Genomic DNA, 125,686 nt, shown 5'->3' with positions numbered 1-125,686 from the left:
CGGTTTTCTGTTGGTTGCACAATTTATTCTTTCTCCACATTCAACTCTTTCCTCTGTCACTGGACCTTTATTGTTATGTCTTAATCCCTCTTTTACCCATATACTTTGAGGTCAGTAAGAGCTTTCTTTATAGGTCTCAAATTCTAGGAGAAAAATGGAAGGTTTGTTTTTACAGATTTACAGTTTACCGATTCCTCTTGTTCAGGTTTTTATTCCTTTCTTCAAAAAACATACAACATTTGTATTTATTTGTAGTGTGTGTGTCAGGGAGTGCACATGTGCTATGACATAAATGAGGTCAGACAACAATTTATGGGAGTTGGTCCTCTGCACTGTGTGGGTCCTGGGGATTGCACTTGAGTCATCAGGTTTAGTGTAAAGCACCTTTGCTTGGTGAGCCAAGTCGCTGACACATAAGGCTCCATTCTTTTTTTAAATTAATTTCTGTCTATTCATTGGGAGCTTCACATCATGCATCCCAATCCCACTTATTTCTCCATCTCTCAACATCTGCTCTCCACCCGTGTCCCCCAAAAGAAAACAAAAATTAAAAAATAAAAGAACATTCACTGATCCCTCTGGGCATGACCTCCTCCTCCAGGTATTCTGTGCATGTTCTATTCTGCTTCTGTCTCTTCCTCCTCTCTATTACACACACACATTCGCTCACCTTAGTGGCATCTGAAGCTGTAGTGTGTCACGCAGTATACTGTTTTGTGCAAACAGCTTTACTTTCATTTGTTCGCTGTAATTATTAGTCTCTGGCTTCTGATACACCATCAACACTGGACCTCACTGAGATACTTACTGCTGTTGTCCTGAGTCAGCAAATCCTGAGGCTGTGGTACCACAGGAGCACCCCTTTCACATGCAGCAGCTGACACATGGTATCGATGTTGGGATGAACCAACTCCAAGCTCTGAATCGGGGCCTGGTTGGTAGGTGAGTTGGACAGCCTACCAGCTCTACCGTACCTGCACCACCTGGGGCAGCTCTCCCATGCTGTCCAGGCATGGGATGGGACCAGCTCATTGTGGCCCTAGGGCCTCAACATGTCCTCAGGTGGCAGCCCAGACTGCAGACATCCACATGGCATTTGGTGGTAACATGGGCCACAGAGATCAATACAGACCTCAGCAGTGTTAGGACCAGTTTATTTTTTTAAATAAACTGTTTAAGTATTCTATCTAGATGAATTAAAAGGAAGGGACTGGAGCAGTGCTTGAAGTCAAAGGGAAATTCAGGAAGCTGGAGGCACAGAGAAAATTGGTTTTATTGAAAGGAATCTGGATCAACCCATTCTTATCCAGTACTAACATGTACTACAGACCTTAAGAAATAAAAAGAATACAACTGGCTGTATCAAAAAATGAGAGCCTGAGACAGACTTCATGAGATCATTAGTGTTGTCAAATCATTGGAATAACCTGGGAGAAGTGTCTTGGACATTTATGGAGATTATTTATGTTAACTTAACTTATGTACTGTGTTACACCATTTCCCTGGGCATGGGATGTAAGACTACCTAAAATTATAGAGAGCCAGATGATCACTGGCATGCATGTACTGACTAGTCCATTGTCTTCTATTCTTGACTGTGGGTATCATATCCAGCTGCTCCAAGCTCCTGCTGCCTTCTCATCCTTGATGGACTATACCTCTGAGTTGTGAGCTGGAACAAACACTTTCTGTTTGCTTTTGTCAGGGGTTTTTATCATAGCAACCAGAAAATAAACTAAGACTCTTCCTCTTTCAAGGGTTTCTTGCTGAGGGAGAAAATTCATCGATCAACTAACCCCATAGTGGGGTTAGGCAAAATGTGCCTTTAAATGCAATAGTGCTGTGACTGCATTTTATTGATGCTGAGGTCAACTACACAGAAGGTAATTCATGACTAGTACTGTAAAATTATCAAAAGTCCATGGCTTAAATACAGAGACCCAATATTGCTGTTCTGCTAAACATACATGCTGTTAAACTACCTTCTAAGTATTTGTTTATATCAGTAGATCAGTGCTTCTCTCAACACAGGTCAGAGAAGTTTCTTTTTGCAGTAGGCAACAGTCAGTACACACAACAGCTACTGAGAATAAGTGACTGTTGAGCATGCAGTCCTAAATGAGACACTATAAAGTCTCAAAGGACTCAGATCATTGTGGAAGAGAAAGCACAAAGAAGGTAAGAGCTGGAGACATGCTGGTTGCACTTAGGAACTCACTGCAGCTATGGTTACCTGCACACGTGGAAGCAATTGCTGGCTACTCGGAGAGGACGTGCATTTTTCTTTAAGGAGTATGGCCACTGATGGGCTGCTTGTGGGCATGGAGGCAACATTAAGTGGACTCAGTGGATTCTTTTTTAAGAAGAGAGAACATGAAGCAGGTAGGACATATTCTTGGGGAGGTTATGGGTGGAGATGGAGTGGGGAAATTGGGACTGGATATGATCAAGATAAATTTACACACACACACACACAAAACTGTCAAAGAATGAATCAATAGTATCTTTTCAAATTTAAATTAGAAACAAGCTTTCTTGACATATTAATCCCAGCTCCCTCATCCTCCCCTCCTCCCTAGCACCCCCGACCACCCATGGGGAATCTTCGAAGTCCGTCACATCATTCCAGGCAGAGCCTAGGCCTTCCCCCATGTGTCCAGGTTCAGACAACATCCCTCCATGTGTAATGAGCTCCCAAATTCCATTTGTACACCAGGACTAAATACTTGTCTACTATCCAAGGCCCCATGGATTGCCGAGGCCTCCTCCCTGACACCTACAGTCAGAGGGTCTGGGTCAGTCCCATGCTGGTCTCTCAGTCACCAGTCTGGGGTCCATGAGCTCTCCCTTGTTCATGTCAGCTGTTTATGTGTGCTTCACCAGCCAGGTCTTGACCCCTTTGCTCATCACTCCTCCCCCTCTGCAAGTGGGTTCCAGGAGTTCAGTTCAGTGTTTAGCTGTGGATGTCTGCTTTTGCTTCCATCAGCCACTGGATGAAGGCTCTAGGATGGCATATAAGTTAGTCATCAATCTCATCATTGGGGGAGGGCATTTAGGGTAGCTTCTCCACTATTGCTTAGATTGTCAATATCTTAAAGAATTTTGTTTTTTAGAAGAAACGGTTCAATCTACTCCCTTGTCTGGGATAAGGATTTAGGAGTCAAGGTCTCTTAGCAAAATATAAATCATTACTTAGTAAAGTTAAAAACATGAGAGATATGGGTCCTGTCAGAAAGCAAGTTATAGAAACAAGAATAAATATAACACTTATCCAAAGCTAATGCTTAAAAAAATATCCCCAATGCAGCTCCATTTAGACTTTCAGGCTTTGGCTTTATTTTCTAAGTCCATACTAAGAGCTGCTGGTATGAGGTAGTATGGTCCCAATCATCCTACCTGCAAATGCTTAGTGCCAGTATAGAAATGATCAATGAGAGGCAAGAAGTTAATCTGGTTCAGCAAGACCTAGCTAGTCAGTACTGGTTCAGCTAGCTAGAGTCTGACACTTGGCAGTTTGTTTTACACATACTTAAGTATAATTTTGGAAAATTTTTTTCTCACTAACAGCTTTCTCAATCCCATGTGTACAATAAAGTTTAAGGCATGACTACATTGGAATTCTTTTGTAAAGTGCATGTGGCCTCTGAAAATGGATTCTATTGACTGAGAAGCAATGCTAAAGATAAAGGTCTACTGAGGAAGAATTTTGGATAAATATAATAATCTGGGAGATTTGGGTGTGGCTTGGCCCTACAGTTAGCAATGGTCACCAGGTTATTAACCACAGCCACTTGTAGCTTTCTGCATGGAAAACATAGACACATTCCTTTTGTTGAAAGAGACAATCCTGGTTCTTAACACTTCTGTTTTTCCCAGTGCTTATTTGTAAGCACAAAGACCTTTTGCTCTTTACAATGACTGGTTCTTTTGTGATGTGTTAGAGTTCTTTGTGACAGTAATACAAAAATCCCCAAATAGCATCATTACCTGGGACCATGCTTTTAAATGTCTTTGGAAGACAGTTTTATTAAAATAGCATAGGCCTAGTTAAAGCAGAGTTGATCAGCAGCTGACCCTGTACATTTAGTTCTGTTGTCACCACTCTGGCCCATGGATATTTGCTGTTCTTTCTCAAGCAGTGCTGAGGTTCTAACACCCACCCACTCAAATGCTAGTTTTAGTGGTTTGAGATCTGTCAGAGTTGCTTATCAGTCTAGAACATCTGGAAAGAAGTAATAAGTCTTGACATTCATTTTTCTGTCTTTTATTTCTGATAATACAGAGAACTGTGACAGATTTTAATAAATCAAAATTTTATAGAACTGAGATTTTTACCACATAATTATTAAGGTTAATACGAACCTGAAAAATGTTGACTTTCTCCTAGCATATGGTAGAAGCCCTGCATTTCACCAACAAAGAAATGAAATAAGTTGCCTGAGTAATAGCATTGGGCATTACCTCTTCCCACTGGAAAAATTTCCCTGAAGCAATTACACTTAGAAATGGGGGTTCCAAATGTATTAACAGAATTTGTACTGAGTGTCTTATCCATCATTGCCACTTAAAGGAAACACAAGATTAGCTGTTACAGTTACTATCATGGTTAAAATGAATGAAAACAAATAATCACCTACCTGAAAAATAGGTAGAGAATTACTTAGAAGCTATAATATTACCATCAGGAGAGATGCTATAACATTATTTTCAGAAAATTTTTCTAAGAATTACTCAGAAGCTATAACATTACCTTCAGGAAACAATAAGACACATTCAGTGATGACATAATTGATGAATACATTTGCTTTACATATATGCATTGCTCAACAGAATTAGTTTATTGGACAGGTTTCTGTGACAGGCACTGTGCTAATTGCTGAGTCCTAAAATGAAGTTGTCTCAGTCCTTGTGGGCTTCCAGGTAGATAAGAAATATAAAGAAATACTTATTGTGATACTTATTAATAGAGGGTTGTACTCAGTTATTTCAGCCACTTTATTACCCTTAAGAATCACACAATTTGTTGAGCTAGTTAGACCTACATGGTTGGGAACATTCTTAATGAGGTGAATAAAGTTTCATGTTTGTTAATTATGGAATTTTGGCTTTGTTGTATGAAAATATCATGCTGTGATTATCATAGGGCTTGTCTATACTAATCTTAGTAAATTGTTCTCCACTTAATAATGTAATTGCTATCTATGATTTCCATGTTTTATAGACTTTCTGGATGAGTTTTAAAATATTAAAAACCATATATAATAACAAAAATTGTTATTAAAATTTTACACTTAAATTCTCCAGGCAAAATATATGTTCACAAAGATACTGATGGGAAGAGGGTACACAGGACACACAATAAGGCTCTAGAAGGCTCTACAACAGTGGTTCTCAACCTTTCAAATGCTGTGACCCACTAATACAGTTCTTCATGTTGTGGTGACCTACCATAAAATTATTTTGTTGCTACTTCCTAACTGTAATTTTGCTCATTATGAATCATAATGTGAATATTTGTGTTTTCTGATGGTCTTTGGCAACCCCTGTGACAGTGTGGTTCGATTCCCAAAGAGGTTGCAAACCATAAAGCCTGTGAGTCACTGCTCTACACTCTGTAGGACTACAGGACTACTAAGACATAGAGAGCTAGACAAGAATGAAATGTTTGAACCACCAAGTTCACTGGCACACGACAGTAAGGTAAAACCCTCCTATGAAAGATTCTACGAAGCTTGCCAGGCTCAACCCAACAATATGGCACAACAATGAAGACAAATTCTCTGTGGCAACTTTATCAAAGAGAAATCATGCAGATTGGCCACTGATGGAGAAGTCAATGTGTTGAGCTCTTAAATAAGAAGGAAAATGAGGATACACTTTGCAGCAACAAGAGACAGGGTGTGCTCCAAGTACTTGAATGACTGACATGCAGAGAAAACCATAAAGCAAGAACTGAAGTTCTCATCACAGTTGGCAAAGTTACTTTCAGTGTTAGTAGCACTTTGTAAGGTAACTGTTTGGAATCAGTATAGTATAGTATTTCTTTGCCCATGAAAGCATCTAACTGTAAACTCTAAGACAAAAACCATTATGTCTGAAATGTTTAAGTTGAAAGATTTTCTTCATATTTTGTTCTAAGATTATTTTCACTTTGAATGCACATCTCTAACTTAGAAGAGTTAACATTTTGTAAATGAACATTAGTATCATCCTGTGATTAAATTCTCTACTTTGGTATGAATTTGAGTAGGCCTTAGGTTACCAAATGTAAGCTAAAAACACACTTTTAAGATATAAGGGCAGACAATCGCCACCTCTGTTTATATAAGTACTGTGTCAGAGAAATAACAACAATTTATACAAGTTTCAGCTCTGGTCTTTATGATTTTACTCAGTTAGATGCTCTTCCTGAGAGGTAGAAGGAAGTAAAGAAGGGTGGAAGAAAGAGGAGTGAGAGAGGAAGGAAAGAGAAAATTTCCCTTCAATAAAATTGAGTAGTTTTTTTTTTTAATCTCAACTATGTAAACCAATTGAGATCTGAAGAGTTAAAATGTGTTAGGAATAGTCTCACCCTTATAAAGTGCAATGATTGCTTCCTACAGTGAACAGAGGTCTGTTTTCCTGTAAAGTCTAGCTCTTAATTTGAAGGGCCCTCTGGAGTTGCTTTCTTGGAGACATTTTAAAAACTTATACTTTAATCTCAAATAAAGAAGGAAACTTTCAAGAACTAAGATTCAATCAATGTGAGAACAAAGATCCCAAAGTAATATCCTATATTCAGCATGTATATAGTCATCACAATATTCAATGCTTTCAAATATGAAGATATCAAACAGATCTGTCTGTCTTAGATTTTGGTTGTCAAATTAAACACAATGAAAAAATGGAATTTTGTTGCAATGTATGGTTGCCCTCAAGTAATCCAGGTTTCATGGGTAGTCTGCAATGAACCTGCTATGATAAATATTTCTTTCCCTACCAACACAGAGCTGAGGGGTACGGGATTCTAATTTTAACTGTGCAAATACTCTTCTTCAAGACCGTACATGAACAAAGGTTTACCACATTCTAACTTGTTTGAAGATCACAACTAGAATGTCCACTAACTCTGAATTTATTTTATGTTAATCCTTCTATAGTTCTATATTTAATACTACCTTCAATTTTAGGAGATAATATTCAAATATTTCTGTACACATACTCCTAATGAGGTAAAGCAAGACAAAAAATAACAGAGAAGTGTTAAACATTTTTTCTCCCCCGCAGGAATGACAGCATTGTGGACAGTGAGTCCAATTATTTGGCCAATACACTGTGGTCCTGGCTGAAGGTCAACATGAAAGGAAAAGTGACTTTAAAAAGAAAATAAAAAGGACTAAAGGAAGATGTCATAAAAGGATGCTATATTCTGAGGACAGACCTCAGAAATCAGAGAGATTTGTATATTAGAAAACCAGAATGAAGAGAGCCAGAGTGATAATTCTGTTCTTAGGTATCGAGGCCACAGGGACTGGCAAGACCACTGGATATACCAGTTTAGTCATGGAACAAAGGAGCCATTGAGGATAGAGTCCTGGAGATTGAACACAGAACCTTTTTTCCCCTTAGGGGCAGTTAGGTGAAATGAAAGCATGACAAGGAAATACAAAATTAGACATTAGTTGAGCCAAGCCTTTTGTGGTGATAAAGGAATGAAGAGGCTATGTTTTATACTGGACATAGTATTTTCTTCATAATGACAACTCTAAAAGAGGACAAGGTATAGATTTACAGAGATGGTAAGAAATGAAGCAAGCACAGAAATACAACTAAGGTCCCAAACCAGCATAAGCAAAGACCACAAATCCACAGTAGACCAGTCGGGCCTTGATGTCCAGGGACATTACCATAGAGATTAGCAGAAAAATATAAGGACTGGATAATGTAACACAGTTGGGAAGGGATTTAGTTTAGTTTCTCTTTTTTTGAAAGAAATGAGTAATTCCTAGGCTCATTGCCGACATTATTTAAGAATACATAGGTCACTTATTGTTACTTTCTCAAAGAATGCCAGAGAAGCATCTCCTGAGTTTTCTTTTTCTTAAGTACACACAAAAGGAAAGGGCAGAGCCACCTGTCTACGTGCTCAAAAAGAGCTGATTGTACTGAACACCTTGTGACTGACATCCCCTGTCCGACTTTGAAGCTGCATGCAAATGTGCTTTGAAAATACATCTAAAATCTGTGTTTGCATAAATATGTGATACAATCAAAGAACTTTCATTTAGATAAGTCTTAATTCTACACTTACTACAAATGAATATTTATAATGTAGCTTAGGAAACCACATTAATTCTCAGTTGTGCAATCTACATAATTCCTGAGATGTGAATCAGGGGTCTTAAAACACAAAATGGGAATATCTTTTAGAGCAATTAAACAGTATGTCTCTTGCAAGCAGAACAACCCTGCTCAGGAAAAACGATGGTCATGCTCTGGTTGAAGCCCACAAAGACCTAGATTTTGAAACTACTGATATTAGAAGTCCTGTCATTTTTTTTGAGTGATTCACTTGGAGTAATTTACTAAAGTTGTAAAACAACTTTACAATTAGAACCCATGGCAGGAAACTGGTTAGGTGCTAATTAAACCATGGATTCTTACTGTACTATTCTTACTGTGGCTATTCTTGCAAAAGGATTCTCAGTGAACATTACATTTATTGCTGTACCCTGTTCAAAACAGTCAGGATAACAGAATCAGCCTAGATGACCATCACGGATGAATATAGAAAATATGGCACAACAGAATCATATTCAGCTATCGAGAATGCAATCAGGGCATCTGCAGGAAAATTGATGGAACTAGAAGTCAATATGCTAAGTGAAATAAGCCAAACCCAGAAAGACAAAAATTGTATGTTTTCTTTCATACAGAATCTAGATTTGTTTCTGAATCTGTGCATGTCTACAGTGTGTGTTTGTGAGACCCGGAAGTGAAAAGGTGACTGTGAAGGAAGGAAAAGGTCTTAAGGGAGGAGAAGAAAGGGCAGCAGAATGCTTGTGGCCTGGAAGCAAAAGGGGGACTATCTGGCAGGAAGAAACCAGCTAGAGTAGTGGGGACATATGGAGGCAGTGGGAGAGATGAACAGGAACTAAAGTATAATGACAAACATGTATAAAGAGGTCAGAAAGAAATCTACCTCCTTCTAATGACCAACTTCCCTAGATATAAAAATTTCTATATCCTCTGTGTTGGGGGAGTAGGCACTAATGATTCAGAAAGAGCATTTAAAAGTACCATTTCAGATTGCAAGGATATTACTCAGTGGGTTATATATTAAGACACATTCAGGCTTGGTGCAATTTAGGATGCTAATTCAGTTAAGAAAATGTAAATTTACCAAATTTGAACAAGAAAATGGAAGCTATCATGGTACTAAAAGCTGTCTCAAAATGATACTGAAAACAAATAAACCAGCAAGCAAAAGAAAAGTAACCTCAATGGCTTAGCACCATAATGTGCTTCAATATGCTATTAATAACAAAAATATTACATATACATAATATTTATCATATACCATAAGAATAATGCCAAACTATCCTCAGTATATTGGGCAGATGGGTGGAGAAATGTATTTCAGAAAGTTTCTGACCAGAACAAAGGTAAAATGAAATATTTTTAACCAGCAGGCAGAAAAGGATAGAGATTCAATAATTCTTAGACCTTCGGTGTTCAATGTGAGCTTCTCATCTATTTCTAATTTATGTTCTTGTCACATAATGTGGCGATATGTCATTTTCACTTCTTAAACATATTTCTCCCTTCTACATGGTACACATTTATGAACACTGATTTTTTAGCATCTTTTATCTTAAAGTCAACGTGCCAAAACCTTCAATTTTTTATTTACATGAAATAATACTAAGCATTATGAACTATTCAATATTTAATTACATTCAATATAACTTTGGTAAAATATATTTTGTATTTTAATTTTCTGGGAACTGTCTACTTATAGACAGCATACATCTATGGCCATTCTTCAATAAAAGGACTATTTTATTGTGCTGACACAAATACTTTTTTACTAATCGTACTAGGCATCATTTTAGACCACTCATGCAAATACTACTTTTAGAAATGATTAGAAAACCATGGGTCCCTATATTTGTTGAACTGAATAACTTGGCAGTAAAATTCAGTTAAGGCTCTTGGCATTGGTGACACCTCTTCCCACTCTGACCTGCTGCTGTGATAAACCTGTACCTCATCTGTGATCTCATCTGGTGCATAATCTCCACCCAATATGTAAATCTTATCCTCAATCCCAATTGCACCAGCATTAAAGCCTGCACATTCAAAAGAGCCTTCTCCTTTCCAAACACAAGTATCAGGACAAAAACTATACACCTTATAGGTGGAAAGATCACATATATACAGGGTGCAGTTTACTGGAACAGCTTTAATTAGAGTAGCATGAAAGAATTGCCCAAACTCTGCTACGAGTTCAGACCACTGGTCAGTTGTGGCATTGTACTTGAAAAAACAATCAAGTGATGGGTTAAATGCATCTGCAATCTCTACCTCGGATCCAAGAACATAAATGACATTCTGGCATGCACTGGCTTCTGGGTAATAGATGCCTCTGGGTAAAGGGCTAACCGATGTCCACTCTTTGGATAGTGGATCATAAGATTCAACATCTAAGAGACTTTTAATGTCCTGGGATCCTCTAGTCTTTCCACCTATAACAAATAAACGATTGAGAGCCATGACTGATGTATGCATGGTTCTTGGGGTTTTCATGGTTGAAACCAAGAAAAATTCATTTTTGACTGGACAGTAGCACCAGGTCTGGTCAGTGGCATCATGGTAAGACTCAGCAATATGAAGTCGAACCTTCCTGCAGCATTTCCCTTTGCAACCACCTGTCAAGAATATTTTCTCTCCGTAGCTAGACAAACTGGATCCTGGCAAATCAATCAGATGTGATTGTGGCAGTATTTTCCATGAGTCAGTTTTAATATTATAGCAAAATGTATATTGATTTTCTCCATTTTCCTCAGTTTTATGGATAAATATATATTTTTCCGTTGTGGATGGTCGAGCATCAGGGAAGAGGCCACTAGAACCTTGTACACACTTAATGGCATCCACAATTATGTCAAAACAGTTTGTGCTTTTGAGTAAGCACTCCTCATTGAGCAGATAATTTTGAAGTGTGTCTTCGGATAACTGATGTAACCTGACTTTTGTAATCAAGTGAGGCAGGTGCTTTTGCCTGGACTCTAAGTTGTATTTAATCCATGTGATGACAACCTTCAGGACAATTTCTTCTTCAGGTACATTTAACTCATCTGACTCCAGGCATTTTTCCAGCACTCCAAAATTCATCTCCAAAAACTCCCTGGATTTAAATAACAAATGAAAGTGACGTTGCACAAAGCATAAAGCGTGACTAAATAAATGGGTAGAGCCATAGCTGTCTGACAGAGATAACAAGTGCAAACAATTGACGAGACTGATGCTTTTTATTAAAAAGTCACTGCAAGCTTTGGACAAGAAGGGAACCTGAAGAAAGGATGACAACTGGAAGAACATTTCCACGTTATCATCTGTTATTCTTGCTCTTCCTGTGTAGGCATAGTCAAGAAATGCCTTTATTGCTTTGGAGGACAAGTTAGTAATGGTAACACTCCCGTCATCTCTTTCTTTCATGTTTACTTCAAACATAGCCCTGAAAAAAACAAAGAACAAAAAAGTGCAAGTAACAGGAGTATTTAATTCTATAATTATTCTCAATATCACTACATAGATTCTCCTTCTTTAATTCACTTAAACTACATTTATGAAAGCACAATTAATGGTATCTTAATGTACTATTTTCACACTTAAAATATGCTATAATACTCATCTGCTGATATATCATTTAACCTTCTAATTAAAAAACGTATACAATGTAGCTGAAGTACAGTAAAAAATAAAAATAGACTGTAAAGTGGTTCAAATTTTATACACTGGTTAGCACTATATAACTCAGTTTTCTTCAATGGAAAATTAATTATAGCTGTGATAATAACTAAAATTTCTCAGCATATAATGATCAAGGTTTTAGGCTTCAAAAATTTACATCAAACACAGAATACACTAAGAGGCCCACTGCCACCAATGATTTTGTATGGCTCTATGGGGGAAACCTATGAAATCAGACTCATGCTGTAAAAGGGACAAGGGAACATAATATCCCAAAACCAAGCCACACAAAGCCGCCCCCCCCAAGCCAAACCTATGTTTTTGTGGTAACAACTACTGAGAGATAAGACTGTTCCCCGAAATTTGAATAATCAGGCCAGCTTGGAAATTAAAATTAAGAGACTGGGACTATTTTGAAATGAGGAGAGACAAAAATACAGGTTATTTGGAGGTGTCTGATCAGGGAATAAAATCTACTTTATTGTTTATCATGGTTTCACAAAGCCTACATCTGTGTTGATATTATCAAAAATACTGTGGCTGTTCGAATGACAATGGCTCCATAGGCTCAATACATGTTTGCATACATGGTCCTCAGTTGTTGGAACAATTTGAGAAGGGTTAGAAAGGGTGGCCCTATGGAGGAGGTGCGACAATTCAGGAGATCTGAGGTTTCAAAGGAATGGTGCCATTCCCAGTGTGTTCTCTGCCTCCTGCTTGTGGACTAAGATGTGGAATGCCAGCTCTTCTTGCCAGCATGTCTGCTCTGCCATCACGGACTCTAACTTTCTGACACAAGCCCAATTAGACACTTTCCTTTGTAAGTGATTTTGGTCATGGTTTCTCACCACAGCAATAGAAAAGCAACCAAGACAAATACTTTTGTGTGCTATACCTGAGCTATATATATAAGTACTTGCTTGCACTTGGTGGTGTTGGGGTTGGCTTTTTGCTTAGAGTCTATACCAGAGAGTAAATAAATCTATCAGTGATCTACCTGAAGAATATTAGGGGCTCTTTCAAATAAATAAGGAAAAGAATGATAAACGGATTTTTTACAAGGCTACTCAATACTTCTTAATACAAAGCCACGTAAAAGAATACCTTTAGTCCCAGCACTCGGGAGGCAGAGGCAGGCAGATCTCTGTGAGTTTGAAGCCAGCCTGATCTACAGAGCAAGTTCCAGAATAGGCTCCAAAACAAAACAGAGAAAACCTGATTCGAAAATATATATATGTGTGTGTGTGTGTGTGTGTGTGTGTGTGTGTGCTATATTGTTACACAAGGACCTTCAACAGTGTACGTCAGTTTAGAAATACTAAACAGCAATGGTTATATTATATACTGTTTATATATCGATGTACTCTATTATTGGTTCAATGTAGCATTAAATTCATGGCCCCTAGAGACAGGTATCTCAGTGAGGACATAGCTTCTTCACTTATTGGCTATGTGACAAACAGGAGGTTTTGTTAATAATGAATACGAAAGGTATTCTATTACTACTTACTATTTTCCTGTATCACACATAAATAATAGGAGAACAAATCATGGCTAATGAATCTGAAAAAATGAACTAAAATATTAATTTGCATTTTAATGGGAAGTTTTAAACAGATGCAATATTTTAACTAAAGGAGTATATTTATATAATATATATAAAGGATTATATTTAATATGCTACAAAATAACTCAGGTTACACACTGAAGAAAATCATATCACTATCAACAAAATTACAAAAATAAAGTGATTAAATAAGTTGTTTAGAAGAATAAATGACCTAATAATTGCAAAGTATTAACTGCTATTACGGGGAGAAGGGGAAGGAGGAGAACACCAGGAAACAGGATGGTTGAGAAAGGGGAAGAACAGAGAGGGAGAGCAAGAAAAGGGATATCTTGATTGAGGGAGTCATTATGGGGCTCGAAGAGAAACTTGACACTAAGGTAATTCCCAGGAATCCACAAGGATAACCCCTGCTAATGCCCTAAGCATCAGTGGAGAGGGTGCCTGAACTGGCCTTCCCTGTAATCAGATTGATGACCACCTGAATTATCATCATAGAACCTTCATCCAGCAGATGCAGAGATCCACAGCTAAGCACTGGGCTGAGCTCCCAGAGTCCAGCTGAAGAGGGGGAGGAGCAAAGGTGTCAAAACCAGTTTGGGAAAATCCAATCTTACCTGATCTAGTGAGCAAGATCACTGACTGTGGACTGACAGCAGGGAGCCTGCATAGGACCCTCTGAACGTGGGTGACAGTAGTGTGGCTTGGGCAGTTTGCGGGTCCCACTGGCAGTGGGACCCTACCCTGAGTGAAATGACAGACTCTAGATATCCCCTATGCGGAAGGAATTGGTAATAGGGTAGGAGGATGGGGGGGGGGATGATGGGGAGGTGCGGGAGGAGGAAAGGGAGAGGGAACTGGGATTGACATGTAAAACAAACCATTTAAAATTAAAATAATAAAAAAAGATTTATTAAAAAAAGATTTTATTTCTTATGTGTATGGGTGGTTTGTCTGCATGTATGCATGTCCACAAGTATGTGCCTAATGCCTGTGAAGGACAGAAGAAGGAATCAGATCCTTTGGAACCGGAGTTACAGATATTTAGCAGCTACCTATGGATGCTGGGAACTGAACCTGGCTCCTCTAGAAGATCAGCTGGTGCTCTTAAACACCGAGCTATTCTCCTGCCCCAGGATTCTATGTATTTTTAACTTGATATTAGCTTCTGTACCCTTACAAAAGACACATGTAAGATCAAATTCTTACATTTTATCCTACTTTCTATGTAGTTGACATTTCTCTAAGATTTGTCATGTTAAGTAGTTTTCTGTAACACACGTGATTCCTTTTCGGTTCCAAGATTTTGTATCTTAATCATAATTTTTGTGATGTACTGCATACTTTTCTGATATTTTTATTTTACATTGTCCTTGTAATTAATTTTTTCAAACTACAAATATTATCTATTGACTTATCTTAAGACTATAAATAATTAAATTTCTAGCCACATTTGTACATAATTTCATGTGAGCTATGTATTCATTTAATGAAAGTCAACAAAGGCCTGATCATTTTTGAAGTTTAAAGAAGTCGATTGGGTAAATGTACCACATTTTCTCTATCCATTCTTTGGCTGAGGGGCATCTAGGATGCTTCCAGGTTAGTATTACTCAGCAGAAAAAAAACCAATGCAATCCTGACATTTGAAGGACAATGGATGGAACTAGAAGAAACCATCCTGAGTGAGGTAACCCAGTCAAAAAAGAAAAATATGGTATGTACTCATTCATATATGGTTATTAGACAGGGCAAAGGATTACCAGCCTACAATCCAGACCTCCAGAGAATCTGGGAAACAAGGAGGACCCTAAGAGAGACATACATCGTCCCCCAGAGAAAGGGAAAGGGACAAGAGTTCCTGAGCAAATTGAGAGCATGGGGAGTGGGTGGAGAGAAGTAGGGAACAGAGAAGGGGAGGAGGCCATGAGGAATCAGGAAGACTGGGTCAGGGGAAAAATAGAGGGCAAGAAAAGAGACACCTTAATAGAGGAAGTCATTATAGGTTTAAAGAAAAATCTGGCACTAGGAAAATGTCTAAAGATCCACAAGGATGACTCCAACTAAGAATATAAGCAATAGTGGAAAGGCTACCTTAAATGTCCTTCCCCTATGAGGTTGATGACTACCTTATATGCCATCCTAGAGCCTTCACCCAGTATCTGATGGAAGCAAAAGCAGACACCCACAGCTAAGCACTGAGCTGTACTCCTGGAATCCAGTTGTAGAGAGGGAGGAGGGATGAGCAATGGGGTCAAGACCAGCTAGAGAAACTCACAGAAGCAGCTAGCTGATCAGACCAAGTTATAAAGCTGGGGAACCAGCATTGGACTGAACCAAGCCCTCTGAATGTGGGTATCAGGAAGCCTGGGCAGTCTATGGGACCTCTAACGGTGGAATCAGTATTTATCTCTAGTGCACACATGGACTTTGGGAGTCCACTCCCCATGGAGGGATACTCTCTCAGCCCAGATACATGGGGGAGGGACTAAGAGCTCCCCCAAATGATGTGACAGACTTTCATGATCCCTCATGGAAGACTTCACCCTTCCTGGGGAGTGGCTGGGGGGTGGAGTGGAGTGGGTTGGTGAGGGGCATGGGAAGAAGGGAGGGAGAGGGAACTGGGATTGATATGTAAAATAAGATTGATTCTAAATTAAATAAGTAAAAGAAAATTTAAAGAAACAAAATACATAAAAATAAAGCAGTCTAAAATTAAAAAAGAAAACTATTATCCCATTCTAATAGTAATTTTGAAGATAAAAATCAGACTCAAAAAGCTAGAAGATATGAGGTTCTACTGTGTCATTTACTAATAATGTGAAAATTATTTAACTTTATAATTGATAACTGTTCCTCAGCACGGCATTAAATTACTTGAAGTCTGGGGATTGCACACATGGGAACCTGTCCATCCAGAGACGGTCAACATCTCAGTACTAGTCCCACCTCCACCCATGGGAAGAGGAGAGCCATCAGATTACTGGGCCTGCTTGCACCCACCTGAAGAGAACATTGAACCCATACCCACCAGGAGATGGAGAGATCCAACAGGCACCCACTGGAAGAAGGGATGGGAAGACGACAGTATAAGAACACATTCAACAGAAAGATCAATATGATGCCAACAGTGTCTAGGGACCCCATTCCAGCAAGACCTGAATATCTCAACACAGATGAAGAAGAAAGACCTTAAAAGCAAGACCCTCAAAGAAGAAATGAGAAAATCCCTTAAAGAAATGGAAGAACAAAAAAAATCAAGAAATGGAGGAAAAGAAAAATCAAAAATTGTAAGAAATAAACAAATCTCTTAAAGAAAACAAGGAAAGCAAAGAAAAAACAACCAAACAAGTGAAAGAAACAATTAAAAGAGTGCAAGTCTTAAAAGTTGAAATAGGAACAATAAAAAAAAGTCTAAGGGAAAGCTGGAAATAGAAAACTGGGTAAATGATCAGGAACTACAGATAGCCAACAGAATACAAGAAACAGAAGAAAGAATCTCAGGCATTGAAGATACATAAGGAGAAATTGATTCATCCACCAAAGAAAATCTTAAGTCCAACAAATCCATAACCCAAAATATCCAGGAAATATGGGACAACGTGAAAAGACCAAACATAAGAATAATAGGTATAGAAAAAGGGGAAGAAAACCACCTCTAAGGGCCGGAAAACATATTCCACAAAATCATAGAAGAAAACTTTCCCAACCTAAAGAAAGACATGCCAGTGAAAGGTACAAGAAGCTTACAGAACACCAAATAGAGTGGACTACAAAAAAAAAGTCCCCTCGCCACATAATAATCAAAACACCAAACATACAGAATAAAGAAAAAATATAAAGAGCAGCAAAGGAAAAAAGGCCAAGTAACACATAAAGGCAAACCTATCAGAATTACACCTGACTTCTCCATGGAAACTCTGAAAGTCAGAAGGTCCTGGATAGATGTTCTACAAACACTAAGAGACCCTGGATTCCAACCCAGACTACTATTCCCAGAAAGCTCAATTACTGTAGATGGAGAAAACAATATATTCCATGACAAAATCAGAGTTAAGCATTACATATACACTAATCCAGGTCTACAGAAAGTATTGGGAGGAAAACTCCAACCCAAGGAAGTTAACTACACTCTCAAAAACATAGGCAATAGATAATCTCACTTTACCAACAGCTAAAAGAAAATAAAAGGTGGGGGAGTGAGGATCCACACACAATACCACCACCATTACCACCACCAAATCCAAAACAAACAGGAATGAACAATCAATAGTCGTTAACATCCCTTAATATTAATGGTCTTAATTCACCTATGAAAAGACTCAGGCTAACAGAATGGATACGAAGACAGAATCCATCCTTCTGTTGTATATGAGAAACACACCTCAAATTAAAAGACAGACATTACCTCAGAGTAAAGGGTTGGGAAAAGATTTTCCAATTAAATGGACCCAAGAAACAAGCAGGTGTAGCAATTCTAATATCTAACAAATCAATAAAATACTGGCAAATGGAATCCAAGAACACATTAGAAAACCATCCACCATGATCAAGCAGCCTTCATCCCAGGGAAGCAGGGATGGTTCAACAAACAAAAATACATCAATGTAAACAAACTGAAGAAGAAGAAACACATGATCATCTCACTAGATGATGAAAAAGCCTTTGAAAAATCAAAGACTCCTTCATGATAAAGGTCTTGGAGAGATCAGGGATAACAGCAAACTACGTAACCATAATAAAAGCAAAAGACAGCAAACCAACATCAAACTAAATGGAAACTCAACACAATTCCTCTAAAATCAGGAACAAGACAAGGCTGTCCACTCTCTCCATATCTCTTCAATATTGTAATTGAAGTTCTAGCTAAAAGGAGATCAAGGGGATACAAATTGGAAAGGAAGAAGTCAAAATTTCATTATTTGCAGATGATATGGTAGTTTACATAAGTGACACAAAAAGACTCTACAGATTCAATGCAATCCCCATCAAAAATACTGGCACAATTCTTCACAGACCTTGAAAGAACAACACTCAACTTTAATATGAAAAAAAAAATCAGGATAGCCAAAACAACCCTGTACAATAAAGGAACTTCTGAATGCATCACCATCCATGACTTGAATCTCTATTATAGAGTCATAGTCCTGCAAACAGCTTGGTATTGGCACAAGAATAGGTAGATCAATGGAATTGAATTGAAAACCCTGATATTAACCCATGCATGTACGAACACCTGAATTTTGACAAAGAAGCTAACAGTATACGATGGAAAAAAAGAAAGTATCTTTAACAAATGGTGCTGTCATAACTGGATGCTGGCATATAGAAGACTACAGACAGATCCATGTCCATGCATAAATCTTAAGTCCTAATGGATAAAATAACTAAACATAAATCCAGCCACACTGAACCTCTTAGAAGAGAGGTACCATTGAATGAATTGGTACAGGAGACGCTTCCTGAACATAACACCAGTAGCACAGACACAGATATTGACAATTAAGAAATGGGATCTCCTGAAACTGAGTAGCTTCTGTAAGGCAAAGGACACAGTCAACAGTACAAAATGTCAGCCATCAGAATGGGAAAAGATCTTCACCAACCCCACATCTGACAGTGGGCTGTTTTCCAAAATATACAAAGAAGCTAGCCACCTAAAGACCAAACAATCCTAAGAGGAAGGGGGAGGACAACATGAGGGACCAGGAAGATTCAGTCGGGGGAAGACTAGAGAGCAAGAAAAGAGATACCTTAATAGAGGGAGCCATTATAGGTTTAAAGAGAAATCTGGCTCTAGGGAAATGTCCAGAGATATAGTAGGATGACCCCCAACTAAGAATCTAAGCAATAGGGGAGAGACTTATTTTAAATGCCCTTTCCCTATAATGAGATTGATGGCTACCTTATATGCCCTCATAGAGCCTTCATCCAGTAGCTGATGGAAACAGAAGCAGAGATTCACAGCTAAACACTGAACTGAACTCCTGGAATCCAGTTGCAGAGGGAGGAGTGATGAGCAAAGGGATCAAGATAATGCTGGGGATACCCACAGAAACAGCTGACCTAAGCAAGGGGAACTCATGGACCCCAGATTGATAGCTTGGAAACCAGCATAGGACGGAACCTGGCCCTCTGCATGTGGGTATCATTTAGTAGGCCTGGGAAATCTATCGGGCCCCTGGTAATGGAACTGCATTCATACCTAATGTATGAACGGACATTGGGAGCCCATTCCCCAAAATAGGATACTCTCTCAGCCTAGACACATGGGAGAGGGCCTAGGCCCTGCCCCAAATGATATGTCAGACTTTGATGATCCCCCATTGAAGGCCTCACCCTTTCTATGGAGCAGAAGAGAGATGGGATGGGGGTTACTGGGGCACATGGGAGAATAGGAGGGAGAGGAAACCGGGACTGATACATAAAATAAGATTGCTTCTAATTTAAATAAAAAAGAAAAACTACTATGTGTTAAAGCATTTAAATGCCCAATCATTCCAGCAGTCACTCAAAACAGCCCTTGTTAAACTAAATTGGTCAAAAAAGAAAGCACTGCGAAGCGACAGGTGGGGGACGCAGGGACATTGATATAGGTAGAAAGAGATAAGGCATGGGTATATGGTAACCAGAATACATTATACAGATGTAAAAAAACTGTCAATCAATCAACCTACTAAAATACTAAATTAAAAATAAGTTTGTAAGAGTAGATGCTTGGAAATTCAAATGCTTACATGAACTTGTCATATTAGCTTGAAAACACTGCAGTGAAATCAACTATATATTTAGGATCTTTCTGTGTTTTTCAACGTTACAAAACAAGAACTTTATTGACTAACATTAACTAAATCTAAAATACAATATGCTAAGTATACATTATTTTATTTATAACTTCTATAACCTACATATTAGTCCCTAGTTTTATTTTTAATTTCTTGGTCAACTGTCAGTAGACCTAGGTCTGGAGAAGGTAAGTGATTTACCTAAAGTCACATGACTACTAAGCTGTTGACCTGGGATTTAGATTAGGGCATATATACTAAGAAACTAAGTATTTAACCATTAACTAGATAGATGCCTGTAACCAAAAGGCCACGTTTATAAGGGATGCAAAAAGTTACTGGAAGGAAAGTTGTGTTCAAAATAAGCAGGGAAGACAAAGGTGGCTTGGGAGTAGTACAGTCTAACACCAGGGCCCCAAAGGAGTTCAAAGAATAACTAAGAGTATATGAAGAAACAAAAAGCAGAGATGCAAAGTTACAGTTAAGTAAGCAAACAGCTAATTCAAGAGTGCTGGAGCCTCCCTGGCCAAGGACATTGTGCATTACTGAATTTCAAATTCAAAGTAAAGCCACACAAATATAGGTGTTCAATCAGTAGAAGATGGCAAGAAATGCTTGCAAAACAAAGTCTAGTTTATATAATTTACTATAGTGGCAGTAGTAAGTCTTGAATTACATGTTAATGGAAGTATAGCAGTCTTGAGTTAAATGTGTTGTTTGTTTGTTTGTTTGCTTGTTTGTTTTGGAGACAGGACTTCTCTGTGTAACAGACCCGGCTGTCCTGGAATTTGCTTTGTAGACCAGGCTGGCTTCCAATTTATAGAGATCCATCTGCCTCTGCCTCCCAGGTGATCGGATTAAAGGTGTGGACCACCACTGCCTGGTTAATTACATATTTATAAAAAGCAGGTTTTGAATTAATGACTAAAAACAAAACAGCACAAGGCCCTGGGTTTAGTCCCCAATTTTAAAAAATTGTAAATGCAGTCAGTATAATTCCCATTTTGCTTCACTAAATCTTACACCATTTTTAGCAAATATGTTGAGAGATTAAAACCCTACTTAAATTTTATTTCAGAACTAGACATAATGCAGAATACTGAAGCAAGGATTTGAGTTTACTGCAGTATAACTAGGAGGGCTGACTGCAGGGTGTCAGCAAAAGATACTGGTCTCTCTACTGTCCAGGAGACAATTGCCCCAGTACTATGAAAATATATCAGACCTTAACCTTATGTATCAAAGACCCACTATCATCATGGCAATCCTCTTTCCTCAGCCAGCTGAATGCTGAGATTATAGGCATGATCTACCACATGGGAGATTTCATCCTTCTGGAGAAATTTTAAGTCCTCTGGGCTCGAGTTCCTTCCTGGGGATATGGCATGGACACAACTAAATAATTTTCTTCTTGGTTACTTTCTTTACACTCAGCTTCTATGAACTCCACCCCCCACCCAGAATATCTCAAGGAACTAGTGTTAAAGAACTTTGGGAATGGTGTCTTGGGAAGACTCTATTTTTATAGCTATAGCTTAAGACTCCGTATTCAAGTGCTATTAGTAAATTAGTTATAATTATTAAATATTACTATAGCATGTTAGGGGGCAGTGCAAAATACAATGTAATTTCCACATGTAAAGTCTAAAGCACAGATGGTGTACAGTACCTGAAAAAGTCACTGCATGCCGCCAACACACAACGATGACATGGGATTACTTCTTCTTTCATGATTATTTTGAAATCATAAAAGACATTCTGTTCTCTAAAACTCTGTAGTACACTTAAAATTTTCTGTCCATGATCTTCTGACGCAAGGAAATTCTTTTTCTTCCCAGATGAGATTCCATTCCGTGAACCTTGTTCATTGAAATCATATGAATTATCCATAGCCAATTCCAACTGTTCTTAGAACTGGAATAAAAAAAATTAATGTTGTAGGAAGCTTAGTGAAATTTTCAGTCTTAATTTGCCCTCTTCAAGCTGGCACGATAGCTTATCAGGTAAAAGCTCTTGCCTTGCAAGCCTGGTGACCTAAGTTAGATTCACAGATCTCATATAAAGGGGGAAGAAGAGACCTGACTCCTTAATGGTATCTTCTGACAGCCACATGCTTGTCACACACAGTAATAAAAAAATGAATTTTAAAAAATGTACTCATGGTGTGAAATTATAATATTCAATTTTAGCAATGATAGTAAACTTTAAACATTTGTTTTAATGCTATTTAATAATAAATTATTTTTGAATTTTTATTTGAATTGACAAATGTGTAACTGAGGCCTGATATTTATGGTTATAGGATTGACGATAGAGGTTGTATGAATACCTGTCTTCTTTAGGTCTTTACTACATGCCTCATCTTACTGTTATGAAACAGGTATTATTCCTGAAGCAGGTCTTTTAATATACACCCTATACATCCTGTTCATCTATGCATAATTGAATGGCAAAATTAGGATTAAAATGTTGATGCCGACATACCAACTTCCTATCTTCTAACTCTAACTCTGATCTTCACGAGAGAATTGACTTAAATAAAGAAGGCACCAGAGTTTGGTGGTAGTATTGATTTATGACTGTGGTGTCTGATTGACAATGGCCCACATAGGCTCTTAAGGTGTAGCACTATTAGGAGGTATGGCCTTGTGGGGGATGGTATGGATTCTTTGGAGAAGTGTGTTATTGAGGGTGGGATTTGAGGTTTCAAATGCTCAAGCCAGGCCCAGTGTCACTCTCTCTTCTTGCTGCCTAGCCATCTGGATGTAGAATTCCTGGCTCTTTTCCCAGCACCATGACTGTCTGTGCACTGCCATGTTTCCTGCCACGATGAAAGTGGATTAGGCTTCTTAACTGTAAGCCAGCCCCAATTAAATGTTTTCCTTTATAAGAGTTGTTATGGTCTTGGTGTCTCTTAATGGTACTAGAAACCCTAACTAACACAGTGGCTATTAGAAAGAAAACATTGGTCCCAGGTGACTTACCTTAAAAGCACAAAGAAAAACTGCATATTAATAGTAGTATTGTCAACAGTTGTTCTAAATACAAGGTAAAGAACACAAAACAGAGGGAGACCAGATACATCACTAACCTCCCAAAAAAACTCAGCTCCTAACACAAAAATTAAGGAAACACTAAATTAAGGTTAACATTAATAAACCGGAAGAGTGAGACCTAGAGAAATCAGAGAAACAGAGAAAATGATTTCCTAGTTCCTCTTTTACGATTATTCATTGCTTTCTAAAACCCCCTGACTCCTGGTTGATTAGGACAATCTAGTCCTCTCAGGGTACTGTGGGTTTAGCTGGAGCTTCTAGCTTGGGGCTTTCACAGGACTGTAGTTATTCAAATTACAGGCAGCTAGGCAGCTGTGGTTTGTTATGCCCAGTTTGCAGAATCCCAAAAATCTACCACTGAGGAAGCCACACACCGAAGGGGGGAAAAAAAGGGTTTCTTTTTGTTACAAGCTGCACCGTGAATACTGCCCATTTGGGAACAAGCAGAAACCTGCTTTCTGGCTGAGGGGTGGGGGGGTTAAAAGGAAGGTTAAAAAAAAACTGGATGTCTTCAGATTACAAAGCTTTTATTGTTACATAGGATGAAGCAATAACTGTTTGTTTAGGCAGGATGCAATTAACCAGGAACCTGTAAAGGAAATAAGTTTGTTAATTATCTCCTGAGCCAGGAACTTTTAAAACTTCCAGCTGACAGTTGATCTTCTTTAGGACTGAGAGACACTGACACAGCTGGGGTGTGTTATCTGTCCCCAGGCCTCTGTACCCAGCTCTTTGTTTAGCCTTATCTGTCCGGCTGCCTTTTTGGGAACTCAGAGAGGCTTAAGAGTTTTTCTTTTTCTATTTAGGCTTTTGAAGTCTAAGTTATTAGACTTTTATTAATTTTTCCATTTTAGTCTGAAGTTTGATATCTTCAATATGGCCTCTTCAAGGAAAGGTAAAAATAATAACCACTGAGGAATGAGAGGAGAGGTGGGGTGTAGAGCATTATGATGGGTTTAAAAGAAAAGGGAATGGTTTGTATCACTTTCTCTTTTTGTTTGTTTTTTTTTTTTCATTACATTTTTTATCTACAAGTAAGATTTTTTTATGTGTTAACTAGTTTGGCTGATAAGGCAAAGGAAAGAGGCATCTATAGCTAAAGTTAAATGGAAACCAATGAGAAATAGGCTTTATTCAAAATTGACAAAAGAGGAAACTAAAAAACAAAACACAGAATTTAGCATAAGTGAAACAATGCATGCTAAGTTTTCCTGTTTGATGACAGCTCAAGTAAAAAAGAGTAAACGCAATTAAAAAATGATTTACATTTAATCTTTAAATTTAATTCCAGGTATCTACAACCTCAATATGGATTATATATATGTACTATATATATATAATTTATATATATATATATTATTTTTAAATTTAAATTAGAAACAAGGATGCTTCACGAGTCAATTCCAGGTCCCTCTCCGTTTTCCTCCCCTCCTCCCGTGCCCTCCCCCCCCCCCAGTATCCCCTCATTTCCCCAGGGAGGGTGAGGCCCTCCATGGGGATGTCCATAGTCTGTCATTTCATCCAGGGCAGGGTCTAGACACTTCCCCAAGAGTTCAGGGTGAGAGTGCATCTCTCATTGTCGGATGGGAGTCCAAAGTCCATTTGTATACCCGGGATAAATACTGATCTACTACCCAAGGCTCAATAGGTTACCCTAGGGCTCCTCACTGACACCCACATTCAGGGGGTCTTGATCAGTCCCATGCTGGATTCCCAGGCATCAGTCTGGGATTCAAGAGCTAACACTTGTCAGGTCAAGTGTTTCTGGTGGTTAAACCAGCCCAGTCTTAACCCCTTTGGTCATCAGTCCTCTCTCTCTCTCACTGGATTTCTTGAGTTCAGTTCAGTGCTTAGCCATGGGAGTGTGCCTCTTCTTCCATCAGCCACTGAATGAAGTTTCTGTTTCCCAGACTCTCTGGCCATGGGATTGTAGGCTGGCACTCCCCAGATCTATGTCTAAAATCCATATATGAGAGAGTACATGCCATGTTTCTCTTTTTGTGACTGGGTTACCTCACTCAGGATGGTTTCTTCTACTTTTCGTTTATGTTGATGGTGGTCATGGTGTGTGTGTGTGTGTGTGTGTGTGTGTGTGTGTGTGTGTGTGTGTGTGTGTGTGCGTGCTCCAGCATGCATGTTCCAATAGAACAGACTCGGGTATCTGTCTCCTGACTTCCACCTTTTTAAAAATGAATTTCTTGCTATTTGGCACTATGTACATCAGGGTAGCTGGTCCACAGGCTTCTGGGAATTGTCCTATCTCTGCCTCCTATCTCTTTTTAGGAGCACTAGGGTTATAGGGCCACTTCACATGAGATAAGGATCCAAAGTCAATTTCTCATGCTTGCATGGCAAGTGCTTTACCCACTAAGTCTTCTCTTTGGTCTTTGGTCTCTCAATTATTCTTTTAAGAAATCCAGCAAGGACAAAAGCCTCCACTCCCTGAAGGAACTTGCTACAAGGGAGTCATTCCCCTTATCTCTAGCAAGAGGGACTTGTGGCTCCATTAACTCATTACTGACCTATTAACTTGTCAAGGTCAAGGCTGGCCTCAAGCTCCCTTCTTCGGGCTTACAAGCCCCCTTCCTCCAGTTCCCATTTAACCCTGGAAATCTTTGCCCTGTCTCTTCAACATGCTTTCCTGAGAGATAGCCTTAGCTGTTTGAAATAAACTTTTCCTTTTTCCTCCATGCATCCATCTCATTGGATATAGAAACTTGTTCACTTGAAGCTCATGCTTTCTAGAGCATTCTACCCAAAGCTTAAAGAGTAGTTTTAAAGTCTGGCAGTTGTGGCTCACTTTTTCAATCCTAGCACTTGGGAGGAGATAAGTGGATCTCTGAGTTGGAGGCCAGCTTTGTCTACAGAGCAAGTCACAGAACAGCCAAAGCTACACATTGAAACCCTGTCTCAAAAACAAAACAAAAAACAAAAGTTTTACTTCATAAGATCTTCATAAGACACTGCTTGAGTTACAATAATAGATTGAGATCACAATGTTGGCTGAAGGGCTCAGACCCTCACTCAGCCCCCTGTTTGGGCAGCCATGACAGGCTTTAGAAAAGACCCTGCAAGATGTAGGCCTCTGACTCAGCAACAAGAGATGAGCTCCCAACCTTGCCCTACCTTGCCCTAATCACTAGGAACCAGAAGCCCTCCTTGTGGCAAGGAACCAATCAGAAGTTAGCTGGCGGGCTCTGGATGTGATTTACTGATAACAGTGGAATACAGGGCTTAGCAATCACCCTGGGAGGGCCTATAGGCATAGCAACCTTTCTGCAGCTGCAGCTGACCAATCAACTCAGGACAGGTTGCCCAAGCCTAGAGGTGCACCAATCCTGAGACTGTTGCTATGCAACTAGCAGAGAGCGACCCCCACTCCCTTTGCTCTACCCCAATATATTCCCTGCCCACTGTTGCTCAAGGTCCCTCCTGCTTCACTCCATGTTTTGGATGGACAGGGGAACCTGAGTTAATCTGTAAATTGAACACTCTTTGCTTTTGCATTGGATTGGGTCTCTTGGTGATATTGGGGTTGAGAGTTTGGGCACAACATTGGCTCACTTTGGATTCAAGGAGACTTAATTGTCAGGTCTAAAGGAAACTCCAATTTCCCAAACTGCAACAGGCAGTCCACAGTCCAGAAAGGAGCTCAAGTTGATCTACAAGACGATTTCTAGTGGCAAGATTGAAAACTTGTCACACCAGATCCATCTGCCAAAGTCATGTCCCTTACCTCTGGCAGAAGGAACATATGGCTGCCTATCCGCACATCAAAAGTACACGCTGGCCTCAGGTGCTCTCAGTATCTTAAGTGCTTTCATACATTTTTAAGTCCCACACTACCGTCCGTCCTAGCCATTCTCATCTCCTCCTCTACCCTAAACTTCTTCCAGCTCATGGGGCTTCCCTCAATATCCATGCCCCCACTACTCCTTGCAAGCCACTTGAGGCACAGGAGTGGCAAGGCTTTCCCCTGAGGTCCTCCAACTGCCAGGTTCCATCAGAACATTAACTGCCCTAAGGGCTGCACCGAGCCCTTACCCTACAGAGAAAAAAGCCCAAGCTCTGGACCTGAAATCCCATAAATCCCCACCTAGGAACACTTCGCCCTGAAAAGGTCCACCACCACACCCCTCTCAGAAGAAACTGAATATATATAAGCTGTAAGGATTCAGGCATTATGCTGGCCTGGCAGATTGCACTCAGGCTACTGGTAAGCCCAAGCTTCCATGGCTGTATAGTCTGTATGGAGGTACAAAGGACCCCTTTAAAAGATAGACTCTGCCTACTTACACTCTTTCCTGTTATCTTCCCCACGGTCTCCCTGGGGCAGACAGGACTTTTCCTGTCTCCCTCTTCTCTTCTGTCCTCTCTCTGTCTCTTTACCTCTTTCCTTCCCCTTCCCTCCCCTTTATAATAATAAAACTGCTCACTTAAGCTCCGTCTGCCTGGCATATTTGTGTCTGTTTCCTGCCTAGGTTACCCTGGCCTATCATGGAATCTGCCAAGGTTCCCCACACAAGGCTCCCCTTATGCATTATAATAAGTTAAGCTCCACCTTCTGTTCAGTTCCCTGCTGTTTCTAGCCTGAGCAAAGGCAGCCACTCTCCTGGTTTTCTCCCTCCCAATAAATCTCTTGTGTCTGTTGTACTGTGTGGCTTTATAGTATCCCCTGACTGCCAGGATACCTTTCCATCTGAGATGTAATGCTTACATTTGATGCCAAAAGCCGGCAAAGGCTCTCCTAGTGCTTGAGAGTATCCCGCATGGCCTAAGCATCACTGAGACCCTATCCATCATTTCCAATCCACCCATAACAGACTCACCTTTGGGTTCACTGACTGCTCAGCACCCCATCCATCAATGACAATTAGGTAAGTTTCCCCTTTGCTTGGTGTAAGCATTTCTGAGTCTGAGTAAGTGACCGCTGGGTATCTGACACTCCTCTGGTACTCCTGGAGGTGGAGGAGTGCCCAGTCATAGTCTTTAAGGCTACAGCTGGCCCTCTTTACCTGGCCCCGTCCCCCACCCTTGGAGGTGCATTCCTGCAGTTTCCTTGGGCATGACCAGGCTGTTGTGTCCCTCCCCCTTCTTCCAGCTTCCCTTCAGAGCTGTCTGTAACTGCACAGCTCCCCTAGGCCCTCGAGGCTTTTGTGCTCTGTTTTCCAACCCTGTCCTGTGGCTGAGACCCCCTTCTTAGAGCTCTGTTTTTGTCCTTGCCTTCTGCTCTCCACGAAAGCCCTGGTACCCGGCTCCAAGTTTCTTTGGCTTAGGCAGGCTAAGGCCCTGATTCCCGTTGAGTGTGGTGATAACCCACTAAAGGGCTTGGTCCATATTTGGTCCTCTCTGAGTGCTGGGGATGCCCATGACTATAAGCTGCAGTGACATTTTCCTTCACTCTCATCCATGGGAATGTGTCTATACCACCTCGTTCCCCCTTATAATGCCTCGAAGAAAATCTCTAGCCTTTGTACTTGGCATCTGACCTGAAGGGCCCTAAATTTACTCTATTTGCATTCAAATTTGGCTTCATACTACTTAGATAATGAATCCAAAGGGCTACCTAATGGCACCCTACATCCTAATAGTATTTGGAAACTTTACAAATACTGTTAAATGATCTGGGAAATAGAGATTCCCTATTCCCTATTTTTTTCTTTTCTCTGCTCCAAGCCCTGTCTGTTTTTGTCTGGTCCCCCAACCCCCATACACACACTGATAAATGTCCTGTTTTTTAAATTACCAGTTGACGGATCCATAAGTTTGTTGCAAAGTGGGAACCAGAAGCCAGACCTACTAGATGGGGAGAAAGCAAAAGAGTAGGCCAGTTGCAACATGCAGGCATTCTGCAAATACTCTTCACTGGTTGTGTGTCTCAGCTCCCTCCTGCAGTGCCCTTTCTATAGCCAGAGCTCAAATATTTCCTATCTCTAAGGCTTCTTTGCTCTCAGCTTATTGGATTCAGTTTTATAGGAATTCAAGTATCGTTTAGGTATGAGTGGCATTTGACTGTTGTTTTATGCTGTCCCACTTCAATTTAAAGTTGGCTTTGGAATTGGGGTATGGGTTATGCCCCCTACTCCAAGCACACTTGTTTAAAAGGTTTCCTCCAAGAATCTCTGTCCCATATCAGGCAAGCCATCTGACTATGTGACAGAGAAAAGAGAGGAAAACAAACGAACAGTCTATTTCCAGTAGGGACTATTGCTACTCATCTCATACTCTTGGTTTTGGTTTAACACTCTAAAACTTTTGCTAAGGTATAAATCTTATCTCAAGATTTATAAACCATCATACCCAGTATGCCTAAAACTCTGTAAATTCTGTAACAAAAGGTTGGTTTAAAACTCATAACCCCAGGGTTGATGGTTAAAAATCTATACAAAGGTAATCTTAAAGGAAACATGTGGCTTGCTGTCATCTCAGCTGTTGTACCTACAATAAGAAGGATGGATTTTGTCAGCTGATCACACTCACATGTTGATTAAAAGACCCCACATAACGTAAGTCAAGCAAGGGAAAACAACTCCTCCTAGCTATGAGGTCCAAATGAAATGATTCTTCCACTATTTTCGATCATATTAACAAGCCTCCCCCCTCACTGCCCTCAACCCACAGTCCCTCACCTTCCTCTCCAGCATTTCTGGCTTCCCTTTCTCTCTCCTCAGTGACAGGCTGTCCACCCAGTCAGGACTGAGGCAGTCCCCAACAAAGAACCCTGAATGAAATTACAGTATTCCAAGTGGGCATCATTGCTCAGGATGAATTTGTAACTTACCTCCTGGCTGGCCTTCACAAGATCATCCTTAAACTGGTAAACCATGAAAAAATCCAAAAGGTCATTCAGGACAAACATGAAAACCTATATTAATTCCTAGAGTGCCTTACAAAGGTCCTCTTAGAATATACCAATCTGGACCTTGAGATGCCAGATAGAAAACAACTCCTTATGACCCACTGCTCCCAGAGTTTCCTTGATATTAGGGCCTAATTTAAATGTCCAGAGAAAGGACCCGTGACTCTGCAGGCAGAAGTTTTAGCAGTGGCCTTTAAGGAGTGCCATGGGAGAAAAGAAAAAGCCTGAAAGAAATATACTTGATTCTGGCTGAGGCCTTTTGAGTGGCTATAGCAACCACGTAGGCTACCTAGCCTCTCAAAGTCTAAGAACCTCCGGGTCCCTGTTTTAAAGACAGTCAGGTCACTGGGCCTGGGCCCGATTGAACCCATGTAAACCTCTCGAACCATGCCCAAGCTGCCATCAAGAAGGGTAGTGGGGTGTTGATTGGTCCATGTCCCTCGAGGCATGGGGACATCAAGCTCAGGTGGTGCTTCAGATGACCTCCTAGGTTTGGCCATAGGCAACTGAGGGGGGCTGGGTTCCCTTGGTCTGACCACTGCCATCTCTGACTGGGAGCCGTGAGTAGATATTACAGTATCAGTATCTCTCTCCTGGTCACTGGGGCCACCTACTTAGTCCTGATGGAGTTTTAGGGAGTACCTCTCCTTGTTCCTCTATTGTCAAGAGTAGGGGAACAGCCTTACCAAACCACACCAAATGTATCACCCAGACTCCATATCTCCCCTCTCCTGTCAGGGGACTTAAACCTCTTATCTCTGACCTCTAAGAATCTTCTGTACCCCATTTCTTCACACTTTAGTACCCCCATATACCTGGAGAAAAAAATAGAACCTACTGTTGTAATTTTAAAAAGTGGCTCAAGAAAGAAAGATACTATGCAACAGAGCTCAAATGGAGGGGGTTTTTATTAAGGGGAAAGGGAAGAGGGGAGACTGGCCTCTGGGGACTGGAACATAGAAGGAGGGATGGGAACAGACAAGAGAGATGAAGAGAAAGAGAGAGGGATGGGTGGGAGGTGGGCAGGACCCTTTTCAAAGGGAACATTCTGAATAGGCACAGGTGCTCTTAGTGGCAGCAGTTGAGGACTTGTCAGAAGTCCAAAGGTAGGCTAGTACAAATGCCTAAGTACTAACACATACCCCTTGGCCAGGATCTCTGACTTACCAACTCAACAGTGTGTCCCCTTCACCCCATAGCAACCCAGCCCACACTCTACTCTCCACCATCCCCTCAGAGACCTCCCATTTCTCTGTCCTAGACTTCAAGGATGCCTTCTTTTCCTTATGTCTTGATTCCTGGTCACAAATTATCGTTGCCTTTACTGGGACCAACCCAGATACTCATCTTTCCACCCACCTCTCCTGAACTAGGGGTTCTGGAATATTCCACATCTATTTGGCCAGGCTCTAGTCTCTGACTTCTCTCTCGTATCTTAGCTCCATGCTGGAAGTCTCACAGCTTCTCTATGCCCTCCTGGACTTCTCTCTTGCCACCCAGCTCCCAAACAGAGCTTACAGAGACTCCCTCAAGCAGAGTTTGCTTTGTGACTCTTCTTTCTTCCTCCTGGACTTGGCTTTTATTAAAGCCTCCCTGTTACCATAAACAGCTTGACCTCAGTACATTTTGATGACCCAAACTGGCATGCTTAACTTTCAAGGGTAGCAACTTCGGTCACTACACAAACAACTGATCTGAAAATCTTTTATAGCTAAACTTGCTGTCTCCTGTATTTCTTTCTAACTACACCTGTCTGGGGTAGCTCTTACATATGAATGTTTATTGTCCAAGAGACCCCCAACTTTAACCAAGAACCTGTCCTAATAGGGTCAGGAAATTACTCTATCAGGGTATCAAACGCTGACTCATTTTCCCATAACTCCCTTATTTATTTCTTCTTCACTGGGGCTTACCCTCATCCCTGTTTTTTCTATTTCTGTGTGATAATTCCTGTCCTGAAAAAAAATTTAAAAAAAGAAAAAGAATATGTAACAAAAAGGGCTTGACTTCCACCCACACCCAGGACAGAGGGCAGAGGTGAGCACCGGGTCCCCATCTTAGACCGGAATTCCTCCTCCACTTGCCCTCTCTCAGATCCCCCGCTTGGGGACTACAGCCAGGTCAACTTGACCCCGGAACAGACAACCAAGCTACCAGGAGCCTGAAAGAGAGCTAGTCCACTCCCCCCACCCCCACTCAGGGCAGAGGGCAGAGGCCAGAGAGCAGAGGCCAGAGAATATTGGATTTGCTTGCACACACCGAAAGGGAACCCTAGTCGCCGACCCACCAGGAGAGGAAGAGACTCTTTCTAAACGTACTGGAAGAAGTGATGGGGAAGAGTCAAAGTAAGAACACACTCAGCAACCGAAAAACAAATATGACACCACCAGAGTCTAGAGATTCTACACCAGCAAGACCTGAACACTCCAGTGCAGATGAAGCAGAAGGGAATGAACTTAAAACCACCTTCATGAAAATGATAGAAGCCCTCAAAGAGGATGTGAGAAAATCCCTTAAGGAAATGGAAGAAAAAACAAACCAAAAAAAAATGCAAGGAACAAGAAAAAAAATCCAACAAATGCAAGAAAGGGAGGAAAACATGAAGCAAAAATTACAAGAAACAATTCAAGCAGTGCAAGGGTTGAAAGCGGACATGGAGACAATAAAATAAACACAGTCTGAAGGAATGCTGGAAATAGAAAAACTGGGAAACAGTCAGGTACTACAGATACAAAACTAACAAAATACAAGAGATGCAAGACAGAATCTCAGGTGTTGAAGACACACTAGGAGAAATAGATTCATCAATCAAAGAAAATCTTAAGTCCAACAAATCCCTAACACAAAATATCCAGGAAATATGGGACACCGTGAAAAGACCAAACCTAAGAAGGTATAGAAGAAGGTGAAGAAACCCAACTTTAAGGGACAGAAAATATATTCAACAAAATCATAGAAGAAAACTTGCCCAACCTAAAAAAAAAAATGCCAATGAAGGTACAAGAAGCCTTAGAGAACACCAAATAGAGTGGACCACTAAAGGAAGATCCCTTGTCGCATAATAATCAAGACCCCAAGCATACAAAATAAAGAAAGAATACTTAGAGCAGGTAAGGAAAAAGATCAAATAACATATAAAGGAAAACCTATAAGAATTACACCTGACTTCTCCATGGAAACTCTGATAGCCAAAAAGACTTGAATAGATATTCTATCAACACTAAGAGACCACAGATGCCAGCCCAGACTACTATACCCAGCAAGGCTTCCAGTCACAATAGATGGAGAAAACAAGATATTCTATGACGAAACTATATTTAAACAATACATATACGCTAACCTAGCCCTAAAGAAAGTTTTGGAAGGAAAACTCCAGTCCAAGGAATTTAACTACAATCAGAAAAACATAGGAAATAGATAATCCCACTTTACCAACACCCAAAAGAGGAAAGTAGTGGAAATTCACATACAATTCCACCAAGAACAACCATTCCAAAACAAACCAGAACAAGCAATAAAGGTCATTAATATCCCTCAATATTAATGGTCATAATTCTCCCATAAAAAAGCACAGGCTAAAAGAATGGATTCAAAGACAGAACCTATCCTTCTGCTGCATACAAGAAACACACCTCAGCCTCAAAGACAGACATTACCTCAGAGTTAAAGGTTGGGAAAAGATTTTCCAATCAAATGGTCCCAAGAAACAAGCAGGGGTAGCAATCCTAATACGTAACAAATTAGACTTTAAACTAAAATCAATCAAAAGAGAGGAAGGAGGTCATTTCATCCTCATCACAGGAAAAATCCACCATGATGAAGTCTCAATTCTGAACAACTATGGCCCAAATACAAACACATCCACATTCGTAAGAGAAATATTACTAAAACTCAAATCACACATAGTACCTCATACACTTATAGTGGGAGACTTCAAGACCCCACTGTCACCACTAGATAGGACTACTAGACAGAAACTTAACAAAGAAACAAAGAAACTAATAGAAGTTATGACCCAATTGAGTTTGACAGACATCTATAGAACATTCCATCCAAACACAAAAGAATATACCTTCTTCTCAGCGCCACATGGAACCTTCTGAAAAACTGACCACATACTTGGCAACATAGCAAATCTCAACAGGTAGAAAAACTTGGAATAACTCCATATATCTTATCAGACCACCATGCTTTAAAGTTAGAGTTCAACAAAAACACAAATTGCAGAAACCCTACAAACTCATGGAAATTGAGTAATGTGCAATTGCACCACTCCTGGGTCAAAGAAGAAATTAAAGACTTCCAAGAATTCAATGAGAATGAAGACACAACATATCCAAATTTATGGGACACTTTGAAAGCAGTGCTAAGAGGAAAGTTCATAGCACTAAGTGCCCACATGAAGAAACTGGAGAACAGTTACACTAGAGAATTAACAGCACAGCTGAAATCTCCAGAAAAATGATGCATACTCACCCTGGTGGAGTAGACCCCAGGAAATAATCAAATTGAGAGCTTAAATAAATAAAGCAGAAATTAGGAAAACAATACAAAGAATCAATGTAACAAAGAGTTGGTTTTTTGAGAAAATCAACAAAATAGACAAACCTTTATCCAAAATCACCAAATGGCAGAATGTGAACATGCAAATTAACAAAATCAGAAATGAAAAGGGGGACATAACAACAGACACTGAGGAAATCTAGAGAATCATCAGGACATACTTTGAAAACCTGTACTCCACAAAATTAAAAAATTTAAAGGAAATGGACAACTTCCTGGACATATATCACTTGCCAAAATTAAATCAAGAACAGATAAGCAATTTAACTAGACCTATGACACCTAAGGAAATAGAAGCAGGCATCAAGTCTCCCAACCGAAAAAAGCCCAGGCCCAGATGGCTTCAGTGCAGAATTTTACCAGAAATTCAAGGAACAGCTTATACCAAATCTCCTCAAAGTATTCCATGCAATAGAAGCAAAAGGGTCTTTGCCCAAACTATTTTTACGAGGCTTCAATAACATTGATACCAAAGACACACAAAGACACAACTAAGAAAGAACTTCACACCAAAATCCCTCAGGAAAATTGATGCAAAAATACTCAATAAAATACTGGCAAATCGGATCCAAGAACACTTGAGAAAACACATCCACCATGATCAAGTAGGCTTCATCCCAGGGATGCAGGGATGGTTCAACATATGAACATCTATCAATGTAATCCACCATATAAACAAGCTGAGAAACAAAAATCTCATGATCATCTTACTAGATGCTGCAAAAGCCTTTGACAAAATCTAACACCCATTCATGATAAAGGTCTTGGAGAGATCTGGGATAACAGGAACATACCTCAACATAATAAAAGTTATATACAGCTAACCAACAGCCAACATCAAACTGAATGGAGTGAAACTCAGGCAATTCCTCTAAAATCAGGAACAAGACAAGGCTGTCCACTCTCCCCATACCTCTTCAATATTGTACTTGAAGTTCTAGTTAGAGCAATAAGACAGCAAAAGGAGACCAAGGAGATAACAAATTGGAAAGGAAGAGGTAAAACTTTCACTATTTGCAGATGATATGATAGTTTACATAAGTGACACAAAGAACTTTACCAGGGAACTCTTAAAACTGATTAATACCGCAGCAAAGTAGTAGGATACATGATCAACTCAAGAAAATCAGTAGCCCTACTATATACAGACGATAAAAGGGCTGAGAAAGAAATCAGAGAAACATCACCCTTTACAATTGCCACAAACAACATAAAATACTTTGGTGGTAATGCTAATCAAACAAGTGAAAGACTTGTATCGCAAGAACTTTGAGTCTTTAAAGAAAGAAATTAAAGAAGACTCCAGAAAATGGAAAGATCTCCCATGCTCTTGGATAGATAGGATCAAAGTAGTAAAAATGGCAATCCTGCTAAAAGCAATCTACAGACTCAATGCAATCCCCATTAAAATCCCAGCACAATTCTTCACAAACTTTGAAAGAACAATTCTCAACTTTATATGGAAAAGTAAAAAACCCAGGATAACCAAGACAACCCTGCTCAACAAAGCAGCATCTGGAAGCATCACCATCCCTGACTTCAACCTCTAATAATAGAGCTATTGTAGGGAAAAGGGACCAGTCAAAGAAACACACGCTGAGCAGAGCCAAAGAAACACACTTTGGCCCTGCAACCAGAACCAAAGAAATGTACCCTGACGCTGAAACCAGTGCCAAAGGAACATACTTTGTCCCGGGAATCAGAGTCAGTGAAAGAAATGCACCCTGGCCCTAAAATTGGAGCCAAAAGACTAAAAAGGACCAGAGGAAAAAACACCCTTTGGCCATGAAACCAGAGCCAAATCTGACCTAATCCTGTGCAGAAAACTAACCAATCCTCGAGCACAGCTCTAGCCAATCTGAGCTCAGCACTGAAATCAGACCAATCCCTACCCTGGAAAAAGTTCCCTGCCCCCAAGAATCCCTATATAAACCCTGTGTATGTTCAGCTTGGCTGGTCCAGCTGCTTCCTTCCAATAAACCCCTTTGACCAGGTTTGAGTGAAGATCTACTTTTGCAGTGGTGGTGGAGCAGAGGCAACCCTGGGCAGAGCAGAGCAGAGCGAGCAGGGCTGTAACACTTTTTGTTCAGAAAAACTTCCCTTGGCATAGCACCGCTTTCCGCTCTCCTTGGAGCAGAGCTGAACAATAGCAACTTTGCCCGAGAAACCCCTTGCGGAGCAAAACTGCTACACTGGGTGAGCATCGCCAGCTGGAAGACCAGAGCCGATATGCTGGGTTTCCCTGAGGCAAGGCTGTAAGCTGCTAAGCTTACTACAACCTGTGGTGGTCCTTGGCTCCCAAGATCCAGGATACCTTTCCACCTGAGCTATGTAACACTCAGTATTCTGTGACTCCCGAGTGCCAGAATACCGGACCCATCCTTGATCCGCCCAAAATGCTTATAGTCCTGAAAACAGCTTGGTATTAGCACAAAAATAGACAGGTAGACCAATGGAATCAAATCCAACACTCTGAAATTAATCCACAAACCTATGAACAGCTGATTTTCGACAAAGAAGCTAAAATTATACAACGGAAAAAAGATAGCATCTTCAACAAATGGTGCTGACATAACTGGATATTGGTATGTAGAAGACTGCAGATAGATCCATGTCTATTGCCATGTACAAAACGTAAGTCCAAATGGATCAAAGACCTCAACATAAATCTAGCCACCTGTTAGAAGAGAAAGCGGGAGGTACCCTTGAATGAATTGGTACAGGAGACCCCTTCCTGAACATAACACCAGTAGCACAGACAGTGAGATCAACAATTAATAAATGGGACTTCCTGAAACTGAGTAGCTTCTGTAAGGCAAAGGACAAAAAGGCAACCCACATATTGGGAAAAGACATTCACTAACCCCACATCTGACAGTGGGCTGATCTCCAAAATTTACAAAAACTCAAGAAGCTACTTTCCAAAACACCAAAGGACCCAATTAAAAAGTGGGGGACTGAACTAAATAGAGAATTCTCAATAGAGGTGTCTAAAATGGCTGAGAGACACTTAAGAAAGTGCTCAATATCCTTAGTCATTAGGGAAATGCAAATCAAAACAACCCTGAGATATCATCTTACTCCTGTCAGAATGGCTAAAACCAAAAACACCAATGGCAGCTTATGCTGGAGAGGATGTGGAGAAAGGGGAACACTCGTCCATTGCTAATGGGAGTACAAACTTGTATAGCCACTTTGGAAATCATTATGGAGATTCCTCATGAAAATGGGAATCAGTCTACCACAAGACCCAGCAACTCCACTCTTAGGCATATATCCAAAAGATGCCCATTCATACAACAATGATATCTGTTCCACTATGTTCATAGCAGCATTATTTGTAATAGCCAGAACCTGGAAGCAACCTAGATGCCCCTCTACTGAAAAGTGGATAGAGAAAATGTGGTACATTTACACAATGGAGTACTATTCAGCGGGAAAAAAAAACAATGGAATCTTGAAATTTGCAGGCAAATGGATGGCACTAGAAGAAACCATCCTGAGTCAGGTAACCCAGTTGCAAAAAGAGAAACATGGTATGTACTCACTCATATAAGGATTTTAGACATGGATCAGGGGAGTGTAAGCCTACAGTCCTAGGGACAGTGAGTCTGAGCAACAGGGAGTTTCCCAGGAAATATGCATTATACCTCAGAGAAGTGGAAAGGGGCAAGATCTCCTGAGCAGACTGGGACCATGGCAGAGAGGAGAGGGAACCAGGAAAAGAGAGGGGGATAAGAGGAGGGGAGAAGAAGAAATGGGGGAGCAGTAAGGCTGAGTCGGGGTAAGAATAGAGGAGACCAGGATGAGAGATATCATAATGGTTGGAGCCATTATAGGTTTGAGGAGAGAACTAACAGTAGTGAGATTTCCAGAGACCAACAAGGATAACGCCAACTGGACAACTAAGTAATAGCAGAGAGACTATATTAATAGCCCGTAACTGATGATAAGGTTGGTGACTACCTTATGTGACATCCTAGAACCTTCATCCTGTGACTGATAGAAGCAGAGACAGACACTCACAGCTAAACACTGAACTGACCCCCTGGAATCCAGTAACAGAGAAGGAGGAGTGAGGAGCAAAGGGGTCATGACCACCGTGCTGGTGAAACCCACAAAGAGCTGACTGGACAAGCGAGAGGTCTTGAACCCTAGACTGATGGCTAAGAGGCCAACAGGGGACTGATCCAGACTCCATGAATGTAGTGTCAGTGAGGAGGCCTCAGAAATCTCTGGGGCTTTGGGTAGTAGATTAGTATTCACCATGGCATACAAATGAACTTTGGGAGCCCATTCCACATGGAGGGATGCTCTCTCAGCCTGGACACATGGGGAAGGGCCAAGGTCCTGCCCTGGATGAAATGACAGACTGTGGAGATGTCCCCAAGGAGGGCCTCACCCTCCCTGGGGAATGATGTAGGGATTGCGCTGGGGGTGGAGGGTTGGGGTAGGGCTGGTCGAGGGACAAGGTGGGGGGAACTGGTATTGACATTTGAAGCATGCATGTTTCTAATTTAAATAAAAAATTCATTAATTTAAGAACTATGTGGTTAGCCTTGGATGATTCTATGTTTTGATTAACCAAGGGCGACTGTGTGTTTTGATTAACCCTGGATGATTTTATGTTTTGGATTTCTGTGTTACCGTGCCAAGTAAGAATAATGTCATTATGCTTGTGATTGCTTCACAGAAACATCCTCTGAGAAAAAAACCTGTATAAAAATCCTTGCATTAGGCCTGCAAAATACACTCAGATTCAAACTGAAAAACAAAGCAAAACAAAAAACAAAAAACAAAAAAACAAAAAGGGCGTATGATAAGATTTGAAAAGAAACAATGCTTGTTTTATACAGTATTAAAGCTGCACCTTCATGTACTCATATATGTACTTCATACTGGTAGCCAAACTTTGTAATATAAGAGTCCTCTAGGTGGTATTAATTTTAAAAGGACATGAGTCAGGGAGGTATATTAAGACTTGGCACTGTGTGGCATAACTTAAGTTCCTGAAGAAAACCCAGGAAAGGCTATTGGTGAAAATGAAGCTCGTTTGCAATGAGGGTCTACAAAAGAGTAAAACGGTCTGAGGATATGAAAGCCTAAGAAAGCCCTATAGGTTAAGAAAGTGGTAAGTGATTTACGGTAATGAAAAGTGTTTGAAATTTCTTTCCCCCTCTATGCTAATGTTATGTCAAGATTTCAAAGGTTTAGGAAACCCATACTTGTTGGTTCAAGCAGACTACTCACATGGTACTGTCGGGAGACTACATACCAGCAAGTTGCCAAAAGGAGATACTTGTTCCTAAAACACCTACGTTGACTTCTAAAACACCTGTCCTGTAGGCTTGCTTTCTCTACGATCAAACTAGAGATTACTGTTGATGTTGGCCAGAGACTTATGAAGGATATCTTTATTGATCCTGTAGGAGACATGATGAATATCCAGGAAAGTATTCTACCTTTCATGCAAAATGATCAATCTTTTATATTCTAATTATTGACCAATGGCACCCCAGGTGGAATACAGGGGTCTTGGTAAATTTTACTATAGGATTTATCACAGCCATTCATCAGGCACGATCATAATACAAAGGGTACACATCCCAGTCTTTTAGCCCCTAGGTATAGACAGGTAGAAGATGTGATCCAAAGCTCCTCAAAGTTCCTTACATCCCACCTTCCTGTCACACCATCTCTTATTTCAGACCTTAACCTCTGCATATCAGCTACTGAAATCTGCCTGATTGCTTTGGAGAATACTGGCTATGTGTCCCTCCTGGGTCAAACTCATGGCCACCATTTGTGGTCTCACTTATTGTCTTAGACTCTCTCACCTCTCATAGTTGTGCTAAGCCAAATATCACTACCACACCTTATCTCATCACTCTCTTCAGTATCACAAACTGCTTTAACTACTTAGAAATGTGCTTTATGGGCACACTGAACTCCATAGACTGCAATAATGCTTTAATCCCTAGTACTACCTCCCAGGCCCCCAAACATTCAAAGGCATTATCAATGCCTACCTGCTATTCCCTGGAGTCCCTTTTTCCAAAACTAAGGGTGGGGTCTGGTGAAGAATGTGCCAATTTCCATCACAGGGTTTATAGCAGCATAGAAGACAAATAAGCAGTTCAGGTCCTATACTTTTTGCAGTCCTGGGTGTTGATATCCTGGCTTCTCCCTTTCCCTGGGTCCTGGGCAACCTGGCCCTGTTCCAGCTCCTGACTCCTCTCCTTCTCCTTCTCCAGTGGTTTCTCCTCAGCACCTGCCTGTCAATCCACGCCAGCCTCTCCTGGGCCTGTGCCTTCTCCAGGAACCTTTTATGGTCACCTGGCCTCTCTAACTCTCAGGCTATCTCCCCACCCAGGGACTGGTCTTCTCTGGGCTACCTTCCCTTGCCCGGGGATCCATCTTTAACTGGGATCCATCCCCACTGACAGCTGTCAAAGGCTGCATGGCTGTGTCATGCATGCTTAGGTGGCTGCAGAAGGACTCTGCATGCAGAAACCACGTGGACCTGGGGCCGCACAGAGCTGAGCCAACGGCAGCTCCATGACTCCAGTTTCAATGGCCCCAACTGCTGAGACTCGTTCTAAACCCAGGCCCCCCTTTCCGCATATAAGCAAGAGCCTTCTGCCTACTCTCTCTCTTTGCTACCGATCAGTTAACACCTACCCCTCCCTTTGCTCCCTTTCCCAGTAAACTCCATGTGGGTTTGTTGAGTTTGGCGAATCATATTTCATCGCCCAAAGCTGCAGCAAAGAACAACACTGGGTGCAACCATGGTGTGTGTCATCAATGGAGCTGTGGACGACCATCCATTTTGCTCTCAGTTCATCCAGGATCTCTAATGGTGGCTCAGACCATGATTACACTCCAGAGCCAAATAAGTCTAGATCGGTGCCATAAATGGTACAAAATCAGCAAGGGTTAGACTTCATCCCATCAGAGAGAGGTGGTCTTTGTCTCTTCCTCAGGGAGTAATGTTGCCTCTACCAGTCAGATATAGTAAAAGACAAGATCTGACAACTCCAGAAAGATTTTGAAAAACATAAGAAACAGCTCCAAGCCTCTGGCCCGTGGCTCACTGACAGTCTAATATGGAATTGGATACTTCTTAACCCTTTTTCTCTTCCTTTTCTTAATCCTCCTAGGCAAACACCTCCTTACAAACTTATCTGGATTCCTTCAACAACATTCAAAAGATTTCTAACAACACTTTTAATCAGTTGCTAATAGAGGATCACAGGTACCTAGCCACAAAGAGGTCACCAACTCCCAATTATATCCTGATGGTGCCGATCAAGTTCACCTTGTCCAACAGGAAGTAGTCCAATGATAACATCATCCGTCTTACCCATAACTCGTTTAATCAACAATAAACAAAAAGGGGGAAATGTAAGTCACTTGAGGCACAGGAGTGGCCAGGTCCCTCCCTCCCTTGAGGTCCTCCACAGAACACTTAACTATGTCCTAATGGCTACACCCAGCCCCCACCCTACAGAGTAAAAAGCCCAAGCTCTGGACATGAAATCCCACCAATTCCTATCCTAGAAAGCTTTACCCTGAAAAAGTCCACCTCCCCACAACACTCTGCTCCAAGAAACTCCACATAAGCCCAGCCTTCTGCTCAGTTCTCTGCTGCTTTTCATCCAAGCAGAGGCAGCCACCCTCCTGGTTTTTCCCTCCCCATAAATCTCGTGTGAGGTTTATCATGTGCCACAGCTCCTGACTGTAAGGATACCTTTCCCTCTGAGTTTTTTTGTTTGTTTGTTTGTTTGTTTGTTTTGGTTTTTACCAGACAGGGTTTCTCTGTATTGTTTTGGAGGCTATCGGTCCAGCCCGGCCTCGAACTCACAGAGATCCGCCTGCCTCTGCCTCCCAAGTACTGGGATTAAAGGTGTGCGCCACCACCGCCCGGCCCCTCTGAGTTGTAAAGCTTGTATTCTTCATCCTCACAACCTGACTCTTTCTAGTCTCCTTCTCTGGCTAATGTCCTTTCTTCCCATAGACAGCCCTGGCCATGTCCACTCTGCTGGGCAGATTCACTCTTCTTTTCCCTCCCTCCCTCCCTGCCTCCCTCCCTCCCTCTTTTTCTCTGATTCTGCTTTGGACTCTGAAAGATGCCTCTGGATATTTTCTCTCTTCTACACAAGAAACAAATAAAAAAACAAACAAAACAGACAAACAAATGGCAGTTTCTTTACTGCACCCCTTTGCATATACCTGGGGTGAAACACTCATATATATTCCAGTTTTCTGCACCACGTACATGTTGAGGGGGTGCAGGAAAAAGAAACCTGCCAATGTTACTGCTCTACAACATAGTTAAGGTTTTTCTTGCAAATATGTGAGAGAGAACAGCCAGAGGTATCTGGAAGAATTTACTACATATTGCTGGCTGACCTTTAACTGGCAATCCTTTATCTCAACCTCTTATATGAACAAGCATCACAGAAGTGATCTACTCCATTATGCCTCTAAAGACAGATTCCAAATTCATAATTCTCTCTGTGCTATTACTTCATCATTAACTACTGTGCAGAAGAACACATGTACTTAGTGTTCATGGAAGTAACTTCCAAACAGACTATATTGAAATTATAAAAATCATTTTTAAAAACTTAAAAGCTCAAGAATTAGGCTTCACAACAAATCCTTCTCTCCTCTCTCTTTCCTCTCTCTCTCTGGTCTCTCTGGTTTTTCGAGACAGGGTTTCTCTGTGGCTTTGGAACCTGCCCTGGAACCAGCTCTTGTAGACCAGGCTGGTCTCAAACTCACAGAGACACTCCCCCCCCCTGCCTCTGCCTCCCGAAACAAATCCTTCTTATAAAGTAATGATATAAAAGCATGCGCTACTTCAAAGAAGTAAATGAAACTAAAGCTGACCTGAGTTCAACCTCATCTGGGCTTTGTTTCATTAGTGCCTCCAGTCATTAGTATCTAAATATGGAGTTTCTTATAGAAGTTATACAAATGCACTGTATTAGTCAGGATTGTCTAGACTCACAGAACTTAGGATATGGATATATATATATATATGTATACATATGTTTACACACATATATACACATACACATATATGGAATTTATTGAAATGACTTACAGGCTGCAATCCAGCTAATCCAACAATGGCTAGCTGTGTCCACAAGGTCTCAGTTGGTCTTCTGGATATGCTGGAATTCCCAAAGAACTAGGCTCCAATGCCAATGAAGGAATGGGTGTTCTAGCAAAGTGAGGGCAAAAACGCAAAGAGCAAAAGTTTCCTTCTTCTGTCCTTATATAGACTTTCAGAAGGTATGCGCCACATTAAAGGTGTGTCTTCCCACCTCAAGATCTGGATAATAGGCATGTTTCTTCCAGATCAGAGGTGTGTGTCTTCCATCTCAAAACATTCTGGCTAGAAGTGGATTCACTCCCTTCAAATCAAGCAGAAAACCTCTCACACCACATGTCTGGATAGTTCATTCCAGACGTAGTCAAGTTCACAACCAAGTATAGCCGTCACAAGTACTGAGTAGAACTAGAGGTGTTTTGGAGACTATGGTAGACATACAACTACACTTCCTGCATTTTCTTTCTTTCTTTCTTTTCCTGCTTATCTCCCAGTGAGGATGTGCTGACACTTGCAGCCTCTTAAGTCCTCTACCTACTTAAACAAAGCAAGTGCAGTCATTATCTCTCACTTTATGGATGGGGAAATGAAGTTTTGCTATTTCAGATGCTAATTTAAGTCACATCAGTGAGTAAGTGGGAAGGCGGAATGTAAAGTCAGATAGTCTGACTCTGGAGCCCTTGCTCTCATCAACTACAACACTACAGACTTTTAGAGGATGTGTTTGAGACCTAAATGATGAGAATGTAAGTCATTGGTGGGAGAAAATAATAAAGCTCTCAAGTGAAAAATGAGTCCTTTAGCTTTTAGAAAATTTTAGGTGTCCAGGACAGTTCCCAGGAGACAAAGATGAATTCTATAATCAAGAATCACTAACTTCAAACATGGCAGGGTTTTGATGATATTTCCATTCTTAGAATATATTTCTAGCTCATAAGTGTCAGATAAGTTGAAGGAAGGTTATTTGTTAGAACATTTACAGTGTAGCTATTATTGTGGAAGGCACAATTCTAAAAACCCACAACAACACACATCAAGACATAAGTTTTAACACTAAGCTGTATCTTTAGATCAGGGACATGGCAAAAAGCAATACTATCCACTACTCTGGAGTGATTGCTAGAACGGTGATCAGACCTCTGGCTCTCCAGCACACACTCTTTTTCCTTCTCTGCATGCACATTCTAGAACCCTCACCTTCAAGTCATATCAAACAAACAAGAAATCTCCATCCCTTGACTTATTATTCTCCCCAAGTCACCACTGTCTTTTTCTACTTATTCAGGAAAACATGTTTGACAATACTCGGGTACCATCACCTCCAGTCATCATGAACCTAGTCATGTTCCTCTTGTGACCTACTCAAGCTGCCCTGGTCTGTGTCACTATCATTAAAAACACGGGAAGGAGACAGTGTAATAAAATGTTTAATTACATAAGATGCAAAGCAGAAACCTTAATTATTATTGTAGAAGCAAGGTTAACTGGAAAGGATGGAGTTAACTCAATCCTCAGAAAAGGCCACCTTGAGAAATTCCCTACTTGGCACAAAGCTGATTCAGCTCCAGCCAAGGAACCATAAACACTTCCAAGGAACACCCAAACTGTGCCCACCCCAGTCAAAGTGACCCCATCTGGGTGGTCAGGCAATGACTAATTTTTGTAAATAACATCTTTTCGTCATAACTGCCCTTGTGGACAACAGTTAGTAACAATTTTGAAATTCCCCTAGCCCCCACATCAATGAATCCAAAGGTCACCTACTCTTATCCAATCCTGAACAGCCAACGCACGTACCACCCTTCTTGCGGTTTTTTCCTTTAAAAACCCGTTACAACTGAGGCCAGACACCCTTTTCCTGCAGCTGCTGTGCCAGTTTGCTGGACAGGGTACCTGCCGGGGCTTGTAACCTAACATTAAACCTTAGGCCAGTGAGTGGGCTCCTTGGTGGTCTTTTTCGGGTCTCACGAACTTGGCATAACAAGTATATTTGCTGATTTGGGCATTAGTACTTGCTTACTTATCTATTTTTCCTCACATTGTTTACTGTAGCTTTTTCTGTGTGCTGTAGATACCCTGTCACATTGTGAACGGTCTTCAGATTTTTTTGGGGGGTGAGGGGTTCGAGACAGGGTTTCTCTGTATTGTTTTGGAGGCTGTCCTGGAACTCACTCTGTAGACCAGGCTGGCCTCGAACGTTCTTCAGATCTTAAATATCACCTCAATCATGCTTTAACAGGGAAGATGCTACATGAAGTTAGCATTGTCTGTACGCACACGCTTAAAAACCCCAAGTACCTGCAGAAGACTCGAGGGGGCGTGTCATGTCACAAAAATGTTCACTGGAACACGTAAGGATAAGAGTAAAGCGATCTTAAGGAGTAAAGAACTAAGGAGCAGTGGTTGTGGAGATTACATTACTGCTGGCCTTCGCAGATTGTTCCTGGCAGCCTTAGGAAGGAGACAGGCTGACGCAGCAAGACACCTATCAACCATCAAATGCGGAATCCGTATTCATCCACAGAGACCACTTTTCCCTGGACTCTAACTCGCCCACGACTTTGCTCAGGTGGATGTTCACAAAAAAGCCGCCAACACCCACCTACACCAGCAACCCAGGAAACAGAAAAGCGCCGGTGTGACTTCGCAGGTCTGAGACCTGCCTGGGGCCTTGAGAGGTGCGCGGGCGGGAGTCGTGCCTCGAACCCTGGCGGGGCTCGGCTCACCGGAGAAGGCGTGCACCGCGGCGGCTCTCGGCGGGCTGGTGAGGGACAGGAAGGCTCGTTGTTCTGCAAACGGCAGGGAAGGGTCACCTCCGAGCCGCCGCAGTACACAACCCCGGGGCCACCAGGCTCCTCACTGCGGACCCGTCCTCCCTGGGGCGTCCAGGGCTGCACCGAAGCCGAGGGTGGCAGACCCCTTGCCCGGGGGAGAGTGCTGCACGGCCCCCTCTCCCTCAAAGACCCCGCGCGCGGCTCACCCACCTGCAAGCGCAGTGCGCCAAGTCTCCGCCCAGCTCAGCCCGCGGGGCCCCGGCTGCGGTTGGCTCGTGCGACTGTCCCGTCAGCGCCTCCTCCGCTGTGAGTGGCCTCACGGCTCCGAGCCGCCTGGATCCCGCCCCGTGTGAGGCTCGGGAGCCACGCTCGCCACTCGTCACGCGGCGCCGCAGCTCTGAGTCGCCTCTCCCCGCCCCCTGCCCGCCCCCGCTGCCCGCATCCCCGCCCTCTTCCTTCCTAACCCAGGACGCCTCCGGGTTGGGGGCGGAGCAGCGAAGGCCACGCCCCCACGTCAACCAAAGGAAGGCTGGGGGTGGAGCCCGGAAACGTCACAACCGGGCGCCCGACTTCCTTGTGTGACGCCCGAAAGGGGGTGGGGCAGTTCCTTGGCGCAGACTCCAAGGCCTGGGGGCGTGGCCACGCCGGCGTCGACGGCTCCCTCCCCCCCAGAGGCCGGAAGAGCGGCGGCGGTGCGGGTGAGGCGCATGGTGTTCCCCGCCAAGAGGCTGTGCGTCCTGCCGTCCATGGAGGGCGTCCGCTGGGCCTTCTCCTGCGGCCCCTGGCTGCCCAGCCGAGCCGAATGGCTGCTGGCGCTGCGGTCGATCCAGCCCGAGGAGAAGGAGCGCATCGGGCAGTTCGTGTTTGCCCGCGACGCCAAGGCGGCCCTGGTACTCGCGGCCCGCGGGGTTGGGGAGGCGGGCTGGGCGGCGGCGGCGTGCAGCCAAGCCTCCCCGCGGTGAGGTCGCCTCCGGAGGCCCCTTCTCCTGAAGCCGGAGGCCTGAGTGGTGATCAGTGGTTTGCGTAGCAGTGAAGACGCTCTGGAAGTTGCGAGCTTAGGAGCTGCAGACTTCCCTTTGTGAGCAGCGCGCCTACGCGGCCGGCGGACGACAGGAGGTACCTACCTACCTACCGTGTGCTTTATGTGTCTTAACAGGCTGGCCGGCTGATGATAAGGAAGCTAGTTGCGGAGAAGTTAAACATCCCTTGGAATCATATCCGTCTGCAAAGAACTTCAAAAGGAAAGCCGGTCCTCGCGAAAGACTCGTTGAATCCCTATCCCAATTTCAACTTTAACATCTCTCATCAGGGGGACTATGCAGTGCTTGCTGCAGAACCGGAGCTACAAGTTGGCATTGATATAATGAAGACTAGTTTTCCAGGTAGTAGTTCATTGTTGTGACGCGGAAGTTTGGCTTGTTATGTCTCAGATCTTTAACAATTAGGCAGTTGTAAACCCGGAGACTTACAAATACAGACACTGGCCTTACTTTTTTATCTGACAAAGCCATCTAACTGAAAAATGTGGTTCTTTTAATATTAACCCTTACCCACAGATACAGTAGCTCTGCCATTTTAACCCCTTCAGCTACATATTCTCTGTAGTTGTGCACATGAATTTGCCTTGGTAGTTTTTCTTTTTTTCTTACTGTTGCAGAATACCGAGGCTGATTTACAAAGAAAAGAGTTTATTTAGGCTCATAGTTCTGGGTTCAGGGAAATCCTTGAGGACTGGAATAAGAATTAATTTATTCATGAAGGTGGTGCACCCAAGACCTTACAACACTGTTGTATTTGCAACTAAATTTCAACATGAATTTTGAAGGTCACAAACCTTACTGAGACACAACTCCAAAGACATGACCTGGTATAGAAGGCATATTCTATAATAATCTAACAATCTATAGTGTAATAACATATTATGTAATATAATGGTATGTTATGGTGGAGAATAGTCCACATGGGCTTGTAGCGCCGGTGAATGGTCACATGAGCTTTCCCTGTGACTAGAGTTATCGTCGAGGCCATTAACACTTAGAAGGAAGGCAGCACAGCTAGAAATAGTCTGCCTGGAAATAAACAAACAGATTTTACCACCAGTTTTGTGCAGTGTTGACTGTGGTCAATACTGAGTAAGTCGTTACTAGTTGAATTTTTAATGTTGGGAAGTTAGTTGAGCAGAAATAGAATTTGTTTCTTGTTAATGCTTTATTAAATCTTTGACCCCTGGCAATTTTAATTAAAGCCTTTTTCTTCCTTTTTATAGTTCTATTGGCTAAAGCTTAAATGCTCAGTAACACAAGGGGAGAGATACATTCAGTTGGGACTGGTGTCTTTACCATCCCACTAATTTTCAAATGGCGATTGGATACATCATCCTTTGTTAGTGAAGATTGAAAATACCGGTTGGCTTCACTGGCGATTTATTAGACCAGAATGAGTGAAGCAGTTGACCAAGGAATGTTCTTCAGTCTTGCTGAAAGATGGGAGGTGTAGTGTTGACTAGAAGGGGAAAACTATTCAGTACCAAGCATTGTTAATTGTTAGACACAGTTGCCATAGACCAGTGCTGTTAGCATGTCGAAAGAGACAATTCTCTTTTCCACATTTCATGTCCATAAGAAATGTCAGGTAGGAATGTGGGGTTTATTTCCTTACAACCTGTGTTGACTAAGTACAGGTCATTTCTCAAATCTGGTTTAGGCTTCGAGATTCTAATCCTAGCACAAGTTGCTGATAGTGTAAATTCCTAAAGCTTGGGGGATGTTGTTTCCCTGGCCAAGTCTTTCCCTCATTTCCTAATTTTCATTGACTATTAAAGATGCTTGAGCTTCCTTCAGGTGCTTTGTCATTTGTTCAGTTAACAGTATTTACAAAACAAGCAGGATCAGTATAAAAATTAATATTTAAGTTTGGGAAAAAGTAGGAGTTTTATTTGCATGGTTTTCATTTTCATGTGTGTATTTTTATTATATTTTGGATGCTAATTGGCACAATAAAAATAACTTAAAATATTTTGAGAAGCAATTCTAATTTTAATTAATTCGAGTAATTTAAAATTACTGTGACTAGTTGTACTAACACACTTCTGTATTCCTAGCAGTCTGGAGGTAGAAACAGACTGGTCATGAGCTCAGGTCCATCTTGAATTACATTGCAAGACTGTGTTTGTCACACGCCCCAAAATAGTCTTAGTTATGTAACTGATCTGTAGACAAGCTACTGCGTTATCAGTATAAATTAGTATAGTTGGCATAAAATAGGCCTGGCTATTACAAAAGAGTTGCAGAGCCTGTTTCTTGTCCCTTCCCACACCTTTTGTTCCTCAGGATTAATCATTCCTAAGTGGTTCTCCAGGTAGAGCTGAGATGTGGACACCAGTTTTAAAATTGTGAAGAAAGTTCTCGTTACACATATAATAGAATTCAAACTCATCTTCTTTCTGTTTTCTGTTCTCCGGCATCTACTATTTCTCATTTCTTTCTAGCTGTTTAATCATTGTGTTCTGTCCATGCTGGTCTTTTATTGCCTTTGGTTAGACATTGCTCAGAGACTATTAACTCCACTCTCCCTAAATAGCTCTCATAGTCTTTGAGAGAAATAATTTTATTGTTTTAGTTTTTGCATATATGTGCATGTGGTGCCAGTAGTATGTACAGAGGCCAGATAACAACCCATAGCAGATGTTATCCTCGGAAATGCCACCCATCTCCTAGAAACAGGGTCTTTTTAACCTGAGCTCACCGGTTAAGCCAGATTGGTTAGCCCATGTAAGCCTCAGGGTTCCTCCCTTCTCCCCAGCACAGGTATTCCAGGCTGTACAACCACGCTGGCATTCACATGGTTTCTAATGCCTGAACTCAGTTTCCCTGCTTTCATGACACACTGTCAGTTGAGCTTCTTCACAGCTTCATGGTGAATTGTAACTGAGATGCATGTGTACTGAAGACCTTGGTGTAGAATGATGTAGGTGGGCTTTGAGATTCTGGTACTGGTTACAATGTTTTTTCAGAGGCCTAGAATAGCATGATTTTGTTTGGGATTATTATGTTTAAAACAAACTTTTCAGTTGTGTGATTTTGATTATATAGAACAAGTTAGTAACTGACATTCTTTAATAACTAAACTCTTAAGAAGAATCGAGGTTTTCTAAACTTAGCTGAGAGTTCACATATTTTTGCACCAATGTTCTTAATATTCCATGGGATTAAATAAATTGTAGTAGACATCAGTATATACAAGTAGTATTAAGAATTTGCCTGTGTGTATACCTAGTAATTATGCTGATATTTTGAGGGGTGAGTTTGTTTTTCTACTGGGATTTTTCTAATAGTTTTTCTTCTAATTTCCTATGTAAACTGGAATAAAATAAAATAGTTGGCTAGTGTGCTTTGCCCCATAACCACAGGGTGGTGCTGTTGTCCTTAGTTGAGTCTGGAAACACCTTGGCTTGCTGTTGACTGTGCTTTAATATGTAGCAAGGCCATAAGTAATGAGTTACATGACTGCTTGATTGCCTTTTATGTTAATCGTTTTGATATATATACTTATTTTTTCTTTGATTGCCTTATACTTAGGTAAAAAGTAAAGTTCTTGTAGGTTATAAGTGGAGAACTTAAAAAAGACAATGATACAGGGTGAAAACAGGCTTATATTAAATTTATGAGTTTTGTTTATTACCCCCATTAAAACTATAGTTTCATACAAAGTATTAAATATTCCAAATCCAAGTTAAGATGTTCCTCCTGTTGATTTTATATATGCTGCTTATTCCAGAGTCCATTAAAAAAAAGTTTATCTTTTTAATTTTGTAGGTGTGTGAATTTGGAGGCCGAACATTATTATTACATGAGTTCTTCTGACACTTTCCACCTTTCTTAATGTTTTTGACAGTCTCTCACCAACCCTGGATGCTTGTCAGTGAGCTTCTGGGGTCCAGCTGCTTCTCCCACCCCTACCCTGCTGACAAGCTGCCCCCCCCCCCACCCGCATCGGGCTTACAGACACTGGTGACTGCTATGCTTGCCTGCTTTTACAGTGCTGAGGATCCAAGCCTGGTTCCATGCTTGCTCAGCAAGCTACCTATTGAGCCATCTCCTCAGCTCCTTACATTTTGAAAAGAATTTCTCTAGGATGTTATTTATCAAGCCAATAGATGCCAAAAACAACAAATGAACCAGTTTTCATTGAAGTGCTCAAGTAGTTCTCAGTGAACTGAAAAAGAGTCTTAGATCACTTAAAAAGATCCATCCAGGTCGCTAAATGGTAATATTCTCTTGTTCCAGGACTCCCAAGATCACATTGTAGTATTTTAGTGCTTGAAAAATGAATGAGAATTGCTGCAGTCTCAAGTACCACATATATCCGGATTAACCAAAATGAACCTGTTTAGAAGACTTGACTATTGAAGTGGGAGGTTAGGGGAATCATAAACATCTTTGCATAGAAACTGACTTGTAGGGTTTCCTTCCCTAACTCACTATGGTAGAGGCATTTGGTTACTGCAGAAATTCTAAACCACATCAAGGAAGACTGCATTTTTATTTCATTCCAGATGCTCTGCTTCCGACAGTTGAGTGTGTGTATGTATATGTTGATTTTTTTTCCTCAGTAGTAACTTTAAATAAACAGTATGTATTGTTTAACTGTCTTCTAGTTACAAACTGTTAGGAAATAGTTACTTTTTTTTCCCCCAGTAATATAGTAGAGTGAAAATTTAAAACCAAATATAGCGTGGAAATTTTATTTTGGTTTTCTGAGAAGTATTTTATCATACATAAGATGTTTTAGTTGTTTAATCTTTATAACTTGACTGCCAGGTATTGTGTTTTTTGTGAGATCTTTTGAAAACAATTGGGTTTTCTGCCTAATTATATAATTCACAAATTCTTGGTAAACTACTTCTACATTAACCCATGCTTGTCATGTTGTTCTTTTTAGCTCCTAGCTAATTTGGATATGCTATTTTATGGAAGAGTATTTCTTTTTGTTTGTTTATAGTAATAGGAATTCATTTCAGGACCTTGCACACCAAACTACATTTCAGCCCTCATTTAGGATTGTTTTCTGTATAAGTTGACTTTCCTTTTTTTGTGGTATTCAATAGCTTCAGTGATGCAACAGCTTTAAAATTTTATTTTCCTTTTGAATAGTGTATCTTTTTAATTCTATATTCTCTGATTTAATAGGTCGTGGTTCAATTCCAGAATTCTTTCATATTATGAAAAGAAAGTTTACCAACAAGGAGTGGGAAACAATCAGAAGTTTTAATGATGAATGGACTCAACTGGATATGTTTTACCGTCATTGGGTATAATTTCTTTGTCATTTTGACAGTAATAATTTCGTTGTCTTCACTAGAAATAAGAGTGAAGGACTTGGTTTCCTGGTAATGCCGTACAATGCTTGATCTAAATGACCAAATTCCTTGAGAACTTTTTTATTATCTATATTACATTATTATGGCATTGTTTTGAGAAATTGTAGCCTGTAATGTATAATTAGCAGGTGGCTTTTTATTTTTTGTTTGTTTATTTTTGTTTTTTCGAGACAGGGTTTCTCTGTATTGTTTTGGAGACTGTCTTGAACTCAGAGATCTGCCTGCCTCTGCCTCCCGAATGCTGGGATTAAAGGCGTGCGCCACCAACGCCTGGCTTTAGGTGGCTTATTTTTAAAACTAAAGTTTTGTTTATTATTTATGGTAATGTGCTTTGTATTAAACTCATACACATGAGCCCCATTTAACAGAAGATGTCACTTTAGTGTCTTTATAATTCAGCAACCTCATGAGGATGACACTGTTTGGTCATTACTGTTTACATTTCAGGAATCTTAAATGATTTATCTGAATACTACTAGCACGATTTGTTTCTGGTGCTGTTATAATGAACAAAGCAAAGGAAAAAAGTTATAAAAACAGTTAGAAATCCAAATGTATTGTATCTGTAAATGTTACAAAAAGTTGTAGCTATTGAATTCTTTAAGAGAAAAATGTCACTTTCTCTTGTAGGCACTGAAAGAAAGCTTTATAAAAGCCATTGGTGTTGGATTGGGATTTGAAATGCATCGACTTGAATTTGATGTATCACCATTAAACTTGGATATAGGCCAGGTTTATAAGGAAACACGTTTGTTCTTGGATGGGGAAGAAGAAAAAGAATGGGCTTTTGAGGTAAAATACTTATTGTAATTATTATAGCTAAGACTTTGCATATCTATGTAGATGAGTAATCTAGGGTGTTCCTGAAATTTACAAGAAGGTCAAGAGTACCTAGGATATGTCTGTTATGTGCTTGAATAGGTTCAAAGTACGTAACTTAAATTGGATCATTAAAACTCTTCAGTCCTAGCAGGGCATAGTAGTGCTTGTCTTTAATCTCAGCGTTTGGGATCTCTGTGAATTGGAGGCCAGCCTGGTATATAGGCCAGCCACTTACGTGGTGAAACCTTGCGTCAAAAACAAAGAAACAAAAAATTCTTAATTTCAAAAAAAGAGTATCGTATTTTAAAAGGGGTTGGGACTTGTGTTTTAAAATGTTACTGTCTGTCCTAGTTTGGGTTACTATTGCGATGATGAAACAACAGTGACCAAAAGCCAGTTGGAGAGAGAAGGCTTTATTTGGCTTACACTTCCATGTCTTAGCTTAGTCCATCTCTAAAGAAGTCAGGATAGGGACTCAAGCATCTAGGATGTATCTAGGATGGGCAGGGTATCTCTCTATAGGGAATGGACTCAAATAGCCAGGTCATGTACTAGGGATAAATACTGGTTCCCCTGCTTTGACCCCACAAACTATCCAAGCCACCCAACCATCACCCACATTCAGAGGGCCTAGTTTGGTCTTATGCAGGTTCCTGAGCTGTCATTCCAGAGTCAGTGAGCTCCCACTTACTAGGGGTCAGCTGTTTCTGTGGGTTTCCCATCAAGGTCTTGACCCCTTTGCTCATATTATCACTCCTCTCTCTATGACTGCACTCCAAGAGTTTGGCCTAGTGCACCTGCTTCCATCAGTTACTGGGTAAGGTTCTATGATGACAATTAAGGTAGTCATCAGTCTGATTATAGGAAAGAGAAGTTAAGGTATGCTCTCCACTATTGCGTGGATTACTGAGAATTTCACTAGTGCCAGGTTCCTCATTAATCCCACAGTGGCACCCTCTATCATGGTATCTCTTTCCTTACTTCCGTCTTCTGTCCTTCCTCCAACTTGACCTTCCCAATCCCTCATATTCTCTTCCCCCTTCCTTTCTCTTCTCTGCACTCCCCTGTCCCCCTCTCCCTCCCTGCTCCCAATTTACTTACGAGATCTTGTCTTTCCCCTTCTTGGGGTGGGGCATCCATATATGTCCCTCTTAGGTTCCTCCTTGTTTCCTGGCCTCTCTGAGGTTATGAACTGTAGGCTGCTTATAATTTGCTTTATGTCTAATATCCATTTATGAGTAAGTACATATTGTATTTGGTTTTCTGGGTCTGGGTTCTTTCTAGTTCCATCTGTTTGCCTACACATTTGAAGATGTCATTGATTTTTATTGCTGAGTAGTACTCTGTTGTGTAAATGTTTCTCATTTTCTTTATCCACTCTTCGGTTGAGGGGCATCTAAGTTTCAGGTTCTGGCTATTACAAATAATGCTTCTATGAACATAGTTAAGCAAATGTCTTTGTGGTGTGGGTGTGCATCCTTTGGGTATATACCCAAGAGTGGTATTGCTGGGTCTTGAGGTAGATTGATTCTCAGTTTTCTGAGAAACCCTCATACTGATTTCCAAAACATCAGCCTCTTTTTTTTTTTTTTTTTTTTGTTTTACGAGACAGGGTTTCTCTGTATTGTTTTGGAGGCTGTCAGTCCAGCCTGGCCTTGAACTCACAGAGATCCATCTGCCTCTGCCTCCTGAGTGCTGTAATTAAAGGTGTGTGCCACCGCTGCCCGGCTCAGCCTGCTTTCTTAAAGAACCCAGAACCACTAGTCCAGGGATGGCACCACCCGCAGTGGGCTGGGCCCTCTTGCATGAATCGTTAAGAAAATGCCCCCACAGACTTGCTCAGTCTTATGAAGGCATTTTCTCAGTTGAGGCGCTCCCTCCACTCTGATGACTCTAGCTTGTGTCAAGTTGACAAAATTAGCCAGCACACTGTCCTAATAGAGGTTAACACAGCATACGCTTTTTAGTGAATAAAATAGTTAATCCTGCTTACATGCTGCATGGTTTCAAGAGGGTGTGTGTGTGTATGTGTGAGAGAGAGGTAGGGGGAGATAGTGGGAGGGGGGGGGGAGAGAGAGCGCAAGAGCACGTGCCCAATCAGAGGTGTATAGAAAGTAAATGAAATTTAGAAATATTTTAAAAATTCGATTTATGTTTTATAATCTGTTTATTTGTCTTATTTTAGGAAAGCAAAATAGATGAGCACCATTTTGTTGCAGTGGCTCTTAGGAAACCTGATGGATCTAGACATCAAAGTGTAAGGCTTTATGATTTTTTAAAATCTTTCCATAAAGTAAGAATGAATCAATGATATTTTTGCTTTTATTTATGAAAATTCTAATTTACCTTGTATTAGGTTAGGGGATCAGTGGTCTGAATTTTTTTTTTCTTATAGTTTGCAAGGTTTTTTATTTTCTAATCTTAAAATTATCTGGTATTTCGCATATACACACATGCTCACAGAAACTTTACAAGATCCTGTTAGCTTTTTTATATTTAAATGCCCTTAAATGTTGCAAGTAAAATTTTGGTAGTACTATCAAATTTCCAATAGAAGCTCACTGTCATCACTGTCCGTCATAGCAAAAATTTATTTGCTGGTTAATTGGGGCTGTCTTGAATATAAAGGGCACAAGGTTGAACATTGGTGAATATTAGAACCACGTTACAAATTAAACCTTTTCTTAGTGTTATAGATTGTTCCCAGGGTTTATGTGAGAGTTTATATCATATTGGGATTTAGGTTGGTCTCACTTCTTTTCTTTCAACTATAATCTGTTTATATTTCTAATATTGTTATCTAATAAGGGAAAACACTTCCTATAGCTGTAGTTCTGTGTAATTTCTTTATCGAATACTAGTAGCAAAATTCATGCCTTTGATTTTAGGAAATTCATATGACAAAGTATGTATATGTATGTGCACATACACCCACAGAACATTTCTTTTATAAGTAAGTGTTGAATTTTGTCTTAGACTGTTTTCTTAAGATTAGCATGTTAGAATTGATACTTGATGGGAGGTGGTTATTCTTCCTCTCAAGTCTCATGCTCCCTTTGAATACCTTTTTTGGGTACATCTTTATAGTTCTTTATTTTAATAGTATATTCTTTGAAAATGTTAAATGTTGTATGGGCTATATTTTTATCATCGATTTATTACCTCTAATTCTCCCTTATGGTCTCTACTTTGCCTCTTTCCCAGCTTCAAGTGCTTTAGGGTAGGATATGTTTTGTTGTTATTGATATTGATAACCTCAAGTTCAATTAGTGCTGCTCATGTGCATGGGTGCTGGGAGCCATATCCCCAGTGACTACCTCTCCCAGTAAGGGTGGGGTGTCAGAGGCCCTTCTCTCACTGGTGAAGGAATTTTGATGTGTTTGATTTTGTGTAGGTCTTATGCGTTGATGTGTGTAATACCTTGCCATGTCTAGAAGTTTGCATTTCACAGCTTTCTTTTATATTGCCAGCTTATTTTTTTCTGCTCACTCTTCCTTTATGTTTCCTTAGCCTTGGATTAAGGGAAGGGAATATAGATGCCTCATCCACAGCTGAGCACTCATTGTTATTTGTGTTTGTCACATGACCTAGCTAGGAGTGTGTTGGTTAACTTATGCGTTACAGAAAGAGCTCCCCTGAGCCTGGCGTTGGTGGCGCACGCCTTTAATCCCAGCACTCAGGAGGCAGAGGCAGGTGGATCTCCATGAGTTTGAGGCCAGCCTCGTCTACAGAGCGAGTTCCAGGACAGCCTCCAAAGCAATACAGAGAAACCCTGTCTTAAAAACAAAAAAACAAACAAAACAAAACAAAAAAGAACTCCCCTGACCAAAGTGAGAATAACACAAATCTATGGATATTAAAGTAGTGGAAGGCAGTTTGACTACATGACAGTTTAATATAGTAACAATTATAGATTCCTCCCCTAGGGCCTGTGCTATCCCCAGTCATGAACTTTTGACTCAATTTTACTATATCAGGTATAAAATTGGTCCTGTGAAACAGGCCCTGTGTCCAATAAGAAAATAATTGATTGCCACCATAACTGCCATGCCACTGTTTCACACCATTGTTAATGTCTGTGCTTTCAGTACCTCTGCTTCTTTGAGTAGAGTGCTGCCGCAGTGCATAGTGGGAAAAATAGTTGTAAGTCCAAGTTTACCTTTTAACTTGTGTGATCAGCTCTTGCAAATGGTCTTTGTGAGCCTCAATTTCCCATCTGTAAAACTGAGATGACACTATTATAGCATGGTCTAGAAACCATATAAGTAAGTACTGAACTTTATTAAAGTAGTGTATAAAGTTCAAGTATTGTTTAATACGAATTGATTAGCCCTCATCGGAAGTGCTTGGACTGAAAGTGTTTTGGATTTCAGATTTTATCGGATTTTGTAACATTTTACTCATTTATTTAGGCATTGATGGGAAATGTTCTTCTGTGTATATGTTTGTCTTACTGGCTGATAAATAAAGCACTGTTGGCCAATAGGGAAGCAAGATTGGTGGGACTAGGAATCCAGGAGAAGTCGCCAATGTGATCCAGGCAAGAAGTGACACAGCAGAGCAGAGTCAGTATATAAGCAGGGACAAACAGGAAATCAACATTCTTCTCTTCCCTTCTCTGTGGAGACGCTGAGCAGATGCAACGTAGACTCCAAGGGAGTAAGGGACCCAGACCTTTTCTCTGTTACGATAAGGCCACATGGAAATGCATGGATCATTAGAAAATGGATGAATAATTAAGACTGAACAAGCCAATAAGAAACCTAAGTCGCCAGCCAACAGCTTATAACTAATACAGTGTCTGTGTGTCCTTTGGGGCAGAGAAGGGCAATGGGACCTAGCCAGGCCAAAAAAAACTCACGTTACAATGCATAATGATGCTTTACAGTTAGGACCCAACTTTAAACATGGTCTTCATTTATGATTTCATATATACCACCTACATCCAGGCGATTCTATAACATGTTTTTAGTGTTTCTGAGTTTTGATTGGCTTGACACATAGTCAGGTGCCTTGTTGGTAGTAATAATTTGAGTGAGTTTCATCCATGTTGTTAACAACAGATTTATTATGCCAGGCTCGTGTTTCAGGAGTGTTTGAAAAATTTTGCCTGTGACCCACTTCTGCTTGCTGTAATTACAGATACTCAGATTCCTTATATGTGTGTATACTGAGTTGATCCTTCTGCATATGGGCTCTCATTAAGTCTGTGTTTTAAGTAAATACTACAGGTGGTGGCAAATATAGCTTGAAAGACGTGTTTATATTTCACTTTTTAAATTGATAACAGTAGTATAAGGAGTTAAGATAATATTGTAGCCATTTTACTAAGCCTTAATTTAGTACTGATGAATTGGAATTATTTTATAATTATAAAACTGATTATATGGTTAATATGAAGTAAAAATAAAGACTAGGCAATCTTTTTCTTTTTTCTCTTAGGCTTCATATGAAGATGATTCTAAACCATCTCAGAGGCAGTTTACCATTCTTAACTTTAATGATTTGATAGCATCTGCTATTCCTATGATACCCGAGGATCCTTCATTTTGGGACTGTTTTTGCTTCACAGAAGAAATTCTTATACGAAATGGTACCAAGTCATGATAGATTCCCTGAGTAAAGAAAAGAAAAGGGGGCAGTCTAATGTGTTCACTAAAATAAAATGCTGGATGTGGTCAAATTTTATTTATCAAAATATTTTTAAAGACCCAAATGCTTTTTAAGAGCAGATTTCCACTTCAGTGGCTCCTTTGAATATGTTTACTTCTTACTGTCCAGAATTGTAATTGATAGACTTGATGACAGAATCTTCCAATGATAAATGTGCTTTATAGAAAGAAAAAAGTGTAAACTTACTGAAGGTAAGCATTTTTCACAAAACTACCATAAGACTTGAGTTACCATTCCAGAAACTTTTGTTGCAAATGCATCCATATTAACTTTTTTAAAAAGAGATCATGTGTTTTGTAAGTTTAAGAAAATAACATCTGCTCTTTGTAACTGTTCTTGTTGCATAGACTTAGTGGTTCTAAGATACTGCCTTCTTTGATGTCTGTGGCACACAGTGTAAGGATTAAGTTGTCATTAGCATTACACTACTCATTTTGCCTTAGCTGTGGTAACATAACCTGCTGCTGGAGTGTCCAGGTTTCTTTATAAAGTTGTGACATTTGTTGTATCAGTGTTGAATAATCGATTCCCCCACTGAGATGTCTGACATTTTTACCACTGTCAAAAACAGACTATTGAAAGGAAAAGCCAAGCCTGGCTTGGGAGAAATTCATTGAGGTAACACTACTGGGCTTGAGTGAGATGTTTCATAGTGTACTTATTTCCTTGTCAGCAGTTTTAATTGGATCATTAATGCAAAGCAGTAGTACAGTGAAAACTCGTATTTTGAGAGGTGTGCTTAATTGCATCTTGCAGACAGGTTTTAGAAATGGAATGACTGGTTCAAAGGGTTTAAACAAACAACTTTGGTATGTGTTAATCATATTTCTCTTGAAAAACTGCAGTTTATACTTTAGTTGTGTGTGAACGCAACCATCTTTGTACCCTTTGGTCAACTGTAGGTATTGTCTTGCTTTTATCTGAAGATTGGATGGCTTAGTTTTTGAAAGTGATGCCATATTTAAGTTTGCATTTCTTTCATAACAAATGAGGTTGATATGCCATTGTTATTGGTTATTTGTATTTCCTTTTTATGAACCTCTTGTTCATCTTACCTGTTTTTATTTACTAAATAGACTTAAATTATGAACATAATATTAAGATGCCAAGACCATCATATTGATGAGAGAATCTATCTGGTTGTAGTGCATGTCTTCAGGAAGTCTTAACTACTGTTAAATATTAAAAAGTAGAATAATGTCATTGTTTTTATCACCAACATTAAAAATTGTGTGTACATAAAAGTGTTTTATATGTATTTTTATTTTATTAAGCATGTTTAATTTTGCAAAACAGAAAATCTTACAGCACTTTTAATAGATGAAGTGTTGTTGTCTCCTGCATGAGTTTAATACTGAACTGAAAAGATCATGTCTTCTTATAATAAAATGGTACTTATGGAATTCTAGGGGCTTGGCAGTTTGCCACCTGGCTAGGTACATGACTTCCCTCTGTAACTGTGCAGCTAGCAATGATAGTATCAGTTTAATCTATCCTAAATAATTGTGGCATCTCCTTCCCCATAGGCCGAGGAGTGTTTGCCTCTCTCTTGTGTTCCCTTTCCTTTGCCTGGTATGTCTTTCATGTACTCCTTTCTGTGATTCATAGCATCGGTTAACATCTCAATAACTGAGGAGCACTGGACAGTTTTGTTTTGAGAATTGCAAGAAAAAGGGAAAGTCCCTTGAACAAAGTGATGTGAGTTTAGTGTTTTCATAAATAATTTACTCCTCTACTCCAAGCATATCTTATTGGTTAACAATGTTAATTTCCACTTTTTTTTACAAGTATATGGTATTACCAAATAGTGAATTTGATTCTGGCCTGGAATTCAGTGCTGGTTCATATCCATGTTTCTTTGCTCCAAAACCATTTTTTACATTGTACCATAGGCTCAGTGTATGGCTTGATGTGTTTTCATTAGTAACTTTGTACAAAGGAATTTCCTTGGGTGTCTGTCTGTCTGTCCTTTGCAATTTTATACATTTGGTTAAATTTTCAGTTAGAAATTATTAAAATTCTATTACTTGGGATTTAAAAATCTATTAAAGAATTAGATTTTCATAATTTGACACTCGGTAGTTGAAATGTTGCCATCTAAACATTTGATAATCAAACAAATGAATGTACATACAGCTGTGCTAAAACAATTTCCTAAAGCAATTCAGCTACTTATATTCTTAAATAAGAAGACATGAAAACAACTAATGAAGTTCATTGGGGGCAAAGGGGAATGAATATACAACCATGGCACCTGTCAGTTTGAGTTTGGTAAAGGTGGTGAGATTCATCTTCAGTTTATCAGCTAAATGTTACCTGGCTCTGTATATCTTAATCCAGGGTCATTTATGGTAGAGTATCAGTCTTCCAGTGCAAGTATTTCACATATATCAAATTATTTGTTCATTGACGCTTTATGAAGTAGGTTCTGTTACTCCTGTTATAACCATGGGGAAATAAAGTACTGAGATGGAGAACATAATCTTATGGTTACTGTTGCTGTGGTGAAACACCATGACCAAAAGCAACTTGGGAAGGAAAGGGTGTATCTAAGTCCTAATTCCATACAACAGTTCATCAAAATTAGCGAGGGATGAGCTCAAGCGGGACAGGAACCAGAAGCCAGAGCTGATGCAGAGGCCATGGAGGGCTCTATTTACTGGCTTCTCTCCATGGCTTGCTCAGCCTGGGTTTGTTTTGTTGCTGTTCTATAGAATTTATGCCTACGAGCCCAGGGGTAGCCCCACTTAAAATGGCCTGAGTCCTCCCACATCAGTCACTAATTTATGAAGACATTTTCTTTAGGTTCCCTCTGATGGCTCTAGATTGTGCCAAGTTGACATAAAACTTGGAACTACCATGCATCCATTTAGTGGTGGGTAGATTACTCAGATTTGTGCAACATAAAGCCAGATCCTAAACTGAGCTACTATTGTAAGCTTAGTGTTGTGTTGGTAAATATTGAACAACCAATAACACTGACAGGCATGGTAGAATCTGGAAGACTTATGTCACATACTGCCACATTTATTTCAGATTGTGTTTTGAGGAATAAAGAAGATGTAGCCAATATCTGTTCTTCCTCATGATCCCGTCTAGTTTCATGACTAACATACATACACAATACTTTTTTTTTAAGTTTTTTGACCATTTCGTACATTTGTGCAATGTATTCTAATAAAATTTACCTTGAATACTACCTTCGTATCAACTAATGACCCCTTCCCAACCAGTCATCCTCTTATTTTGTGTTTTTTACTTAGTGTAACTTTTGTGAATTTGGGGAAGTTATTTCCAGGAGCATGGGCAACTTACCAGTTATGAGACTCCCTTTGAATTGTTTGGAGACCCCCCCTACCCCAGAGACATAGCTCTTGGTTATCTAGTAGAACTAAATGATTTTAAGATCCTATTGCTGAAGACACCACATACTTTGGATACAGGGCTCAGAGCAATCAACTAGAACTGAGCTGTGAGATCCCTGTTACGTGCAAGAAAGCACTCTGCAGGTTGCTATGAGAAAAATCAATGACTGGTGGTTTGAATAGGCATGGCCACCATGGATTTATGTTTGAATTCTTGACCTGTAGGGAGTGGCACTATTAGGTATGGCCCTGTTGGAGTAGGTGTGGCCTTGGAGGAAGTGTGTCACTGTGGAGGCATGCTTTGAGGCCTCATGCTCAACCTATGTATGCCCAGTGTGGTAGGCAGTTCACTGTTGACTGCGGATCAAGATGTAAAACTGTCAGCTCCTTCTCCAGCACCATGTCTGCCTGCACGCCATGCTTCTTGTCTTGATGAACTAAACCTCTGAAACTATAAGTCAGTCCCAATTAAATATTTTCCTTTGTAAGAGTTGCTGTGGTCATGGTGTCTCTTTACAGCAATAGAAACACCAGCTTTTAAAAATGACTCCCACTGTGGGTTCTGTATACTATAGTTCCATTGTGCCAGGTAAGGTATAATAGTAACATGAATTGGGAGTAATAAACAACTTTCTAATTGTATTTGAGACCTAGTTTCTGTGAATGATTTTTATGCCTGATTCTGTAAAAACCTATGACTAGTGAGATTATAGGCCCTGAATGTACTACTGATATGTAGCTGCACTGCCTTCTTAGATATTTAGATACATAAACTAGTGCTACTAGCTCTGGGTCAGAGAAGATTTTTGTTTTCTTTTGCAGAGGGTAATAGGTAATGCAGAGATTTTTTGTTTTCTTATGTTAAGTTGTCAAGGTAGACATGTTACAGATTTGGCCTGAGTGTCCATCAACTGATGGATGATTACAAAATGTGGTATATATAGACAATGAAATTGTCACTGCAAGAAAATTTAATACCCCTAGAGATCATATTCACAGGGTTGTATAGCAGTTTCCTTTGAATTGAAACTTCCTCTGAAGGGAGGAGGCAGGCTTATGAGACTGAGAAAGTAAAAAAAAAAAAAAAAAAAAAAAGTAAAAGGTCCTGTAGGGTACACAGTCACTGTTACACAACAGTAAAAGATTGCTGAGAAGCAGAGACTTTGTCCAGCCCAGCTGCCTAAAAGTTGTACAAGGAGCTTGACGTCTGCCGCTTTGAAATCTCTTGCCACCCATGCTGATATAGGGTTTCCAGTGATGCATCTGCCTTTCAAACATTAATACGCCTTGTCTTAGGGTTTGTATTGCTGTGAAGAGACACCGTGGTCACAGCAACTCTTGCAAACAAAAAACATTTAATTGTGACTGACTTAATACTTCAGAGGTTTAGCCATTGTCAAATTTGTGGGAACCATGGTGGCATGAAGGTAACTGAGAGTTCTACATCTGGATCTGAAGGCAGCAAGAAGAGACTGTGAGACACTGGGCCCATCTTGAACATCTGAAATCTCAAAGCCAGCTCCCAGTGACATACTTCCTCCAACAAGGCCTCACCTCCTAATAGTGCCTCACCATATGAGCCTATGGGAACTGTTTTTATTTCAAATAACCACACTCCTATAAGTAGTTAACAAACTTACTGGTCAACTAACCTATACTTGGATGGGATCATTTCTTTGGTTTGTCCTGAGATGGATAGATATTTGTTAATGATTCCACAGGAAATCACACAACACTTAGAGAAGTACTTTCTCCTATACACAGAGCCTACATTTTGTGTTGTGTGTTGTGTGTGTGTGTGTGTGTGTGTGTGTGTGTGTTAAGAAAATAGAAGGAAAAGCAAAACCTTGAGATTAATGGGAGGTGAATATAACCAAACTACATTATAGACTAATGAAAATGGTAAATGTCATTGTATAATGAATATGTGCTAATAAATAATAAAATAACTAGATAATAAAACAATTTAACAAATTACATGGTTTGGCCTGGTGTAGTGGTACACATCTGTGATCAGAGCAATGGAGATGAAGGATAGAAGGTTGACACAAGTTGAAGACCGACCTGCCCTGTAAAATGCATGCTCAACAGTGCTCCATGACAAGAAACTATGTCAAAAGCAACATGTGCACATGATACTCAAACAAATCTGTCGCTGTTACTCATCCAAGCTCCTTTCTTAGCTGGATGATCACCGCAGACTCAGTGCTCTGCTTCCACTCTCCCCTCATTTGAGGTAAGGGTTACTCAGCAGCCACTTCACTCACAGGAAAAGGCAGTCTTGCTACCGCTCATATAAACTGTATGGACTGGGTTAGATTTCTTCCCTGACCCTACTTCCATTGCTCCTCATGATCTCCTGTAGCAACTCACCAATATACTGTTCTTTGAATTTCCATTCATGCTACACGCTGTTGAGAATGTTCTTTGTTTATACACAGTCCACTATTATTTCCATCAGATATTCATTCAAATGTCATCTCCTTAGTGGGTCATATATTGTCAAAATCTGCACGATATCCTCTCCACAATCCCCAACACTTCTGATCTTCCTATCCTCTTTAATTCCTGTTACTTAACTCTGTATAATGTGACACATTTTACTTTTCTCTGGACTGCTTTTGTTTGCTCCTACTTTCCTATAAACAGAAATTAACTATTGAATGAGCAATTATTGGGATTCCATATTGGTTTCCTAGGGCTGTCAGAAAAAGAAAACACTAAAGACTGCTTTCAACAACAGAAATGTATTCACTCGTTGCTGAGGAATGGAACTTTGAGGTCAAGGTTGCAAGAAGGTTGGTTTGTTTTGAGACAACCCCCCCCCAACCTTCTACTGGCTCATAGATCAAGCCTCATCCCTGTGTCGCCAGTTCATTTTTCTCTTTATTCCTCTATATGTGTTAGTCACTTTTTATAGGGACTGCGTTAGCTCTTCTCATTACCTACTCTAAGTCAGTGTAAAATAATCTGACTTAGAAGGTTTATTTTAGGTCGGTTTCAAAGGGTTCACTTCCTGGCTGCTTCACCCCATGTACTTAAGCAGAAATCAAGGAAGCAGGAAGAATAGCATAGCTCTTAGGGGACAGGAAGCAAAGGAGAGGGTCTGTAAACCAGTTCCATTTCTTCAGTCTCTATCTCCAAAAGTTTGTGGAGCCATCCAAAATAGTGACACCATCTGGGAACCAAGAATTCATTACATGGGTTGTAGGGGATACTTCACAGTCAAATCGTAAGAGGGATGCTAGTCATACTTGATGAGGGCCTGTTTTAGTGACCTTATTCAACACTGAATTGCCCAGTCTGGTGTAGTCCCAGTTATACAGAGTTACATTATGAACATAGCGATTGAATGGTATATAGATATAGCATGTTTCTTTTTTTATGAGGATTTTACATTTTTTATTAAATTTCATTTTGTTTTAATTAATTTTTAATTAAGTTTAAAACAATCTTATTTTGCACACCAATCCCAGTTCCATCTCCCTCCTGTTCTTCCCCGTATTCCCCAACAATCTCCCCATCCCTGCTACCAGCCACTACTCAGAGAGGGTGAGGACTCTCATGGGCGATATGGAAGTCTACCCTATCATTTGGTGAAGATCTGAGGCCATCCTCCCTATATCTAGCCTGAGAGAGTATCCCTTCATAGGGAATGTTAGCAATCAAATTTGAGGTACATTTTAGGAAGGCATGATATAATGAGACAGTGTTTTGTAATATATTTCCACAGTAAAAGAATAAACAATTTTATAGCATGTTTCTAATTCTTTTTTATTAATTTCTGGTTTGTTCTTTCCCCAGCAATTCTCCATTATTTGATCACATAATTTAGTAACTAATCTTTATCCTTATTCCAATTTGTGACTGTATCTTTATAATCACTTTTATTGTATCTTACCTCCTTTCCTCCTTTAGACTATTAATTTCTATGAATTTCATAATACTTATACCTCATGTGCCCATGTATGTGTGTGGAGGAGTATGTATATGTGAGGAGAAGTCACAGGGAAACATTGGGTCAAAGAGTATTTGTTATTTACATGCCACACTCATTAAAGTGAATGGTATAAAATCATATCTTACATTTAGACTTGAAGCTGCCCTGGAAGCAGGTCTGGTGTTTCATGACATGGAATTAGTATAGAGGGTTGAGTTTTTACTGCTGGAATATCAGTTGTCTTTGTCACCTACATTTATTCTTCCCTTTGAAAAATTTAGCAGCTAAGAATATTGTTTCCTCATTAAAGTGTCAGAATTATACAATGAATTCATAATTCTAGAGCAATTAATATTTTATTCTAAAATAGGGAAGAGAAGGTCGTTTTTGCTTTTGTTAGAAAATTCTAACATAATATTTCTATCATTTTTTATTTAAAACAATCTCTTCTCATTTTACAGTTCCCACTCCCTCCCCTCCTGCTCTCCCCAACCGCCCCCCCCATCCACTCCTCAGAGAGGGTAAGGCTTCCCATGGGGAGTCAAGAAGTCTGACACATCTCTTTGAGGCAGGACCAAGGCCCTCCCCGCTATATCTAGGCTGATCAAGGTATCCATCCCTCCAAAGAGAAACGGGCTCCAAAAAGCCAGTTCAAGCATTAGGGATAAATCCTGGTCCCACTGCTAGTGGCCTCACAGACTGTCCAAGCCACATAGCTGTCCTTCACATTCAGAGGGCCTAGTTTGGTCCCCCTCTGTCAGTCACAGTCAATGAGCTCCCACTAGCTCCGGTTGGCTGTTTGTCTAACATAGTTTCTTTTTTTTTTTTTTTTTAGATTTTTTATTATTTTAATTTTTTAAATGGTCAGATTTTTTTATTTTATTTTTTTTATTTTATCATTTTTCTAAATTTTAAATAGCTTGTTTTGCATGTCAATCCCAGTTCCCTCTCCCTCCCCTCCTCCCGCACTCCCCTTCCCCCCCCCCTCCCACCATATTGCCAAATCCTTCCACATAGGGGATATCAGAGTCTGTCATTTTACTCTGGGTAGGGTCCAGGCACTCCCCTAAGAGTCCAGGCTGAGAGTGCATCCCTCTTTGTGCTATAGGCACACGAAGACTGTTTGTATATCAGGGATAGACACTGATCCACAGCTCAGGGTTATTTTTTATTTTTATTTTTCATGTCAATCCCAGTTCCCTCTCCCTCCCCTCCTCCTGCACTCCCCTTCCCCCCAGCCTCCCACCCTATTGCCAATTCCTTCCACATAGGGGATATCTAGAGTCTGTCATTTCACTCCGGGTAGGGTCCAGGCATTCCCCTAAGAGTCCAGGCTGAGAGAGCATTCCTCTTTGTGCTATGGGCACACAATGACTGTTTGTATTCCAGGTATAGACACTGATCCACTGCTCAGGGCCCCATAGGTTGCCCAGGCCTTCTCACTGACACTCACATTTGGGGGGGTCCAGATCAGTCCCATGTTAGCCTCCCCGCTGTCAGTCTGGGGTCCAAGAGCTCTCCCCTGTTCAGATCAGCTGTCTCTGCTGGTTAATTTTAAATAGCTTGTTTTACATGTCAATCCCAGTTCCCTCTCCCTCCCCTACTCCCGCAACCCCTCACCATCCCCCCCCCCCAGCCTCCCACCCTATTGCCAACTCCTTTCACATAGGGGATATCTGAGCAGTGGATCAGTGTTTATCCCTGGAATACAAACAGACATCGTGTGTCCATAACACAAAGAGGGATGCTCTCTCAGCCTGGACTCTTAGGGTAGTGCCTGGACCCTACCCTGAGTGAAATGACAGACTCTAACATAATTTCTTAATGAGAATCTTATTTGTTAAAGAGTTGACTTCAGAAGCCTATTTCTACTCAGATGAATATATGCCATTTTCTCTTTATGCAACTCATTATTTAAACTGCAAACTATGTGTTCATATAATTTTCTATTTTAGGCTCAGAACTTTATGTTTGTCATTCATATATCTGTATATGTTATGCTTATATATGTTATATATATACATGTGTACCACAGTTGTATTGTAAAACTTATACCAGTTGAGAAATCGTTAACTTTGCCAGAAAAATAGTTGAGAATTCTCATTTTGATACATGGATGAAAATACAGTAGGTCCTAGTTGAGATTACTTAGAATTAGTGAAGTCTTGTTATCACTCAGCATTTCTAAACCACTGCCTTGAGTTTGTAGCTGTTAATGAGATGGCTATCTAATGGTGGTTTATAAATCAATGAAACGGAGAAATGTAGGGATGGCACATACTTATACTCTTAAGCTGTGTTTAAGAAAGCCTTTTGATGTTCTATGTTTATGTATCAATAATCCCTAAAAATAAGAGGCTGCTTTATCAAAATTAATTTTGCTGAATGCAAATACTGTGAATGAGCTAAAATTTAGATAACAGATTCTGAAAACAGGTATTTAGTGATTTAAAATGTATTTTTAGGAAGAAACCTGTAGACAATTCAGGCTTTGTTTATCATTAACGGAATTGAAGAGAGATGTCTGTCTCTTCAACTTGGTTACTTTGGGTTCAGCCCAATAAACTTGTGATAAATGAATTACCTTTGTAAAGCTAGAAAAGCCAGATCTGAAAGCACAACTAAAATAGTTTGAATATTTTATTTTTAATCATTAAAAAAGAGTGTATGTGAATCCCTGAGTGCAACTCCTAGCACTGCACTTAAGGAACGGGAACAGGCATTTCAGCTTGTAACTGAAATACCAACACTCATGAAAAAATTGCTGTCAGTTAAGAGACAACATCGGCTATGTGCTCTGTTCCAGGCCAGCAAGACCTAGCAAGATTTTGTCTCAAGCATACAAAAGATTTTAGAAATGAAGATAAACATAATTTTTTTAAGATAACGTTAATTTGAGTTGAAGTTCTGTGATTCTAAATAAGTGTGTCATATTCCTGGGCTTCAACATCAAGCACAGCATGTTTTGAAATTATGTCTTGCAAAACTGGTTTTCCTTTAACTTGGAGCATGATTAATTTACCAAGAGAAAAATTATTTACCTCTCCCTAGACTTTAATCACATTTGCACTCAGCATCATTGCACTGGTTTTCTCAAAATAGTTGATAAATTGTAAGTCAAGATGAATTTACATGTGTGGCTATCAAAATAGAAAAGCGTTTCTTGGGGTCGCGGCTGGGCTGCGCGGCCCGGGCTGCAGCCAGACAAGGGGGCCACTAGCGCCGTGCCTCCAGGCCACCATGCAAGGCCGGGGAGGGAACCTGAGCCAGGGACTGCCAGGCCTCCACGGTGGCATCCGGGGCAGGCCGCTGTGAAAGCGGTGAGCTCATGCACAGTTTCTGCGTCTTCCTGCAAGAGGCTGCTCGGCGTCGTGGCCTTCAGCACACTGATGCTTAATTAAGCGTTTCAGAGAAGCAAAGCATGAAAGATGACCGTGGAGGATATGATTTTTAGATACTTCCAAACAAGCCGTAGGGATGCTGTTCATCCACTTTGCAACTGTGTATGTAGCAGGTCTCACTTGTTCACTGCACCTCATTAACTTCCTTCTGGATGGACGCCACTGTAGGCAAGCATCTCATTTATGTGGGCATATGCGCTGTCCGTGTCTTGGTGGAGTGGCAGCAGTGGGAATCCCTGCGTTTTGGAGACTATGGAGACCCTCTTCAGTGTGGGGACCGGGGTTGGGGGGGTGGGGTGCAGAGTGCCCTTTACATCGTGATCATGACCTTTGAAAAGTCCTTCGTCATCATCGTCCCTCTCACACTCCAGAGGAAACAGATGGCCCTATTGAATCCATCCGATTGAAAACCCAGGCCATCATCATGCTGACAGTCCCCTTCTTTGTCAATGCTTTCTGGGTAGTAGACAATTTCCTCATGAGAAAGCTAAACCAGAAGAGGAGCCAACCAGGGCTCGAGCAATGGGAGCGCGGTTCGCTGCTGGGCGGTGTCCAGTGAGGAGTCTGAGTCTGGGATCCTGATCTCGGGCTGGCGATGAAATGGAGGAGCCTGATGCCGAGGAGGACCTCCGCAGCCTGACGCCCCGCAAGCCTGGGAAGAAGAAGAAGAAGCACCGCTTTGGGCTGTCTGTGTGACACATCCCCACGCTGCGGAGGGACCCAGGTCTCCAGCAGCCCCCTTCCCTCTTCTCTCCATCCTCCTCTCCCACCTCCACTCCTCTGCTGTCTCTGCCCGCTCTCCACCCGCTCCCAGACTGCGGTGACAGAAGAGAGGACCCTTGCCTGAGTGGGCTGTGGGCAGCTGCACTACAAACACTGACCAAAACGCAAGCGAAGAGCGGTGTTTGTTGATGTCCCTTTGTTCCTCTGTCTGATCAGGTGGCATGGTGGAAGAAAACAGAGCACACACAGACTGTTGCAGGGCCTCGTGGACACGGGAAGTGCTTGGGGTTAACAGCCACTGGGTGACCCAAGGTGGAACAGGAATGCTTTCTTAACTCAAAGCGGCTTTTGTTAACTCTTTATTTCTAAAGCCAGTTTTATGAGCTGTGATGGTGTTACTGTTTTTTGAGTATGTGTTTATTTCCTACAAAATATCAATGGGTCTAATGGGCAAACAGATTTTTAAGTCTTCTGTATGCTGTTTGACTTTTATATTTTTAAGTTATATTTTCATACTACTGTAAAAAAGAGAGAAAGAAAGAAAGAAAGAAAGAAAGAAAGAAAGAAAGAAAGAAAGAAAGAAAGAAAGAAGAAAGAAAGAAGCTGGGCGTTGGTGGCGCATGCCTTTAATACTAGCACTCGGGAGGTAGAGGCAGGCGAATCTCTGTGAGTTCAAGGCCAGCCTGGTCTACAGAGCAAGTTCCAGGACAGGCTCTAAAGCAATGCAGACAGAGAAACCCTGTCTCGAAACCCCCCCCAAAAGTGTTTTTAAGGCCATTATTTTCAATTTTACTGGAAATTAAGTATTTGATGCCTTTAGCTCCTGAGGTTATATTCTAATCATTTTCATTTCATGTAATTTTTGGTGTATTTGCCATAGTGTGTGTTATTTTATCATTTAAAAACTTAGCTAATTTATGGGTCACTCAGAAATAAGCACTATGTATTATGTCCAAACTGGCTAGGCACATTTCCTATCACAAGACATTTTTCAGTTACTTCAAATGTATGTTTTTCCACTTTCATTTTCTATTTGGCATACCAAATCATAGGACAATATGATTTTTTTTCTGTTGACCCAGCAGGGAAAAAGCCCTGCATTTGTTCCAAGGTGTTGTAATCTCACTTATGAAGAATGATGAAAGTCAAGAAGTCCGATTGGCGAAGAAGCTTCATAAGGCTCCTGGTGAATGCAGGTCGTTCAACAATATTACTTTAGAGGCCTTTAGTTATCAGGTTAATTTTGTAGAACAAACTATTTTGTGGTTCCTGCCTGCAGAATTGTCTTTCTTACAAATCTAATTTAATTGCGCCATTAACTTACATGAAAACCAGGATCAGCCACACTTTACTCTGTGGGCATAAAAATAGAATCCTTAAGATGCTTACACCATAGCTTCTCATTCCCCTGTCACTCTTTAGCTGCCCCTACTCCTCATTGCCCCTAAGCTTTAGCCCATTCTTCTCTGCCCTTGCTAAATTTGACCTTTCTCAGCTTATTGGTCTCATTTAATGTTGTGACCAAAAATATCAATGTGTGTATATTTTTTCGGGTTCATTTACCCACACACCTTCCATGTTTCCCATCTCTTCCAACCTCTAATACCCCCTGGATCTTTGCTGTCAGCTGATGACCCCACTTCCTACCCATGGAAAAGTGAACCCTTCAAAGACTTTCCTTACATACCCTAGTCTGCATCATTCCTCTCTTTTTAAGACCATGTACTGTTGTCAGACTCTCTACATGTACAACAGGTCCAATCTCCCCATGCTTATTTTCATGTTACTTTGAGAAAATATAACTCTGTTCCTTTTTCCTTTCTTAAAAAATTGTATTTATTTAGTGTTGTGTGTGTGTGTGTTGAATGCACACATTCACCCGTGTTCTGTATGCCTTAGAGTTACTATTGCTGTGAAGAAGCATCATGATCAAAGCAACTTGGGGACAAAAGGGTTTATTTGGCTTGCACTTCCACAGCACTGTTCCTTGAATGAAATCAGGACAGGAACTCGGATAGGGCAGGAACCTAGACGCAGGAGCTGATGCAGAGGCCATGGAGGGGTGATGGCTACTGGCTTGCTCTCCATGGCTTGCTTAGGCTTCTTTCTTATAGAATCCAGAACCATCATCCCAGGAATGGCACCACTCACAATAGGCTGGGCCCCACCTCACCAATCATTAAGAGATGGATATGTTTTCTCAATTTTGTTTCCCTCCTTTCAGCTAACTCTAGCTTTGTCAAGTTGACATAAAATTAACCAGCACAGCATGTGAATATAGAAATCAAAAGACAACGTAGAGTGGTTGGTTTAGTGTGGGTTCTGGGAGAGAGCTCAGGTCATTAGGCACGGCAGGAACTGCCTTTACTCATTGAACCATCTGGAGGCCAACAACACACTTCCTTGATTTTACAGAGTTTCATTCCTTTTGCTACCTTAAAAGCAAGGCAAAAGAATCTTACTTGACACTGTCTTCTTTCATGGATACTGTCTAATTGTTATGCCCTTGCCATCTGTTTTCCACAAAATGAGGTAATTTCAACCACCATAGTTCTTTTTCATTCTAGAACCAACAACCTTCAGGCTTCTTGCCCCATTCCACCACCGGGGGTCACGCGTGATCTTCACAGTGCTGTGTCCTTGGTCACTTCTCACCTGACATTAGACAGTCAATAGCCTTTAACTCATCGTATTAGTTTGTCCTGCCCTCCTCCTTCCTGTTACAACTTCTTCGGGACACCACATCAGTCAAATCTCCTTTGTTGACTTCTTTAGTTTCTGAAGACCTAAACATTAGCAGGTCCCAGATCCAGCTCTCTATGTCTATCTCCCTATGCTTATTCTCTATGTACCAGATGCTCTCAATGCATGCTTCACAGCCCGTATCTTCTCCCAAAGTGTAGGATCATATTTTCTTTATTTGATGTCTTTACTTCAAATATCTAACATCTCAAATATATCCAAATAAATACATTTATCTCCCCCAAACCTTTCCAAATCTATTAATTTTAAATTCTATTTCTTTAGATGCTTATGTTAAAAAAAACTTGAGCTCTTTTTCTTATACCCCCACCTTCTTTTCCAATCTGTGAATAGTCACTATTGATTTTACATTTAAAAAATATGCCTAAGTTAGACTGCTATTCTTTATCCCCATTGTTATTTTGAGTCAAGGCACCACTGGTTTCACATATTTTCCAATTTCACCTGTTTAATGCATAATTTTATTTTATTTTAATAAAGAACATAGATCAATTCTTCTAAAAACAAGGCCATTATTATAGTTTACAAAAACATGTATCACCTTCCCTCATTCTTGCCCCATGTTCATCTTTGTCTTTCTTTTACTGTTGTTTGAAAATATAAGCTAGTTTCCACCTCTTAAACACATTTAGAAACCTGGATACTCTTCCTCCTGACACACACACTCAGTGCCCTCTTTCTGGCTCTTCTGATAATGGGATTTCATTGATAAATACCTCAGCAACCCAATTCAAACCGCAGTTCTCTGTTTAGCTTTACCCTATTTTCTCATTTGCTGTTATTATTAGGATCAGATACACCAAGTAAAGTCACCTATACATTTTGTGTATTTTCTTTCACCAACTGAAATGTTACATTCGTGGGGGTGGAGACTTTGTTCTGCTCATTGGTAGCTGTGTCCCTCTTGCTTTTGTTGTGGGAATCTTTTGGGAATAATTACTGCACACCAATGAGAGTGGACGAGAGATGCCACTGGTGGACCAAAACCAGGATAGCTCCTGAAAAACTTCAATCTGGGGTCTAGTTTGTATTCTCATTTTATATTCTGAAGCCACAAGGTGGGATGGGCAAGCAAGCCAGACTGTACCGAAACTTACATGGCAGTCAGTGGGTTGTTAAGGGCAACAACCCATTATTTTAGCTATTTCTCCCGGACTTTATGCTCCAGGTAGCAGATGCTTGGCAAACAGACAGAACAAGTAGTGCTTTAAGCAAACCAACAAGTCAGCATCTAGTAATTGGTCTTTTCTACTTTATTCTACTTTATTTTGAATCCAACCTCAATAATTAACTGTTGAAAATTTGAATACCTTCATACCTTTGTAATAATCCTTCTGAGATGCCTTTAATGATAACAGTTTATCAATCTTCCTTTTGTAGTACAGCATTCTGACAAAGAGAATTTCTTCCTTGTGAGGACTCAAATTATATTTCTTAAAATAAAACACTAGTATTTGTACCATTTACTCTGAAATAAATGCCTTATTTCTGTAAAATATACTTAACATATCAACCCCACAAAGTACATGCTATTATAATGTCCATCTAACAGATTACATCACCCAGAAAACCTGAAATTACATAGAAAATAAATGGTAGATTTAGAATAATTAGAACCCAGAGATCTGGTCGTAGAGTCTGCAATTTCAGTAGTAGCATTATGCCACTTAGAGATTACATTAGTTAAGGTGTCTATTGCTGTGAAGAGACATCAAGACCACAGCAACTCATATGAAGAAAACATTTGATTAGTGTGGCTCACATACAGTTCAGAAGTTTAGTCTGTTATCATGATGAATATGGCCATGTGCAGCCAAATGTGGTGCTGGAGCTGAGAGTGCTACATCTTACAGGCAACGGGAAGTTGACTGACACATTGGGTGGTATCTAGGTATAGGAAACGTCAAAGCCCGTGCCCACAGTGACATACTTCCTCCAAAAAGGCTATACCCACTCCAACAAACCGTTCCCTGTGAAATTATGGGGACCAATTACATTCAAACTACCACAAAGATACAAGTGCATTTCTAGGTATTAGGAGACTCTCTTTCCCATGAACAGTGTATGAAGCTTTAACTTGACTATTGGAAGTCAAACTTTCTTAATATCGGAGTCAGTATTTTTAAAAAGGAATGTATCAATTCACATAGTTTAGGGAACACGTAGAATGCCCCTAAATGATAGAACTATGAGGTTTTGTTTGTTTGTTTGTTATGACTTGATACTCTGGTGAACTAGGAGATCCCTTATCATGCCTTTTGAGTGTTCTTGGCCAGATCACAATTCTTATTATTGAGAGTGACAAAACCACATGTTTTGATTTGTAGGAAAAAAGAAGAGAAATGGTTCTGCTTCTGTAATGCAGGAAACTCTAGAACTTGTCCTGACTCAGAGAACTTGCTTTCCAGGAAGTAATTCGGCAGATGAACTGAATTGGGATTTCAAGAAAGCCTCAATCATTTTAGATGGGAAGTTCTCACAGCTAAACACTCTACCTCCCTTACAATCCTTCAAGGAAACTGTCTTTCATGGAAACACAGTTCTCAATCTGTGTCAGCATACCTTCATCATCATCATTATTTACATGTTTCTATTTTTTGATTGTCTGTGTTCCCCACCATACTATATATCATTTAATGGCAGGAATCCTTTCTTGTTGATCCGTATATACTGAGACTTCATTGTGCCTAGCATGATGAGGATTTTAATATGTTTGATAACTGATTAGATGAATGAATAAATACACAGATGAAAAAACAGCAATAACCTTGTTTCCAGATAAGGAGTGGTGTCATAATTGAAAGATGGTTTGTAGCAGATATTTTGGGATAATCTTGCATTTAAAATTTTTTTCATATGCCTAAAATGTTGATTCCATATGCAAAGCAGGTGTTGAATATGTTTGTACCAATTAATTGAGTCAAATATATAGAACAGTAGAAAAAGCACTGTAGAGATGAGCAGAGTTGGTTACAATCCTGTATTTTGCATTGGCCTCACTTGAACAGTGGGGTTAACTTTTAGTTTTCCATTTTTGAGTTCTACTGTTTTATAAATATAGGAAATTATATATCTATTCTCTAATGAAATCTAAGAAAGGCAAATAACATATCCAGCACATTCAGAATACCATATATGTTGCACATAAGAGAATAAAATGAGCAATGTCCCTTAGACTGTACTGGAAAATTTCATTGGCAATTGTGGCATTATCCTTCGAAAAGCTATTGGTCAAACATTTGACTTATTGTAAATAGAAATACATATGCCTTCCATTGCTCAGACAGTCATCATTCTAACTCATTCAGAAAGCCTCAGAGATTATTTGAAGATTCATATGGTGCCAACAATAAGATCATAATGTAACTATGCCTGCTCAGTCTATTAGGACTTTCAAAGCTAAAAGAGGAACATATCTTGGTGAGCTGGACATTATGGGACTACTAACTCCTACATTTGAATAACCTAGACTGAAAATGCCAGATTCTGAGATTTAAAAAAAAACCAGTGTATATTTGGCTCTTAGCTTTGCATTACAGAGGAGGCTTAAGTCTAAGAACTGTCAGGAAAGGAAGACAACTCCAACCTCCAGCAAAACCTGCAGTTGCTGCTGTAACCTTATGTCTGTTTCTATCCTGTAGACATTGAAAAGTGGTTGTGAAATCCTAGGAACCATGGTGATTTGAATGTAATTGGCCCCTATAATCTCATAGGGAATGGCACTACTAGGAGGTGTGGCGTTGTTGGAGTAGGTGTGACCTTGTTGGAGGAAGTGTGTCACTATGGAGGCAGGTGTTGAGGTTTCATATGTGTTCAAGCCACATCCCGTCTCAGACCATTTCCTGTTGCTTGTGAGTCAAGATAAAGGACTCTCAGCTATGGAACTGTGTCTGCTTGCATGATGTCATGTCCCACCATGATGATAATGGACTGAACTTCTGAACTGTAAGACACCCAATTAAATATTTTCCTTTATAAAGTCATGGTGTCTCTTCCCAGCAACAGAAATCCTAAAACAGAATTTGGTACCAGGGACCGGGGTATTGTTCTGATAGGCCAGACCATGCTTTTGTTTAAAAGGATATGGACCTTGGGACTGTAGATTAGAAAAGCAGTTGAGTGCTTTACGTAGGGTTTAAAGAGCTATTCTGGTAGGAAAAAATACTGAGTATGATTTGAACTGTGGTTGCCTAGATCAAGATGTTTCTGAGGGGAAGAATGTTAGTATGTGGCGTATAAACCGGTCTTATGATATGTTGGTGAAGAATGTGACTGCATTTTGCCCTTGTCTAAAGAATCTACCTGAGGCTAAGAAGAGATTGCATTAATTCTGAAAGACCCCTACCCAGGACCCCCTAGGAAAAGAAAAGCAAGGCCAGGCCGTTGCCTAATGAAAGAAACCCAGACCTGGTGCCTCGCCCAGCTGGCAGGATGTCAAACAGGATCTGTGGTAACCAGAGCAGTCGTGGGACCCGGATAATAATTGCTGAAGCGTGCCAGGGTCTTTTATGTGGCAATACCAGGACACCTAGTCCTTGGCAACTACCCTTGCCCCCAGTTGTGTCTATGATCACCATAGTAGTCATGGGACCAGGATAATAATTGCTAAAGCGTGCCGGGGTCTTTCATAAAGTAATACCAGGAAACTTAGTCCGTGGGAACTACCCCTGCCCCCAAGATGAGCCAATGAAATGCCTGTTACTTATGTAACCATTAAAACTCTATAAATATTGTACTCCCTACAAGCCCGGTATGCTCTGCACCTGAGTTGCAGTAGCATCCGCAGGCGCCTGTGTACTCAATAAATCACCTCTTGCATTTGCAGCCAGTGGTCTGGCCCCGGTTCTTGGGCAGAGGGTTTGGTTCAGTGCCCGGCGCTTTGATGCCGAGGTCTTTCAATTCCTTTGGCAGAGGAAATCTAAAAATCAGCCTAGAATATTCTCAATCAAGTGGTTACTAGTGTTCATGCTTCCAAAGATTTATAATGAAAAGGAACAAGCTGAAGAGAAAAGAAGCACCAGAAAGTGGAGTTTAGCTAAGTCCTGTATTCAAGGGGATAAACAGATTAAGATATGGAATAAAGGGAGTGGTGACCTCAGTGCAAGATTCTACATAGTTAAGTTTCCAGCTTCTGAAAAGGAATGAAGAAATGCTTGGAGCCAGGTGGGTTTGGTGGTGCACACCTTTAATCCTAGCAGTCAGAAGGCAGAGACTGGCAGATCTCAGTTTGAGGCCAGCCTAGTCTACAGAGCAAGTTCAAGGACTGCCAAATTTAGGCAGCGAAGGTCACCATCAAAACCTGAAAGATGGTGAAGATGTAATTGAACAAAGGAGCCGTGTTCCATTCCCAGCACACAGCAGAACTTGGCAGCTTCAGTCATATAATTCTGGCTTTAGAGTCAAGGATAGAAGAAATGGGTTCTGATGGGAGTGAAATGGTATCTCAGAGTTGTTTTGATTTGCATTTCCCGAATGGCTAAGGATGTTGAACACCTTCTCAAGTGCCTCTCAGCCATTTTAGTCTCCTCTATTGAGAATTCTCTATTTAGTTCTGTAGCCCACTTTTTAATTGGATCCTTTGGTGTTTTGGAGACTTGCTTCTTGAGTTCTTTGTAAATTTTGGAGATCAGCCCTCTGTCAGATGTGGGGTTAGTGAATATTTTTCCCATTCTGTGGGCTGCCTTTTTGTCTTGATGACTGTGTCCTTTACCTTACAGAAGCTTCTCAGTTTCAGGAGGTCCCATTTATTAATTGTTGATCTCACTGTCTGTGCTAATCAAAAATCACCAATGACAATTTATGCTGGAGAGGATGTGGTGAAAGGGGAACACTCCTCCACTGCTGGTGGGAGTGTCAACTTGTACAGCCACTTTGGAAATCAGTACGGAGATTCCTCAGAAAAATGGGAATAAACCTACCAAAAGACCCAGCAACTCCACTCTTAGGCATATATCCAAAAGATTCCCATTCATACAACAAGAATGTCTGTTCCACTATGTTCATAGCAGCATTATTTGTAATAGCCAGAACTTGGAAGCAACCTAGATGCCCCTCAACCGAAGAATGGATAGATAAAATGTGGTACATTTACACAATGGAGTAATATTCAGCAGAAAAAAAAAACAATGGAATCCTGAAATTTGCAGGCAAATGGATGGCACTGGAAGAAACCATCTTGAGCGAGGTAACCCAGCCACAAAAAGAGAAACATGGCATGTACTCTCTCATATATGGATTTTAGACATAGATCTGGGGAGTGCCAGCCTACAATCCCATGGCCAGAGAGTCTGGGAAACAGAAACTTCATTCAGTGGCTGATGGAAGCAGAGGCAGACTCCCATGGCTAAGCACTGAGCTGAACTCAAGAAAGCCAGAGGGAGGACTGCTGACCAAAGGAGTTAAGACTGGGCTGGCTTAACCCCAGAAACAGCTGACCTGACAAGGGTTAACTCTTGAATCCCAGACTGATGCCTGGGAATCCAGCACAGGACTGATCAAGATCCCCTGAATGTGGGTGTCAGTGAGGAGCCCTAGGTAATCTATTGAGCCTTGGGTAGTAGATCAGTATTTATCCTGGGTATACAAATGGACATTGGGCTCCCATCCAACAATGAGAGGTGCACTTTCACCCTGAACTCTAGGCCCTGCCCTGGATGAAATTACAGACTATGGACACCCCCATGGAGGGCCTCACCCTCCCTGGGGAAATGAGGGGATATTGGGGGTTTGGTGGGAGGGCACAGGAGGAGGGGGAGGGAAATGGAGAGGGACCTGGAATTGACATGTGAAGCAACCTTGTTTCTAATTTAATTTTAAAAATAAAAAATATATAAAAATGCTGGGGAAGCTATTATTTATTTAATGTTTATAAAAAAGAAATGGGTTATGGAATTTGTCTCTGCCACTAAGGAAAGCCACTGAAGCCAGGCATGTCCCAGAGGTATCCCGGAAAGGTCTGGAGAGGCAATTGCATGAAGCAATGAAGATGAAGCCTGGATTGCTGTGGATAACCCAAGATATTGGAGATGCCAGAGATTCAGAAAACCTGCCAAGGAAATCTGCTATTAGGGAGTGGAAACAGCCCAAGGGAAAGAAGCATGTTACAGTCAATAAAGTTTAAAGGAGTTGGAGATCTGAAAAGGATATTGACATTAGACATGAAGATGCAGAATTTGAAGTTTGTCCAACTGGTTTTTGGTCTTGCTTTGGTCTAGTATTTCCTTACTATGTTTCCTTTCTTACATTTTGGAATGGTAATGTAAATCCTGTGCCATTATATGTTGGAAGTATGTGATCTGCCTTTTGATTTTGATTTTATAGGGATTACAGTTAAGATATTTTACAAAGCTCAGAAGAGACTTTGAATTTTGTATTTTAAAACATTGTTGAGACTATGGTAGACTATGGGGATTTTTGAAGTTGGACTAAATGCATTTTGCATTATAGTATTGTTACAAACTTATTCCCCCACAATCCTCCCATCACACCTCCATCCACTCCTCAGGGAGGGTGAAGATCCATGTTTCAGAAGACATTACATGTAACAGTAACCCTTTATCAATTGTTGTATTTCTCTGTCTCTCCTCACTCCTGAATGATCACCCCTTTGTAGTTGTCAGATCCCATTCTAGGGCCCTATTATTCTCAGGGAGATAATCCCAGAGTGAACTACTCCCCTTGCAGCCTTTCTTCCTTCTGTACTTTTCCCATACTGCTCTCAACCGAAATATTCCAAAAATTCAACTCCATGTGTGAATCTCCTCCATGTTGGAGGCCTTAAAGCAATACAGTGGTTAGAAAAGCCCACCCACCAACTATGCACTATACAATTCACTTTCTATCTTCAAGTGCTCCCCCTTCTTGCCCACTAAGTCTTCCTACAAAAAGAAAGGCCTAATTTTCCCTGAGCTGATCCTGTAGCCCACAGTGACAGAAAACTCAGGGGCATCAAGGAAGGTTTTTCTCCTTTTAGATCTAGTGTAACCACTTGTTTTTCTTCCTACATATAAACAAATTCATTGCTATACATAGAGGTATTTTATTCAGAAATGTGTTATTGAGATGATACATAATGCATGCTCATTTTTTGTGAAGATATGTGCATTTCTATGCATGGCAACTCAATGTAATAGCACCAGAAAGAAAGAAAGAAAATAATAACATCCTTAATGCTGTTTTAACAAAATGCTTTAACTTACATTTCTTCCAGTTAATGGTTTAGAAAGAAAAATCAGGGAAAGTACATGCATTTTACTGGAATGAGCCACCCAAGATCTGAATAAATTAACAAAATGAGCTTGTTAAAATATTTCCCATTCACATTGGATTACACATTCAAATGAAACTGTGTACATTTATTTGAATATGTAATCAAGGCACTGAATAAAAGTGGCACTTATTTCCAAGTATAGTTTTCCTGGTTTACATGTGAGGGTACATTGCTGTGTTGTTGAAAATCAGAAACTGGTGTTTTCTAAATGCATTTTACACAAATTTCAAAGCTACCGCTGTTGTTCATCATCCTCGGCTTCTTATGCACAGGTGCACCTGCACGTAGTGTTAGCAATGCTGCTGCCAAGTAGAAGGCTAGCTTGAACTATCTCCTTTTTTCTGAACCTAGGAGAAAGTCTGAGCACATCTATTCTCTTATTCTTAATATTTATTTTTATGATATTTAAGTATGTTTATGTGATGGTGGGTATGTGTGAAGGAGTGTATGTGTGCATGAGGTCAGAGGTATTAGAGTCTCTCTGGAGCGGGAGTTGCAAAAGCTGTGAGCTTCCTGATGTGGGTGCCGGGACCTGAACTTGGGTCTTCTGCAAGAGAAGTATATGCTTTTAAGGGCTAAGTTATATTACAAGTCCCAACCTCATTTTTTTATTGCGACAAATATCTGTATGCCACTAGGCAATGTGTTCACATAATGACACTTGACTCTTCTAGGCATTTTAATGAACTGATCATTTTAATAAATGATCCTAGCTTTTACTTGTCTGGTTTATGACCTTTTAGGCTGATTATTTATCAGTTGATTTTCTATTCTTAAGGAATAGAAAAGTGTAGAGGGTGCTTCAGGAACATACAGATGCTAGTATCACATGATATATGTATGCAGAGAAAATATAAATATGCAAAACCTTGGTAACCAAATAAAATATTAAATAAAGTCTGTGCTGTCTTCTCAACTTGTTCCTGTCTTCACGGTGGATGAAAGGTAGAGTTTGCATTTAGCATGATGAAGTACAGCATCATGGTGGAGTTATCCCCTGGCTACTGGTCAAATCCTGATACCTCTTTTATTTCTCACAGAAGTCTGATTCTGTCTGTCATCACAACATTCACATGGGAGGACACCATGGTCAACACATTCAGTCTCTGTCCACACATCATAGACAGTTGGTCTGGATATAGTGAAGAAATATAAGAGCCCTTTAAGCAATATGAGCCCACTTTTGAAGGGAAATTTGAGGAACCACATACCTGGAAGGTGGTCTAGAAAAGGGAATAACATGAAGTCTGGGTCACACCCTGTTGTCTTTGTCCACAAAGAAAGGTGAGAACTATGACATGATATTTTGGAATGATATAGATAACTATTTTATTACTAAGTGAATCTTCAGTTTGTAGGCTCTTGCCTATGCAGTTTGTGAACATCAGGAATTCTCTTTTTTAAATTTAAAACAAGGTTTTTTTTATTTATAAACCTTTATTTTTTAGCAAGAATAATGCGTGTTTATCTTAGAAATATAGAAAATACAAATAAGCAGAAGAAAAAGCATTCATTGTTTCACAAGTTTATATGGGCATATATGTAACACACAAAGGTACTCTTGTCTTTCAAAATATGATAATCTCATATTATTTTGTAACCCTTTCTCATTTTGTATCCCATCAGAGTCTCATTTTTTTTTCTACAAATCAGTAAAGCTGGTTCAAATATAATCAATAATAAGATCCAGACAGGAAGAGATACATCTAAAACCACTTCTAGCAACAGATTCAAAGTAGGGAGATGGGCAAAGGTATACCAGAAAAATGCAAATAAAAGGAAAGCTATATTGCAGTGGTAATACCAGATAAAACCAAGGCAAGCTCTGTTAACTAGGGGCAAGGGTGGTTTTGATTAGCCTTCTAACATCACTGTAAGTTTGCGTCTCACTCTCCTTATCTTTTTCTTCTACTTCTCTAAGCATGTCTTCACTGCTCAAATGCCTTCTGTGTATATCTGCTTTAAAATCCTGAGGAGGCTGAATCAGCCTCTACCTAAAAGTTTCTTCTGATTTTTCCTCCTCTTCTGGTTTTCCCCCTTTCTCTGGCTCTTCCTTGGGCTTTGGCTTTTCCTTGAGCTTTGGCTCATCCTCATTTTCAGGGTTTTCTTCCATTTTTGTTTTTGTTTTTTGTAGGGTTTCAACTTGTGTGTGCTTCTCTTCCTTCCTTCTTCCTGCCAATTTGAGGGTGCAATTGTTTCAGGTACTAATCTAGTCAGTGTCTTTCTCCTACTTATTTTAACCTGGACCAATCAGATGCCTTAGTCAGGCAAGGGGAAACAAATGCGCACATCTTTACACAAACAAATGCAGCAAAACAAAAATAACATACCTTTACATAGTTAAAGTGTTAATCTGCAGTATAAACAAATTTAACATGCCTTTGCCTAGTTAAATAATGTTCCACATCAACTTTCTCTGATGATGTTGAACAAGGCACTAATCTATGATTTTAGCAGATTACCATTAGGAGTCATTTTATTGCTACATTTTCCCCCTTTATTTTTAGGCCAGTATTATTTGGTTTTCCCTGAGCTATCTAGAATCTGGTTTTGTTCACCCAAGCAGTGTCAGGTATGGGTTCTATCTCACGGAGTGGGTCTTCAATCAAATCAGTGTTGGTTGATTACTCCCGCAAGTTGTGTACCACCATTGCCATAACATATCTTGTAGTTCAAAGAGCTTGTGGCTGGCTTGGTGTTTATGTTTCTCTTTTAGTAGAGTGCATAGTATCTTCCTATACCAAAGATGCTGAAATGTAGGTATGAAGGCTCGATGTAGGTACCAGCTTGACATCTTCATGTTCAGTGAGTTTTGTAGCTGTCTTCAACAATGGCACCTTGTTGTCAGTTTGTGGAGGGAAACCTATAGTTTTGGCAACAGCTTGGGTTTCTTAGTGGTTCTCAATTACATATAAGCCAATCCTGGTACTGAAAGCTTCATTTGGTAGCAAAAGAACATCAGGAATTCTTGGTCACAAGTATATTCGCGATTTTCCTATACTTGCATCTTTTTAGTTCTCCTTTGTCTTTTAGTACAACCATACTTTTAAACGAAGGGAAGAGAAATCAGCATAAAAGAGGGAAACTCTGATTTCCCATTTTTCTGTCAACTGCAGCCCATCATGCTGATATACAGGGAATAGAGTTGGAGAGGGAGGAATTAGGTTGGCCTGAGTGCTGTCAGGGCAGTGTTGCACTGAATATTCACTGATGATTAAGAAACAGTTTTTTGGAACATTAGGGGTCTTATCTCTTCAATTAATCTTGGATTTGGTGTGGGAGATGTGGTGGTTTCAATGAGAATGGCTTCCACAGGTTCTTATATTTGAATACTTAGTCCCCAGTTGGTGGAAGTGATTGGGAAGGGTTAGGAGGTGTGGACTTGTTGGAAAAGGCATGTCTCTGGTGAGCTTTGAGGTTTCAAAAGCCCAAGCCATTCCTACCTAGTTAGTTCTCTTCTCTCTCTCTCTCTCTCTCTCTCTCTCTCTCTCTCTCTCTCTCTCTCTCTGTCTGTCTCTCCCTCCCTCCCTCCCTCCCTCCCTCCCTGTCTCTGCCCATGCTTGTGGATCAGGTATCCTATCTAAGCTCTCATCTACTTCTCCACACTTGCCTGCTGCCATGATCAAAGGGTGATCAATCTACTAACCCTTTGAAACTGAAAGCAAATCCCAATGTACTTTCTTCTCTAAGTGACTTTGGTCATTGTTTATCATCACAGCAATAGAAAACAAAGGCAAAAAGAAGGTGAAAGGGCAGAGAAGCAGCACATGGAAAGACGACACTAGAGAAGCACAGTCACAAAGTGCTCATCAAGGAGAGGAGAGAAAGTGTTTCATCCAGATGTTGTTTTAAAATAATGTGAGCTCTCAATGCCAAGAATAAAAAATATAATTGACTTCAGTGTGAGTCTTAATGGACTGCATGATAACACGAAAGGCAGATGCCAAGCTATAAAATCTGTGAAAACATGTCTACATAATAAATAGGTGTGTGAATAGGGAGCATGAAGTGGCAAGGTAAGGGTGATGATGATAATTGACACTTATTTGCTTTGTTCCAGGTATTAGGAATATATCTACATGGTTATGAATATATTGTCATTTTTTTACAAATCTCTTCAGGCATATACAATTAATAACCTCATTATGTAGATGAAAAATTAGGCTGAGAGCAATCCACTAATTTGGATGAATCATACAGATCATGAGCAATAGAGCCAGGGTCTGACTCTGATGCCTGTACTTGTAACCACTCTGTACATGATGCTAGTGTCCTTACCACTGAATTAGGCTGGAGTGGCTGTTGTTTTGTAATGGTCTATTTTTATATTTTCTTGTTGTATAACCCATGGAATGATGACATGCTAATAAAGAAAACAACTGATTTCCTTGTTTTGCTGATATCTTAACAGTGATTATTTTTTTCCTTGGGATAGTTGGGGATAACATGGTGCTGGTTGCTCCTACTGGATGCCCTGGAAGTCTCCATTTTGGTCTTGGCCTTTGTTAGATGTTTTGCCAGAGGAGGTGACAGATGTCTCAATGCTTCTTATGGCTAAAGAGTATGATCAAGCTAGTTCTTATGAGAAATATCTACTTGAGAGATTGGAGTACAGGTCTGAAATAGTGACACAATGGCAAGAAAACAGACTGTTAAAGAAAACAGTACACTGCAACATATTTATACAATGCATAGGAAATTTGTGACAGATATAACTCTGACATTTTTCTTCTTTACTATAGAGCAGATGCCTATAATTTGGGATTCTAACTTTTCTTCTAATCCTGATTAATATTCATGAAATACATTTTGGTGTGTCCTTCACTGGCTCAAAGTAGGTCAATAGTTCTCGATGCTTATTGGCTTATTTCCAATCATTTTTTTTATTTTAAACAGATAAAACTTGTTTCTTTTTATTGTATTGCCTGTCATTCTCCACCCAAAGTGCCTCTGTCAATACTACTCTTTGTTTTACAAGTTCAAATAAGTTTAAATACTGTTATTTCTCTGACAATACTTCTAATTTCTCATGTGGGAGGAAACTATGTATTTTTTCTCTGAATTTTTAAGAGTGTTGTTTATTCATTTTATTATAAATGCCATTTCCTACATTACACAATTGGTCATCACCTCTCCATCTTGTCTTCTTGAGAACTGAGTTTCTAAGGCAGTTTAATATTTCTCATGATTCTTAGTATAATATTACTACATTAGAGACTTAAATAAATGCTACAAGAAGTGAAAGAATGTCTTCAATGGCTGGAACATACGTTCTCAGATTGTATTTGAAACAAATTTAAGTCCCTTTGGTTAATGGTAAACATTTCAGTGGAGGCTTTGTCACCTCCCAGTGACTCCTGCAGAACCAAGACACTAGTTTCTTCATTTGAGAGTACTGGTTCCTAGTGACAGACTTACCTTATTCAAGGTTATATGACTTTCTACTTAGATTATTCTTCATCTAATAATAGGTTTAGATGGTGTTCAAGATCTACAGTCCATCCTAAGGTTGAAACACTTGTGACTTGAGTTTTTCATTGCAATTGAATAACAATTCAGCTTCTGCCTCTGTCCAGAAAGTTTTGTATCAGAATTCCATGATATATTTTATCCATTCTCCAGAATTCCACCTCAGAGTCAGTCCCTGGGGAACCATTTTAGAAATTCCCTCTACCTATCAATCTTAACCAGATTATCATCTTGATATCTGTAAGAGCAACCAGTGCTCTTAACTGCTGAGCCATTGCTCTGGCACTCTAAATTATATTTTAAAAGCATGACTCTCTTTCATACAGGAGAAGACAGAATATGTGCTTACAAACCTTCATATAGCCCAAGCTGGTTTTCAATGTATAACCCTTCAGCCTTAGTCTTTTATGTACTGGAATTAGTGATGCACACTACTATGTTCAGTTTGTAGCTTGATTTTTATGTTATAAATACATTAGGTGAGATAATGATGATAATTTTTTAAAAATTTATTGACAGGAAGAATTACTCTAATAGTTCTTAATCCAATCAGTCCTACATTCCCATACCAATCCACCTGCAGTCCATATCATGATATTTAAAATGTATTTTTCAGTATACTTAAGCTGATACCCAAGTTAGCTTGTTCTTTATGTATATTTTCAAAGAAAGGAGACCTGTCCTGTGTGTGTGTGTGTGTGTGTGTGTGTGTGTGTGTGTGTGTGTGTGTGTGTGTGTGTAATTTTTTCCTCAAAGCTGACATTGGAATCAAGAGTCTGTTAGACTATGGCTAGGGAGATGGCTCATTGGGTAAAACACTTGCTGTGCAAGAATGATGACACAAGTTTAAGTCTGTAGCACCCACAAAAAATCTGGTTTATAGCTGCATGTGCATGCTAGAATTGTCTTGGCCATCAGCTTAACTTCAGGTTCAGAAAGACACTTTGTTTCAAAAGAATAGTAGAGAGTTATAGAAGAGGGTGCTCATTTCTTTACATGGTTATGTACACCAGAAAGAAGGTATGAACACACACCTCCAAACTCTCCCATTAGCTTCTTGTAGGAACACATAGACACACACACACACACACACACACACACACATACACACACACACACACAACTATGCTAGCCTAACAAAAAATTTTAGGTGTATTTTTATGTTTTGTTTAACCAAATAGTATAGGACAGTATATTTACAACAGTTGCTTTATTTGAATCAATATTGAAAACTGTTCTATATATGGGTTTTTTTGTACATATCTTTCAGATGTTCCGTTCATTTATAAATTACCTGGCAACGTTTTGTAATGATGTAGTTAAAGAATTAAATCTTCCCTAACATTTTAACTTTCCTTGTAGGTTTAATTGTTTAAAATCTGCTTCTATCTTTTGAGGTATAGTTGTTACTTTTTTATTTACTTATTTATCTATTTATTTAAATTGGCTGACTCTTGGATGCAATTTTTTTGTTTTTTTCTTGGTTTTTATTTTATTCTTTTTGAGACCTGGTCTTATACTCTTTGTAGCCCACACTGGTCTTGAACTCATAGCTATTCTCCTGCCTCAGCCTCCAGAGGGAATCACCACATGAGGCTTCACTTCACAATTTTATTTATTTATTTTTAATTTTTTAACAAGTTTTCTTGAAGATCTATTTATTTTATGTATATACATAAGTGCTCTATCTGCATTTATATCTTTACACCTGAAGAGGGCATCCGATCCCACTATAGATGGTGGTGAGTCACCATGTGGTTGCTGGGAATTGAACTCAGGAACTCTGGAAGAATAGACAGTACTGTTAACCTCCTAGCCATCTCTCCAGTCCCTGTTATTTTATTTAAATTGAAAACAATCTTACTTTCTATACCAATCCTAGTTCCCTCTCCCACCCATCCTCCCATGTCCCCCACCAACCACTCCCCAGGGTGGGAGATGGATCTTCAAAGTCTGTCACATAATTTGGGGCAGGGCCTAGGCCCTCCCTCATGTAGCTAGGCTGAGAGAGTATCCCTTTGTGTGGAAGGGACTCCCAAAGTCCCTGCACTAGGGATAAGCAATTGTTCCACTGCCTGAAGCACCATAGACTGCTCAGGCCTCCTGACACCCAAGTTCAGAGGGCCTGGTTAGGACTTATGCTGGTTCCCCAGCTGTCAGACAGGGGGTCCATGTGCTCCCACTTGCTCAGGCCAGCTGTTTCTGTGGGTTTCCCCGGCATGGTCTTGACCCCTTTTTCTCATCATTTTTCCCTCTCTACAATTGGATTCCAGGAGTTCAGCTCAGTGTTTAGCTGTGGATCTCTGATTCTGCTTCCATCAGCTACTGGATGAAGGCTCTAGGATGACATATATGGTAGTCATCAATCTCATTATTGAGGAAGGGAGTTTAAGGTAGCCTCTCTACTATTGCTTAGATTGTTAGTTGCTGTCATACTTTTAGATCTCTGGACATTTCCCTAGTGTGAGATTTCTCTTTAAACCTATAATGGCTCCCTCTATTATAACATCTCTTATCTTGCTCTCCTCGATTCTTCCCCAACTCAAGCTTCCTGCTCCCTCATGTCCTACTTTCCCCTCCTCTTCTCCCCTTCTCTTTCTCCTAGCTCCAGCTCCCTACCACCAACACTCCCAATTTGCTCAGGAGATCTTGTCCCTTTCCCCTTCTCCAGGGGACCATGATATTTCTCTTAGGATCCTCCTTGTTTCATATTTGTCTCTGGCGATGTGGATTGTAGGCTGGTAATCATTTGCTCTATGTCTAAAATCCATATATGAGTGAGTACATACCATGTTTGTCTTTTTGTGACTGGGTTACTTCACTCAGTATGGTTTCTTCTAGTGTCATCCATTTGTCAGTAAGATTCCATTTTTTCCCTGCTGAATAATACTGTTATGTAAATGTATCACATTTTCTCTATCCATTCTTCAGTTTAGGGTCATCTGGGTTGCTATGAACATAGTGGAACAGACATCCTTGTTGTATGAATGTGCATTTTGGGGGTATATGCCTAAGAGTGGAATTGCTGGATCCTGGGATAGACTGATTACCATTTTCCTGAGGAATCTTCATAGTGATTTCTAAAATGGTTGTAGAAGTTGACACTCCCACCAGCAGCGGAGGAGAGTTCCCCGTTCTTCACATCCTCTCCAACATAAACTGTCATTGGTGTTTTTGATTTTAGCCATTCTGACAGGAGAAAGGTGACATTTTAGAGTTGTTTTGATTTGCATTTCCCTGATGACTAAGGATGTTGCACACTTTCTCAAGTGCCTCTCAGGCATCTTAAACTCCTCTATTGAGAATTGTCTATTTAGTTCTGCAGCCCACTTTTTAATTGGATCCTTTGGTGTTTTGGAGACTAGCTTCTTGAGTTCTTTGTAAATTTTGGAGAACAACCCTCTGTCAGATGTGGGGTTAGTGACTATCTTTTCCCATTCTGTGGACTGCCTTTTTGTCTTGTTGACTGTGTCCTTTGACGTACAGAAGTGTCTCAGTTTCAAGAGGTCCCATTTATTGTCAATCTCAATGTCTGTGCTACTGGTGTTATGTTCAGGAATTGGTCTCCTGTACCAATTCATTCAAGGTTATCTCCCACTTTCTCTTCTAAGAGGTTCAGTGAGGCTGGTTTTATGTTGAGGTCTTTGATCCATTTGGACTTAAGTTTTGTGTATGGCGACAGACATGGTTCTGTCTGCAGTCTCCTACATGCCAGCATCCAGTTATGCCAGCACCATTTGTTGAAGATGCTTTCTTTTTTCCATTGTATAATTTTAGCTTCTTTGTCAAAAATCATGTGTTCATATGTGTGTGGGTCCATATCAGGGTTTTCAATTTGATTACCTTTGTCTACCTGTCTATCTTTGTGCCAGTACCAAGCTGTTTTCAGGGCTACAGCTCTATAATAGAACTTGAAGTCAAGGATGGTGATGCCTCCAGATGTTGCTTTGTTGAGCAGGGTTGTCTTGGCTATCCTGGGTCTTTTGTTTTTCCATATAAAGTTGATTATTGTTCTTTCAAGGTCTGTGAAGAATTGTGCTGGAATTTTTATGGAAATTGCATTGAATCTGTAGATTGTTTTTAGCAACATGACTATTTTTACTATGTTGATCCTCCGTATCGTAGAGCATGGGAGATCTTTCCATTTTCTGGTACCTACTTTAATTTCTTTCTTTAAAGACTCAAAGTTCTTGCTTTAGAGGTCTTTCACTTTTTTGGTTAGAGTTACCCCAAGATATTTTATGTTTTTTTGTGGCTATTGTAAAGGGTGATGTTTCTCTGATTTCTTTCTCAGCCCATTTATCATTTGTATATAGTAGGGCTACTGATTTTTTTTTTTAGTTAATCTTGTATCCTGCCACTTTGCGGAAGGTTTTTTTTTTATCAGCTGTAGGAGTTCCTTGGTAGAGTATCATATCATCTGCAAATAGTGAAATTTGATTTCTTGTTTTTCCAATTTGTATCCTCTTGATTATCTTTTGTTGTATTATTTCTCTAGCTAGAACTTCAAGTACAATATTGAAGAGATATGGAGAGAGTGGAAAGCTTTGTCTTGTTTGTGATTTTAGAGCAATTGTGTTGAGTTTCTCCCCATTTAGTTGGTTTACTCTCTATTTCTTTTATTATGTTTAGGTATGTTCCTATTGTCCCTGATCTCTCCAGGACCTTTATCATGAAGGGTTGTTGGATTTTGTCAAAGGCTTTCGCAGCATCTAGTGAGATGATCATGTGGTTTTTGTTTCTCAGCTTATTTACATGGTAGATTATATTGATGGATTTTCATATGTTGAACCATAATTAATATAGTTTCCTGTGTGTTCATTTGGGTTGGCTTGTCTGGGACCTAGGCAGGATCCCACAGCACATGAGTTTCTGGGGTTTCTGCAATTTGTGTTGTTTTTGGATTCTAACTTTAAATCATAATGGTCTGATAAGATACAGGGGTTATTCCAATTTTTTGTACCTGTTGAGGTTTGCTGTGTTGTTGAGTATGTGGTCGATTTTAGAGAAGCTCCCATGTAGTGCTGAGTAGATCCTATATTCTTTTGTGTTTGGATGGAATGTTCTATAGATGTCTGTTAAACCCAATTGGGCCATAGCTTCTGTTAGTTCCATGGTTTCTTTGTTAAGTTTCTGTCTGGTGGTCCTGTATAGCGGTGAGAGTGAGGTGTTGAAGTCTCCCACTATAACTGTATGAGGTCTTATGTGTGATTCGAGTTTTAGTAATGTTTCTTTTACAAACATGGGTTCCTTTGTATTTGGGGCATAGATGTTCAGAATTGAGATTTCTTCCTGATGTATTTTTCCTGTGGTGAATATGAAATATCCTTATTCATCTCTTTTGATTGATTTTAGTTTGAAGTCTAATTTGTTAGATACTAGGATAGCTATACTAGCTTGTTTCTTGGGTCCATTTGATTGGAAAAATTTATCACAAACCTTTACTCTGAGGTAATGTCTGTCTTTGAAGTTGATGTGTGTTTCTTGTAAGCAACAAAAAGATAGATTTTGTCTTTGTATCCATTCTGTTAGCCTGTGTCTGTTTATTGGCACTTAAGACTATTAATAATGAGGGAAGTTAAGGACCAATGAGTGTTAATTCTTGTTTGTTTTTTATTTGTTGTTATTATCGTGTGTGGTTTCTTTGGGCTTTTGGTAAAGGGTTGTATTAGTGGATATGTATTGTTTAAATCTGATTTAGTAGTGAAATATCTTGTTTTCTCCATCTACATATAGTTATTGAAAACTTTGCTGGGTATAGTAGTCTGGGCTGGCATCCATGGTCTCTTAGTTTTTGTAGAATTTTTATCCAGGACCTTCTGGCTTTCAGAGTTTCCATGGAGGAGTCAGATGTAATTCTGATAGGTTTTCTGTTGTATGTTACTTGGCCTTTATCCTTTGCTGCTTTTAGTATTCTTTCTTTATTCTCTGTGTTTGGTGTTTTGATTATTATGTGATGACTGAACTTTTTTTGTGTTCCACCCTATTTGGTGTTCCGTAGGCTTCCTGTCCTTTTATTGCATGTCTCTCTTTAGGTTGGGAAAGTTTTCTTCTCTGATTTTGTTGAATGTATTTTCTGCACCTTTGAGTTGGATTTCTTCACCTTCTTCTATATCTATTATTCTTAGGTTTTGACTTTCCATGGTGCCTCATATTTCCTGGGTATTTTGTGTTAGGTGTCTGTTGGACTTAAGATTTTCTTTGGTCGATGAATCTATTTTTCCTAGTGTATCTTCGGTGCCTGAGATTCTCTCTTCCATCTCTTGTATTCTTCTGTTTATGCTTGTATTTGTACTTCCTGATAGTTTATCCACCTTTTCTAATTCCAGCATTCCCTCAGTCTGTGGTTTTTTATTGTCTCTATTTCAGCTTTCAAACTTTGCAATATTTGAATTATTTCTTGCAATTTTTGGTTTTTCTTTTCTTCCATTTCTTTAAAGGACTTTCTATTTTAGAGTCTATATCATCTTCATGAAAGTCTTTTTAAGGTTGTTGTGTTCTGCTTCATAAGCATTGGGATGTTCTGGTCTTGGCCTTGTAGAGTCCCTAGACTCTGGTGGCCTCATGTTGGATTTTCTGTTGTTGAATGTGTACTTAAATTGTAGACCTCCCATCCCTTCTTCCAGTGGATACACGTGGGGTCTCTTCCTTTTCTGGTGGGTAAGGGTCCAAGATTCTCTTCTGGTGGGTGCAAGCAGGTCCAGTACTCTGATGGGTCTGATGGTGGGTGCAGGCAGGTCTGAGTGCAGGCACTCCCTCTCCTGGTGGGTTGGTGCTGGATTAGCACAGTGCTGTCAGCCAACTCATGGTTGCTTGGTCCATTGGGGGTGAGTTGAGCTGCCTGCAATCCCCAGGCCAGGAGATCCCAGAGTGGACAAGCAAAATTCGGGCCCAAGACAGGGCCTCAAGCTCACATCTCCTCTGAGTAGGGTGGGAATAGCCCAGGGATATCATCAGACTCTCATTTGCTTGGTCCACTGGTGGCAAGTCATGCTGACTGCAGTCCCCAGGCCAGGAGATCCAAGAGTGGACAAGCAGAAGTCCTGACCTGAGACAGGGACCCAAGATCACCTCTCCCTTGAGTGGGGGTGTGAGTAGCTATGACTAGCTCTTATAGTATCCAAAGGTGCTTTGCAAGCTACCAAGGAAAAAAATGGAAAGTTCTGCCTATCTTTAAAGCTGACGAATCACAATGAGCAGCACAACAACATATCCCCGAGGCTTCAATAGAGGCACTTACATCTTTTGGGTAATCAACAACTATCTAACTGGACATAAGGTCTGCTCAATAGGAGAGTATCCATGACTGGTGCTACCTATGGTTAGAAATATTATGGAGCCTAGAGGAGAAACTACTACTCCCACCTTTTTAAACAAGTATACTCCTAACTGCATTCTACATACTCTTTCACACAGTTAAATGTTGCCCTTATGCCATCAAAGAAGCACCTTATGAAAACCTACAGATGCTCAAAATGTACAGAACAACTGACCTTGGGATGCCAAAGCCCATTTATTATATTTCCAACATAATCCCTACACATAAGAGTCAGGAAACATCCTAGAAGATTGAGCAGAAGGATTGCAAAAGCCAGAACAGGACATCCACTAAAGATAGTATCTTCTGTACATGACTTGTGAAATGTACCTTTACTTATGAAATCTGTACAGTCACTTAAGCAAGACTTACACAGTGACAACAACAGGGGGTGTGCCAATGTAAAACTGGAAATCTCACAGGTATCCACCCCTAGAGGAAGAGCTGTAGGCAGTTAGTGCCTGCTGAGAGAGGGGGAAATCAGTCTTCTCCAGGGACATGCTTCCTAATAGCTTATCCAATCCCAAGTAGTCAGCCTTAAACACACACACACACACACACACACACACACACAACAATAAATGGATTCAATATGTTGAATTATATATATATGTATATATACAATTAAAGAAGAAGAGGTCATGAATTTGAGAGGGAGTGGTGAGGACCAGAGAAGTTGAACAGGGAAGAAACAGGGGTGGGTAGAAAGAATGTAGATAAAATATTAACCTATGAGAGTCTTAAAAAGTAAATAAAAAGGTTCTTTTTACTGTAAACATAAACCACTTAAAACATAAATGAAAAAATTAGATGCATATAAATTTATTATAAATCAAAATGCAAGAGTAGAAATGATATTAAATACTATTTTGGGACACTGCATTTATAAACTATAAAGTTGCAACATTTTCAAAATGAAAGAAAATCTGGTTTAGTGAAAAGATTAATAAATTAAAAAATCAGTTCATTTTGAATTCAATTCAATATTTTTCATGTGTTATCTCTGTAATCCCTAGGTAAATTCCTAATGTTTCTGAGATGCTGTCCCCTTTCTATTATAATTGTCAGCTACAATACCTATCTTATAGTGCTATCTAACTGCATATTAGATGAATAAAGTATAAGAGAAATCCCCATATTATTAATATTAGCTACATACTCTCTTCATTCTCATTCCCTTATTTAGAATATACAGTCTTAGGCAGTTTTAAAGTTGATTATGTAGTAAATACCTTGTGGAATCAACCATGATCTTTCCTACACTATAACTATAAATCATATCTGAAGAATAACAATAATAAATTATGATGACTCATCTTGGTGATAATATTGATTTTAGTGTAATTGCTTTTTAAGACTTTAAAATTATTGGACCTTTTTAATTAAAAAGCTTTCTGGTATTGCAATGAGAATGCTTACTCATGTCCAGTGATTTACAAATATCTCTTCTATTTGCAGATTTTATAGCTTCATTTGTATAGTGGAGCAGTAGGTTGTACCATATAGCTCATGATCAATATATAGTGAAGTGACTCCTACACACTACTATAAATTAAATGTGCTTATGTCCCATATTGGTAAGGACACAAATGCTGGAATAACTTTTTTATTTTATGGAAAATAGATTTTTTCCTTATAGTATGTTTGGGTTATATTTCCTCTCCGTTTACTCCCAGTTCCTCACCATCTCCCTTTCCATATTGATTCACCACCTTTCTGCCTCTTATTTGAAAACAACAAGCTCCTAAGAGATAATAATAAACTAAAATATAATAAGATAAAACAAAAACAAACACACTGGAATAGTACAAAGATCAATGGAAGGAAAAGAGCCCAAGAAAAGGCACAGAAAACAGATATAGACAGAGACCCATTCATTTGTCTACTCATGAATTCCTTAAAAACACAAAATTAAAAGCCATAATATATGGCTTTTAATAATACAAAGAACCTGTAGGGTAAAAAAGGAGAGGAGAAATATAAGAAAAAATAAAAAAAATAAGAAGCATAAAATTCAAAAAGGAAAAAAGAGAAAGAGAAAGAGAAAGCCCTGACATGACATTATAAGAACAGGAACTTCCAAACGTGCTGTTGAGTTCATTTTCTGCTAGCTATCTTCTGCTGGGCATGCAACATACCCTTAAGAATAGTTTGTTTTCCCAGTACGTCTCTCTTGGAGAAAATTAAATTTTTATTTGTAAATGACTATCAATTGGAAAGAGCTTCTGGGTTAGAGATGGTGTCATGTGTTTACTTCGCCTTTCAGCTCTAAAATCCTATCTGATCCAGACCCTCTCAGGTCAGATGCATTCTGTCTCAATCAATTTGAATTTGTATGTTCATTGATTCTGTTGATTTAGGGATCTTGTTTCCTTAGTGTCCTCTATCCCTTCTGGCTCTTACACTCTTTCTGCCTCTTCCTTGGGGCTCAATAAACTCTGAAGGAAGGAAGGGATTTTAATGGAGACTTCCCATTTAGGGCTTAGTGTTCCAAAGTCTCTCATTCTTTGTCTCTCTTTACATATTTCCTGGATATGGCCATCTTCCTGCATGAGGAAGCTTCTCTGATGATGACTGGGCAAGGTACTGATCTATGAGTATAGCAGAATGTGATTAGGGGTCATTTTATTGCCATATTCCTTTAGAAGAACTGTGAAATTCCCTAGGTCACTGGGCTATCTAGTCTCTGGTTCTCAGTCCCTGAAGCAGTGTTGGGTATTGGTTCCATTTCATAGAGTGAGCCTTAAGTCAAATTAGATATTGGTTGATTATTCCCATAAGCTTTCTGCCACTATTGCATTAGCATATGTTGCAGACATGGCATAACTGGATTGATGTTTATATTTCTTCTTTGGTAGCCTGTAAAGTACCTTCCAGTAGCAAGAACAGTAACTAGTAGAGATGAAGGCTCTTTCTAGTCACCAGCTCAAGTTCTCCGTATTTAGTGAAGTGTATAGCAATGGGGCCTTGTTGTCAGTTTGAGAAGAGCAACCTGCCCTGATGACACCCTGAGTTGTTTGGGAATCCCCATGAGACCACTTTGGCTAACAACACAATTAGATGTAACCCAGTCTTGGTACTGGAAGCTTCATTTGATAAAAGATGTCCAGTTGGGGCTCTCTCTCTGTTGGGGATCTCTAAGGGCTCCTTGGGTTGAGGTCAGAGAGGGTAGAATGCACTGGTAGCCTCATCCCACAGCCTCCTGGAACCCGGAGACAATCAGGTGCAACAGGGTGTCAAGTCAGGAAAAATCTTGTTTATTGTTAACAGTGGGCACTGCTTGCCTGTTCCCAAGACTTCCAGTGAAAAACTGCAGGGCGGGAAAAGTATTACTCGATAATTCTAAAGGTATTCCTATGATGCACCTAGTACCCTATCCCCTCTTGGGTGTGGTCTGAGAGTGTGATGACCTCATCGAGTGTGAGTATAGGCAGCCAATTGTTTTTCTCAGCAAACACTTGAAGCCTGCTTTCATGGCTTCCTCCCAGCACCGTCTTGTAATGGCACCAGTCATCAGCTTTGGGGTACTCCTGTTTTTGGCGGGACAGTCATCACTATGAGCTACTCCCCCTCTTGCTGGGACATGATCTGTGCTCCTCCACATGCCTCCTCAATTATTTGGTGATTATTTAGATCTTTTTCATATATGTGTATTTTTAGGAAACATCTACTATATTAGGCTTTTATACCACACCTTAAATGACCCTTAGTTTTAGCTGTCCCTCCTCATAGTTCCACCTTTTCCTTTTTTTCAAATAACTTCTCTATTCACACATGATCCTCCAGTTTCAGTCCTCCCATCACCCATTAATAACTGCCTATTCTGTTTCCCTTTTCTAATAAGATATCTGCTCCCCCAGACCCTTGCTCTATACCTAACTTCTGTGATTACATAGATTACAGCTTGCTTAATGGAGACTTAAAAGTTAACATCCATGTGTAAGGAAACACATAACATATTTCTCTTTCTGAATCTGGATTGCCTTATTAAGGGTGATTTTTTTTCTAGTTTCATCCATTTACTTGCAAATTTTATGAATTCCACTTTCTAAACCACTAATTAATATTCTGTTTTGTAAATATGCCACATTTTGTTTATCCATTAACCTACTGAGGGATATCTAGGTTGTTTCTGATTTCAGGCTATAATGAATAGAACAGCAAATAACACATCAACTATCTTTGGTAGGATGAAGTGTTCTTTGGTTATATATATCCAAAGTGGTTTAACTCGATGTTGATACTGACCAGCTCCCACCTTCATGAGTGTTTTAGGAATTCTATTGCTGCGATGAAATACCATGACCAAAGAACAAGTGGAGAGGAAAATGGTTATTAGGATTATACTTCGACCTTCTGTTTATCACCAAGGAATTCAGGACAGGAACTCAAACAGGACAGGATTCTAGATACAGGAACTGATGCAGAGGCCCTGAAGGGGTGCTGCTTACTGACTTTTGCAGGGTCTTAGCCCAACCACGGAAGGTTGAGCTGGGTCCAAGGAAGGGTAAGTGCACTGCTTGCCCATTCCACAGCCTCCCAGGATCCCAGAGACAATCAGATGCATCAGGCAGTCTAGTCAAGCATGAACTTGTTTATTGCCCCATAGCAAGCACCTTTTAAAGCAAAAAGCTGCAGAACAGGAAAACAGTCAGCCAATAGTTTTAAAATTCAGTCTATCACACACCTAGGTGCCCTATGCTTTACCAAATGAACTTGAGCCATTCATGCAGTGACCTCATCCAGTTCAATCTTGGTGACAAATCACCCTTTTTGTAAACATCTCAGGGCTTGCCCTCCTGACTTCCCCTCAGAGCTATCTTTGACTGGCTCTTGTGCCCTTTAGATTCCCCCTTTTTGTTTTAGATGATGGCCCACCTCACTTTGAAGTATGGGCTTCTTGGCACCTCTGGAGAGGTTTTCCTATTATAGCACCTTTTGTCAAGGTTCATTCATAATGGAGAGATCTTCAGGGCTGAGCCTATCACAGTGTACACAAGGTGTCATTGGTTTGGATTTCTTGAGTCTTTGTTCTGATTAGTCTGAACAGCCTATCTGAAAGACAAGGCTCAAAGACATAAATTAGCATTATTATATAATGTACATTTCCCATACAGAGGATTCTGGGCAAGCTTGTGGTGGTTCACCCTCTAGACCTTAATAGGCCTACTCTGCCTTATCCAGGAGTCTGTCCCCATTTTTATCACACGCCCATTGTGCACAGTAGAAGCAGCCCACCCCACCATATTTGAATATGTCTGCTGCTGTTTGATTGCTCCCTGGGGCATATGTAAAAGTCAGTGTCCCATAAAGCTGCCTTATTGAGAATTTGTCAGTAGCCAGGGATTGGGGGTCTGATATGTGGTGCAGGTGGCAACCCTCCACATTCAGACCATTCTTGATGAAGAGAAGTACAGTCTCCCACATTCCAAGTTCCTTGGGCCAGGTCACAGAGGTTGAAGAGGAACATGGGCCACCAGGTCTGGGGTACTGTCTCATTTGTGGTGCTGTTGAGAACATCTCCATTGGCAGTTTTGATCACTATCCACATTACCTTTTGGAGATGATGAGGGTTCTGCTGGGTAGTCACTGGAGCAGTCAACATCAGCAGTGGGACCATCAGAGTGGTCAAGAAGCGGAGCATCATCTGTAATTTTTAAAGAACATAAGAACTTCTCAAAGGTCTGACATCCTTGAACATGGTTAGGTATCATTGTATTGGCCCTCTTATTTTGGAAGACAACCCTTGACCACCATTTTTGCTTCCTCTCCTTGTTGGTCAACCTGTTTTTGGTCATCCTCCTGCATTGTGGGAACAGGAAGGAATTTTAGATTTCTGGCCAGAAATCTATGGGGAAGACACATCCAAATTATCTTCCCATTGTAATTAACGGGTCTGGACCCCTCCATTGGTATGTTAGAGGGCCCTTCCATTTGACATTAACTTGGGCTTTAGGATTTAGGTGGCCCCAATATTTTTGGAACTTAGTTTCAGTTGTTCCCTTAAAAATTCAAAATATTAATAGTAAATAAAGCCATTCCTAGTTGTAAATGGGGCTGAATTCCCCTTTTTGTTTTAAAACTTGTTCTTTAAAACATTGATGGTTTCTTTGTACAATTGCTTGTCCCTGAGGTTTGGAAGAGATTCCTGTAGTATGTTTAATATACCATCTATCAAAAAATTCTGCCAGGGAATTACTGGCAAAGCAAGGGCCATTATCAGTCTTACACTGTGTGGGTAATCCCAAGGCTGTAAAACATTGGAGCAAATGTGTTTGAGGATGTTTTGTCTTTTCTTCTGTATGTGCAGTGGCTGAACAGGCCCCTGAATATGTATCTACGGGGACAAAAACACACTTCTGTTTGCCAAAAGTTGGAAAATGAGTAATGTCAGTTTGCCAGAGGGTATTGGGCCATAGGCCTCTAGGGTTAACTCTTGGCAGCTGTAGAGGGATAACTCTTAGATATGGTTGGCATGATTTGCAGGTGTGAACTGTCTTTTTTAGTTCTCTTATAGGAGTCATTGAGAATCTATTATGTAGTTCCCTCCAATTGACTTGGGCCATACCATGCAATTGGGTGGTTTCCTGTAGGGTTAGTGCCTCTGTTGCTGTCACCAGCTTATCTGACCATCCATTGCCCTTAGTCAGGGACCATGGGAGGCCAGAGTGCCTCCAAAGGTGTTCAAGGTAAATTGGTGCCTCTGGACCCTCTAAAAGTGTCTTAAGAGCCACCATGAGGGGGATATAGGGTTATTCTCTAACAGGATGTGTGCTTGTGGGATATGGGGAAGTAAGTTAACCACACAGAGACTGTCTGAAAAAAGATTGCAGGACTCAGAGATGACCTGTAATGCGAGCATCACAGCCAGCATTTCCTTTTATTGGGCAGAATCCTGGCAGTGTTGGAATCTTTGGTGGCTTGGTGTCGCTTGGTATCCCCCTAAAGGCAACATAGGCAGAGCCCATTTGGCCCCTATCAGTGAAGATGCAAATGGCTTTGGGGATAGGCTTGGATGGAAACAAGGAAGGCATCTTGATTGGGAGTCTCTGTAAAAGAGGAGCCCATTTGTATGGCCCATAGTGGCAATCAATACTCCCCATAAATCCCTCTACGTTGAGAGCAAGTTGGAAGTTAGCAAGAGCAAGCGATTCAACATCTGCCACACAGAAGGGGAAGACAATGGTATGGGGGTCTAGCCCATTTGAGGATCTAGTCCATAGTGTTGCTGGGCCTGGGACCTGCCCTTTATGATGGCTCCAGTGAGCTGATCTGCCTGAGAGTAGACCTGGGGTGTTCCTCCCAAACATGTATGGATTCATTCCAATGACCCCCCCTCCTGGGTTAGAACTACTGTAATCAGGGAGGCTCCAGCAAATAGTCAGAGGGACAAGGGCCTAGTCACTGAATACTTCCTTAGAGAACATTTGTCCAGGGCATTCTGAAAGACAAGGAACATCTTGTGGTGTTCCTTTGTCTCTGCCAATTAATCTCCCCCAGTAAGCGCTGGAGCTGGGTCAGGGTCATAGATCCAGACACCTCCAGAACAGGCATAAGTGGGATAGGTTGTGTTAGCATAAGACACGACTCAATCACTTTGAAGGGGAGCACCTTTTAGATCTTTTCTGGGGCCACAGTAAAGTCCCCCCACTTTAAGCAATTCGAGCACCTGGGCCACAAAGCCCTCCAGATAAGTTGGATCCCCATGTCCCAAAATTAAATCATCCATATAACCATATATTATTAATTCTTTGAGTTTAGCATAGGCCTTAAGAGAGTAACAAGATACTGTTGGCAGAAATCCAGGCTATTAGCCATTCCCTGGGGTATCACTACCCATTTAAAATGTTGATCAGTTTGGAATAATTAAGTGAAGGAACAGGGAAGGCAAATTTGTCACAATCCTATGAATGTAGCAGTCTAGAAAAGAAGAAATCCCTAGTATCAATCACCATAAATGTATATTATGTGGGAATAGCAGGAGGCCAGCGCATGCCCCTTAAAGGGGTGCCCACTAGTTCCATCCTCTTATTTATCTTGCACAAATTTTGGAGATTGCACCAAGTCCCAGACGCTTGAATTACAAACACAAGGATGTTCCATGGGCTCATAGAAGGGTGGATATGTCTGAGACTTAATTGTTCATCCACTAGCTGATGGAGTGCTAGCAGCTTAGGTTTAGTCAGCGGCCACTGCTCCACCCATACAGGTTTCCTGGTGCCCTTATGATAGGCGGCACTCAGGGACAGTGGCTCTTTTAATAAGGGGTGTGCCTGGATAGACCTCTCAGTCTCCCCCCTGTAGTTGTGGAGGTTGAAAAATCCTTCTCTGTGACTCCCTTTAGGTCCTTTCCCACCCTTTGTGTCTCTTCCTCTTCCTCATAAAAATCCCGATGATCTGTGGTCACAACATGGTCCATATGGTCCAGCGTGTCCTGTCTGAGCAAATTGGCAGTAAGGCCTTTGGTCACTAAGGGACATATCTTTCCTGGGTCCCTGTCTAGGCTGCTCCAGTACATTAAGGTCACTGTTGCTCTTGATTAGGAGTTACCCTCCCATCCACAAAACAGGAGGCCCAGGTGCAAGCTCCCAGGTGGAAGGCACTTCCTCCTCCCAGAGCACTGTCCTGTCTGCCCTCTTCCCAGAGCACTGTCCTGTGTGTCCTCCTCCTGGAGCACTATCCTGTCTGCCCTCCTCCTGGAGCACTGCCCTGTCTGCCCTCCTCCTGGAGCATTGCCCTGTCTGTCCTCCTCCTGGAGCACTGTCCTGTCTGCCCTCCTCCTGGAGCACCATCCTGTCTGCCCTCCTCCTGGAGCACCGCCCTGTCTGTCCTCCTCCTGGAGCACCGCCCTGTCTGCCCTCCTCCTGGAGCACCGCCCTGTCTGCCCTCCTCCTGGAGCACTGTCCTGTCTGCCCTCCTCCTGGAGTACTGTCCTGTCTGCCCCCCTCCAGGGATACTGTCATGCCTGCCCCTGTGTCTACCAAACAGTGAAACTTCTTACCGTCCATCGAAATGGTCATTTTGGGGTAAAGTTCTTCAATAAAGGGGACAGCCCAGAAGGTTTGTGTTGTCGGTGTATGAGACCTTCCAATTCTACTTTCAGAGAGGCTTCTTCTGTTTTTTAACAGGGCTTGAGGCTGCTCCTCCTCTAGTTTAAAGGCTCTCCCTCTAGATCAAATATTTCTTCCTGCACTGAGGGCATGGGGTAGAGGAGAGTTTAGCTCCTCCTGGACTGTTATCAGTGTGTGGGTGGGTGGTAGTGAGGACAGTCTCTTTTTTTTATCATTTTTTATTTTAATTTTAAATAGCTTGTTTTACATGTCAATCCCAGTTCCCTCTCCCTCCCCTCCTCCCACACTCCCCTTCCCCCCCACCCTCCCACCCTATTGCCAAATCCTTCCACATAGGGGATATCTAGAGTCTGTCATTTTACTCTGGGTAGGGGAGGACAGTCTCTTTTAAAATGTTCCTCCTGCCCACATCTAAAGCATGCCCCTTTTCCCAGCAGCCTCGAGGACCCTTGTCCCTAGGTTGTCAGGGCCTGGGTGATGGCCTCCATCATGGCTGTCATCTGTGTCTCTAAGGCCAGGGACAAAGACTGGTGTTTCTGGGTACCTACATCTTGGGAGGCTACCATGCATCTGCTCAGAGAATTGCCCTTTAATCCCACACAGGCCATTCTATGGTCCCCATTCATCCCTTCAGATACCAGCAGTCTGATAAATTGTTCTCTGCAGTCTCCAGGCAGCAGCTTATGCCAAATGCTCTGTTGGATCTGGTCTATAAACTCTGCCAAGGGCTCATTGGGCTTCTGCCTCACCACAGTTATGGGGGACTCAGTAGGTCCATCATCCAGTTTAGCCCAGGTGTTCAACCCAACCTGCCTTACCTGATCCAGATATGGCCCAGGAACCCTTGCTTACTGGACCCCAGTGGATAACTGTCTCCTGTTCCTGACAGCATAGCATACGTAGTAAGGATGGTGGGATTAACTTGTCTATGTGCCTCAGCTCGTACCCTACTTTCCTCCTTATAAAATGTACATCATTTGATAAACTGGGAACTAGGGAGGACTGCCTTAGTCACATCCAGCCAGTCCTTGGTGACGCAAGGATCGTAGGCAATGTCCTGCAACAGGATCTGTACCTGAATTAGGGCCATCTTCTGCCACAGTCTTGTTGACCTCTTTAAGATCCTTGGCCTCTCAAGGATACCTGTCTAGAGGCCTGCTAGGCTGGGGGCCAAGTTTACCAGGTAGGCTTGGGAGAGCCCTAGTTACATTCTCCTATTCCTCCTTGACTGGGTAGGACCCCGCATAAACCGGGCCTCCAGGTCTTGACCTGCCATTGTCTGGTTGATCATAGGGGGCCCCCTCACTCTTGGGAGTGTAAGGTGGGGGGGGTCTGGAGTTATCTGGAATGGATGGTTTGGCCAATTACTCCTCTACCTCATCTTTGGTGGACTTCTCTAATCCCTTACCTCCCTTCTTACTGAAAATAGAATTACCCACACTAAGGGTCTCACTTACCCCGAGACACTGCTTGGTTTCAGATGAAATATAGGTCCTTTGTGCCCCACGTTGAGAGTGCCAGATGCAGGATATTAGTCCAACCATGGTAGGCTGAGCTGGGTCCAAGGAAGGGTAAGTGCACTGCTTGTTCATTCCCCAGCCTCCCAGGAACCCAGAGACAATCAGATGCCCAGGGAACTTGTTTATTGCCCCATAGCAAGCACCTTTTAAAGCAAAAATTGCAGAGTAGGTAAACAGCTAACCAATGTTTTTAAAGATCAGCCTCTCACACACCTAGGCACCTTATTCTTTACCTAGTGAACATGAGCTGTTCATGCAGTGACCTCATCTGGCTCAATCTTGACAAGCAAGCACCATTTTTGGTAAACATCTCAAGACTCGCCCTCCTGACTTCCTCTCAGTGCCATCTTTGACTGGCCCATGGCATGCTCAGACCACCTTCTTAGACCTGGTACCACTCAGGACCAGCAGCCCAGGAATGACACCATCCACCATGAGCTGGACCCTTACACTGATTACTAAATGAGAAAATGACTCATAGTTGGTTCTCAAGGAGGCATTTTCTCATCTGAGGATCCTTTCTCTGATGACTCTAGTTTGTGACAATTTGATACACAAAGTGATGATGTGTAATGAGCAACTGCACTTTGATTTCTATAGTGACTATCTCAGTTTGTACTCTCACCAGCAAGAGATGTAAGTTACCCTTACTCTGCATCCTTGCCAGTATGAGTTGTAATTTATTTTATTCAACTTAACCATTTGGATGGTGAAATCTCAAAGTATTTTTGATTTGCATTTTCCTGATGACTAAGGATGTTGGATATTTCTTTAAGTGTTTATCAGTCATTTGTTTATCAGTCAAGTGTTTATCAGTCATTCTGTTTCAAGAATTCTCTTTTTAGATACTTCTCTTTAGATATGCACCCCATTTTTAATTAGGTTGTTTTATTGATATCTAGTTTCTTGAATTCTTTATATATCTTGGATATTAGTCTTCTCTCAGAAGTGTAGTTGGTAAAAAAATATTTTCCCATTCTGTATCCTACATCTTTGTCCAAATGATACTATCCTTTGCCATACAGAAGCTTTTCAGTTTCATGAGGTCCTGTTTATTAATTGATGTTCTCAGTGCCTGTGTTAGTTCTGTTCACAAAGTCTTTTTCTGTGGCAATGAGTTTAAGGCTATTCTTCACTTTCTTTTTTGTCAGGTCCAGGGCATTTGGTTTTATGTTGAGGTATTTGATCCATCTGTCTTCAGAGGATGATGAGTATGGATCTATTTGCATTCTTTTACAGGCAGGCATCCAATTTGATCTGCACCGTTTGTTGAAAATGCTGTCTTTTTTCCAGTGTATATTTCTTGACTCTTTATTAAAATCAGGTGTCCCTAGATGTAGGGGTTTGTACCTGCATCTTCAATTTAATTCCACTATAAATGTGTCTGTTTTTATGCCAATGCCATGGTGTTTTCATTATGATTTGTTCTATAGTAAAATTTGAGGTCAGAGATAATTATGCCTCCAGGAGTTGTTTAATATGCAGGAGTGCTTTAACTTTTATGTTTTTGTTTGTTTTGTATTTCAATATAAAGAAAAACGTTGTCTTTTCTGTGAAAAATTGTGTTAGAATTTTTCTGTGGATTGCATCATATCTCCAGATTGCTTTTGGTAAAATGGACATTTTTACTATATTAACCCTACTGATCGATGAGCACATGATGTTCTTTTAATCATTTGATAACAACTTCAATTTCTTTTTTAACATATTAAAGATTTTTAAAAATAATAATTTTTTTATTTAGGTTAGAAATAATCTTGTTTTTCATGTCAATCCCAGCTCCCAGCTCCCTCTCTCTCCCCACTTCCCCCGCTTTTCCCACCAGGTCCCCCAGTCCCCTACCAAATCTCCACTCCATGGTGGATCTCCAGTGACGGTCATTTCATCCAGGGCAGGGCCTAGGCCCTCTCCCAAGAGTCCCAGCTGAGAGAGCCTCTCATATTGTGACATGGGCACTCAAAGTCTATTTGTATGCCAGGGATAAATACTACCCAAGGCTCCATAGATTACCTAGGCCTCCTTACTGACACCCACATTCAGGGGGTCTGGGTGAGTCCCATGATTTCCACACAGACATCAATATGTGGTCTTAGAGCTCCCACTTGTTCAGGTCAACTGTTTCTGTGAGTTAAACCAGCCCAGTTCTCTCTTTCTGACACTGGATTGAGTTCAGTGTTTGTCTGTGGGTATTTGCCTCTGCTTTCATCAGTCACTGGATGAAGTTTCTGTTTCCTAGACTCTCTGGCAGTAGGACAGTATGCTGGCACTACCCTGATTCATGTCTAAAATCCATATATGAGTGAGTACATACCATGTTTCTCTTTTTTGTGACTGGGTTACCTCACTCAGGATGGTTTCTTCTAGTGCCATCTATTTGCCTGCAAATTTCAAGATTCCATTGTTTTTTCTGCTGAGTAGTACTCCATTGTGTAAATTTATCACATTTTCTCTATCCACTCTTCAGTTGAAGGGCATCTAGGTTGCTTCCAGGTTTTGGCTATTACAAATAATGCTGCTATGAACATAGTGGAACAGACATCCTTGTTGTATAAATGGGCATCTTTTGGGTATATGCTTAAGAGTGGAATTGCTGGGTCTTGTGGTAGGCTAATTCCCATTTTCCTGAGGAATCTCCACACTGATTTCCAAAGTAGCTGTACAAGTCAGCACTCCTACCAGCAGTATAGGAGTGTTCCCCTTTCTTCCCATCCTATCCAGCATAAACTCTCATTGGAGTTTTTGATTTTAGCCAATCTGACAGGAGTGAGATGGTATCTCAGAGTTGGTTTGATTTGCATTTCTTGGATGACACTTTCTCAAGTGTCTCTCAGCCATTTGAGACTCCTCTACTGAGAATTCTTTATTTAGTTCTGTACCCCATTTTTTGATTGGATCCTTTGGTGTTTTGGAGACTTGCTTCTGGAGTTATTTTTAAATTTTGGAAATCAGCCCTCTGTCTGATGTGGGGTTAGTGAGTATCTTTTTCCAATCTGGATGTTGCCTTTTTGTCTTGCTGACTGTGTCCTTTGCCTTACAGAAGCTTCTCAGTTTCAGGAAATCTCATTTATTAATTGTGGATCTTAGTGTCTGTGCTACTGGAGTTATGTTCAGGAAGCGGTCTCCTGTACCAATTTGTTCAAGGGTATCTCCCACTTTCTCTTCTAACAGGATCAGTGTGGCTTGATTTATGTTGAGGTCTTTGATCCATTTGGATTTAAGTTTTGTGCATGGCAATAGACATGGTTCTATCCACATTCTTCTACATGCCAGCATCCAGTTATGCCAGCACCATTTGTTGAAGATGCTATCATTTTTCCATTGTATATTTTTAGCTTCTTTGTCAAAGATCAGTTGGTCATACATGTATGGGTTAATATCAGGGTGTTCAATTCAATTCCACTGGTCTACCTGTCTATTTTTTTGCCAATACCAAGCTGTTTTTAGGACTACAGCTCTATAATAGGGATGGTGATGCCTCCAGATGTTGCTTTGTTGAATAAGGTTGTTTTGGCTATCCTGGGTCATTTGTTTTTCCATATAAAGTTGATTATTGTTCTTTCTGTCTATGAAGAATTGTGCTGGGATTTTTTTATGGGGATTGTGTTAAATCTGTGTATTGCTTTTGGTAAGATTGCCATTTTTACTATGTTAATCCTACCTATCCAAGAGCATGGGAGATCTTTCTATTTTCTGGAGTCTTCTTTCATTTCTTTCTTTAAAGACTCAAAATTGTTGCTATACAGGCCTCTCACTTGTTTGGTTAGTGTTACCCCAAGGTATTTTATGTTGTTTGTGGCTATTGTAAAGGGAGATGAGATGTTTCTCTGATTTCTTTCTCAGCCCTTTTATCATCTTAAAGTTTTTTATACAAGTGTTTCCACACAAAGTTCATCATTCAAGTCTCTCTCTTGCTTGGTTATGATTTTCCCAAGGTATTGTATGCTATTCGAGGCTATTGCAAAAGGTGTTGTTTCCCTGATTTCACTCTCTGTCCATATGTCATTTGTACATAGAAAGACTTTACATTGTTTGAGTTTATTTTGTATCAAGTCCCCTGGTAGAAGTTTTTATGTCATTTCTGTGTACTATCATATCATCTTCAAATAAACATACTTTGACATTTTCCTTTCTAATTTGTATCCCTATAATCTCCTTCAGTTTTCTTATTGCTATAGCTAATACTTCTAGTACCATATTGAATAAGTAAGGAGAAAGTGGAAAACCTTGTCTTGTTCTTTCTTTTAGTAAAATTGCTTTGAATTTCTCTCTATTTAAATTAATGTTGGTTATGGACTTGCTGTAAACCGCCTTTATCAAGTTGAAGTATATCTCTTGTATCCTGTTTCAGTATCAGGGTAACTGTGGCCTCATAGAACAAATTGGGTAATGCTCCCTTTGTTTCTACTTTGTGGAATAATTTGAAGAACATTGATATTATCTTTTTTGGGAGGTATACTAGAATTTTGTGCTAATACTATCTGACCCTGGTGAGCCCAGCTTCAGGTGAGTTGGGTCACTGGGGGGGGACACTCGCTATCCCCTGCCCAACACCCATCCCTTCAATCTTCCGGGTCCTCTCCTGGCATCCAGAAGACCCGCCCACACAGGAAAGACATCAGCCCTTCCAGGCTCCAAACTCCCAAGAGCCCAGCTTCAGGAAAGACATCAGCCCTTCCAGGCCCCAAACTATGGCGAGCCCAGCTTCAGGAAAGACATTAGCCCTTCCAGGTCCCAACCTCTGGCAACTCCAGCTTCAGCTTAAGCTTCAGTGTCAGCATCCCCAGCTTCAGCTTCAGGAAGGAAGGAGACCAGTGGAGACAGAAAGACCCCAACAGCACCCACTGGAAGAAGAGATGGGAAGAAGACAGAATAAGAGCTCACTCAGCAATAGAAAGACCAACATGACTCCACCAGAATCTAGGGAACCAATGCCAGCAAGACGTGAAAAGCACTACATAGATGAAGCAGAGGAGACAGACCTTAAAATTATTTTATGAAGATGATAGAGACCCTCAAAGAAGAAATGAGGAAATCCCTTAAAGAAATAGAAGAAAAAACAAACAAAAAATCCATGAAATGGGGGGAATATTCAAGAAATAAACAAATCTCTCAAAGAATCTAAAGAGCACCAAGAAAAAAACAACCAAACAAATGAAGGAAACAACTCAAACAGTTGAAGGATTGAAAGCTGAAATAGAAGCGATAAAGAAAACACAGAACAAGGGGATGCTGGAAATAGAAAAGCTGGGTAAATGATCAGGAACTACAGATGCAAGTATCACCAATAGAATACAAGAGATAGAAGAAAGAATCTGAGGTGTTAAAGACTCATTAGAGGTTATAGAGTCGTCAACCAAAGAAAATCTCAAAACCAAAAAATCCCTAACACAAAATATCCAGGAAATATGGGACACCATGAAGAAGCCAAACCTGAGAATAATAGGTATAGAAGAAGGCGAAAAATACAACTCAAAGGTACAGAAAACCTATTCAACAAAATCATAGAAGAAAACTTCCCTAACCATAAAGAAGGATATGCCTATGAAAATACCAGAATTTTTCAGAACACCAAATAGGCTGGACCAGAAAAAGAAGTCACCTCGCCATATAATAATCAAAACATCAAACCTACAGAATAAAGAGAAAATATTAAGAGCAGCTAAAGAAAAAGGACAAGTATCATATAAAGGCAGACCTATGCAAATTACACATGACTTCTCAATGGAAACTATGAAAGCCAGAAGATCCTGGATAGATGTCCTACAAAGCTAAGGAAACAACGATGCCAGCCCAGACTACTATATCCAGCAAAGCTTTCACCATAGATGGTGAAAACAAAATATTCCAGGACAAAGCCATATTTAGACAATACATATCCATGAATCCAGCTCTACAGAAAGTGCTAGAAGGAAAACCTAGATCCAAGGAAGATAACTACACTCACAAAGACACAGGCAATATATAATCCCACTTCAAAAAACACAAAAAGAAAAAGGGAGGAGAAACTACACAAAATAACTTCACTAACAATAAATCAAGCACAAACAAGAATCATCAATCAATGGTCATTAATATCCCTCAATGTTAACGGCCTCAACTTGCCTATAAAAAGACACAGACTAGCAGAATGGATACGAAGACAGAACCCTTTCTTCTGCTGCATACAAGAAACACATCTCAACATCAAAGACATACATTATCTCAGCGTAAAGGGTTGGGAAAAGATCTTCCAATCAAACGGTCCCAAGAAACAAGCGGGTGTAGCGATCCTAATATCTAAAAAACTAGACTTCAAATTAAATTCAATCAAAAGAGATGAAGAAGGACACTTCATATTCATGAAAGGAAAAGTCCATCAAGATGAAGTCTCAATTTTAAACATCTACGCCCCAAATACAAAGGCACATACACTCGTGAAAGAAACATTACTAAAGCTCAAATTGCACATAAAATCTCACACACTAATCGCAGTAGACCTCAACACTCTGCTCTTAGTGCTAGACCGCTAGACAGGACCTCCAGACAGAAACTTAACAAAGAAACAAACGAACTAATAGAAGTTATGACCCAACTGGGTCTAACAGACATCTATAGAACATTCCACCGAAACACAAAAGCATATACCTTCTTCTCGGCGCCACATGGAACCTTCTCTAAAATTGACCACATAATAGGAAACATAGCAAATCTCCACAGATACAAAAAAAATTGGAATAACCCCCAGTATCTTATCAGACCACCATGCATTAAAATTAGAATTCAACAATAACACAAATCACAGAAACCCTACAAACTCATGGAAATTGAAAAGTGCACAATTGCCCCATCCCTAGGTAAAGGAAGAAATAAAAAAAAGAAATTAAAGACTTCCTGGAACTCAATGAGAATGAAGACACAACATATGCAAACTTATGGGACACTTTGAAAGCAGTGCTGAGAGGAAAGTTCATAGCACTAAGTGCCCACATGAAGAAAATGGAGAACAGTCATACTAGAGAATTAATAGCACAGCTGAATGTTCTAGAACAAAAAGAAGCAAACTCACCCAGGAGGAGCAGATGCCAGGAAATAATCAAATTGAGGGCTGAAATCAATCAAGTAGACACCAGGAAAACATTGAGAAGAATCAATGAAACAAAGAGTTCGTTCTTTGAGAAAATCAACAAAATAGACAAACCTCTGTTCAAACTAACCAAAAGGCAGAGAGAGAGCATGCTAATTAACAAAATCAGAAATGAAAAAGGGGACATAACAACAGATTCTGAGGAAATCCAGAGAATCATCAGGGCATAGTTTGAAAATCTGTACTCCACAAAATTCGAAAATTTAAAGGAAATGGACAATTTCCTGGATAGATATCACTTGCCAAAACTAAATCAAGAGCAGATAAACAATCTAAACAGGCCTGTAACCCCTAATGAAATAGAAGCAGTCATCAAACGTCTCCCAACCAAAAAAAGCCCAGGCCCAGGTGGCTTCAGTGCAGAGTTCTACCAGAAATTTAAAGAAGAGCTAATTACAATACTCCTCAAAGTATTCCACACAATAGGAGCAGGAGGCTCACTGCCAAACTCTTTTCATGAGGCTATAATTACCTTGGTACCCAAGCCACACAAAGACACAACTAAGAAAGAGAACTATAGACCAATTTCCCTCATGAACATCGATGCAAAAATACTCAATAAAATACTCGCAAACCTAGCCGGGCGTTGGTGGCACACGCCTTTAATCCCAGCACTCGAGAGGCAGAGGCAGGCGGATCTCTGTGAGTTTGAGGCCATCCTGGTCTACAAAGCGAGTTCCAGGAAAGCCTCCAAAACAATACAGAGAAACCCTGCTTCGAAAAACCAAAAAAAAAAAAAAAAAAAAAAACAAAACAGAAAAACAAAACAAAAAAAAGCCTCGCAAACCCAATTCAAGAAAACATCAGAAAAATCATCCACCATGATCAAGTAGGCTTCATCCCAGGAATGCAGGGATGGTTCAACATTAGAAAATCTATCAGTGTAATCCACCATATAAACAAACTGGGAAAGAAAAAACACATGATCATCTCACTAGATGCTGAAAAAGCCTTTGACAAAATCCAGCACCCCTTCATGATAAAGGTCCTAGAGAGATCAGGGATAACAGGATTATACCTGAATGTAATAAAAGCAATATGCAGTAAACCAACAGCTACCATCAAACTCAATGGAGAGAAACTCAACACAATTCCTCTAAAATCAGGAACAAGACAAGGCTGTCTACTCTGTTCATATCTCTTCAATATTGTACTTGAAGTTCTAGCTACAGCAATAAGACAACAAAAGGATATCAAGTGGATGCAAATAGGAAAAGAAGAAATCAAACTTTCACAATTTGCAGATGATATGATAGTTTACATAAGTGACCCGAAAAACTCCACAAGGGAACTCCTAGAGCTGATAAACACCTTCAGCAAAGTGTCAGGATACAAGGTAAACTCAAAAAAATCAGTGGCCCTATTACACAGATGATGAAGTGACTGAGAAAGAAATCAGAGAAATATCACCCTTTACAATACCCATAAACAGCATCAAATATCTGGGGATAAGGTTAACCAAGGAAGTGAAAGACCTGTATTTCAAGAAGTTTGTGTCTTTAAAGAAAGAAATCAAAGAGGATACCAGAAAATGGAAAGATCTCCCATGCTCTTGAATTGGTAGGATCAGCATAATAAAAATGGCAATCTTGCCAAAAGCAGTCTATAGATTCAATACAATCCCTATCAAAATTCTGGCACAATTCTTCAAGGACCTGGAAAGAACAATAATCAAATTTATATGGAAAAACAAAAGGCCCAGGATAGCCTAAACGACCCTATACAATAAAGGAACTTCAGGAGGCATCACCATACCTGACTTCAAGCTCTATTATAGAGCTATAATCCTGAAAACAGCTTGGTATTGGCACAAATATAGGCAGGTGGACCAATGGAACCGAATTGAAAACCCTGATTTTAATCCACACACCTACGAACACTTGCTTTCTGACAAAGAAGCTAAAACTATACAATGGAAAAAAAGAAAGCCACAAATGGTGCTGGCATAACTGGGTACTGGTATGCAGAAGACTGCAGATAGATCCATGTTTATCGCCTTGTACAAAACTTAAGTCCAAATGGATCAAAGATCTCAACATAAATCCAGCCACACTGAAACTTTTAGAAGAGAAAGTGGGAAATACTCTTCAAGGAGTTGGTACAGGAGACCAATTCCTGAACACAACACCAGTGACACAAACACTGAGATCGACAATTAACAAATGGGACCTCCTGAAACTAAAATGCTTCTGTAAGGCAAAGGACATAGTCAACAAGACAAAAAGGCAGTCCACAGAATGGGAAAAGATATTCACTAACCCCACATCTGACAGAGGGCTAATCTCCAAAATTTAGAAAGAACTCAAGAAGCAAGTCTCCAAAACACCAAAGGATCTAATTAAAAGGTGGGGTACAGAACTAAATAGAGAATTCTCAATAGAGGAGGCTAAAATGGCCAAGAGACACTTAAGAAAGTGCTCAACATCCTTAGCCATCAGGGAAATGCAAATCAAAACAACTCTGAGATACCATCTTACTCCTGTCAGCATGGCTAAAATAAAAAACACCAAAGACAGTTTATGCTGGAGAGGATGTGGAGAGGGAAACACTTCTCCACTTCTGGTGGGAGTGCCAACTCCTACAGCTACTTTGGAAAGCAGTATGGAGATTACTCAGGAAAATGAGAATCAATCTACCACAAGACCCAGCAATTTCACTCTTAGGCATATATCCAAATGAGGTAAATTCATACAACAAGGGCATCTGCTCCCCTATGTTCATAGCAGCATTATTTGTAATAGCCAGAACCTGGAAGCAACCTAGATGCCCCTCAACTGGTACATTTACACAAAGGAGTATTACTCAGCAGAAAAAACAATGGAATCTTGAAATTCGCAGGTAAATGGATAGCACTGGAACAAACCATCCTGAGTGAGGTAACCTAGTCACAAAAAGACAAACATGGTATGTACTCACTCATATATGGATTTTAGACATGGATCAGGATAGTGCCAGTCTGCACTTCCACTGACAGAGAGTCTGGGAAACAGGAAAGAACTTAAAAGATATGCATAGTACCCAAGAGAAGAGGAATGAGGCAAGATCCTCTGAACAGATTGGGAACATGGGGAGGTTTGGGAGGGGAGTGGGAGCTGGGAAGAAGAGAGGGGGAGAATAGGAAGAAAGAGTAGGTCATGGGGGAACAGGAAGGTTGAGTGGGGGTGGGGTAGAATAGTGAGAAGAGGGAATCATAGGTTAGAAGACAGATCAAGCACCAGTGTGACCTCTAATGATATAAAGGGATGACACCAATTGGCTAGCTAAGCAATAGTGTAGAGACCACCTCGAATGCCCATTCCTGATAATGAACTTGATGTCTATCCTGGAGCCTTCATCCAGTGACTGATGGAGGCAGAGGCAAACACCCACAGTTAAACACTGAACTGAACCCAAGGAACCCAGTGACAGAGAGAGGAGCGATGAGCAAATTGGCAAAGAATGGGCTGGCAAAACCAGCAGAGACAGCTGTTCTGAACAGGGGAGAGCTCTTGGACCCCAGACCGACAGTTGGGAGGCCAGCATGGGACTGATCCAGACCCCTGAATGTATCATTGAGGAGGCCTGGGCAACCTATGGGGCCCTGAGCAGTGGATCAGTGTTTATCCCTGGAATACAAACAGATATCGTGTGTCCATTGCACAAAGAGGGATGCTCTCTCAGCCTGGACTCTTAGGGGAGTGACTGGACCCTACCCTGAGTGAAATGACAGACTCTAGATATCCCCTATGTGGAAGGAATTGGCAATAGAGTGGGAGGCTGGGGGGGGGCATGGGGAATGCGGGAGGAGGGGAGGGAGAGGTAACTGGGATTGACCTGTAAAACAAGCTATTTAAAATTAAAATAATAAAAAAAGAAAAACTATCTGACCCTGAGCTTTCTTTCTTTCTTTCTTTCTTTCTTTCTTTCTTTCTTTCTTTCTTTCTTTCTTTCATTCTTTCTTCCTTTCTTTTTCTCTTTCTTTCTTTCTTTCTTTCTTTGTTTCTTCCATTCTTTCTTTCTTTCTTCCTTCCTTCCTTCCTTCCTTCCTTCCTTCCAAATTTATTTATCAAAGGACCAGCTCTTTTTTTCATTCACTTTTTAAAATTTGTGTTTGTTTCTGTTTTATTGACTTCAGTCCTGAATTTAATTATTTTTTGCCATCTACTCCTTTGCTGTGTGATTTCTTTTTTATTGTAGACATCTCATGTGTGCTGTTAAGTCACTATTATGATATGTATACATTTTTAAAATGTAGGAAGTCAGTGCTATGAACTTGTCTTTTAGTTTGGGTATATTGTGTTTTCATTTTCATTCAATTCTACAAGGTCTCTGATTACTTTATTAATTTCATTCAGTTGTTAGTGTTTCAGTTCTCATGAGTTTGTATGATTTCTGTTGCCTCTGTTATTGTTTTCATTCAACTTTAATCCATGGTGGGCATATAGAATATATAATGTTATTTCAATTTTCTTGTATCTGTTGAGATTTACTTTGTGTCTAGTATGTGGTCAATTTTGAAGGAAGTTTTATTAGGTGCTGAAAAGCTTTATTATGTGTTTCGGTGAAATGTTCTTTAAATATCTGTAAGGTCCATTTGGTTTGCCATGCCAGTTAACTCCAGTATTTCTTTGTTGAGTTTTTATATGTATGAAGCATTATCAGAGAGAATGCTGTATTCAAGTCTTCCACTATCACTGTGTGAGGGTTATTAGTGTATGATTTTACCCATAGTAGTGTTTCTTTTATAAACTTTGTTGCTGTGTGTTTGGTACATAAATGTTAAGAATTGAAATGTTCTCTTGGTGAATTTTTCCTTCTATGTGTATATAGTGTGCTTTCCTATCTTTTCTGACTAGCTTTTGTTTGATGTATATTTTGTTAGATATTAAAATGGTTGTACTGGTTTACTTCTTAGGTTCATTTGCTTGGAATATCCTTTCCTGTATTTTTACTATGATATTATATATATAGTTAGTGTTAAGGTGTTCTCCTCAGATGGATCCTGTTTTCATACCTATTCTTTTAGTCTGAGTCTTTTTATTGGGGATTTGAGGGCATTGTTACCAAGCATTATCAATGAATAATCTTGATTCCTCCTTTTTTTTGGTGTATGTGTTTCCTATTTGATTTGACTTTGAGGGATCATTTGTTTATTGTGTTTTCTTGGTTATAGTTAAACTCTTTAAGTTGAAGTTGTCTATTGTGGGGTATTTGTACACTGTGTGAAAATGTGTTGCTGTGATTGGTGTAATGAATAGCTGAATAGCCAAAAGCTAGAAAGAGGTACAGATGTGACTTCTGGGCAGAGAGAGAGGAAGTAAGAGATTAGGCATGTGTCAGAAGCCAAGGAGACACGGAAGGAGTTAGACTTTACAAAATGAAAGAAATGAAAAAAATCACAAGGCAAAATGTAGATTCATATAAATAGGTTAATTTTAGTTTTAAGAGCTAGTGAGACAAGCTAAGGATGAGCTTTCATAATTAATAGTAAATCTCTGTGTCATTCTTTGGGAGCTGGCTATTGGTACAGACATACTAGTTACCATTTTCCTTCTAGCACTTTCTGTAGGGCTGTATTTGTAGATAGATACTGCTTAAATTTGGTTTTATCATTGAATATTTTTCCATTTACTATGATTGAAAACTTGATGGGTAGAGTAATCTGAACTGGCATCTGTGGTCTCTTAGAAATCACAGAATATCTGTTCAGGCCTTTCTGGCTTTGACAGTCTCCATTGAGGAGTCAGTGTTATGATTATGGGTCTGCCTTTATATGCTACTCCTTTTTTTCCTTTGCAGCTTTTAATAGTCTTTCTTGGTTCTGTAATTTAGTGTTTTGATTATTATATGCCAAGGGGACTTGCTTTCATTGTTCAGTCTATTTAGCATTCCTTATGATCCTTGTGCATTTGTACGTATCTCCTTCTTTGGGTTAGGAAACTTTTATTTTACTGAAAATAGTTTTTGGGCCTTAGAGATGGGTTTCTTCTCCTTCCTCTATTCCTACTCATATTGATTGGTCTTTTCACAGTGTTCCAAATTCCTTGGATATTTTATGGCTGGAAGTTTTTAGATTTACAATTTTCTTTGACTGAGGTATCCATCTCTTTTATCTTGCCTTCAATATCTGAGATTCTGTCTTCCATCTTTTGGTGAGCCTTGCATTTGAGGTTCCTGTTCATGTTCCCAAACTCTTCATTTACAAATTTTGTTCAGTTTGGGTTTTCTCTATTGTTTGTGTTCCTATTCTTAGGTCTTAAACTGTCTTATTAATTTCCTTGTACTGCTTGTTTGTCTTTTCATAGATTTAGTCAAGTGATTCATTTCCTCTTTGAGGATTACTATCATATTCATAAAGACTATTTAAGAACCTTATTTTGTATTTCAACTACATTGTATTTCTCAGAGCCTACTGTAATAAGGTTGCTGTGCTCGAGTGAAAACATATTGTCCTGGTTATTAATGATTTTGCTTTTAGGCTTCTTGTCCAGACATTTGGGTTTCAGATAATTGGTTTCCTTTCTGGTTGTTGTGCCTCTTGTTCTCACTTTCCCAACATCTCATCACAGCCTCTGTCAGTGTCTGAATTCCTCACTGTCTTTATCTCTTAGGAATAATCTTTTTTTTTCTGATTTTGCCTCTCAGTTGGATCACACAGAAGAGGCTTCTAGTTCAATATTTACCCAGATATTCACCAGACTCTTCTTGAGAAAAAGTCCTTTTTCTCAGAAAAATATTCCATGTTGGTTTTATGGTTTGCACTGTGCAGCTTGTTTTTGTTTCGTTTCAACACATTTGGACTTGGGGTTTTCATGCTTTCCAGCTTTTAAAGGAACTTGATGTTTAATAGTAGCTATTAAACCATGCATTATGAATTCACATGGGTTACTAATTCATGGCCTGCTGAGTCTCTCTCTCTCATAACTCTTCTTATACTGCATTCAGTAGCAAACTAACTTTTCCAAGTGAATGGCCAGCTTGCCATGTGAATTCAAGGTGATGTCCCAGCCTGGGTTATTGCCAAGGGCCAATCTTCATCAGAGGCCCTGTAGCAGCTGAGAGGTCTTGAGTTGATGTCTGTGGCTCCTGTTGCCACTGAGAGCCATGCAGAGAACTATAGGCTTAGGTCATGTGGGTGTCTGGTGGGTCATGTTGGCATTCAAGCACCATGCTGCCATTGGGACAATGAGTATCTGAGTGGCCTGCACTGCCACTTGGGGCCCAGTGACATCTGCACCAGACTTGTTGAGGACCATGTTGGGTTTGTGGTTCAAGCACAGCTGGGATCTGTGTTGATTCCCATGGTGCCACCTAAGGCCGAATGGATGCCTATGGTCTAAGCTACAATCTGTGACCATGTTGGTGCCCGAAGGCTGTGCCACAACTGGTGCCATGCAAATTAGAGCCCTGGCACCTGGGGCCATGATCTTGTCAGGGCTAAGGTAACAGAACTGGACAGGCTGCTAGAGACAGGCTGTGTTGGGTGGGCTGGCCAAAGCAGTGCTGAAGAGCTTACCTCGGTCCTAATAATGGGGGAGAGCTGGTGGGCTGACCAGCCCAACTACTACCAAGGCCCAGAACCAGAGCTATGAGAGCCCTCTCCAACGTCCACCTCATCTGTGAACTGGTGATTAAGGTTAGGGTTAGGGTATGAACTGGTGGTTAGGGTTAGTGTTAGGGTTACAAGCCAGACCAATGACTCATGGCAATGAACCCTTCAAGTGAAGATGAAAACACTAGATAGTGAACTGCATGACATCCTGGGCCACACTACAGCATCTGTGACGAGATTCTTCTCCTTTAAGTTTTTTATTTTTTATTTTTTTGTGGATTTGTTGATTTTTGATTTTTCTTTTTAAATTTTGCTGTTTTGGGGGGAGGTTATAAGAGCTGAGGGCAGATGCAGAGGGACAGGGAGGTAAGTGGGGTTGGGATGCATGATGTGAAATCCACAAAGAATCAACAAAAATTAAAAAGAAAGAAACAAATTTGAGTTAAGTAAAAATTCAAAGACATATTTTAATTTTATATAGCGAAAAGGTAAAAAGCTAAAACACTTTTTATTGGAATATGTGCTGACACATTACTATTTATATTGCTATATGGTGTGATGTTTGGGGATTTAATTCTATATATAATAACAGTTTTATTTCTGTTTCTTATATTTAATATGAACACGCCTAAATTGCATGTGCATATTTCCTCTGTTGTACAGACACAGATAAGTATGTACCAGGAAATGTATATAAACATTATGAAAAATTACGATTACATCACAAATGCTCTCATCAGAAAGGGTAAGAAAGCAAGCCTGGTAATAATCACAGAAAGATGTTTACTTGTATTGGGTTCTAGTTATGCTTATAGCGTCATAAGATCATAAGGAATGGAAAAGTTAGTTTGCTACTGAATGCAGTATAAGAAGAGTTATGAGAGACTCAGCAAGCCACGAATTAGTAACCCATATGAATTCATAACGAATGGTTTAATAGCTACTTTTAAACATCAAATTACTTTAAAAACTGGAAAGCATGAAAACCCCAAGTCCAAATGTGTTGAAACGAAACAAAAACAAGCTGCACAGTGCAAACCATAAAACCAACATGGAATATTTTTCTGAGAAAAAGGACTTTTTCTCAAGAAGAGCCTGGTGAATATCTGGGTAAATATTGAACTAAAAGCCGCTTCTGTGTGATCCAACTAAGAGGCAAAAATCAGAAAAAAAAGATTATTCCTAAGAGATAAAGACAGTGAGGAATTCAGACACTGACAGAGGCTGTGATGAGATGTTGGGAAAGTGAGAACAAGAGGCACAACAACCATAACGGGAAACAAGCTGGAAACAGCTCCAGCCATGGCTTCCTGGAGTAACATGGACTAAGTTCTCAAGAGTAGGATCCTCGTGTGTGTGTGTGTGTGTGTGTGTGTGTGTGTGTGTGTGTGTAACTGATGAAGAATCATAACAAGCATATGTGAAAATGTCACAGAACTTTTTAAAAAAGAACAAAAATAGCACTGAGAAACAAAACTTCAATTGAAAATAAAAGAGTATACTTTTCAAGAAGATCTTTGTGTGAAACCACAAGAGATATCCACACCAGCAGTTGTGAAAACTTCATTACAGAAATATAAGAAATGTCAAACAACAGCAATGTTATTTGGGAAATTGAGGATCCTTTGGAGTGTTCTACGTTCCATTAATAAAAAAGATTAAAAATAGAATTGGGAGGAATCTTGAAGTTCATCTTATTAGAGTTAGAAAAAGAGAATCTGTTCAGGTAAGCTGCAGGTCTCAGAAGCACTCAGGGAAGGAGATGGAGAAGAGAGATGCAGCTTTTTAAGTTAGGGTCCAAGAAAGCTGGAATGTCCAGCAATGGAGGAAGCAGTGGTTGTGACAAAAAGGCAGAGAGTGTGGGTGCTCACAATGTCACAGAAAGTACCATAAGCTTTTGCCAGTTTCTGAAGAAGAGATAGAAAGAAGGAAAAGGAAGAGTTCTGCTTCTTTATTTAGGGCTCAGCAAAGAAGTCTGACTTAGTTGTGCTAAGTGGACAAAGCCCTGAGAGACTACACCAGGAAGGCACTTCTGGGAAATATATGTACATCATTCACTAAAGGGGATAATTATTCTTCCTATTTACTTACTGTATTTGAAAGAAAAAGTATGGCCAGGCTATGTTAGCTTTTGAGGGAAGAGACAAATAATATTTTGGAGCAAATTGAAATATCATGTCTCCACCCAGGGCCAGAGTAGAACTCAGATTTCATTCTTTTGTTCTAGGGAAAGAACCTGTTGCTGAAAACGCCTTTGACAAAAGCAAACACCCATTCATGATAAAGGTCTTGGAGAGATCTGGGATAACAGGAACATACCTAAACATAATAAAAGCTGTATACAGCAAACCAACAGCCAACAACAACCTGAATGGAGAGAAACTCAAGACAATTCCTCTAAAATCAGGAACAATACAAGGCTGTCCCCTCTCCCCATACTTCTTTAATATTGTACTGGAAGTTCTAACTAGAGCAATGAGAAAACAAAAGGAGATCAAGGGGGATACAAATTGGAAAGGAAGAGGTCAAACTTTCACTATTTGCAGATGATATGATAGTTTACATAAGTGACCCAAAGAACTCTACCAGGGAACTCTTACAGCTGATTAACACCTTCAGTAAAGTGGCAGGATACAAGATCAACTCAAGAAAATCAGTTACCCTACTATATACAGATGACAAAAGGGCTGAGAAAGAAAACAGAAAAACATCACTCTTTTCAATTGCCACACACAACATAAAATACCTCGTGGGTAACACTAACCACACAAGTGAAAGACCTGTATCACGAAAACTTTGAGTCTTTAAAGAAAGAAATTAAAGAAGACACCAGAAAATGGAAAGATCTCCCATGCTCTTGGTTAGGTAGGATCAATGTAGTAAAAATGGCAATCCTGCTAAAAGCAATCTACAGGCTCGATGCAATCTCCATCAAAATTCCAGCACAATTCTTCACAGACCTTGAAAGAATAATTCTCAACTTCATATGGAAAAACAAAAAACTGTGGATAGCCAAGACAACCATGCTCAACAAATCAGTGTCTAGAGGCATCACCATTCCTCACTTCAAGCTCTATTATAGAGCTATAGTCATGAAAACAGCTTGATATTGGCACAAAAATAGACAAGTAGACTAATGGAATCCAATTGAAAACCCTGAGATTAATTCATACACCTATGAACACCTGATTTTTGACAAAGAAGCTAAAAATACACAATGGAAAAAGATAGCATCTTCAACAAATGGTGCTGGCATAACTGGATATTGGCATGTAGAAGACTGCAGGTAGATCCATGTCAATCACCATGCATAAAACTTAAGTTCAAATGGATCAAGGACCTCAACATAAACCCAGCCACACTGAACCTGTTAGAAGAGAAAGTGGGAGGTACCCTTGAAAAAATTGGTACAGGAAACTGCTTCCTGAACATAACACCAGTAGCACAGACATTGAGATTGACAATAAATGGGACCTCCTGAAACTGAGTAGCTTCTGTAAGGCAAAGGACACAGTCAACAAGACAAAAAGGCAACCCACAGATTGGGAAAAGATATTCACTAATGCCACTTCTGACAGAGAGCTGATCTCCAAAATTTACAAAGAACTCAAGAAGCTAGTCTCCAAAACAACAAAGGGCCCGGTTGAAAAGTGGGGAACTGAACTAAATAGAGAATTTTCAATAGAGGAGTCTAAAATGGCTGAGAGGCACTTAAGAAAGTGCTGGACATCCTTAGCCATTAGGGAAATGCTAATCAAAACAACCCTGAGGTATCATCTTACTCCTGTCAGAACGCTAAAATCAAAATCACCAGTGACAGCTTATGCTGGAGAGGATGTGTTGAAAGGGGAACACTCATCCATTGCTGGTGGGAGTGCAAACTTCTACAGCCTCTTTGGAAATTAGTATGGAGATTCCTCAGGGAAGTGGGAATCCGTCTATCACAAGAACCAGCAATTACACTCTTAGGCATATACCCAAAAGATGCTCATTCATACAACAAGGATGTATGTTCCACTATGTTTATAGCAGCATTATTTGTAATAGCCAGAACCTGGAAGCAACCTAGATGGCCCACAACTGAAGAGTAGATAGAGAAAATGTGGTACATTTAAACCATGGAGTACTACTCAGTGGAAAAAAAAAACAGATCTTGAAATTTGCAGGCAAATGGATGGCACTAGATATAACCATTCTGAGTGAGGTAACTCAGTCACAAAAAGACAAACATGGCATGTACTCACTCATATATGGATTTTAGACATGGATCAGGGGAATGCCAGCCTACAATCCCAGGGCTAGTGAGTCTGGGAAACAGAGAGGTTCCCAAGAGACTCCCCGGAAAAGTGGAAGAGGCAAGATCTCCTGAGCTGATTGGTAACATAGTGGGAGAGAAGAGGGAACCAGGAAAAAGAGAGGGGGATAAGAAGGGGGTAGAAAACATGGGGAGCAGGAAGTTTGAGTCAGGGTAAGAATAGAGGAGAGAATGTTGAGAGATTCCATAATAGATGGAGTCATTATAGGTTTGAGGAGAGAGCTGACACTAGTGAGATTTCCAGAGATCTACAAGGATAACACCAACTGGCAAACTAAGCAATAGTGGAGAGACTACATTAATAGCCCCTGCCTGATGATAAGGTTGATGACTACGTTATATGCCATCCTTGAACCTTCATTCATGACTGATGGAAGCAGAGGTAGATACTCACAGCTAAACACTGAACTGATCCCTTGGAACCCAGTGACAGAGATGGAGGACTGATGAGAAAAGGGATCAAGACCGTGCTGGTGAAACTCACAAAGACAGCTGACCAGAAAAGGGGGAGCTCTTGAACCCCAGACTGATGGCTGAGAGGCCAACAGGGTACTGATCCAGATTCCATGAATGTAGTGTCAGTGAGTAGGCCTCAGAAATCTCTGGGGCCTTGGGTAGTAGATTAGTGTTCACCATGGCTTAGAAATGAACTTTGGGAGCCCATTCCACATGGAGGGATGCTCTCTCAGTCTGGACAAATAGTTCCTGCCCTGGGTGAAATGACAGACTCTGGAGATTACCCCAAGGAGGGCCTCACCCTCCCTAGGGAATGATATGGGGATTGGGCTGGTGGGGCTGGTCGAGGGAAAATGGAAGAGGGGTGGGAGAAGGAGCTGGGATTGACATTTGAAGCATACATGTTTCTAATTAAATAAGAACATAAAAAAGAAACTGTTGCTTAAGGGGCCTTAATAAAGCCCCATATATACCATCTTTTCTCAGAGTATTTCAGTCTTGAGAAGGGAAATTGTGATGTTTCCCTTTCTAGTATTACCAGGAAAGCAGGAGATCCATACTCTATGCTTTAAGGCTGCTCATCCTTGGAACATTCTCCCCTCAAAAGTTGAAATACTAAAATCATATAAGCGTGTGGACCTTGAGTGTATATGATCACTTGCTGGGGTAACAGGATTACAGGCAATCATAGGAGGATCTGCAGCCCACTTCTAGGATTTCTGTTCCCTAGCTATGACAAAACTAAGAACACATTCAACTTCAGATGAATTTTTAAAAATGCTAATTATGGAGTGGGCTTCCATAGCCTATTTGTGTACTAGGAATGAGTACTGATCCACTATCAGAGGACCATGGATGTCTTTCTTAG

The 125,686-nt window shown here is 40.3% G+C and overlaps 2 protein-coding genes and 1 pseudogene across 4 annotated transcripts; 2 read left to right on the top strand and 1 right to left on the bottom strand.

The window, feature by feature from the left end:
• Positions 1–4,248: 4,248 nt before the first annotated feature.
• Kbtbd3 (kelch repeat and BTB domain containing 3) lies at positions 4,249–47,022 on the bottom strand. 2 transcript variants are annotated; one of them, XM_005077312.4, is made up of 3 exons: positions 46,891–47,022; positions 21,977–22,221; positions 4,249–11,719 (listed from the first exon to the last, which is right to left on the bottom strand). In XM_005077312.4, exons 2-3 carry the CDS (start codon positions 22,195–22,197, stop codon positions 10,117–10,119), a joined length of 1,824 nt encoding a protein of 607 aa, XP_005077369.1. In that variant the 5' UTR covers positions 22,198–22,221; positions 46,891–47,022; the 3' UTR covers positions 4,249–10,116. The 2 variants fall into 2 exon arrangements, with proteins under 2 accessions (XP_005077369.1, XP_012974008.1); XM_013118554.3 differs by lacking the exon at positions 46,891–47,022 and adding an exon at positions 46,509–46,637.
• Positions 47,023–47,278: 256 nt separating this feature from the next.
• On the top strand, positions 47,279–60,798 carry Aasdhppt (aminoadipate-semialdehyde dehydrogenase-phosphopantetheinyl transferase). 2 transcript variants are annotated; one of them, XM_005077310.4, is made up of 6 exons: positions 47,279–47,570; positions 47,837–48,062; positions 52,869–52,990; positions 53,690–53,851; positions 56,067–56,138; positions 59,324–60,798. In XM_005077310.4, the coding sequence occupies exons 1-6, from the start codon at positions 47,388–47,390 to the stop codon at positions 59,486–59,488; spliced, it is 930 nt and encodes a 309-aa protein (XP_005077367.1). In that variant the 5' UTR covers positions 47,279–47,387; the 3' UTR covers positions 59,489–60,798. The 2 variants fall into 2 exon arrangements, with proteins under 2 accessions (XP_005077367.1, XP_012974015.1); XM_013118561.3 differs by having other exon boundaries at positions 47,837–48,065.
• An 8,178-nt stretch (positions 60,799–68,976) lies between these two features.
• On the top strand, positions 68,977–71,527 carry LOC121135645 (annotated as a pseudogene).
• The last annotated feature ends 54,159 nt before the right edge of the window (positions 71,528–125,686 follow it).

The sequence above is a fragment of the Mesocricetus auratus genome, unplaced genomic scaffold, assembly GCF_017639785.1.
Source record: "Mesocricetus auratus isolate SY011 unplaced genomic scaffold, BCM_Maur_2.0 Super-Scaffold_100040, whole genome shotgun sequence".
Taxonomy (NCBI): domain Eukaryota; kingdom Metazoa; phylum Chordata; class Mammalia; order Rodentia; family Cricetidae; genus Mesocricetus; species Mesocricetus auratus.
Note: the sequence above shows the minus strand (reverse complement) of the source record. Positions and strands in the feature narration are given on the sequence as shown.

What these genes read in the sequence shown, in the direction of transcription:
- Kbtbd3 (XM_005077312.4), bottom strand. Translation starts at nt 22,197, where the DNA reads ATGGATAATTCATATGATTTCAATGAACAAGGTTCACGGAATGGAATC. An exon ending in GCATGCAGTGACTTTTTCAG is followed by an intron (nt 11,720 to 21,976) that starts GTACTGTACACC and finishes TGTTTTTTTCAG; the next exon opens with GGCTATGTTTGAAGTAAACA.
- Aasdhppt (XM_013118561.3), top strand. Translation starts at nt 47,388, where the DNA reads ATGGTGTTCCCCGCCAAGAGGCTGTGCGTCCTGCCGTCCATGGAGGGC. An exon ending in AAAAAGAATGGGCTTTTGAG is followed by an intron (nt 53,852 to 56,066) that starts GTAAAATACTTA and finishes GTCTTATTTTAG; the next exon opens with GAAAGCAAAATAGATGAGCA. An exon ending in ATGGATCTAGACATCAAAGT is followed by an intron (nt 56,139 to 59,323) that starts GTAAGGCTTTAT and finishes TTTTTCTCTTAG; the next exon opens with GCTTCATATGAAGATGATTC.